This window comes from Glycine max, chromosome 10, assembly GCF_000004515.6.
Source record: "Glycine max cultivar Williams 82 chromosome 10, Glycine_max_v4.0, whole genome shotgun sequence".
Taxonomy (NCBI): Eukaryota; Viridiplantae; Streptophyta; class Magnoliopsida; order Fabales; family Fabaceae; genus Glycine; species Glycine max.
The window spans coordinates 41,550,573-41,691,392 of record NC_038246.2 but is presented as its reverse complement, the minus strand read 5'-3'; the positions used below and the strand labels follow the sequence as shown (position 1 = coordinate 41,691,392).

At 31.5% G+C, this 140,820-nt stretch overlaps 17 protein-coding genes across 42 annotated transcripts in view; 5 read left to right on the top strand and 12 right to left on the bottom strand.

Annotated features, from left to right (window-relative positions):
• The window catches only part of LOC100786278 (kinesin-like protein KIN-10A), a 3,513-nt gene extending 1,611 nt beyond the window's left edge, over positions 1–1,902 (top strand). Inside the window, exons 2-5 of the mRNA XM_003535381.5 lie at positions 1–70; positions 159–266; positions 350–460; positions 564–1,902. The exon at positions 1–70 is cut by the window's left edge and continues 86 nt beyond it. Coding sequence (XP_003535429.1) covers positions 1–70; positions 159–266; positions 350–460; positions 564–1,799 — 1,525 coding nt within the window. The 3' untranslated portion in view covers positions 1,800–1,902. The remainder of the gene's footprint in view (positions 71–158; positions 267–349; positions 461–563) is intronic.
• A 490-nt stretch (positions 1,903–2,392) lies between these two features.
• LOC100785763 (CRIB domain-containing protein RIC3) lies at positions 2,393–5,278 on the bottom strand. Its single transcript, XM_003535380.5, has 4 exons — positions 4,925–5,278; positions 4,540–4,716; positions 3,141–3,241; positions 2,393–3,066 (listed from the first exon to the last, which is right to left on the bottom strand). Exons 2-4 carry the CDS (start codon positions 4,622–4,624, stop codon positions 2,662–2,664), a joined length of 591 nt encoding a protein of 196 aa, XP_003535428.1. The 5' UTR covers positions 4,625–4,716; positions 4,925–5,278; the 3' UTR covers positions 2,393–2,661.
• Positions 5,279–8,511: 3,233 nt separating this feature from the next.
• Positions 8,512–12,292, bottom strand: LOC100500008 (putative glycolipid transfer protein). Its single transcript, NM_001248608.2, has 7 exons — positions 12,129–12,292; positions 11,271–11,400; positions 10,499–10,554; positions 10,027–10,157; positions 9,360–9,495; positions 9,138–9,269; positions 8,512–8,870 (listed from the first exon to the last, which is right to left on the bottom strand). The coding sequence occupies exons 2-7, from the start codon at positions 11,386–11,388 to the stop codon at positions 8,835–8,837; spliced, it is 609 nt and encodes a 202-aa protein (NP_001235537.2). The 5' UTR covers positions 11,389–11,400; positions 12,129–12,292; the 3' UTR covers positions 8,512–8,834.
• Positions 12,293–13,493: 1,201 nt separating this feature from the next.
• LOC100499889 (uncharacterized) lies at positions 13,494–14,584 on the top strand. The gene is made up of 5 exons (NM_001250547.2): positions 13,494–13,562; positions 13,651–13,752; positions 13,858–13,987; positions 14,084–14,196; positions 14,349–14,584. The coding sequence occupies exons 1-5, from the start codon at positions 13,560–13,562 to the stop codon at positions 14,397–14,399; spliced, it is 399 nt and encodes a 132-aa protein (NP_001237476.1). The 5' UTR covers positions 13,494–13,559; the 3' UTR covers positions 14,400–14,584.
• Positions 14,585–17,342: 2,758 nt separating this feature from the next.
• On the top strand, positions 17,343–20,012 carry LOC100785227 (putative protein phosphatase 2C-like protein 44). Of its 3 annotated transcripts, XM_014763262.3 has the most exons (6): positions 17,343–17,434; positions 17,702–17,768; positions 17,955–18,239; positions 18,679–18,937; positions 19,279–19,400; positions 19,541–20,012. In XM_014763262.3, exons 2-6 carry the CDS (start codon positions 17,739–17,741, stop codon positions 19,676–19,678), a joined length of 834 nt encoding a protein of 277 aa, XP_014618748.1. In that variant the 5' UTR covers positions 17,343–17,434; positions 17,702–17,738; the 3' UTR covers positions 19,679–20,012. The 3 variants fall into 3 exon arrangements, with proteins under 3 accessions (XP_014618748.1, XP_006589280.1, XP_003535427.1); XM_006589217.4 differs by having other exon boundaries at positions 17,417–17,768; positions 19,291–19,400; XM_003535379.5 differs by lacking the exon at positions 17,343–17,434 and having other exon boundaries at positions 17,446–17,768.
• Positions 20,013–21,897: 1,885 nt separating this feature from the next.
• Positions 21,898–31,309, bottom strand: LOC100784692 (COP1-interacting protein 7). Its single transcript, XM_014763261.3, has 14 exons — positions 31,035–31,309; positions 30,821–30,929; positions 30,550–30,732; positions 30,072–30,192; positions 29,950–29,989; positions 29,760–29,812; positions 29,629–29,684; positions 28,853–29,005; positions 28,531–28,727; positions 25,989–27,514; positions 24,627–25,580; positions 23,423–23,825; positions 22,339–22,404; positions 21,898–22,206 (listed from the first exon to the last, which is right to left on the bottom strand). The coding sequence occupies exons 2-14, from the start codon at positions 30,877–30,879 to the stop codon at positions 22,136–22,138; spliced, it is 3,882 nt and encodes a 1,293-aa protein (XP_014618747.1). The 5' UTR covers positions 30,880–30,929; positions 31,035–31,309; the 3' UTR covers positions 21,898–22,135.
• A 2,942-nt stretch (positions 31,310–34,251) lies between these two features.
• Positions 34,252–38,052, bottom strand: LOC100784165 (epsin-3). Of its 2 annotated transcripts, none has more exons than XM_003535377.5 (4): positions 36,208–38,052; positions 35,888–36,010; positions 35,585–35,746; positions 34,252–34,988 (listed from the first exon to the last, which is right to left on the bottom strand). In XM_003535377.5, exons 1-4 carry the CDS (start codon positions 36,312–36,314, stop codon positions 34,397–34,399), a joined length of 984 nt encoding a protein of 327 aa, XP_003535425.1. In that variant the 5' UTR covers positions 36,315–38,052; the 3' UTR covers positions 34,252–34,396. The 2 variants fall into 2 exon arrangements, with proteins under 2 accessions (XP_003535425.1, XP_014618746.1); XM_014763260.2 differs by having other exon boundaries at positions 37,871–38,052.
• An 8,653-nt stretch (positions 38,053–46,705) lies between these two features.
• Positions 46,706–55,989, bottom strand: LOC100783630 (uncharacterized). 7 transcript variants are annotated; one of them, XM_014763256.3, is made up of 9 exons: positions 55,697–55,989; positions 54,445–55,172; positions 52,241–53,693; positions 51,394–51,592; positions 51,052–51,258; positions 49,001–49,174; positions 47,716–47,904; positions 47,514–47,624; positions 46,706–47,169 (listed from the first exon to the last, which is right to left on the bottom strand). In XM_014763256.3, the coding sequence occupies exons 2-9, from the start codon at positions 55,100–55,102 to the stop codon at positions 46,861–46,863; spliced, it is 3,300 nt and encodes a 1,099-aa protein (XP_014618742.1). In that variant the 5' UTR covers positions 55,103–55,172; positions 55,697–55,989; the 3' UTR covers positions 46,706–46,860. The 7 variants fall into 7 exon arrangements, 6 of the variants coding, with proteins under 6 accessions (XP_014618742.1, XP_014618745.1, XP_014618744.1 ...); XM_014763259.3 differs by having other exon boundaries at positions 55,757–55,989; XM_014763258.2 differs by having other exon boundaries at positions 55,680–55,770.
• A 2,625-nt stretch (positions 55,990–58,614) lies between these two features.
• On the bottom strand, positions 58,615–61,148 carry LOC100793521 (protein TRIGALACTOSYLDIACYLGLYCEROL 1, chloroplastic). 9 transcript variants are annotated; one of them, XM_003536177.4, is made up of 5 exons: positions 60,993–61,148; positions 60,426–60,511; positions 60,254–60,323; positions 59,938–60,040; positions 58,615–59,844 (listed from the first exon to the last, which is right to left on the bottom strand). In XM_003536177.4, exons 4-5 carry the CDS (start codon positions 59,982–59,984, stop codon positions 58,821–58,823), a joined length of 1,071 nt encoding a protein of 356 aa, XP_003536225.1. In that variant the 5' UTR covers positions 59,985–60,040; positions 60,254–60,323; positions 60,426–60,511; positions 60,993–61,148; the 3' UTR covers positions 58,615–58,820. The 9 variants fall into 9 exon arrangements, with proteins under 9 accessions (XP_003536225.1, XP_006589272.1, XP_006589276.1 ...); XM_006589209.3 differs by having other exon boundaries at positions 59,938–60,037; XM_006589213.3 differs by having other exon boundaries at positions 59,938–60,008.
• Positions 61,149–64,761: 3,613 nt separating this feature from the next.
• LOC100793000 (serine/threonine protein phosphatase 2A regulatory subunit B''beta) lies at positions 64,762–76,685 on the bottom strand. 2 transcript variants are annotated; one of them, XM_026124136.2, is made up of 14 exons: positions 75,995–76,108; positions 75,375–75,527; positions 72,634–72,879; positions 72,402–72,507; positions 72,171–72,270; positions 70,978–71,083; positions 70,759–70,849; positions 69,256–69,397; positions 68,120–68,267; positions 67,505–67,614; positions 66,514–66,670; positions 66,291–66,416; positions 66,050–66,201; positions 64,762–65,106 (listed from the first exon to the last, which is right to left on the bottom strand). In XM_026124136.2, the coding sequence occupies exons 2-13, from the start codon at positions 75,411–75,413 to the stop codon at positions 66,061–66,063; spliced, it is 1,512 nt and encodes a 503-aa protein (XP_025979921.1). In that variant the 5' UTR covers positions 75,414–75,527; positions 75,995–76,108; the 3' UTR covers positions 64,762–65,106; positions 66,050–66,060. The 2 variants fall into 2 exon arrangements, with proteins under 2 accessions (XP_025979921.1, XP_003536224.1); XM_003536176.5 differs by lacking the exon at positions 75,375–75,527 and having other exon boundaries at positions 75,995–76,685.
• Positions 76,686–80,442: 3,757 nt separating this feature from the next.
• On the bottom strand, positions 80,443–87,131 carry LOC100790721 (casein kinase 1-like protein 10). The gene is made up of 14 exons (XM_003536170.5): positions 86,327–87,131; positions 86,199–86,239; positions 85,135–85,204; positions 84,847–84,995; positions 84,666–84,761; positions 83,629–83,699; positions 83,163–83,224; positions 82,989–83,052; positions 82,822–82,906; positions 82,146–82,272; positions 81,987–82,060; positions 81,835–81,895; positions 81,159–81,262; positions 80,443–81,049 (listed from the first exon to the last, which is right to left on the bottom strand). The coding sequence occupies exons 1-14, from the start codon at positions 86,400–86,402 to the stop codon at positions 80,771–80,773; spliced, it is 1,359 nt and encodes a 452-aa protein (XP_003536218.1). The 5' UTR covers positions 86,403–87,131; the 3' UTR covers positions 80,443–80,770.
• Positions 87,132–89,473: 2,342 nt separating this feature from the next.
• On the bottom strand, positions 89,474–98,526 carry LOC100783095 (serine/threonine-protein kinase tricornered). Of its 2 annotated transcripts, XM_026124134.2 has the most exons (15): positions 98,323–98,526; positions 97,736–97,813; positions 97,037–97,402; positions 96,445–96,619; positions 96,244–96,327; positions 95,917–96,158; positions 95,574–95,793; positions 95,219–95,298; positions 95,016–95,100; positions 94,463–94,594; positions 94,258–94,371; positions 94,114–94,161; positions 91,258–91,342; positions 90,497–90,550; positions 89,474–89,935 (listed from the first exon to the last, which is right to left on the bottom strand). In XM_026124134.2, the coding sequence occupies exons 3-15, from the start codon at positions 97,249–97,251 to the stop codon at positions 89,835–89,837; spliced, it is 1,635 nt and encodes a 544-aa protein (XP_025979919.1). In that variant the 5' UTR covers positions 97,252–97,402; positions 97,736–97,813; positions 98,323–98,526; the 3' UTR covers positions 89,474–89,834. The 2 variants fall into 2 exon arrangements, with proteins under 2 accessions (XP_025979919.1, XP_003535423.1); XM_003535375.4 differs by lacking the exon at positions 97,736–97,813.
• A 1,412-nt stretch (positions 98,527–99,938) lies between these two features.
• LOC102669038 (probable methyltransferase PMT3) lies at positions 99,939–106,935 on the bottom strand. Of its 5 annotated transcripts, none has more exons than XM_006589206.4 (8): positions 106,319–106,935; positions 104,747–105,210; positions 104,102–104,266; positions 103,823–104,005; positions 102,580–103,174; positions 101,629–101,741; positions 101,297–101,517; positions 99,939–100,594 (listed from the first exon to the last, which is right to left on the bottom strand). In XM_006589206.4, the coding sequence occupies exons 2-8, from the start codon at positions 105,020–105,022 to the stop codon at positions 100,282–100,284; spliced, it is 1,866 nt and encodes a 621-aa protein (XP_006589269.1). In that variant the 5' UTR covers positions 105,023–105,210; positions 106,319–106,935; the 3' UTR covers positions 99,939–100,281. The 5 variants fall into 5 exon arrangements, with proteins under 5 accessions (XP_006589269.1, XP_014618740.1, XP_006589268.1 ...); XM_014763254.3 differs by having other exon boundaries at positions 106,439–106,935; XM_006589205.4 differs by having other exon boundaries at positions 106,538–106,935.
• A 7,861-nt stretch (positions 106,936–114,796) lies between these two features.
• Positions 114,797–117,097, bottom strand: LOC100789834 (protein LIGHT-DEPENDENT SHORT HYPOCOTYLS 4). Of its 3 annotated transcripts, none has more exons than XM_041005799.1 (2): positions 115,869–117,097; positions 114,797–114,812 (listed from the first exon to the last, which is right to left on the bottom strand). In XM_041005799.1, coding segments are annotated over exons 1-2 (600 nt in total). In that variant the 5' UTR covers positions 116,468–117,097; the 3' UTR covers positions 114,797–114,811. The 3 variants fall into 3 exon arrangements, with proteins under 3 accessions (XP_040861733.1, XP_003536217.1, XP_006589267.1); XM_003536169.4 differs by lacking the exon at positions 114,797–114,812 and adding an exon at positions 115,132–115,389 and having other exon boundaries at positions 115,869–117,096; XM_006589204.3 differs by lacking the exon at positions 114,797–114,812 and adding an exon at positions 115,132–115,389 and having other exon boundaries at positions 115,873–117,095.
• An 8,146-nt stretch (positions 117,098–125,243) lies between these two features.
• Positions 125,244–130,656, bottom strand: LOC100789309 (putative E3 ubiquitin-protein ligase XBAT34). The gene is made up of 9 exons (XM_006589203.3): positions 130,252–130,656; positions 130,004–130,118; positions 129,538–129,618; positions 129,341–129,429; positions 129,155–129,246; positions 128,870–128,951; positions 128,481–128,583; positions 127,641–127,726; positions 125,244–126,180 (listed from the first exon to the last, which is right to left on the bottom strand). The coding sequence occupies exons 1-9, from the start codon at positions 130,351–130,353 to the stop codon at positions 125,560–125,562; spliced, it is 1,371 nt and encodes a 456-aa protein (XP_006589266.1). The 5' UTR covers positions 130,354–130,656; the 3' UTR covers positions 125,244–125,559.
• A 3,561-nt stretch (positions 130,657–134,217) lies between these two features.
• Positions 134,218–135,103, top strand: LOC100500374 (uncharacterized). The gene has a single exon (NM_001250138.2). It carries the CDS (start codon positions 134,315–134,317, stop codon positions 134,855–134,857), a length of 543 nt encoding a protein of 180 aa, NP_001237067.2. The 5' UTR covers positions 134,218–134,314; the 3' UTR covers positions 134,858–135,103.
• A 2,251-nt stretch (positions 135,104–137,354) lies between these two features.
• LOC100782556 (uncharacterized) lies at positions 137,355–138,232 on the top strand. The gene has a single exon (XM_003535374.4). The coding sequence runs from the start codon at positions 137,720–137,722 to the stop codon at positions 138,230–138,232; it is 513 nt and encodes a 170-aa protein (XP_003535422.1). The 5' UTR covers positions 137,355–137,719.
• Positions 138,233–140,820: the final 2,588 nt, after the last annotated feature.

Sequence of the window (140,820 nt, the reverse complement as noted above, 5' to 3'; positions counted from 1 at the left end):
GAAAGTGGAGAAGCGAAGGATTGTTAAAAGCACACTTTGTAATGATAGAAGTTCCAGAAGTCACTGCATGGTATGTGGTAGCTTTGGAGGATGGTTCTGATTAAATCTATAAAGTTCCCTTGATTGGTAACTGATTACATGTATTCTATTCTGATCAGGTAATCCTTGATGTCCCAACTGTGGGAGGGCGGCTAATGCTTGTGGACATGGCAGGATCAGAAAATATTGAACAAGCTGGTCAAACTGGATTTGAGGCCAAAATGCAGGTAATTTTTTTACCATTTTGATTTTTCTTTTTTGAATCATGCAGTTCTCTGCTGATTATTATACTGTTAACAAAATTATATAGACTGCAAAAATCAATCAAGGAAATATAGCTCTGAAGAGAGTGGTGGAGTCCATTGCAAATGGCGATTCACATGTGCCTTTCAGGGACAGCAAACTTACCATGCTTCTGCAGGTAAATAATAGTCTTTTTAGTTGAGTCAATTGCTGAATTCATGTTCTATGTTATTTGAAGTTTTATTTGATGTGAATATTTTTTTGTATATTCCCTTTTTAAGGATTCATTTGAAGATGATAAGTCAAAAATTCTAATGATACTGTGTGCAAGTCCTGATCCTAAGGAGACACACAAGACAATCTCTACACTTGAATATGGAGCAAAAGCAAAATGCATAGTCCGTGGCCCTCATACTCCAGTCAAGGACGATGAATCTTCTTCAGCTGTCATTTTGGGATCAAGAATTGCTGCAATGGATGAATTTATCTTGAAGCTACAAATGGAAACCAAGCAAAGAGAGAAAGAGCGGAACGAAGCCCACAGGAAGCTTTTGAAGAAAGAAGAAGAAATTGTGGCATTAAGAGCTAAGCTAAACATGGCAGAAGGCAAAGGAACTCCTCCAAGTGAGGAAGAAATTAACCTGAAGGTAAACGAACGAACCCGACTTCTGAGACAAGAGTTGGAAAAGAAGTTGGAAGAGTGCCAAAGAATGACTAATGAATTTGTTGAATTGGAGAGGAAGAGAATGGAAGAGAGGATACTGCAGCAGCAGGAGGAAGTTGAAACTCTGAGAAGGAGACTGGAAGAGATTGAGTTGCAGCTGTGTTCAAAGCAAGGGTGTAAAGAGGAAAATGAGTCAAAAGATGTGGAGTCAAGTGGGTTTATGAGGAGGCTATTGCGTGTTTACAAAAGTGAGGATGATCCTGGAATGGTGAAGTCAATGGATTTGGACATGGATGATCAAGAACCCCTTGGCCGCGAGGTAAACATCGTTGGTGGAGTTATGTGCAGGAGTGATTACAATGTTAAGCAGGACTCTTCAAATCAACCTGGTCCGAATGCTTTGACTGGTGTAAAAGAAGATGCTCATGTTTTTTCACCAAACTTTGGCCAAAGGGCGTGCCTTAGTACAGTATATGAGGAAGAAGGAGAAGGAGAAGGGGAAGATGAGGAAGTGGAGAAAGGAATAATAGAGGAAAAGAGAGTATGTAGTGTTGAAAAGCCTAGTGGTGCAGGCTCCTTGGGAACCTTAAACCTGTCTAACACAAGTCCAAACAAAGAGGAATTTTGTTTAAAGGTAAGTTCAGGGGATAATGACTCTAGACTCCTGAGAATTCAAAATATATTCACTCTGTGTGGCAACCATAGACAGCTCTCCCAGCACATTGGAACACCAGTGTCCACAAAAAAGAGGTCTGATGAAACATTTGAGTTTTCTCCAGCCAATGACAAGGATTCCATTTTCAAAACCTCCAACAAGGAGAACTTTGAACCACATCATGTTCTAGGAAATTAGCTCTAGTTGTTTGTACTGAAAAACGAAAAAGCTGTGTACTACTTGTTATGTTTCCTTCTGGAAATGCGACTTATTATCAATACTATGTATTTTTTGGGTGTTATTTTGAGTATGTACATAGTTGTGTACTACTTGTTTTGTGTTCTATAAATATTTTCATGTCCGTTCTTCTTTGTGCTATATTGTATCATATAATCTATTTAAACTAATTTTGCTCAAATCACTTTCATCAATAGGTGTATTATATATTTCTGTCTGCCGCCTTTCTTTGTGTTATTTAGTGTGTTTCCATCAAATATGATATTATATATCTTGAAAACAAGTTTACTATAAAATTTAGTATAACTTTTTAAACTTCATACAAAAACTACCTTTTATTTTACTAAAAAAATCAAATTATTTTATAAAATCAAATTTGATTACGGTTAATGTCTAACAAAACTAACTAAAAGTTGATAGCTGAAAAAAAAAAATACCTTATTAAACTCATTATTTCAACATGAAACCAAACACATTCTTAAACTCATTTTTTTTGCTAGGAAAGATATATGTGATTTCTAAATAATAATAAAAAGAACTGCACAACAAATCACTTTGATCAATAGGTGCACTTTATACCAATTCGTTACAATTGAATCCAAAAGGATCCAAAACAGCGAGTGACACTATTACAAAAAAAGAATTAAAAAAAATGGGAGAGAAAAAAAGGAACAGAAAATGGGATTCAGTCAGAACAGAAGACGAAGCGAGATTGGTTATAATACTTAATAGGTAATTAGTATGAGTAATGGAAGAATAATTAATTTGTTTCCCCTGAAATCTCTCTCTAAACTGAATCTGCTGCTGGTCCACTATGACGTGTCTAGTTGGGCCCACTAGGCCCAGAATCTGAGAAGGAGAAATCAGTTAAGGAATCTCCCTTGGGCTGTCTTCGAGATCTGGGAGCCCTCCTGGAGGAACCTTCTTTCTCGTCTTTTTCCTCGGACGTCTTGCTCTTCCTGCGATGCGTAGGTTTTGATGTTTTCTCTTCTTCCGACGAGTGACGACTCATCCTTCTAGAAGATTCCGAGTGGTGTCGTCGGCTCGGCTTGCAGATGTCTGGAGTCATCGAGGACTGGCTCTCTGTAGAACGAGGCCTTGACTTTCGGCTTCGCCTGCTACCTTCACCTTTGCTATTAGCATCATCTTCTACAATACCTGATGCATCACCTTCAGATGTGCCCTTCGTCACTGTTCCACCTTCTGATAATTCCTTGAACTCGCTCAACTGAACAATATAATTTCTCGTTAATTTATAAATTAATTACGTAAATTGAGAAAGGATTAATGCTAATTACTTACCCAGCTTGGTTGACTTGCTTTGGCATTTTCAGCTCCAATGTGTGCCAAGTGCTTTACGTCTGTTGGAAACCCGATTTGTATCTCCTTTTCATCCTCCTCGTCTATTATCGTTTCAATTAACTTTTTTTATTTTTTTTTTCAAATTTAGAATATCCATGCATGCATGCATAACTTCCAATTATAACACCCCCAACAAAGGTAAATTTTATTTATACATAATTAAAGGTTTGATTGAAACATACACTGTACCTTTTTTTTTTAAAATAGCAAAGCATACAATACACGTATCAACATCTTTACATTTTACCACCAATACCCACTCTCCCCTTATAGCACCCAAAACCCCTCCCTCAAAAATACTTTTCATTTTCCATGACATCCTCAATAACTTGTGTTTTCTAAACAAGCCAAATGATTTAAAAATCAAGAGCCTCTCTTTCTCCCTCCAAGCCAACTTAATTTTTACTTCTTCTACAATATGTATAATCTGTACTCGTTAATTCTCAAAAATCAAATACTTCTTTGTCTCCCTGTCTACACTACAACAAACCTTACCACCCTCCTTCCACTCGTGATCCTTCTGACAGTCCCATAAATTATTGGAATTGTACTTATTATATGTAATACTTATGCCACCTCACCACCTTAAACATATGATAAATCCTAATCAAATGATTAAAAAGCTAAAAGAACAAAGTATTTTGTTGAAATGTGTAAAAATTACCTTTTCCTATGATTTTTAATTTTTTAACTGCTTACCAGACACTAGTTAACACTACCCTAAACATATTATCATAGAACAAATTATTCATTGACTCCCCGCCTGAGATTTTCTTTTGTGGGTAATCTATTTTGTAGCAAATTCCATGCAAAGACTGCCACCTTCCAAGGAACCACACCCCTATCCCAAACTTTCATCACGTTCATGTCACCATGATTCCCACTACTTTCCCTATCCTCCATGAGCACCTTATGAGCATAAGAGTCTCCACCGGTTTCACTTTCCACTTGAATAACTCCATCCTCCGAGCCAAAGACCCATCCAACCAAAAAGGATCCATTTATTTTCTTGCATATATAACTTACCCTCCTCCTCCTCCTCCCGATACAACCCAACTAAAACCTTATTCAATAGGCTCTCTTTTTCAGTTAATATGCATCACCCATCTCTCATTCATAACGCACCACGTCCCATGTCATCCAATGAACTTTCCTCACCTCCTCAGAACCACCCCATATAGTCCTACTTAATGAAATCCTAAACAGATATTATTTTCTCCTTTTTCCTTTAGAACTTGTGCATATATATTTAGTTTTATTTAATGAAAATCACTTCTACAAGGCTATGGAAACATATTTCCTATTTTAGTTTTTTGTGATGATAGAAGATTGGGATTACCAAATATTTGGGATATGTATCTAAGTCCTTTGAGGAGGCCTTTCATTTGGCCTTTCACCGGGCCTTTCACCGCGCCTGACGACATTGTTGAATCTCTTCGATCTATTTTTGCGTCCGAAATTTTTCACTTCAAATGTGTTAGTACTTCCAATCTTCAATGGAACCAGCTACAAATTTCTGAAAACAAAGGGATGATACAACAGATCATCTTATTACCATTTAATCATTTCATTCATTTGGCATCAATCCCATTAAAATACCAATCACATTATATCATGACCCAACATTTCATAGATGCATTTTTAATTAAATTGACATTTTTTAAAAATAAAAATGAACAAAACAAGATAAGAATACAATTAATAGAAGATGCCTGCCAGATTACCTCCAAGACAAATGTTTGTATCAATCAAATGATGTCTTCTGAGTGTTGTAAATGAATTAGAACTAATGTTCAAGAAAACATGGGAAGAAAAGGTTTTGGAAGTTATTGCGGTTCTTGATTGGATGTTCTGGAATGAGCATCCAACCAAAGAAGAGAGAGATTTCAGGTTGGAAAACTCAAAAGTGTAAAAATGAAAGCGCTTGATTTTGATCTAGCTACCGCCCCCTATTGGTGGGCAGCCAAATCAAAACCAGTAACCCATGTTTCTTGATGGAAGGCCTGAGAGGTTTCATTGTAACTTTCATCTGCATAAGTTAAATTTAGTGGAAGTGCGAGAATAACGGGTTGAAAACTATAATCGTCTGGCATTTCTGAATTTGGTGAACCTAAATTAAAAGGAGAATAAAAAAGAAAGAAGAAGAAGAATGTATTAACTTGGTTGTTTTTCTTTTTTGTTCTATTACCAAAAAACAAACAAACAAAGGAAAATCATTGGGAGTTTCCAACTTGCATTTTTTTTAATTAGAATAATAATAGCAGTCCCGTGTGTTTGTATGTGTCTATATATATATATATATATATAACTTGTTTAGTTTGAGATACTTTTTCTTTGAAATTTTGAAAAAGAGAATTTAGAGTTGCTAATTCGGATTAGTGCAATCCATTTTTTTTTATCATTAGCTAGCTCAATTCATTTGAAGTTGCAACATGGGGCACCCCATTTTTAGACGAGCTGGGTCAATTTAATATTGAGTTAACATTTTCTTAGTTCAACCTGGTTTGACAAGCTGCACGCGATGACTCATTTTTTAGAAAATTAAAAATTAAAATATTATTAAATATATTAAATTTTATATAACAAGTTTACAAAAAAAAATTAAGAAAAATAGTTACCCAAAGTATAATAAGTTTTACACCATCATTCAATTATAAATCATAATATATGATAAATTTGTTGATTTTGAAATAATTATTATAAAATAATTTAAGTGATAATTTGTAGTTGAATGATAATATAAAACCATTAGATAGAAATTAAACTAAAAAATTTCTCACCATAAACTAAAAAAATATAAGTTTCCATATGTACTATAAAATAGAAAAATATAAGAGTAAATAATAAGAGAAATAAAATAAACAATAAAAATGCGAGAAATTAAACAATACTCAATATGCATATAATATTAATCTTAAATTTGATATTAACACCTCATTTAAAATTAAACTTACCATTTATAGTTTTACTAATTACAAAAAATAATTAAATAAAAACAGAAATCGGGTCAACAAGCTAGCGCCGGTCCATCACGGGCCAACCTACTTTAGACTAATAAAACTTTGGGATGGGCCGGCCCAAAAATAACTTCAGCCTAGGCTTTTACCGTCTAACATGTCTGATAAACATTGGGCTAATTGGGTCAATCCAACGAGTTTAACCCTTTTTTGACACCTCAAAGAAAAAGTTGGGGTGGGACTATAATTATTATGGACAAAATTAGTTAAAAGTTGAAAAAATAGGATGATAATTGAAAGTTGAAAAGTTAAATTATTAATTTATAAATGTTAGGTAAAATTAATTATTGAAGTAGTTGAAAAATATAAAAAATATAAAATAATAAAATTATGATTTATTTAAAAAAGGTAACAAGAAAAATAAATAAATATGTTGAGGATAAAAGTAAAATAAAATATAAATAATTAGAAGATAGAAGCTAGCATTTTAAGAAAAACTACTTTCAGGTGGCATTTCAAAAAATGCTAGAAGCTATTAGGAAGTTACTAAAGTAACTTGTTTAGCGAATAATCAAATAAACTTTTCAATTAATAAGAAAAGATAGAAGCTAGCTAAAATGTCTTACCGAACATAATTTATGTTCAACAAGATATCTCAGCTAATTAGATTTTTTTATTAACTTAAAAGTTTTTTTGACCGTTAGATAAATAAGTTTTTTCATTAGCTTTTAGTATTTTAAAAAATGTTAACTTAAATCTTCTATTTTTTTCTCCCATTTTATTCTTAATATATTTATTAAATTTCTTGATTACTTTTTAAAATAAATCATGATTTTAGTATTTTTTTTGTTATTTTATATTTTTTAATTACTTTAACAGTTAATTTTATCGAACATTTATAATTTAATAAACTAGTTTTCAATTATCAATTTTATCTAACTTTTCAACTAATTTCTTTGAACATAGTCTAAGTAGAATTTCCAAGAAAAGAAACTTAAAAAAGATTTTTAATGAAGTAAATTAAAAAAAAGGTAATAAGTTTATTTTATGAGGTTTTTACTTTTATTTTCATATTTCCTTTTGACATTTAAATTCCTAAAATCTGATAACACTACTAAAAATTTGTAAACTTGAAACACTATAAATTTTTTAATAACTTTAATTTAAAAATATTTTTTTCAACTTCGATAATGAACCAGTTTTTAATCTCTAACTAGTGTTAAAAAGTTGTTGAAAGTAATTTTAAATATACAAATTATAAATTATTTTTCTAAATATTTTTCTACATGCCCTCTAAAATTTGACATCATCGATACTCGTCTATTGGAAATCAACACGTATATTATGTATTTCCAACTTTATCTCTTAACTTTTCTTTTAATAATATATTTAGATTTGAAAAGTCATTTCATTTAGTAAATTTTCTTATTAGTTGAACAATTTGTGTTGACGGTTGGTTTGGCAAATAAATTTTAACTAATTTCTAATATTTTTTGAAATAATATTTTTAAAACACTGGTTTCTACCTTATAGTTTTTTTATATTTTATTCATTTTTATCCTTAAAATATTTATTCAATTTTCCTATTATCTTTTTTTAAAATATGTCATTTAATATTTTTTAATTATTTCAATAATTAATTTTACCGAACATTTATAATTTAATAAATTAACTTAAAAGTTTTCAATTATCAACTATCAATTATCTTTTTCAACTAATTTTATTAAATATAACCAAAATTTTACAAATATTTTTGTCTTTTCAAAGAAAATATCATTCTTCTCTCTTATCATTTTCTATTTAACTAAATGAATGGAGAAAGACTCAACATTTCTTTCTTTTTATTCTCCTTTATTTTTCTGCCGTATAATTATCCAATCTTTTTTCCCCCACTTTTTTCCTTCTTATCATCTTCTTATTTACTACCATACAAAACTTTTGTTTGGACTATATCTAATTTTAACTTTCCATTTTTGGTAAAAGCTAGTTAAGTTTTTTTTTTTTTTAAATCAAGCTAATTTGGTTATATAATATATTTCCATATACTTAAAATCCACAAATTTTTACTTTTTATTCAAATATTCAAGGGTTGGCTATGAATTTAAAATATAAAAAATTATAAAAGTTCAGAAGTTGGAATTTTAGTGAAATTTTAATAAAAATAGAAGGATCTTATTGGATGTCAAATTAAGAGTTGAAGTGGAAAAAATTGAGACTTTTTATTTTGAAATAAATATAATGTTTTGATTTGTGAGTTGAATAGAATGGAATATAAAAAAATATAATCAAACGAAACTTACTTGATATTAAACAGAAAAATTTAATTAATTTAAAAATAAAAATAAAAAACCTAAACCACACTGTCCAAACTGAAAAGGAAAATAAAAGTATCACTAAGCCTCAAAACTAATAGTTTGTGTTTTTATAAAATAAATTAACAACATGCGAAACTAGTGTTAAAGTTTTTTCTAGCCAAGCAAAATTGTGCTTATATCCCATGATTCTATACCACCAAGCACAAAACAAGAAATCTGCGGTACATGATTAAAGTTATAGAATGTTTATCATGTTACTGGGTCTGGATGCCAACAAAGAAACATAAAGTTTAAGTACTCAACATGAGAGTAAGAATGCAAGAGCCATTCATCAAGAGACTTCTGATCATGAATCCGTGACTTCATGACGCCTTCATATCATCCAAACCACAACGAGCCTGTGCCAAAATAGTAAGCCTTTAAGTTCCTACAATCTTTTAAAACTATAATAAAATAATATCTTTTTCATGGAACTGCTAGGTGTTATTAATTGAATGCTTAGATAAAGAGATTAGATTTTTTTTTTAATTTAATACACACATAGACCAGAATATGTATGGCTTAATCCAGAACATAAGGCTTGCAGTTCAATGTCCTATTCCAGGCCATTTAGACACTGCTAGTAATGATCACCGATAAGCTAAACAAAATCTAAGATATCTTACCAGAAACTTGTGATTCTCTTCAAAGATAGGAGAAAAGTCAGTACAAAATTTCTGTATATCAGCACTGATATCACCAGTGCCTTGTATCACCTCCATGAATTTCTTCCTATCAGGAGCAAGCTTCATCGCTACCTGTATGTAGAGCATTTAGTCATTCACTATGTCACAAAAGCATTTTGAATACCAAAAGAACATTATTGATGAGAGCATGGAAAACATTACACTGAAGCTTGAACTTGCAAGCCAGCCATGCCACTTCTTTAGAGTCTTGTTATAGGAATCTGTACAGGCTTGTGACATTGACCAATCTGCATGCTCAATTAAGTTTTGGAACAATGCCACCAAGAAATCCATTGCTCTGAAAGTTTTGCAGGTCAGAGAAATAAATGAATCATAAATTAAAATACAAGAATTAAATGCAACTAATAACCATTTCTTGAGGTCTCTAGTCACAAAATAAAAATTAGTATACTACTATAATTATTGATAAATATCCTCTTATTACTAAGGTTTACATTAGAAGAGCAAAGGGGAGCGAATTAGGCAAAAGGGATTTTGACTCCAATTTAATAGTCTGTAACGTAGAAGCAGGGAGGTGAGAATGATAGGGGGATTCTGTTATTGGTGGGCGGGAAGATGTAATGATGAGAGCATTGAGAGGGTAGGCAAGAATTAAGGGGTAAGGTGTTGAAGGAAGGAAGAACCTTTGTGCTTTCTTTCTTAAGTTTCCAGTGCCTTTAGAAAGGTAAGTTGTTTATTTACTCATGGACAACAGACTCTATGATTGGAATATTACAAATTAAAGAAATAGTTCTCGAAAATAACAGATTTGGGAATGCAATAACAGTATGAATTACTAGTTAAATAGTAGTTGCTTGGTGTTCTTTACCTTGTAAGCCAAAGAAGTCCATTGGTACAACTGGATGATGATTTAGCCGTTTTAGTTTCAACCTCAACTTGTACCAAACTGTACAGGTAGTTGAATTTGGTTGGATTGGAGGAGTACTTAGATTCCAATCTCTGCTTTGAAAGAACGCATCATAGAGTGAGAACATATAACATCTGAAGTTTTGAACCAATATAAAAGGTTTGGGTACATAATCCATACTAAAAGTTGTATAAAAAGTAAAGCATGAGAATGTATATAAAAGCCAGTTACACATGAAATAGAAAAATGGATCAACATCCAAGTTACACTTCAAGTATGGTAAAACTATATAACCAAAGCATGTCATACGAAAAAATAAAAAGCACATTAGTATTGCAATATTGCATATAAAGCTGCAAGCATGCATGTGATGACCCATATGTACCCAAAAAAAAAGGAGCACATAAGATAGAAATGGGTGACAAAAACCTACCGATATGTTACCACCAATGTCAGATTTAACAAGGGCCATAGCAGCTCCAAACTTATCTGTCAAAAGAAAAGTATTAGTCCATCAGATAACTGTAAGTATTAATATTGTCATACATTTAAGGCTTAACCAAGCATCACCCGACAAAAAAAGGTCAACAATCTATTTTGTTATACATTTTTAAAGTTAGATTGTAACACACTCATTCTAGAGATTAACATGTGTATAAGTTTTTTATCCTGAAGGGTTCACAAGCCTCCATTTTTTTTTTTACTCCTTTTCCTTTTAACAAACTCTCTCCTTATAAATAAAAAGGATACAGATTACAGGCACTTGAAAAACCAAGAAACATGTCAAGCAGGTAGCGATACTAAGAGCTTGATGTAATACGGGCACCAAATTTGTTAGGTAAACTAAGATCAACAATTTTTTTCTCCCAATTTATATAACAATATATGTTTGAATAACTTTTAAGTGAGATGGAGAGAAGCAGGAGAACAGGAGAGCAGAATCCACTGTAGAAAATATCACTTATATGCATTTTATCTTGTTCAAAGAGAGAGAAAAATCCATTAATATGTAGTAAATATAATATTGTTTAACACACTAGATTATTCAAAAGAAGTAAAGGGCCATTGATGTTCCTCTCACAAAATAAAACACAACAAACAAATGAAAAAAAAAAAAAACACTGAAAAAGGTCCAAATAACAGCTTTGCCTTTCTTTATCCTTTGTCTTACGACAGTAACAATTTAAGGGACCATGAGCTTGTACCTATAACAGGAAGTATATGCTTGCAAGCATCCAAGAAAGGCTGGGTCAAAATTTCTCCTTGCTCTGATTTTACAAGCTTAATTCCTTCCAGTGCAGGAGTGAAAACAGTCACCTCCATTTTTGTGCTTTGCTGCACATAACATGGCCAAAACCCAATAAATAGATAGGTAAAATTTTAACAGAGATCAAATTTAGTACATAAATGGATTCCCTTTCTTTTCTCTATCTGGTAAATTTCTAAATATGAAATCAAGGGGAGAAAAATACAGAACTTTCATCAGTAGCAGGCATGAATACTACAGTAAAGTCTGGATACAATTGTAGGTGAATAATGTCGGAAATATCTAAAAATCACACTATCAAAACGATGAAAAGAAGCAAATTTAAAGAAAATTGCACTAACAACGCATTAAAACTTATAATTTAAAACAATAATTTGTGGTGAGTAGTCCCTATTTCCCATGATGCATATAGCTATGTACATCTAACTAGTATATGATCATCAAAATTTGTTTTTCTTAACATAACTGAACTCCCATTTTGCTCATCACCAAATGCAAATACAAGACAAAAAAACGCACTGAGATTAGATGGATTATAGATAGAGGTGGAAAGTTCGAAGGCCAGATCAAAGAATCAAAATTTTACTAAACCAAGGTATGATGAAATAATAAGAATTCCAGATCTCTAATCAACACGGAAAATTCAAAAGCAGGAATAACCCGACAGCTAAATTGAGTTCAGAAGCATCCACATGAGCTAAATTTTCCAAAATGTCATAATTGAGTTCAGAAACAACACAAAAACAAAGATTGATCAATGAAAAGGAAGAAAAAATTACAATTGAGATAGACATACATTGAATGGGGAAGACCTCGACGGTGATCTTAGACTGAGAACAACAACTGCAGGCGTATCACAAAAATCTATAAGTAATTTTCTTTATTATTATTGTTTTTATTTTGTTTTGGTGGCGATTTGGGAAGAGAGCAATTGTAGGAAACACTTGGATTCCAAAGGAGACGTGGAATTTCTGTCCTAAAATTTAAATAAGAAAATTAAAAGAAAAAATACATGTTTTTAGGATAAAAAAAAAAAACCATCCTGTTGGAAAAATTAACAATATTATTTTAAAAACCAATAAATTTATAAAATTCCTCAAAAAATTATAAAATTAAGTTAAAACATATAGCACAATGAAAGTTAGAATAAATTTGTATTTTTTTTTCTTTAATCTTTTGTTGGTGCTAATCTTATCACGGGGTGTGACGTTCAGATCTATTGCTACAGAACGTGCGGAGATGATCGTAGTTCCAAAGTAGTACGTATACAAATTTGATTGACGAATCTTCCTATATTTCCTTCATCTGACAATACCAGTGTATGTGGACAAAAAACCAGTGAAGGTCTATTTCTTTCAAGTTACTTCATGCATATAGTTGTAATCTCTCTTTTTCCGGGTTCATTAATTTCAGAATAAAACAATATTTTTAATTCTTAGTTCATGTTTAAATCAAAAATCAAATTTCAAACTTTAATTAAAATATTTATAATGTATAATTATTTATATAGATTGTTTTATTATAATTTTGTATAGATTCAAGTATTTTAAATAAAAGTTTACTTAATGTTAAGATGGTTAAAGTAAGTATTTAAATTAATTTTATGAGTTCTATGATATTTTAAAATATATTATTTATGGTATAATATTATTAAGCAATAATCATTTATATAAAATTAAAAAACTCATATAAGTAATTTCCATTGAAGATACTTTTTAAGGACTCAAAGTGTTAAATTATTTATGTCAACCACTTTTAATCATATAATTAACTTTTTGAATGAGTTAAATAAATTTAAGTGTAAATTATTACCTTTAGTGTACTTTTTAAATAATATTAGTATTTAATAAATTTTAATCATAACGTTACATTTTTTTGTAATATAAAAAATAGCAGTTATTTTTGTAAATTTTTCTATAAAAAATAATTTTTTGCGCATGTAACTTTAACTTTTGTGAGCTTTAAATAATTGTTTTGGTACCGTATGTGTGGAGTCTGGTCCATTAATAAATAAAAAAGAAGATAATATTGGGTTTGGGCCTAGTTGGGTGATATTTTGGGCTTGGGCACTAGTGCAAACCGAAACCACAGACAGGGAGGCCCATGTTAAGGTGGATCTTAGGTTCTTTTAAAAAAGTAACAGAACACACCAAACCAAACCCTAGTTTAGTGTTAGTGTTCTTCCACCCCCGTACCGTCTCTGCCTCTCTGCAATCCACAGCCGAAAATGGTGATTCCTCTTCCTCTCTTCACTCTACACCACTTGTTCTCTTTCAAATTCTCGTATTCTTAATGTGTTTTCTCTGTTTCTTGTTCAGCCTTTCAAGAGGTACGTTGAGATCGGGAGGGTTGCTCAAATCAACTACGGCAAGGAATATGGCAGGCTCGTCGTCATCGTCGACGTCATTGACCAGAACAGAGTAACCCCTCCACCACCCAATTTCTTACCTTTGATCACATTTAAGCATACCCATTTGCATGTTTTCTTAGAAGTAGTTGTTTTTTGTTGTTGATGATAATAATAGGCACTTGTCGATGCCCCTGATATGGTGAGGTCCCAAGTCAATTTCAAAAGGCTTTCCCTTACCGACATCAAGATTGACATCAAGAGGGTCCCTAAGAAGAAAGATCTTGTCAAAGCCATGGAGGATGCTGGTAGGGTGCTTTTCTTTCAAGTGTTATTATGACTCTTATTGGTATTGTTTGGTTATAATTGAAAATAATTTGTTTATGCTACTTGTTAATGAACAGATGTTAAGAACAAGTGGGAGAAGAGTTCATGGGGTAGAAAACTCATTGTTAGAAAGAGAAGGGCATCCCTCAATGATTTTGATAGGTTCAAGATAATGTTAGCCAAGATCAAGGTATATTCTTTTTCTTTTGTTTGATTGTAGTGCTTATTAATTAATGTCATGGTTACACATAGTGAAACTGAAATGTGTTTTCCACTGTACTGTTATGTCAATGTGGGTCTTGGTTGTATTCATTGTAATATTTGGATTTTTAATTTGTGCAGAGGGCAGCGGTTGTAAGGCAAGAGCTTGCTAAGCTGAAGAAGAGCGCTTAGGCATAACTTCACATTATAGTCTTCAAATTTTAGTTATGAATTTGCTTGCCTTGGTTGTTATGAGATTTCAAGTATCATCATTGAACCACGTTTGGTTTACTGTTAGGGATTTATGTCAGTACTCCAAGTTTCAATACTTTGCATTTTCTTGCAGATTTTATAATATTATTTTCAATATTAACTTATATTCCCAGAGGTTGCAAGTGAGAGTTGCAATTGGTTTTTTCCCCATAATTTTATATTTATTAAGTACATAGGCTTTGTGATTAGAATGTTCGGCTATGTAGTTTCAACATTTGCTTAACACTGGTACAATGGTAGTCATGCCGTGTCGTACATGAACAACTTCTATGTAGTTAAATTAGCCCGTGGGCAGTGTCTGGTTTTTTATGAAATTGAATTTGTTGATCCATCCAATAGTAATGCAATGATATGTCTGAATTGTAGTATATAATTTGGCGAACAGGCTCTTATTCTCATTAGGGTTTATTAGCACGCCCCTAAAACCCAACTATACAACTCACTTTTAACGTAAAGATTAACTTATGTTGTGAGGGTTTATTAGCACGCCTCTAAAACCCAACTATACAACTCACTCTTATCAAACAATGGAAATTCAGTATTTTTATTCTATTTTCTATTTATTTCTACTCAAACAAACAATGAATTAAATATGGAGAGGTACTACTACTATATATTTAAGTTATTTATTAAATAGGGATATTACAAAAATGCCTTGTGGAATTTATTTTGGTGAATGTGATTGGATCATGATAATTCAAAAACAGACTGCATTCTTAATGTTATTTGTACATTTTGAAGTACTTTCACGTTCGCCCTTTTTTATTTTGATAATAGATTGATGTGTTTTTCATTAGAGTACTAATTCCAATAGAAAACAATACATTTGTCTTTTAATTGTTTATGTAACTCCCTTTACAAAGTGAAAGATAGTTGGAATCCATTTAGTCTATATCTGTGATCTGTAAGGAGAAAGATAGTTGTGTCACAAGTAGGTTGGATGAGATTACATGATTTCGAATCTTATAAAATTTCTCAGAAAAATGCGCTGCATAATGTGTTTTTTTGGATAATGGCGTCAATCTAGAAATCCTACTTCTAAACTATCATTAATTAATGGAAACATAAATTACATTTGTAATCTCCATCAAATGCATAGATTGATCTAACTCAAATGGTAGATTAGATTGAGCAGTCGGAAATTGGTTAGTTGATCGTTTTAAAAAACCTACAAATCAATTAAACAAAAAGATTCTCTTATATATTTGTAAGACTTTTTTTTTCAAGCTTCCAATTTCTTATCTTTTCACATTTACAATCAATTTTTTTATTTTATTTTATTCTGGAGATTAGGAGTGTCCTCCGGTCTGAGTTTTAGAGACTTACACCATCAATCCTTTGGAATGACAAACTAAACACTAACATGCATTTAGAATACGCTTTTAAATTTTGGTGGTTTAATAAGTTGTAACAAAGTATCAAAAACCAATGACTAATGTTAAATATATTTTATCTTTAAATTCAAATATATTCCTAATAAATTCGTATTTCTTCTAATTTATCATTTTTAACACATTTAGTTCTAACTTAAATGTGTATATTTTTTTAAATATTATCAATAATTAAAGATAACATTATATCATAACATAAATTATTTATCATAAATTTAAAATATAATTTATATATTAAAACTATTTATTTATTACAAATTTTAATTATATTTATAATTTTAATTATATGTTAAATTATAAATTTACTTAATTTTCTTATATTATTATATCAATTTGTTATTTAATATTACTGTATAATATTAAAAGTATATTTAATTACTACTATTTCAATTAAATTTGTACTACTATGAAGACTTTTCATTGTTTGAATTTTAAAAACAATTTTTTTAAGCATGATATTGAGCGAAATATTAATTAGTTTTGTTAACGATTACTCTCAGTTTGAGACTAATTTTTTTTATCTACAAGGCTTAAATGAATTCTAATTTCACTCAAATAAATAATTTATTGATAAACACAATCTAATGGATTTAGAATACTCATGTATTGTAAAACCAACTCAGCAAGACCCATTTCCTATTTTATCTTAATAATGATTCTATTCATATATAATGGTTTTAGAAAAAAAAATGTTTTAAATAAAACTGCCGTTCTATATACATAAAATGTAAATAAATAAAAAAGTATCACTTGCACCGAGTTTCATATCTTCCGGAAAGGTACATGCAATGCAATACATGGAAGCAACTCAATTAAGTAAACAATTATAACGATACCAAACTAACATTGAATAATGAAACCAACTCACATTCAGGATTTAGAACTTAGAAGCACCTTCATGAACATTAAGCAACCTAAATGCATATTGATGTGCCATGTGTCATTTCTACAAGAATTTTTTTCCGTCCTTTGCCTTGTTAAGGGGAGTTTACCTTGTTGCAGATTGTGGAGATATTTTAATCATGGTCAAATGCTTTTGTTATAATTTTTTAATTATTTATTATAAATTGAAAATGTAATTTATATATACAAAAATATTTATTTATTATAATTTTAATTACAATATAATTTATATAATAAAAATATTCATTTATTATAAATTTTAATCATATAAAATTAAACATTTATTTATAGAAACGGATACACCTTTTTTTTTGGAAATATAGAAACGGATACACATGAAATTTGAAGAAGTCAACCGAGACACCTCTTGATATTTAATGCTACCTACGGTTACCCACTTACAACACGGGAAAAATAACTAAAAATTCTGAGTGGTCACTGGCAAGAATATTTGGCAACTCCACCCAATTAAATAGTATACATTTAAATTTCAATTTTTATTAGTTCAAAAAGTAAAGATTGACATCCTTGACTTACGTCTTATTCAAACTTTATTCATAACTTACAATCAAAGCTAATTAATTTTCTCATTTAAGCAGCTCTAGAATTCATCAATGACTCGAGAGTCACGAACTTGTGTTTCATTTCATTCACTATACGGTAGGGGTATTTTCTTTTCTTTCCTTCTATAGTCAAAGGAAAGAAAACACACCTTTTCAATTTTAAAAACTAGCCCAGTTTCATTGCTAAGCCATGATAAACACTTTGTAGTCAGTGCCATGGAGGGAAGAAAATGTCAATCCCATTTGTTACTCACTACCTATATTGAATTGAATACATATTAACATGAATTAAGGTCCATCTTATTTTCTATCTGGAAAAAACTTGATTTGCTAACTTTTCTTGTCGCCATTTGCATGTGCTCAGATTTTCTGTAAAGTCTGATGAAACAATAGGGGAAAACATGGGATTCTATCTTAATCTCAAACGCAAGGTAAGTCGATGTTCTTTTCTTTCCTCACTTCCCTGTTACATTAAGCTTCTCTGCATACCATTTGAAGCATGGCATTTTAATGTTTTTTTTTTTTTTTTTTGCTTTCCCTTGATGTTGCTATATGCTAAATCATAGCAGAAATTGGTAATTTACAGTAAGAGCTAATCTATCTATTGAGTTGAACAGGCGTTCCGGCTTAAACGGTTTCTGCTAGGACATGAAGGCAGAAAAAGAAAATACAAGCAGGCAAAAAAACCTTCATGGATGAGGCCAATGACATATGGTTATCAAGTGGTGGAGAGTAATATGGCCAGAGATGGTTCTGATGACTCTGATTTTGATTCAGTTGTGGCACAGAGAGAGGAAATGGATCAAACAGAATTGTGGTATTTTGGAATCTTTGACGCACTAATTGGAGACAAAGTTACCAAGTACATGCAGTCTTATTTCTTTGACAAGATGCTTCAAGAGGTTATCTATCAGTTCCTTTCACCTATATATATATATATATATATATATATATATATATATATATACACACTTTACATTTTTGCCCCAAATTTGAGCATTTTGAGTAAAAGTACTTTGATTAGTTAACAAACTAGCTTCTGCTAAACCAATTAATTCATCTAAATATTGGTTATTTTGTCTTGAAATTTTCTTACACAATCCATTTTGGTAGAAATTTTAAGAAGGAAAAGTAACATGGGAATGAAGAAAAACATGTAATATATGGCAAGATGACTATGTTCAATAATGGGTTATGAAATTTTCTCCTATTATTCCCTCACATAACCTTGACATGTATTGTCAAAGAGAGGTCAAGATTGAGCTGCTTTATTCATAAACTCCCCTTTCCCCCTATTTCTGGTCTCTTCTGTGCTTCTAATGTTTATTATATATATGTCAGACTCATATAAGGAGAAAAAGCAAGGAAGCTCTGAAGAGAGCTTACCTTGGTGTAAGAGCAATGATCCGAGAGCAACACAAATTAGAGGAGACATGCAGAATGGGTTCAGCATCTGTTATGTTGATCGATGGAGAAAAACTTGTGGTAGCCAACATGGGAGATTACAGAATTGTTGTCTGCAGAGATGGCATAGCTCATCAGACAACTGGCACATACCTACAATCAGCGAAAATACATTGGTCTCGCAGATTCTTCGCAGGTATATAATACTAAAGATCTTTTTGTCATTATGAGAATGCTTTTTCACTTTGTCAAGGATGGAAGCAATTACATACTCATTCACTATTCCATTGTCTTAAGAAATTAATATATATTTTGTCACACAAATGCTTAACCATTCCTGTTTATAAATCCCACTGAGATCCCAAACAATTCCTACTCCAATGATATTCTGTCAGAGTGACATTAACTGATAATGAAAAGAAACCAAATATATGTTATATCATAGTTTATTTTTGTTCATCAGTAAGTGGCACATCTTTTTGATTCATACATCTCATAATGTATACTATACATGTGCTCACAATGGACCCATGCTAGCATGTCAATCAGGAAATGCAGCAGGGGCAAAGCATTCTAGAGGCTCTGATCTTTCCGTTAGAAGTGAAAGGATTGATTCTGATACTGAGTTTTTGATATTAGCAAGCAATGGCATATGGGAGGTAAGCTGCAATATGAACTATTACATATACCTTCAATTAAATTGAGTGTGAGATTTTCACATAAAAGTACTCAACTATAGTAATTTCATAGGAATAAGAAAAAAAAAACTAATAGCAAGTGAATCTCCATATATGTGTAGGTGATGAAAAACCAAGAGGCTGTGAATCTGATAAGTCACATAGAGGATCCACAAGAAGCAGCTGAATGCTTGGCAAAGGAAGCTCTAATTAGGATGAGCAAAAGCAGCATCTCATGCTTAATCATTCGCTTTGACTGACACCTTACCATATGCAATCCTAATGATGGCAGTTAAAGATGTTTCCTTATAGAATGCGGTAAATGCATTGAAAATTTTGTGTACGAAAGCTCCATATAGCATTGACCCTTATTCGACCACTATTGGTCATAGTCATCAGACTTTTTTCATGGTCCAGCTACATCATTATACGTCTCACTTGACTTCATTTTTAGAACAGAAGATAGATCTCATGGAATATTTTTAAATGGAGACAAGGTCAAAACCTTTCCTCCCTCACTCCGTTGCTTAGGTTTTCTGAAGTGATTATACACAATTAAATTATGATTAACAAAATCTTTTTTTATAAAAATAATTGATATATTGTGACTTCCATATTTTTAGCTGAAGTTTGAGTAGCTGTTATCAATGTGCTTTCCATCTTTCTAATGCATAAAACACAGAAGTAACAATTTTGTTACTCGTGTGTTTTATGCATCGGAATGAACAATCATACTTCTAATATTTGTGTGAACACGTTGAAAAATCTCTTGGATTCACATTGAAGTATGGGGCTTTCGACAATCATTGTTTGTATTTTTTTATCTATAGAAATCAAACTCAATATCAAAAGAGTTTATAATAACTCACCCACATTCTTTAACTAAGTGAACTAGATCCCCTTTAATGCAATCATTGTCTCTATTGTGAACAAATCAATATAAGGATTTCAGTAGTATCTTATTTACACTTTTATTACACTATATTGTTGTGTTTCTTCTTTCTTTTGTTGTTCTCACAACAATGTTGACGTAGTTTATGTATTACTCGTTTTTGAACTATTTGCATAAGTTTTTCCTTTCCACCATTAAAAATGAAAAAAATAAATATTTTGCCTTCAACATTGAAACTATTACATTTAACATTTTGTCTCGATTATGTGTTCATATTTATAGTTTCAATTATATCAAAACACAGGTTGACCCCTTGAAGTTTCGTTTATAATCAGTTTAGTGGTTATTATCCTTCCTTAATTTGAGTTTGAAACCTCAAATGTACAAAAATAAAAACTTAAAGCACAAAAAGAAGCTAATTAGCCGTATGACGTTACAATGGATTGAGTTTGTTTATAGAAAGATGAATGTGTTCAACCTGTGAGTAAATCTTGTGGGTAGGCTTCCAAATTAGCCTGTGCTAACCCATATTGAATATGGCTCGTCTCAATACATTTTTTTTTATGAAATAAGTGTTCTAGACTTCTAGAATTAATTAAAAAAAACACTCAAAAATTTAAGACTCTTACTACATATATCCAGCACAATTGCTTATACACCCAAAACTGATACGGATTGACAAATCCGTAAGTTCAACACAGATGATCAATCTGTAAGTTTTTCATATCAATTTTATGAAAGGACAAAAATGAAATTTTGTCATTTTGCTTGTGTACCTGCAATTGTGCTGAATGCGCATAACAACAACCAAAATTGTCACAAATATAAATGGTTTATGATAAAATATCATATTTGAGAAAATAAAATGTTTCAAAATAAAATAAGTGCTACAATTGAATTTTCAATGTAACAATTAATTGATATTTTTTACTAATACATCTAATAAATGTTTCTTTAGTTTTAAAATCCAATATTAATACATTATCTTTCATCTATTTAATAAGAATAATTTTATAAAATTAACACTTTTCTTAATCTATGTGAAACAACTCTAATAAGAATAATTTTGTAAAATTAACACTTTTCTTGATCTGTAAAACAACTCTCAGGATAAAACTTATTTTAAAACGGAAGAGTAATCTATTACATACAATCTTCTTAGTCCACGGGATTTACTCGGCAAATCTCAACCTTAATTCAAGATTTCAAGTGACATAAATTTCCTTAAGGTTGCTTGTCCAATCATGTCTATCTTAGTATCTTTTTAACTGGAAAGTGCAAGTAGAGAACTATTTTTTGTTTTTGAAGATTACAAGTAAATTCCAACCGGATAATTTATTAATATTGGTGAACCAACCAAAGCTTTTTTATTTTTATTTTTATCAGTAACCAACCAAAGCTATAAAGGAGAAAACTCAATATTGTGAGTAAATAAAAAAAAGGGGGTTATCTTTTAACACTCCTCTGCATACATTATTATTAGTTAAAATTTATTAAAAATATAAATTTGTGAGATATAATACATCGCTCAAATTTTCGGACACATTTTTTTTTATGTGCAAATTTTGTCAGATATATAATGCCGAATGGAAAACATCCTCAATCCAGAGATATATAATGTGAAATGAAATCAGGTACGAGTAAAATATACAAATCACTTGGGCATATGCACATCAAAACATAAATATACAAAAAGACCAATTTCACATAGCAACACATTACTCAGTCTTCTTTTCTAGCTAGACAATAACTCATGACACCTGAAAAAAATGAAAAGATCTAGCTTGTCACTGCATCAATCTTATCAATAACAGCATCCACTCTATCAAGCCATCATTATCTTTTTTTCGCTGTTCTTGCCTCGAAATGGTGATAACAAGGAGAAAGATCTAGAAGCTGCACAAAAATGTTTGCCAAGCCCATATTCAGAAAAAGGAATCTAGATGATTATGTAGCAAAGAAGGTACGGATAAATGAAGAGTTGATTCAAGTGCACTTAAGAAAATTTAGGATGCAGTGAGTGCTTACACTTTTGTTGAGTTGTGCTGGCAGTGGGAGTTTCATCTTGAGATATCAAGTTCTTTAAAGTATGAACTGAAGATGACAAGGACATATGGTCATCAGTTTAAGTGTATATATATATATATATATATATATGTCAAATAAAATTGAATTTGTGAACTTCTTCAGACTAATAACAACAAAGGCAATTACAAAAACGAACAAACGAGTGTATATGAAAAATTCAACAAGATCTAGCTGTTCTAAAGCACAGGTTATATAGTATAGCAAAATACATTTTAGCCAGCCATCAGTTACAAGTAAATCAATGAATGATATAGGCTATTGACAATTTGACATTTTTTAGTTACAGTTATACATGCTCAATATACTCTAAACTCTAATGTACAATTTGCATTTTTAGTGAAACTAAAGTCATTCCTGAATATGAGGATCCAGGTTAGTTAAGGTTCTTGAGAAATCAATTTCATTTCTGAATATTGGGATGCAAGCAACTGAAGTGGACACTCGACACAAGATCATTATGCAGTGAGAGGAAATATGATTTAGGCAGTTATAATTAATCAATTATGTATTAGGAAGTTACTAGGCTATCATTTTTATATTAATTCTGGATTAAGCTGTTATAGTTATGATGTAATAGTTATAATGATATATAACTTGTGTTGCAGTCTTGTAAAAGGGAATTAAGGTGCTCGTTTGTTATTCCATGTGTTTTGAAGGAGGAAACTCCTTGTCAAGGGAAAACCTAGGGTTTGTATTCAAATCTGGCCATTATCACTCAGAATTTAGTGTGTTTATTTTTAGAGTCCAACAGTGTTGAGGTTTGTGCAGGGTTGCCCCCAAACTCATTTAGTATGGTCAGCTTTAACATAATGGGATAGACCTCAGCCCTTGCAATCACAGGTTTGTCCTTCAGAAAATGTGAGAGCTGTGTATTTGGTAGATAATAGTATCAGCATTCAACACTATGATAACTAAACTTGGGGCCCTAGAAGTGGTAGTATAGCATATATCAGAAAGTTTTCCAGGGAAGTAGTAATATCTGGATACTAATTTATTATGCTGATGCCTATGATGAGCATATTACCTTCGTTAGAAGAACTGTTGGTTCCAACCTCATCTGCCTCATCGTCAATGCTTACATTATCTGATTCAGTGTGGCGTTCAGCAGCTGAGCTATGACTCTTTTTCCCAAACTTAAGCAGTCGTCTAAACCCTTTGGATGATGATTCCTTTACCTGGGGCTTCTCAATTGCTTCAGGAATCTTCTCAAGTGTTGAGTTCCCGATGTTAGACACATGTACTTTAACAGTCTCCACACCAATTGCTGCAGTCTCTAAACTTGAGGGGGCTGCTTTACCATACTCACTATTTCTGGTACTAGGATCTTCCATAGAAGAAACTCGAGCATATGGGGCATGATATGTTTCCCCAGCAATACAAAGACTGGATGATTTTGAAGTTTCTTTCTCTATATTATCCATTTTGACCTGATTTTGGATGATATTATATTAAAAAATAGCAGAAGCACTAAGAAGGTATCCCATCCATTGAGAATTTGAAAAAATATATGAAGACATCCAAAATCAAATTAAAATTTCTTGCTCATACAGTTAAAGGTTTAAAATAACACATAATTGCTGAAATTTAAAAATCAGTTATCAGAAAATTACTAATTATCGTAGAATTGAACAGACTTATTTTCCAGACATAATCTATCTTAATTGTATAAATAGAATGTGTGGAAAATAAAAAATTAACACTAGAAAGTACATGGTAGGACCAGATGATGAATCTTGGTGCAGAAGTAAGGATGCTAATCTGTGATGTGAACTATGGGTTGCATGAGTGGAAACATTAACAAACACACTACAAGTATGGTTGCACAAACAACCCTTCCCAGAACCGACATCCAACAATGGTGGGAACCTCATGCAACTAGGCCATCCACACACTGTGGACCAAATTTTGGTACTATAAAGCTATTTCCACAATTTGCAATAAGCACATCGAATTGGAAGTACATCCTTGCGCTTAGTGAAACATAGCTTATAGGAAACATAACATACAAGGCTCAGTTTTCAAGTCTTACATGATACATAACATTGAAGGAATATAGATGGCAGGAAAAGTATCCATATTTACTGTAATTTATTTGAAAGAGAATGTGCTGTCAGCAGCAGAACATTTGTTCTCATAATCATTATAATGTTCATGAAAAATATTTGATGCATTTACAAGAAAGGTATTTAAACTATCATCAAAGCTACTATAAGTTATGAAATACATACCTCGGTAGATATGGGTTGCAGGTGTGATTGGTTCTCTGAGGTTTCTTTATCTGTTATATCCATGCTAAACGGTGAAACAGGAGCACGAATAGCAGCATAATTGGATGTTGTTTCTGTTTTTTCCGTCACTTCATCATTATCATATTGTTTCTTTGGTATATCAAAATTTTCTTCAGAACCATGAATAGGAGGAACATAAGGTTTCTCGCACTCAAGCATCACAACAGTCTTCTCAACTACAGGATTATCATCTCCATCATCATTGGATGAAGTACCAATTTCCTTTTTCTTCGGCATGGTACCTCGTGAATTCATGGAAGACTTGTTATCATTCAACTTATGTGCCTTCTCTTTGACCGCTGTTCTGTTCTGAGGAACGTCACTTGCTTTGGATGTTCTGATTTTCAGTTCTGGGAGGGCTGCTGTCTTGCTTTTATCATGGCTTACAATAGCAGAAATCTTTTTGCTCTCAGGTGCATCAGCTGCTTTAGTCTTTGATATTGTTCCAGTGCCATGTGGTTTAACTGAGGAAGTCTGACGAGTGTTACTCATTTTAGGTTCTGACAATCTTCTAATCCTTGCCATTGATGCCTTAGTATCAGTTGTGCTATCATCCTTCTCTATCTTAGATTCAGGCAACGAAGACACTGATCGACTTAATTTGTTACTATCCAAGTGGCTTCCGGAAATCAATCTGCTGGTTTTTGAGGCTTTCAAAGAATCATTAGATCCAACAGATGCAGTTCTGACGGGGAATCTTTGAAGGGGCGAGGATGCTCCTGGCTCTGAATCACTAAATTTTGACCCTTTACGAGAGTTTGGTGAAAGTTTTGTTGGAAGTTGTTTCTTGGATAGCTGTGATGGCGACTGTGCAGTGATTGAGCTACTCTTGGCAGCAATCCTCTTTTGCCTCTCCATCTTTAAGGCTTCTAGGCGTTTCATCTCTTCCTCTTCCTAATTATTATAATTAGAGGAAATAAACAATGTTGAATAACAGATGAATGTGAAGCATATAAGGTGATAGTCTGATAGATGAGAGCATGAGAAGAGCAAATCTGAATCATATATTTAAAATGGATGATGGACCATTTTAAATATTAACCATTAACGTACGGTTGTATAACTAAGATTTATTTTTCTCATCTCTTATGCTCAGTCTTGCTAGATGTTTGCCTCAGATTAATGGCCCTAACAACATAACCTTCCAATTAATCTAGATGTAAATGTACTAAACTATGTAAAGGTCCTTTATATAGGGTCACTGGTCTTGATTAAATGTTTCACATCCATTTTAAGCTAATTATGAAATAGAAACATGTAAGTGAGAAGGAAGGCTGGGAGCTATGAAATAGAAGTGAGTACCTTCTCTTTCTTCATTTTCTGGAGATCCGCTTTGTAGTTCCGTAAGCTCTCAGCACGTGCTCGTGCTTCATCCAAAGCATTAGGTTTAGAAGTCTTCCCTCTCCTTATCGGCCCACCAGTCTTTCTTTTATCAGAATTATTTGGGGTAAGTTTTGATTTTGCCTCCTTATCCAACCTCTTAGATCCTGGTTTGGTGTCAGTCAATACCTCTTTGTTCTTATTTTGTAAAGTACCACCAGCCTGGGCCTGCATTTCATAGTCTAAAGCAGGGTCATAACTCATTGATGCACTTTCAGCTCCTCGTTCAGGCAACATGCTCAATTCATCTGGCTCATAATTGATACAGTTTATCTCATCTGAAGATCGCTGCACCATTGGGATCTCAGAGTCCATGTCAATAGCATTTCTCTCAACATTTCCTGCATCATTGACTTCCATTGATCTATGCTCCAATATGTAGGAATCATCATTCATATCATGAAACAACTTCCTTTCTAGTTTATTGTTTGAATAACCTAGTGAAGTTTCAACATCTGAGGAAGGGTAAGCATTGCCAAATTGATTTTCTTGCTTGGAAATGATGAAATCATCACGGGCAGCCCTCCTATAACCACCCCTTTTTCCATTTGCTTCTAAAGATTGTACATCATCTCCAGACCAACCATCACCAGACTGTCCTGCACTTGCAGATAACAATAAATCATCATTGGATGTCTTAGGCATGTGAGTCAATCCTTTGCTAATGCTATGCATATCTATAGCAGAACTTCCTTGGACTTCATGCATTTCCCGGTCATTAAAAACTAAAGGATCATTGATTGCAATATGTTTTTTTCTTCTCACGTCATGCACCTTTTCCTGATCAAATTGGTCTTTGTCAATGGCATGTCTATCTTCATCAACATCTCTTAGTAAACAATTTTGGAATGCTTGCCAGTGGCCTCCATCAGCATCCTTCCCATGCTCAGTTTCTTCCATATCAGATGAATCCAATTTCTTCAAAGATTCTTTTCCGGGTTCCCTTCTCTTAGAGGTCTTCACAGATTCCTTATTATCTTCATCAGTTTCTGAGGCAGAATCTGAATATGATCCACTGCCAGAATTTTCTGCCTTTGTTATGTAATTGATGTTCCGAATGACCACCATGCCAGATTTCTGTCTAGCTGATCGCCTATCCTTCTTCCTTTGATCTCCAGTATGCAAGCCTTCCCTCTCCATATCCACTTCATCCTGCGTTTCTGGTTCAGTATTGCTGTGTCTACTATCCATGGAATGCCTTCTGCGCCCGTTATTTTGACCAGCAGTTAGTCTGGGGTCCTCCATAGGAGAATAATTTGGCTGCATAAATGGACTGTTTCCTGGATATGCTGGATAGTAGGGAATGCCTTGCACTGGATATGGTGAAAAGACTGGAACAGAACCTGGGGGAGAATGAACAGGCCAAGGAGGGAACATATGGTGTGGAAATTGACCTTGAATATTATCATGGTTGCCTACAGATGGTTGGCGGTCCATTGGAGGCACATCTGAAAATTTGTAAACAAGAATCTCAAGACATATTTCTAATTAAGGAAAAAGCCAAACATGATACCGTGGATCACCATTTAAAAATCTCAGTAGAGGAATCAAACCTTCATCTTCCCACAAGAAAAGAAAGATATAAATCAGATACCGTGGCTCAACAATTTGAATATGCATATTTGTCTGGTGCCTTTCAAAACTAATAACATGCGTTGCAGTTCATTTTTATCAAGGCAACAACTAACATTGCTTGACACCAAAATCTATATACCACAGTTCTAAAACAGCAATTCTCTTCCCTTCTAGACAAACATCATGCATAAACTTTTTATTTATGTTGTAAATCAACTTCATAAAGAAAAAGAAGCTACTAAAATAAAAACCGTTTTGCAGAATAACCAAATTTCCTATCTTTGATTTTGGTTCATCCCATATCAATTTGTTTGGCTATAGAATTTTCCTTTTACTTTAACCACATTAAATATGGACCAATCCAATAATTTTAATTTCTTTAAAAGTAAATCTGATCATTCAACTTGAACCAACCCAGCTCTAACCAGGTTGGGTTGGGCTGACAGAAAAGTTTTCCTTACTAGCCTGACTTAACCCAGCTAAACTTAATCAGTTCAATTTCATTTTACCCAAAAACTGACCCAACCCAGCTCATGATTATCCCTCATTAAAATCTATCCCATGACTTGAAAATCACCCTTGCTTTCCCACATCAGAAACCAAGAAAATAAAAAAAGGGTGGGGAAAGCAAACACAGATAGAAGGCTAATCAACATAAGCCATTCAGATAGATCAATTTCAGCCAACAGGCCTCTACACTATTTGAAGTAACAGTTTATTATTGTATTAATAAAAAAAAAGGAAAAAAGAAAATTGTGAATAGCAGGTTTGGTTCAAACATGTATATGTTTGTGTATGTGCATGTATGAGTTATTAAAAATGTAAATAAATTAAGTCATGAACAATCCATAAATTCACAATTTCACAATATGCTGGAAATGCTGGGTACCTGAACTTGCTTTCCCATTACTCTCAGAGTCCAATTCAGTATGGGATGCAGAGGCCATACTGGGAAGTATAATGCCAGAAACATTTAACGGAGAAAAGTCAGAGCGATTGGACATCGTTTCAGCAGCTTCAATTTCAAGCCATTGTCCAGTTTCATGTTTTCTTCTCCAAAGATCCCTGAATTTTGTGCATGCATCCCTGACATGTAACAAAAAATAGCATAAGCAAGATTGTCCAGGCCATAGGTTGATGGGTGAGGAACCCAACACTTCACCAACAAATATCCAAGGTCATAATGGTCTATGAAAAAAAAAAATTCTTACTTCATGCGAGATGCACCAAAGCATTCAGCAAATGACATCAAAGGCGGTATATAGTCAATGTCAAAACCAGCAGCAACAGCACGAGCAAATGCCATGCCTTGCTCTTTCTGCAATGCTGACTTACGTGTCTCTAGGACTTTCAGAAGATGAACTCTAATAGAACATGTAGAAGTGAATATGAGTTAACAATCTGTTTCACATAGTACAAAGAAACTCAATAAATAAACTTCATCATATTTATATGCAAGCAGCTCAAACTCAATCCAACTGGGCGTTGATTAAAAATTGATAACAATGTAGAAACAGTTATCCAAAATGCTTAAGCTATCATAAATGCATTAAAAACCATCTCCATTTGTATACCTGTTCAATAATAATAAATAAATAAAATTCATAGTTTTGCAACATGCTGCTTTCAATACTGGTGGATAACTAATTATGCTCAAGAGGGAAGTATCAACTATCAAGTTACAGTCAAGCTTATACAAGATTCACCTAACAGGGATGTTTAAATTAAAAGTAACTTGATCGAATTTTAATTGATTTTTTTGAAGTAACTCCAACGTAATGGCAGCCTTCCATGTTGACATCTCTGTTTTATACACTACAAGCATATTCTAGGAAGAAAATTAGCTGATAGAATTTAAAACATGCAAGGTCTGGAATGGACACTTGATGAATTTTATTATTTAATCATAAACAACTTACTTAAACATTACAATTTTTTACTCTGAGAGATGGTCATAAAAGAGTGAAAATAAAAAGACAGAATTTACTTTGAGCTTCCTTCCAATGTGGTGCTTCCATTTGCTTGAGGTGGCTGTGCATCAGGCTGGCACATAACCATACAGATTGATTATAAAATAATAAAATCAATAATAGGGTATTAATTGTTAAAGACCCTAACCTTGTAAAGTACAATTGCTCTCTCCTCATTAGTATCCTCCCGAGTCTTCCTGCCTGCGCAAAGCAACAAGTTTGGTTAGTTGTAAACAATTATAAAACTTAACAGGGCTTTGAATACATTTATATTAGTTCAGTAGTTAGTTGTACACAGTGACAACTTGCAACAATTGTACTTGGGCTTTCAGAAGTACCTTCAGTGCTTTCAACATGTTTTACTTGATTTTCTTCCACCTGTACAAATACTCGACTAATGAAACAGACTTTTAAGTGTCAGGGAATGAATCATATAGTGTAGTGCTAGATATTTACATACAGTGCTAAAACCTAAAGAACTATTTCCTTGAATTGCAATTGCCTCTTCAATCTGTAAGATTTCTGATTCTGTAGTATACACACGTTCCAAGATCTCAGGAGTGCTCACAAAACGAACAAACCTACAGAAGCAGAGAAAATTAGTCCAGCAGGCTAACTTCAAGTCTCTAACCTTACAGTTACAAGGCCATCATATATATGTTAAATTTCAAAGCATTTTTCACTGCCATTTCCCCAGCACTTTCCTTTGCCTTAGAAAGAGTAAAACAAAAGAGATATACAAGAATTTTGGTCTCAATATAACAGCAACAAGAAGTGGGACTTGACTTTCAAAATGGCAGTAAAGAACCATGCTGAGCACTGGATACAATACAATACAATACTACCAATGATAATTCTCCAAGAAGCATGCGTAAATGGATTCTACTTTCAATCTCTGGAGAACCAAACAATAAACCAAAACAACTAAAAAGTCAAACCTTTCAACAGTTCCCTTGGTAAACCATGAGGTATCAGTGTTACCCTCGGGCGGCTCAAGAACAATTGAATAACCACCCTTGTCCATCTGATTCTGGGCAGCCTTCAAGTGAGAAAGAAAAGGGTTGAGCAAGCCTGAGGCAATCTTCTCCTTCTTTCCATTCACAGTTATAATTAAGTCAAACCTGATTTAAAGAACAACCACATGTCAGGCTATATAAACAACATGTAAATGTTTTCAATGAGCATTCACATAAAAGGATTATCTATCACCTTGTTCTAGTGGGTGTGAGCTGAAACACAGCTGAATCCAACCTTGTTGAAGTGTTCATTGTTTTGTCAAAAATAGCAACCAGAGAAGATGAGACCAATAATCTAGAAACTGGGTTCTCACAAAAAAAAAAAAACAGTTTGCAAATCACAAAGGGTGTAAAAAAAAAAAAATCAATCAGAGACCCAAAACGGGTTCAGTGAAAAAAAGACAAACTTTTCTATATTAAAAAAAACCCTTTTGCTTCAGGACTCAGAAGAAGGAATAAAAATAGAAAGGGAAGTGGTGAATGGAGATTGGAGAGTGTGAAAGAGATAAAGTATCCAAAGATTGTTTCTTTCAATTCTTTGTTGTTCTTCCTCCTTGGATACCTATTCCAACCCCAACCAGGGTGGCCAATTTTCTAACGTGCTGGAAATAAGGGAAACTGTTGAGGGCAAAACGGGAAATTCAGAAAATTGACAGAAACTATTGGATGCGCCGAAGTGTGACAGTGACAGCGTCAGACAGACAGAGCTCTATTTGTAGCAATCTCAGGGCTGACCTGAAATTACCACTCTACCCCTGCCTTTTTTAATTATCCACTCTGCCCTGTTTGGTGAGTGCCAAGTTGGCTACCAGTTTCAACCGTGCCTTCATTATCAAAGATTAATAATCATTTTCCTTAAAAAAAAGTTTCAATTTTAAATTAGAAAGAGAAAAAAAAATTGTTTTTGCAATCTAGATCTTGGTTTATTTATTGGATTTGCTCGGTTAATTTAATTTACCATTTAATAGTAATCAAATCATTCTTTAACCCTTTCAAAAAAAAATCTTTAACTTAAAAAAAACCCAGAATTTTGAATGGACTTAGCAATACTTAGTATCAGCAAGAAATTGCAGATAATCATCCACTTTTTTATAATAATTTTTCATGATGTCTTCTAATTCTTGGTTAAGGACATTACAATTTACAAAGGACATTACAATTATGCATTATCAACACATTTTGAAGCTAATTGAAAAGTCAAAATACCCCACGAGGTGTCAATTGCATTATGAACACTTTTTTCCTAGAGATCTTTTAGAAGAGACGATGAGGAGGAATCTATATTCTTAAGTTATGATGAAGAAACGAACCATCGTGATCACCACCAAACCCCTCAATCATTGAAAATGAAGAGGAATATATTCATGAACAACATATAGCACATTTATTTATTTTTCCATATAATATTTCTATGCTTCTGCCTAGTTGCTTCCCACAGCCTTTTCTAAAGACATAATTATGCTGCCTTTTGCTCATCTGTTTCTTATATATATATATATATACATTTGGTTTTTATATCAAACTGCCTGAAAATTAATATAATATTTAGATACATGGACTACCTCTACCATGAACGTAACGTAAATAATTGACTACGCGTTATATTGTAAAATAACAATGTCTTCGAACCCGACAAACTTGTGCACAAACATATGCATGCTTGTGAGATCTTGTATCTCCACATCACAGGACATGGTAACTCATCAATAAAATTCTAGTCTGTAATTTTTTGGTGTGTATAACTTGTTTATACTACTCTTACCAACAAAGCCATATTATAAATTTAAAAATGTACCACAACTTTTCTATAATATTTAAAAATATTTTTCAGGGATTTAAAAAATAAGCATTCCAAACTTGCTTCCCCTACTTGCTAAACGTGTTTCTCCCAAAAAAAAAATAACAACTTTTCTGAATACTAATTTATTTGATGCGCTCAAGTTTCTAAGAAAAGTAAACAGAAAAAAATATATTTAAATGCAAAAACCAAAAAATTACAACAAAATCACTGTCAAATCTTATTACCCCCGGCTATTGTTAAAAAACAAAGCCATTTCAAGTTTTACATATGAATGGACACTTATTGAATAGAAAATTCAATTATAGTGGAGTATATAAATAAAAATACAACTGTAAACTTGATTTAATCAGTGAGACATGTAGATCGACATTAGTGGATGGCATTACTCCGACATTGGACCAAATTAAGTGTTTGGGTTCGTAATAAGTGGGTGATTAAATGATGGTCGCTCATCTGCCTTTTATATTTGCTGGGTTGGAGGTAGACGTGAAAACTTTAATACATTATTTTATTTTATTTTTAAGAAAAATCTAACTAGTATTCTAAAACATTGAGTAAGAAATTAAAAAAAATTAATTCCTTAAACAATGTTCTAAAAATAAAAGTTAGCAAGTAGTGGTGGTACCTTAATTTCTTCTAAAAAATACTTTTTTTCCTTTAATTATAAGATTTTTTTAATTAATTTACATTTCTTAAGAAAAATATTTAGTTTAGTTAATCAGGTTAAAATTTGTCAATTATTTATATTAAAATTTTAAAATTATCCTTATCTTATTACTGTTTGAATAGAGAAAAATTAAGTAAAGGTATATGAGAAAAAATAATTAATAATCTAAAAATTAAAAAATTTCTTATAAAAAGAAAAAAAAATATAAGTAAGAAAGGAAGTTGTACCTTAATTAGTTTATTATTCCTAGTCCAGTATACTAGTACTGATTTTTAAGGTTGCGGTCAACAGATTGCAACCTCTCATGTGCACGTTTACATTTGTCCCTATCAATATGCATTTGTGAAGGGCCCAATAATCTTATTAGACAATATTGTGTTGGGCGCCGAACTTACGAGTTATGTCTTGTAAGAGTCAAAAGTGTTTTGTGAATCTTTAGAATTGTCCAGGCAGCCTCAAAGCATTTGGTATTTCTTGGAATTTTCTGAAGGATGTATCTTCAAAGATCATCTTGGTTAGTCCAAAATTGGGTTAATCTAATAATGCAGCGCGTAGCTACTGTGAGATATCAATCTATTATCAGTTATCTATATTATAAGTAAGGGTATGAGTATCTACTGATGGCACCTACAAATTATCACTTAAGTGAACAGTAGTTGTTGTTTTGTTCATTTTTATTCTCTTCTATATTTTAAACTTAATTTTAATTTTTTCCTAAAGTTTTTTAAGTTTTTAATTTTAGTCCTTGAATAACATTTTGACCGCAAGAAAATGAACCCGTAAGAAAATTATCTCTACATCATCATTTATTGGTGTTATTTAATGACAAGAAATTTGGGGAGTAACACCAATCAAAATTTTGTTGAGGAATTAAAAGTAAAAACTTAAAAAAATTCAAAAATAAAAAATATAATTAATCCTTTATTTTATATTTGAGACTAATTTTTAATAATAAAAATAAATGAGAAAATTTTAAAGGAATAAAAGTATGTGATTCAATTCCATTTGAGGATTATCCGCTATAGCAATTGATATGGACTACTATTGTATGATATAATTCACATTTCTTTTAGAAAGAACAATAGAAGTTGATATATATGTTTCATTTTCACAATACATGAATGGTAGATACTTAGCATCAAGAAGAAGAGAAAAGTATCACATTTTGTACTTCTCATTCAATAGACAAAACATCTTACAAATTAATATGAAAATTTCTGGAGTCATTATTAATGCTTCCCTTAACATGTTACTCATGCATATGGCCTAGCTTTTCCCTCCTGCCATTACATTCTCTCCCTTTAAAACCAAATTGAATATCGGCGATCTAATTTCTTTTGGGTCACCTTGCTCCCAACATCAGATAGGCATCTAAATTCAATATTTTCACGATTATCTCCTTTTATGGGACTACCACCAATAATCTTTGAGCAAATTTCACTTAGAAGCCCTTTTGGTTTTTCCATGTCTTCATCCTCATCAGAATCAATCAAAATGTTATTCTCTTCACCTGCAAAACGCTTCCAAACATGGTTTTTGGTCACATTAATATTCTTTGGTGGGAGGACTATATTAATATTACCATCATTTGCTATGGAGGTTGGTGAGTGGTGTTTGTTTAGCTGATCATTGGAATCAAATGTGTAAGCAGGGGTACTTGTGGTGGAAAATGAATAGAAAGATGAAGATCCTTGTGACGCTTCAGATGATAAAGACCAAGGTGATGATGATGATGATGATGATGAAGTTGGAGAGTTGAATGAACTTCCAAAGCCTTGTATTTCATTTGTTATTTTGAGAGCCTTCAAACGTGCTTCTATGAGAGCTTCTTCATCCTGTAAAAGCTTGAGTATTTGCTCTGACAGTTTTAGCATTCTTGACCCCCAGTTAAACCTGAAATAAATAATGAAAATCGAAATCATGACTTATAAGAAATTTAAATTATACTGTAAAGAAATATATGAAAATCAACTAGCTCCAATGTTTTCAATTTATTATTTCATGGCAAGGTAATCCAACTACTCATAAACGATAACTATGCAGCATCATTTTCTGCTTTATATTGATGCTCGGACACAACTTGTGCTGGACTTTTCTTGATTAATGAATTTTGACTTTGGCTTTGGAAAAAAAAATCCAACTACACACATAAGAAGAATATAAGCATCAGAACTGTTACCTCTCTTCTCTTCTATGTGGTTAGATTAGTTTGAAATATAAGCATCATTAAATCAATATCAATATTGAAGAATATTAAAATATTTTCCCTACAGACATTTAAAACCTTACATGGCCATTTTTCTACCTAACACCTTGACATTTTTGTAACTCTTCTTGTCTTTCAGTTTCCACCCTAATATGCATTTTCATTATCTCTCAACTTTTAACCTCTGTTGTAAAATAAACTTTTTTAAACAAAAATAAACAAATTATTTTACCATATTGAATGTGATTTACCACAAACTAATGGCTTTTGATTTAAAGTTTACCCTTTTTCATCAATATGAGTAAAAATTCCTAGTTCTTCAATAACTTCTGCATCACATTGAAATTCTGGAGCAAACTCTCGAGGACCATGGGTCAACAAGAATTCCAGAAGAACTAGTGCTTTGTAAGATTGCCTCCATTGATCCCAATCAATGTTATACAACCTGCACTTTAAATGATATAGTACTGGTAAACAACCAAAGGATATAAACTCTAGCTAGAGGAATGGCACATCTATAACTTGAAATATATAATAACGCTAGCTTAAAAATTTAGGCAAATAGGGTGCCAATGAATAAGCATACCTTCTGTGAAGAACATCAACAATCCTCCAATATTCATCTATGTCAAATGATGCCTCGGCAATTCTAGTCATAGTTTTGGCATCAGGGCTGCAATCATCCTTATTTGTTGCTTCCTCAGCCAGCCTAATGACATAGTATTATATGTTAATGCCCCTTAATTAATCCCATAGCTGCCTAGTCTTTCAAAAACCATGAATATGAATTAACCATATAAGAGTTAAATTTATTTAATTACTAGTAATTTGGGTGAGTACAACATATACAATATTATCAATAAATTGTACATTACTTTGTTTATACACATACACGCAAGCACTTACATTTCTGCTTCAGTAACATCAGTAAACGTCATCCTAGCAGATTTGAACTTTTCTTGTAGGAAAGTTGATGTCTGCTTTTTTATTTGTCCTAGGAATAAGCTACCCATTACTACTTAGATCAAACTTTCAAGTGGTAATTGTTTGTGAATATAGTTCTCTTAACAAATGAACTATAGCCTTTTGGTTAATAAAATATCATACTCTCAATGGCGAATAAAAGAGGATAAACCATGGAAGTGAATTAATTGCTGGCTATAAGAACATTAATTCATGGATAGCCTAAATTATAGCTCAGACAATGCAGGAAAAATGCTCATTGGTGAAAGAAAAAAAGAGGAGAGGAAACGAGAAAAAAGAGAATGGGCCAATATTAATAATAGAAAGTTGACCGGATATAGCTAGCCTATGATTCTATGAATTTGCCTATAGCCAAATTTTTTTACATAAAATTGCCTGTACTGAAAACTAGGATCTTCACACAATAACGACCATTAAGATTCACACTTCTGTTGATACTAATTTGCCCTATGATCTATCCTTTTCTTCCCTGTGTTAATCAATCCCTTCCCAAGGTAAAATCATTGAAAACACATTTTTCATGAATAGTTTTTCATTTTGTGTATCATCTAACACCAATATGGTTAAACTTTGACAATAATATGGGGAACAAGTCTGGAGAACAATATCTAGACAAGTATAATGCTCTAAATCTATAGCAGACTCCCTTGTTGGCTTGATCAAAATTCCAAACCTCGTTCACCAAGTCAAACTTCCTTTAAATTTAATCGGAAAAACCACTAATATACAAATCATGCTTCCATTTTTTCCATTACTACACAAAATCATTAAAAAAATTATGTAAGTTCTTAATGCACTCATAATAAACTCATTGGTGTTAAAGGATATATACCAGGTTATAAAATAAGTCTACAATGAAGTATCTAGATAAGTGATACACTTGTGACTCACAACTATTTATTGATAGATATATTATTAAAAAATGGGTTAAATAATCTTTTTTGGTTTTTTATCATATTTGTTTGATTCATTTTGATCTTTATTTTTTTAAAAGTTCTTTTTAGTCATTTATCTTTTTAATCAATTTAAAATAGTCCTTTTGTCAACTTATAATTAACATCTTTAATGAGATAAAAAAAAGATAATAACAGCTGCAAATCGCTGCTACAAACTGTAAGTTTCTTCTTTCACCTCTTCTCCCTCTGCACCCTTCTCCTTCCTCCTCGCTCTGTTGCCTGACGGTGTACCAGTGTAAAAAACCAAACCAGATAAAAAAAAAAAAACAAATGCAGTCATGCAAATGATTTTTTAGGCTCCATTCATAGACTCGCATCACATTGAAATAATGGGGTTTATAAAAAACAGAAATCAAAGTTGATTTCTGTCACCAGGCATTACACGCTATATTCTCTAGCATTACAAGCTAAGGAGATGCAAAATTGAAGTCAGACCCTTGCCCCATAAATAAACTTCGTAAGCACATATTTACTAAGGTTAAACACTTAAGCCTCCAGTGGAATCTATTAAAAAATCATCAAAATTTTCATTTTAAACACCACCAATGCCAGCCATTAACGTCATGATACCAAACACAAAACACAGTTCAATTTTGTGATCAAAGAGCACTTGAATGAAATACAATCACCTTCAAACGATTTTTTTAGGCTCCATTCTATAGATTCACTTGCCAGTGTGGAGGAAGAAGAGGCGGATTGAAAAAAGAAAGGAGAAACCACAGTACGGAGGGAGAAGAGGCAGATTGAAAAAAGAAAGGAGGAAGGATGAGGGAGTAGAAGAAGAAGAAGATTCCAGTTTGTAGCGGTTTTTTCTGCTAATATCTTTATCTCAACTTTAGGTTGATAGAAGGATGATTTTGATTTAATTTAAAAAATAAAAGATAAAAATAAAGGATGAAAATAATTTTTTTAAGAAAATAAAGAATAAAATTAAACTAAAGAAATAAAATAAAAAACCAAAAACGCATTTAGCCTACAAAATTCAAGGGCTAAGTTTTTCCACATACTCGAATGTGATTTTAAATTAATAACAACAGGATTAAATTATAATTTTTCCTAATTTTTAAACTTTATAATTTTGATCCTTCGGTTAATTTTTATACCTCGACTAATATATTATTGCTGTCGACCATCTATTTATATGACTTGACATATTTAAAATAAATTTATTAAAACATAAATATTATTATTGTTACTTTAAGTAAAAAAAAAAAAAAGAAATTGTCCGGACTCCATATCCTTCTTCCCCCTTTCTGTTTTGTTCTTCTCCTACCCCCAAACTTTTTCATTTTATTTTTCCACTATTTCCAAAACCTTAATCTTTTGCATAGATGAACTTGCCACTTAGCCCGGGCCAGATCCACCCCTGATGTCACGCTCTCTTTGTCGGTGTTGCAAATGATACCGAAATTTCTTTAACTTTTCTTTGTTTTTTGAATTAATGTTGACTTAATTAATTAAAATTAAACAATAATCACGTTTTTATTTTAATAAATTCATCTTAAACGTGTAAAGTCATCTGAATAAACAATCAACACCAATAATATAACGATCAACGCATAAAAATTAACAAATGGACCAAAATTGTAGAGTTTAAAAATTAAAAAAAAAATCAAATATTACAATAAAAATTTAAGAAAACTAAATCATAAATTAAAAAAAAACCAAAATTATGATTTAACTAAACCAAAAACTCAACATTTTTACTCTTCATGAATATTTTTTATTTTTTATATCACCGACTTATTTAAGTCAAAATCAAAATTACAAAGTGAGATTTCTTTATTATAATCATATTTTTTTATCAACAAAACTTAAATTCAAAATTTTATTTAAGACGATGAAATTGGATATCACTCATACACACGCTTTGGCTGTCATAATTTAAAATATTAAATAAAAAAGAGCATGCAATATTGTTTACCCCAAAACAATATATAGGATGAATTTTTCTGGCATGCAATTCCAAACACGTCTTGAATGTGCCAAAGAGATCCTAAAGTGTCAATTAACCATTAGATTTGTTTGATTTCAAATCAGTGGTTCAAAATTTTTCTTTTTTCTTTTATTCTCTTGTTCTGTGTCTTTACCAGATTTACCCCTCATTTCTTCCCTCTTCCTGTCTCCGTCGTGCCTACTCCATCCTCAGTCTCCTAACTGTGCATCGGTAACCCTCCATGGATTCATCTTCCTCTTTCTTACCCCATCGGCGCTGTGACCACCGTGTGCCGCCGTGGGACGACGGTGTTTCATTTTTTTCCGATGGCTGGATGAACAGAATTAAGCATCAAAACATAGATAAATCGCAGAAAATTAAACCAAATCTCAACCTCTGAAAAAAAAAACAGAAGCCTTAATCTTCCTTCCCCCTTTCTTTCTCTCATTTCTTTTTCATTTTTCTTTTCTTCCAGACAACACACCACAACAATAACAACAAGAGATCTGGATCTCAAAATGCAACAGAAAGAAAAATCGAAATATCGAAACGCCTCCAGATCTGGATCTTGTGACGATGTTCTGCAGTTGGGTTGGATCTTGGTCGACGACGCATCAAATTTCAGGGCAATCGGGTGCGATTTGTGCAACGACGGACAACGCTGTGAGTGGCACACCAAACTTTGAAGAGAGTGAGGCCACAGCCACCATGGAGAGAAGAGGAGAGAAAAAAGAATAAAGGCTGAATTGTGAAAGAGAAGGAAAAAAGGGGGGGAAAATCAAACGGTAAAAGCTTTCTCTGGCACGTGCAAGACTTGTTTCACTCTTACACGTTAGAATCCGTCAGCAAATTAATATTCACTTAAGAAAAAGGAACATATGAGGTAAACAAAAATTAATAAGACTTAAATATATTTGTTTTTGAGATGTTGTTATTTAAGTGATGATGTGTTTTTTTTAATTATATATATATTTTGTGGTAACATATTATGATTTAATTAACGATAAAAATTTAAAATAAAAGTTTTAATATATTATAAATTTAAAATATATTTAAGTCAATTAATAATTAAAAAACAAAAATTGACATTTTTTCTTCTTCACAATTCTTTGCATCATTATTTAGCATTTGTAAATAATTAATTGGGAACAATAAATTTTAAATTTTGAACTCATCTTTGGTTTAAATCATAAATATCTTGAATTTGGAGATTATTTATGCTTGTGTGTGACCACGTCTCAATTATGATTGTAATTATAATTTAAACCTTGAATAAAAGTTAAAATTAAGATTCATCCAAGAGAAAAGACAAATTGCAAAGAATACTTCATTTATAAAAATAAAAAAAAACACAAATGAACACTTTCTATTCAATAAAAAAGTTTCTCATTCTCTATAACTTTAACATTTTTAAGCCAAAATGAGAATCAATGCAACAACACTTTTAATACATGACTCAACATAAAGATAAATTCATAGCAAAAACTAATAGCTAATATTGCCCATAAAAATAAACTCTTAATCGAAGACACAATTTTACTCTAAGCTAAAAACATACATGATATGGTAGTTTTTATAACCACCAACATCATAAATAACTCACAATAACACTGAATTAAGAAATAATCCTTTAAAGCTCTGATTGAAAACTCAATTGTTGTTGATGGGTTTATCCAGTAGATCGATATATGGCTTAGTTCCATCAATTGGAGAAACCTCCATCTCCATTTGGTGGATTGCTGGTGGAGCAAGCAATTGAGCCATTTCAACATTATTATTGACAAATTGTGTAGCCTGTGGCTCTGGTGGACCTTGAAGTGGTTGTGAAGCAGCAACATTATGCTGGATAGCACAAGGAAATAGGTTTGCTCTATATTGAGGCATGACCATAGGTTGTTGTGGTGGTGCCTGGAAATTCCTGTTGACAAAGTTTCTTGTTTCCTGCATCACCATTGGCCTGGGAAAATTGGGCTGCAAAGGGTTGGGAATCATTTCTCTTTGAGAGTTGGCATGACTTGATGAAAATAGATTTCTAATGGCAGGGTTTTCTAGAGTAAAATGAGACTCAAAATGGGCTTTGAGTGCTTGGTAGCTAGGGAAAACATGGTTGCACAATCTACACCTAAAACCATTTTGGTTGTTCTGGTGAGGGTCTTGTCCAGAGTTGAAAAAACTTGGCTGATTGCTATTGTTAAAAATGTTGTTCATATTCATGGGCATGATTTTTTGAAGAAAATAATTCACAAAAAAGCAAAGCATGAGTACCTCAGGCACTCAAATAGATACATTTATATGAAAAAAAATGTTTAAACACATTAATTGCATAAATGAGCATTTTAAAAATATTGATTACTTTAATAATAATTTAATTAATGTTTTTTAAAATATTTATTACATTTCTAAATAAGAAAAAATAATTGTATAAAAAGTAAATGCTAAGATAAGAAAAATAAATTAAGAAGAAAATAATATTTATCATATTAATTTTTTATTTTTACATTAAGTGCATAAGATAAAAAAAAAGTCAAACATTACTGACATAATAATTTTTTTATAAGGAATGTTTAGAGTAAATCTTGATAAAGTTATTTCTTTCAATAACATTAATTATGTACATACTAAGTTTTATTAATTCAATTGTTAAGTTAAGAATTCTTATTGAGTAGGTCAACCCTATAAGTTTCTATAAAAAAAGTAAACAAAATTTAATTCTTTATTAAATGAATTCAATTAAACATATAAGCATGATCAATATATAAGTAAATATTGTCAATAATATTAGATAACTACGAATGTGAGATTTATTTTAAACTTTACATGTACATTTGTTAAATTAATATCAAAATATTCAATGATTGAATTAATTTAGTTTGATATATATAAAGAGTTATTGAAAGGAATAACTTTAACAAGAATTACTCTCAAAATAAATTATTTTTTCTCATTCTTATTTAATAATAAATTCTTTTTAAACTCAAATATTGCACTGTTTACTCTTTGCCATACGCATGCATGATAAAATCTGTTACTATTCAATTGAAATTACAAACATTTACTTAATACTTTAAATAATTAAAAAAATATTTAATAAGGTGTAAAATAAAGTTAATTAAAGTAATATTATAACTTCTTACCATATTTTGTTGTTAATATTCAATCATTTTACACAGAAATATTAAATGACAAAATAAATATATTATATTTTACTAATATAAAAGCATTTAATATTTCTTCCAATGAATAAAAAAATTAATAAAAAGATAAATATGATAATGTTAAATTATTATTCAATTAATATTTACTATAAACACTATAAGTGGAAAAGGAAGAAATAAATAAATAATTTATTGGAGTGATAACATCGCTCTATCATTTGCTTTGTCACTAATTAACTTTCTAAAACATAATGTCAAGTTTGGGAATATACTATCCTTCAAAAAGAATAAATTTATTAATTGGGATTCTTTCTTAATTATTATCTTTCCCTAATTTCATTATTATATTTCACTTCATTTTTTTGTAATTATTTAATTATTTATAGTTAGTTAATGTATCAATTAGTTAATAAAAAATATACAAAATATTCCATATCAATAAGATTTGTCTATAATTACTATAGTATTTTTGGCATGTAAAAATCTAGGATAAATTTAGCTGGATTCATGTCTTCTAATATTTTATAATAATAATAATAATAATAATAGCAATAATAATCCCTTTTTATATACTAGTCACATTTTATTTTTTTTCTTCTTTTTTGATAGGTTATTAAGTTTTTATTTTTATTTTTGAGTCATAAATGGGATTTAAATTTTTTCAAAGCAATAAATATTTGGTTTATCCATAATTAGATAAACCTTTTGGCATAAAACAATTTAAAGAAAGATTTAATCAAATTGCGGATCTTCTACAATTAAAGTATAGAAAACAAAATCTTTTATTGTATGTATGAAAAAAAAGAATTCAATAAATATTTTCTCTTTTAATTACTCATTTGGTACAAAAACTTATATTTCAACTCTATACCTTTTTTTTCAAACTTCTTTTATTGTGTAAGATTTATCAACTAAAAATTATTCCTTTAAGTTCTTGTACATATGCTATTTTTAATTCTTTTACTTCCTATAAATTTAGACATTAAGAACTAAAAGTGATGAAAAATATATATAAGAATTAAAGGGGATTAAAATTATTTCCTTTAAAAAATAAGTAATACGTGTATGTGTATCTTTCTTTTTTAAAAAATAACATGTGTAGAGACTTAAATGAACAGTTTTTTTAGGAGGTGATCTGATAATTAATAAAAATTATTTAAGAGTGAAACTAATAGATATTTTATATCAATATCATGAGTAAAAAAAAGAATAATTTTTAAATAATAAGAACTAAAACGTAAAGTTTATACAAATATAAAAATTAAATGAATAATTATTTTTTTTAATTTTTAACACAAATATAATTTTAGAAACGCAAACTCAAAATTATTATTTTCCATAGTATTCATCAAATATCATATAATCATTATAGTTTAATCAAAAATGTTTTTAGTTCTTGTAGACTTGTACTTTTGGTTAAATTTAATTTTTAGTCCTTTAATTTTTTAAATTATATGAATTTATTCATTTTTCATGTTTAAACTTAAAATTTAGTGACTATTTTTGGCTGAAACAAAATTGGAGGAAGGTCTAAATTTACATGTTTTCTAAATCTAAAAAAAAAATCAGTTTAATAGAACAAGACTGGAATCATATTTAACAAAAAACACAAGGACAAAAATATATTTTTCCCTTTAATTTATATGAAAATGCCAAATATTAGTAGGCTATGTAATGTGTCAAACTTAAACCTAAAAATCAATTAACAAAATGTTATTTTTTAAAATATAAATACACTTAATTGGTCACACTTTCACACTCCCTCTTTATATTTTTACCCCTACTTGCAAAATAAATTGTAAAGAAAATATTATATAGTCAGCATATTACTCATGTAATGATATGATTGGATAAGATAATTTACCTTCTTTATTTTTAATTACTTATAAGTTTAATTGTATTTTTGGTTTCTTGGTATTATAATTATGTAATTTTAGTTTCTTATATTCTAATTGCACAAATTAGGTTCTGAATCTATTGTAATCATATGATTTTAGTTTATGTCAATTTGTATGTTAGTTTTGACATATTGTACTAGCATGACACTAAATATTAACATGACAACTGAAGTTTTATCCGACACATGCTAACCTAGCTTGATTATTGTTTTAACCTCTTGTAATTCTAATATCAAAGAGACCAAAAGCGTAATTAAATCGAATAAACATATATGCATACTAGTTGTTGTCATCAACCTATAATTATAATGTAAAAAAAATCTGTTAAATATTTAATAAAAGATTGATGGAGGGATTAAAATTCCATAATCGTGATACTAAAAAATATAATTTGCACTATTAAAACCTTGAGGACAAAAATCAAAGAATTACTATAGATTATTGATAAAAAAATTAAGCCTTACTTATATAATCAATTAATATTTAATATTATGTGCATATCTCGTGCATTGTATGTGTGATTTTAAAATTAAAAAATACACTTAAAATGTATAAATTAAGTAACAAATATTTTAAATAATGATAAGAGATGTATCATTAATTTAAAAGAATTTAAAATTAAAAAATCATCAATTATTTAAGTAGATTAAGATATTATGTAACTTTAAAATAAGTATTAATTATTGGATTAATATTCTTTTCATCTTTGCAAAACTCTCTTGTTCGTAATTGATTAAAATTTATTATAAGAGAAATAATCTATTTTGATGGGTCATTCTCCTCATTTAATGAATCTTTCTTAATTTAAAAATTTCAATCAATTACAAAGATAATGTTAAAAGAATGTTGCTAGCATTCCTAGTAAAGAAAATATTAGCATTTAAGGATATGTTCGATAAAACTAATTAGTAACTGAAAGTTTGAAGCTAATAATTGAAAAACTATTATTAAATTATAAGTGTTTGATAAAATTAATCATTGAAGTAGTTAAAAAATATAAAATAACAGAAAAAATCACAAAATCATGATTTATTTTTAAAAAGTAACAAGAAAAAATGAATAAACATATTAAGAATAAAAGTAGAAGAAAATATAAAAAATTAAAAATTATAAGAAACGCTAGAAGCTTCTAAGAGCATTTTTTTCCCACTCGAGTAGATGATATGACGTTGCTTATATAAGTAACTTACACTTAACAAATTTATATAATAAATAACATATTTTTCTAGCATTATAGGACTTGCAAATTAAGTTAAATACTCATTTTAACCATCTGCGTTAAAATGAATTTTCGTGTAGAGTGCTTGAAGTTACATGGAATTGAAAGACTTACAAAATTAAGATAAGCAACTCATCCAATCAATCAATTATACATTGTAAATGTTCTAAGAAATTACTAAAAAAAACTTATTTACCGAATAACTAAACAAGTTTTTCAACTAATAAAAAAAGTTAAAAGTTAACCAAAATATAAAATAACTTAATACTGCAATAAGTATTATCATATTTTCTTAAAATAAAATAAAAAAAAGATTTGGATAAAAATTAACAAAAATAACTTTTTTGAAGGTAACTAATTTGAGAGATTTTAAGATTTGGAGAAAAATTAACAAAAATAAAATTTTCGAAGGTAATTAATTTGAGAGATTTTAAGAGATTGCAAGCTTTCTGGCTTTACAACTTGGATCTCTGTTGAACTTCTAAAACTGCTAAACATCGATTTAGATCAGAAACACAAACAAGAATTCGTATTGATGGTATAAAATCACAAAGTTTGGGGTGTTTACAAAGTTAAGGCAATTGTGTGAGTGATGCATTTTCTGTTTTTAGTGTTATTTGTGACATGTGTTCGTGTCTGCTATGTGCCAATAAAATCTCTCTTGTATGATCTTTGTTCTGCTGTTGTTGTTTGTTTCGGGAGTTCGAAGGTTGTCTTGGGTGTGTGGTTGTCTTGTTTGTTTCGGGAGTTCATCTTTTGTTTTGTTGTTCTGTTGTACCAGGAGGGGTGAACTTTATAATTATATGCTTTTCTACTCTCTGTTGGTGTTTAGAACATTGTGTGTCACATCAATTTATTTATTATTATAAACAGTAAATATATAAAAAAAACGCATGCAAGGTACAATTTTCCTAATTAGTTTTAGTTTACAAGTTCAAATTAAACAAAAAAAAAAACTATTCTGGTCATTTTTTCAAATTTCTTCATCCTACTAGAATGCAACTATAATGTCCTCTAAAATTGAAGAGTGGAATTTTAAAACTAAAGTCTAAAATTATATCCATTGATTAAAATATTAATAAAGTATATATATTCTCAAAAATTAAATAGTTGATTTCAATTCTCCTCTAAAATACACTCTATTAAGTATTAAGTTATAAAAAAAAACTGCTGTAAAAAAAGTATAAAAAAAACTCTATTAAGATGTAGAATACGCCTAGAGTGGTAGTTGTCATGGAAGGAAACATCAATGCAAATTACAGGAACTTCCTTGCAGCTTTTATGGGTAAAAAAGTACATGATTGTAAGACCAAGATTTTTATTTAAAAAAAATACAAAATATATCGGGCTAAATTTTAGATACACATATTATATACAAGAAGAAGAAGAAAAGAACACATTGATAGGAACATCATTCACTAGTCTTCCACGCTTCTCGCAAGAGCTCATATCGTACAACCTTGCGGCCTCCCTTAACTAGTTCCTTGGACAAAAGTGATGAGTCATCCATGCCAAGAGCAGAAAGTGGTGAATCCAATTCATCAAGTTCATCATCACTGGTATATAATTTTTTGAGCACAAATGACCCACTTCTCAGTGAAGTTTTGGTTCCCACTTCTTGTAGCATGCCCACAACTGAAGAAGCTGGAGGTGGTTCATAGAACGTGGAACCAGCAGAGCATGGAAAGCTTGTAATGGCCCCTTCATCATCCTCAATATCCTAAAATAAGAAAATCCAACAAAACAATCCTTAGGCGGACAGAGAATGTAGACATTGCAATAATCCATTCCTACACCATGGTTCGTATGAGAAATGCTAGCAAAATACTTTCTACACTCTCTTTTAGACCCATTCTTTTATTATTGTTTGAAATTTATTAGAAAATACAGACCTCACTTCTTATTTACCGAGTTTCTGTCATGATTTTGTAATTTTCATTAAATTTTTGCCAATAGTAAAAAAATGTATTAAAAAGAGTGCATTTCGGACTGTTTTGCTGACACTCCTATGATATTTATTGGTTATACTCAGACAGAGCAAAAGCATGCTAAAAATTAACCAACCTCGTCCAGGGCCTCGAAAACAGCATCAGGGATAGGTCCTGGGGAGAATTCATCGGGAACAAAATTGTAGACAACTCGTTTCATTAATGATATACCAAATTTTGGACAAACCTGCAGAATTTTTCACATAATAAAAGTTTAGAATTAGTTTCTAAAAAAAATTAAAAAAAGAAAAGTCAACAATAAAGAAGTTTGATCCAACCTCTTTTCTCATGGACCCATCTGCAAGCATGTCCAAAGGAAGCATCATTAAATCACTTAATGCATTAAGGAATTGGAAAGGTTTGAAGGATGGTTCACATTTGGGTTCATTGTTTTCATTGATAACTTCACGTGAGTCACTATCATCAATGCTAAATAAATCTGAAAGCCATCTTGACCAGTCACCAATCTGAGTACAGATAATAAAAAGTTACCCAAGAGAGCGACCATCACATATGACATCCTTCATGGAATTGCAACCAAACTTATTTTATTAGGTATAGTTGGCTACATGGATGCATCTACGACTATGAAATTAAGCTCTATCAAGAACCAAATTTTCAGTTAAGCCATTTAGCGGAAGGTCTTACTAGATGGTTTCTCAAGTTTTCTTAGGTCTTTCTCCACCTTTTTTGATTGGACTAACTTCCATTTGATTCACTTTTCTCACTGAAGCCTCTACTGGTCTTCTTCTCACAAGATCAAACTAAGCGAGTTTCCATCATCTTCTCTTCAGTTGATGCTATTATAACACTCATGGATACATACATTCATTCCTACTCTCTTTTCTTGTGTACGCACTCATTCACCTCAGCATGCTCATTTCTGCTACATTCATTTTTTATTTTATTAGCACTTCATCGCCCAACATGCACTACCTGCATCACTAATTATATAACTAAAAATTTATTCAATTTTGTTTTTGTGCCATCCTGCAACAAATTTACAAGCACAATGTACGGAGTATGTATAAACAAAACTTGAGAAAGACATGTTTTAAGATGAGGAGCTGCCCAGAAAAAAAGAATTTCATAATGCTAAATTAGTGCTAATAATGAATGCATCCAAATTCAAATGGTTTGAATTTTAAGTGTCTTTCAAAATTTGAACGAGGTTAATGAATCCAAAATATACTCTCGAGACATCAAATTTATTTTTTCATGGTAAACTTTGTAAATTGCTATAAATTTTTTCTGACCCAAAAAAGTATAAAAAAGTAGAGTTTGTCTCCAATATCCACTCCCTATGTTTCAGTAGCATTTTTTTTTAAGATTAAACAACTGATAGTATTATGTTTGTTTTTACTTAATTATACTAAAACATCATAAAATACTTTTACATCTTTGATCAGCTAGTAAACTTTCTCAAAATCATCCTAATGCATATATTGCTGTGGGTGCAATGGAAGTAAGCCTTACAGAGAAAAATATATAAAGATTATGATTAATATTGTGTTATTTAAAAGAAGAAAGAATGCATAGAAAAACTTCAGTTTCATAACTCACAGCATTCTTCAGTTGTGCACCAGCCCCAAAGCCTGATTTTCCAGCTGGAATAGGAAGAACCTTAGAATCACTAATGGGGTCAGATATAGGATCCATGGGCATCTCTTCAGCGGATTCACGAAGAATAGCATTGAACATTGCCACATCAAGTCTACTAACCAACTGCTCCATCACCTACAACCACAAGAACAGTCCAATTTCAACCAGGCTACATTTTATTTTATTTTTTGTCCTTTTAAGATAAGAACAAATAGCTCATATTATCATTCAGAGAAAACAAAAACATGTGCATCTATACAACCTGGAACTTTTCAAGAATAAATGGATGATATAATATTTCTACATTCACAAAATATTGACCAGAAGTAAATAATAAAGAATAAACAGATGGAAAAGCCTATGTTTCCCTCAACTATCAAGAATCAAATCAACCCCAAAGCAGGTCCAGAACAGTTTTTATCTCTAACAAGTGGGTTCTCCTCCTACTGAACATGGATAAAGAACTTCTAATGTGAAAGTTCAATTTATATATTATGAATAACTGACATTACCACATGTAGGGATAGAAATAGGCCAGACCACTGTCTATGGCCTATCCTACATCAAGCCCAAGCCAGACTAAGCCTTCTTTGTAAATAAACTAGGCTAAGACTTTTATAAAAGTTTATTTGGTTAAAAAGGCTGAATTTTTGGCTGGTTGAGGATGGCTGTGGTAGTGGGTGCCAACATAGTTGGGATGCAGTACTCATCCATGACTGCAGCTGCCCATTTTTTTTAAAAAAAAAGGCTGAATATTAGGTCATTCAAAAAGCCTTTAAGGCCTAAAAGGCCAACCTTTTTTTTTTTTTTACCAAAAAGCTAACCTATTTAATTAAGTATGCTTACATCATATAAACAAGTTAGACTCAACTCTTATAAAGTCTAGTCTACCTATTTCTACCTCTATCTCATACTTTTAGAAGTAGTTCTAATTTTCATAGTTTATAATTTGTTTTGCACTTTTACATAAGAGTTTTTTTTAATTTGCCTATTAGTCGATTAGTCTATTTAAAGATAGGTCAGACCTACATAATACACTAATATGAAGTAGGCTTTTAGGTAGATTAAGAGGTCAAACCAAAAAACTTTCAAAAAGGTCAACTAGACTAAAAAAAAGCTTATGACAGGTAACAAACAGGCTAGGCTTAGCCTTGGATTTTTTAAACAGGCTAGCCTTATTTAAGTAAAACCTTGTTTAAACTAGCCTATTTCCATTCCACCCCAAACCGCTTGGTCAAAGAGGGTCTATTCCATGTTAATAACCCAATCAACCAGAAGCTTAGGATGTCGTTGTTGGCTGGAAAATGATTCCCCCCTCCCCCGCCCTCTCTCTCTCTCTCTCTAACAACAATAAAAAGGAACCACAGGGTACTGGTACAGTCTATAAAGGCATTCAATACCATCTGCCTACATAATAAAGTACAAATAGTCAACTATAAATAACAGCACACAATCCAACCCCCAAAAATTAGTCATAGACAGAAACCTATATCGCATATGTTGATTGTTAAAAATAAAAGAGAAAAGCAACATGAAGATACTTTAAGGTTTGGAGTAGATAAGCTCTAAAGAGTACAATGATATACCAAAGTAAAGAGTAAAGACGGCAGTAAGCCTAAGACACCACCATCTTCATAAAGGAATGGCAAAAGTTACATTAATTTTCTCCTACCTGACAAAAGAGCAGCACTTTCCTCTCGTGGTTTCTATTTTAGCTTTTAATTTATGTATACTATCATCTTCACATGCACATCAACACCCCCGTCCACTCTATCCCCTATATAAATTTAGAGAATAAATGATTTTGTCCTTTTAAACAAATACCCCCTAATCATAACTTCCAACATTTCAAGAGAAGGTTTATCCACCAGTGACAAAGGTATCAAGCTATATGTTTTTTCATATTATATAACTACATATACATCTACATCCGTGCATGTATAAAAAGAAGAATATCACGAAATCCAGCATTGCAATACATTGCATCAAGAAATATCAATGTCAAATTGTACCAATCTAGCTATCACAGGCAAGCAGCCGCACTCATGCCCTCCAGCTCGAAGAGGGCAAATCCTTTCACATGCATCCTTGAAAGCTCTTTTCCATAAATCAATAGAAAAATTTCCCTGATCTTGATCACCAACACGATATCTTTTCTCATAGGCTTTCCTAGAGCTAGAGCTCTTAGCAGCTGCAGATTGCATATATGGTGTAAGAGTCTGGGGACAACAAACACAGAAAAAATATTAGGAAAAAGTGCAAGTGGTTCAGTTTCAGATCAAAGTTTACAGAGTGGAGATCAAGATGCAGAAGAATCAGAAGAAATAGAAGAAAATGAAGGGTTAGGATTCAACCTGCCACCACACAGACTCAACAATTCGAGAGAATATCCATGCTTCAACCTTTTCCAATGCAACTAAAAATGTTTCTGGATCCTCCCAGCTATGAAAAGGTTTTTCTTCTTTGTGAAGAGTGTTACCATTTCCATCACGTTCAACTTCTTTGCTCACAATTGCTCTCAGCAATATTAAATTTGAGAACCAAAATGTCAACCTATTCATGATTAAGAAGTCTGTTAAGAAATGGTACAAAATAAATAAGCGTAATGAAAAGTATCAACAGGTCTTTTTGAAAATGATGTTAAATCAATCAAATTTCAGTAGATACAACAGTTGAGCCTTGTCCCATTAGTTGAGGTTGGCTACATTAGCCAAACAATGCCATTGTGTTCAAGAAAAAGCCAATTTTTTACATAAGCGAAAAGAATTCCATTTAGCATCTTAGATCAATGCATTCTTAATGATTTTTCATAAAGTTTTCTTCCTTTACCTATTCTAAAATTTTAATTTAGTTCATTTGATCCATTTTCATTATTGGAGCCTTTGTTGGACAGCACCAAGTCACCTTAGATGAGTATCAATCATCTCTTCAAAAGTTGCTTCCCCAACTTTCTCCTACATTCATTCACAATCTTAATTTTTTTGCACGCTCAAACTTCAATAGACAAGAAAGCACTGTAGCAGATTCTCGAAGATAAATCTCCTTATGTCAGAAAAGGAAGTTAGTTATATTAGGTTCAGCTTTTATCGAAGATTTTTGCTGCACTTTAGATTCAGAAGAACAATATCTTCAATTATATGCTCCTGAACTTTATGTCATTTCAGCATAGTTAAACAAATTATGAAATTGAGTTTTATATACCTTGGAACATCATTTCCACATGCCTTAGAAACCAAAACAAATCCTGAGACAGCACTCTGGGCTGCACTAGCCATTGTATCTGGGGACCCAACTCTACAAGCATGGAAATAGAATCTAGAAAGGCGTCGAGCAGGTGCATGGACCTTGTTTGATGAGCTACCATGTTCAGCAATAACTGAGTACATTGAAACTTCAAGAGCAGCAGCTTCCCTTAGCTCTTCTTGAAGCATTTCAACTTCAGCCTTCAATTCAGTTTCATTGTTAAGAAAGCTTCCATTCACATTAACATCTTCATGGCAAGAAGTACCAACATGAACATCATTTGTGGTATTAATTTCCTCTGCCTGAATATGGGTCTGATTGCTGCTGAACATCCCATAGTTCTCAGCAGATTGTGGAGGAGACTTTACATTTGTCACGTCCACTGTTTTATCATCAATCAAAATACTTGTTGGATGTTCATGTGTTTTCTTGTTTAGCAGAAAAGTAGTACTATTGAATTTCCCTTTCTTTGTAGAACCATCGTCAGATAAATTACTAACGAGCTCATTCTCTAAAAGTTCATTCCTCATAGTAAACTGTTCTTGTCCTTTCCTTCCCTTCTTCATTTTCTCTTTGTCATCCATAACTCCAGTTTTAGAAACACTGCTAACTTTTTCCAGAGAATCATTATTAAATCTCCGATCTCTTGTGCCATCTTCTTGAGTCATGCTATCCTCTTGAGTCACTTGAGACTGTAAAGATCTTTCAAAGTTCTGATTGCTGATGAACATCCCATAGTTCTCAGAAGATTGTGGAGGAGACTTCACATTTGTCACATCCTCTGTTTTATCATTCATCAAAATACTCATTGGATGTTCATGTGTTTTCTTGTTTAGCAGAAGAGTAGTACTATTGAATTTCCCTTTCTTTATAGAACCATCATCAGATGAATTCTTAACGAGCTCATTTTCTAAAAGTTCATTCCTCATAGTAAACTGTTCTTGTCCTTTCCTTCCCTCCTTCATTTTCTCTTTGTCATCCAGAACTCCAGTTTTAGAAACATTACTAACTTTCTCCAGAGAATCTTTATTAAATCTCTGATCTCTTGTGCCATCTTCTTGAGTCATGCTATCCTCTTGAGTCACTTGAGGCTGTAAAGATCTTTCAAAGTTGGGTTTCATACTTGATGAAATGTATGAAGGAGAATATTGTTGAATGCTTTTTTGAATTTCAGAACTTGCATCAGCAAGTTTAACAATTTCCTCGGAGATTTTAGGTAATAAAGGCCTTCCATGGGCAGCAATTCCCACATCTGAGCTCAGAACTGTAGACGAAGAGGGAGAATTGATGCCACTGAATTGTGTGGATGGTTCACCCTCTGTGTTTCCATTTAAGCTAGCAGTAGTACTTTCCGAGGGTAGAACAAATTCTCCATGAGATCCTTCTCTTCCTCTGCTGATTTTGGTGCTGTCTGAAATCAAATGGAAGCAGGCTATTAATATGGCAGAAGTAGACAATTGTGTTTCTGTATAAATTATTATTGGTCTAGAGATCAGATAATCAATAGAAAAACTGCATCATCAGTAACAAGTCTGCATAGTTCTATCTAGTTCCTTCCCTATATATCTACTTAAACTTTAAAAAGGATTACCTGTCAACAGATTTGGAGTTCAAATATTTGGTCATTTATGTTGGAGCTAAATTAACAATTTAAAACCAACCTTAAGAGCGTACAAATTTAGTATAATAATGTCATATCATATCCTGAATACAGTAAGATCAAAAGAACATGAATTGCAGCAGCATACTGCATACCATTGCATGTATGCATACCTTCACAAATCACAATCATACTACATACCAATGTCCAATGCATTTATACATACCTTCACAATCATACTGTACACCAATTAACAACTAAACACAATAAGCATGCTGATGTATATGATCAATGCATACCAAAAATAATTAGGAAAACGATCAATAACGTAACCAAAAGTAAAGCATCATAGCGGTTTTTTGTTGAGAAAAATTCAGCTCAATAAGGTGACAGCAAGAATTTGAAGTCAATTACTAAAGAATTGTAACAATGATCTGATAATGTCCATAAAATGTAAAAAAACAATCCCTTTGCAAAAGAGTTGATCGTTTGATCTATTTGCATTATGCACAATTAGAAGATAAAAAAACTTCAGTACTTTTTTCATTTAGAGAGGGCAAACCTCCAGTAATCTCTGAAGCAGATCTGCTAGTTTGGGAGGTATTTGAAGGGATGTCATCACTGTCATCATCAGTAAAAGAGGCAATTTCAAGATCGTCATCATCTTTTAGTGACTGTGATACAGATTCGCTTCCTTCCTTCTCTAGTGACAATTCTTTTGATAAGCTGCTGCTTGGTGATGAGCTGGAACTCTCTATATCAAATGGCTGAATAGTAACATAAAGAAATGGTTGTGAAGAATTCCTGAAACTCTTCTTGCAGTTAAACACAATGCTTAAGGCTTTAGTTTCCTTAATAATTCCAAAATCTGCAAGGTTTACTATGGCAGATCCCAACAGTTGACTCTTTACTGTCTTGTCATACAAGTAAAACTCTAAGCAGTTCTTCTGGAAACTTTCAGGGTGTTTGCCTTTCTTGGATGCTTCTCTACACATAAGCACTGAAAGCCTGAAAGATTCATTAAATTCAATTTTCCCATTGCCAGCAGTGGATGGCAGAGACCCAGAATTTTTATCACCATTTTCCCATTGCAGAAATACTGATTGAACAGATCTCAGTGATTGTGAAGGTGGCCACGGCTTGATCTCCAGAACATGGATGATGTAGTGAACTTGGATTGAAACACGTTTTCTACTCTTTGATCTTAATCCCAGTACCATCTTCACAAGAAAACACCACTGCTATTCTTGGCAGCTATGCTGAGTGCTGACTCACTCTAAATGATGAAACCTGAACACAGAACAAAAATTAGACAAAAATGAGATGTTCTAAAACATTCCAGACACATTTACCCAACATAGTAACAAACAAAGGAACAAACAACACATGATGCCAGAAATAACAAAACCAAAATAAATTGTGATGCCAATGCACCATGCATTCTTATTGAAGACATATTCTTTAACACCCCAAACAAGAAACAAAAAACAGAGTGAGACTAATTCTAATTCTTCTTCTTCTTTTTCTTAACTAATAAATCAGAACTCAAATAGAACATTGACATCAATGAAAAAAATATTTTAAGGTAAGAGACAAAAGCTACCGAGTGGAATGATGATGTCAGAAAGAAGAAACCAGATATCCAGATTCTAGAGGAAACAGCTAAATGCATGCAAATGGTAGAAGAAAAGCATAAACCAACACTTAGAAAAAACTTGATAAAGCTGAACTCAGCTATAAACAAAGTGATCAAAAGAAAACAAGTGTTGGAAAATTAAATAATGAATAAGAAATAACCAGAAAATTAACCGAACCAGTTAATTAATGCAATTCAAATCCAGAACGACAGAAGAGAAAAAAAAAAAAAAGCTAACTTGGAATGATATCAACGAAAAAGATGACCAATTAATTGGGCCCAATAAAACTGATAGACGATGGAGTGGGACCCATTTGAAAAAAAAATGGAAACGCGAAATTGGTATGTGTAATGGATGGAAGAGGAAAGTGATTGTGATTGATTTTTCAATTGATTGGAATGAAAGGGTCAAAGGTTGAAAAACTGAGAGGCTAAGAAAAGGAAAAGTAGAATTGAAGGAAATACCAGAACTGAAAAAGAAAAGCGAGTCCTACGCATAGAGGGACATTTTTTTATAATATTTTTATTTTTTTTATTTTCAACTATATTAATTATTTTTTCTCATATTTGTTCAATCTCCTTTTAATAGTAAACACAATTTGTTGTTTATTTCTATATTTTCCCACCTGTCTAGATAATTCTGTGTACCCACGTATGTTTTGAATTTTCCCTCAATTGTGTCGAAGTTGTTAGGGTATCCATGTTATCATGTTGTTACTTTTTTTAGGTATATATTTAATATAATATACATTTTCATAATAAAATATTTAAGAGATGTATGTAGTGCCGGTCTGTTTGCAATTTAGTTGAGCTGGCACATCATTCAGCAAAATGCGGATCATTCCTCTTTTTAATTTTAAGGTGGGCTTAGATTTCGGAAAATATAAAACAAACGGGCATGTAGATGAAAATGTCTGTGTTTAATTTTTTTTATCATTAATGATGCATTGCATGTTCTCATTTGTCTCGTATCTAATATAGTAATGTGATTTTTTAAGGAGACTCGTATCTAGTTCAACAAGTTAATAAAGAAGAGGTTGAATTTTTTTTTTCTTTTTTTCAATGAATTAGCGATCAAACAACCTGACAAGCACAATTGAAAAAGTTTTTTACTAGTTGTAGGGGAAAAAGAAGTTAAACCGGTTTAATCTCCACCAACTAGTTCATGATCAGTTGACAATCAGGTTCAATTATCAATTCTAGAATCATGGTTGATCCTTGATAGGATTGTGTGAAGAATTGCCAATTTTGAAATTAGTAATTGAGGCTTGAATCCTTGCAGTATTGCGTGAAGACTTGATCATTTCTTCTCATACAAATAGCGTTAGATGTCATGGGAGATTACGAGTATTGTATTTCATGATAGTTTTTTTTTATGATGGTTGTAGCTTGTATCTCCTAGATTTCATGAAATAATTAAAATGCCAGAAAAAGGGTTTAGGTCCATAATTTGTTTTGAATTTCCAGTGTTATTCTCTCTGTATGAAGAACTTCAATCATTGTTCAACAGCCATTGTCATGCATCTTTATCCAAATAAACGTTTAAATTCCAGAACCAAACCATGGTGATGTGGAGAACATTATCACTCATCATTTACAAACATAATAAGCAAAATTGAGCCAATGGTGAGTATGAAACAGAATTCATAATCGCTCAGATGATTTCTCCGGCATGACAAATCATGATTAAGCATCTTTCCTTTGCATAGATGAAAATCATGACCAAGTCAATAACAGGGCTAGTAGAGAGAGGTTTGGGCACAATGGGTAGTTTACACTTTACAATTGATTTTTGACAAAACACAGTAATGTTGCTTGATCTATGGAACCAATCTCATCATCTTTAGAACCAACTTCACCAAGGCTTTAGTGATTGTTATTATCCTCAATATTTAAGAAAAACTAAAATTTTCCACAAAGAACTCTAGCATAGCATAGGATTGATATAATAATGTAGTCCATATTATATTTCACAAATAACTCTAAAATGAAATGTTCATATGCCAGTGAAATCACAACTAAAACATACCACACAACATTAATCTTGAAGCAAAATACTTCAATAAGAACTGACTGTTACACAAATCAAAGCTAAGAAGAAAAAACGAAATGACCATATTAAAATTGGAAAAATATTCTATTCCACATGTAACTTGTGAGAAATCCAAGCCTCTAATAATAGGAAACATGACCAGAGTCAAAATGGATTCATTTGAAATCAATCATAAAAATATCTAAACAATGGAATGGTAACTTAAATTCCATTTTGTTCCATCCCATTTCACTACTCACCATCAAATGTCCAAATATAACCTCGGTAAATAAACCATATAACATGATATATTGATTGGATTTCCGTCTATTTTGGTTGTCTCAACTAGCTTGAATTTAAATGAAAGTTGGTCCTAAACATTCCTTGCTTCCTTGGCCACAATATGTAGAGACTGATTTTTCGATAACCTTGTGCTTATGAAGACATTTAATTTTGTATCTTGAGGAAGCACCTTATATGTTCATCTGCTGAAGGCTCAACATGCAGTTTAGGTTTGCGGCGGTTGCAATTAAATATTGATGGAAAAGGGGACTATATGGCTTGTAGACTGGTGGTATTACTAGAAACAGTAGTTTGCCAACTGTTTTCCTGCAAACCCAGTTCTTGCTTTCACTCTGCCGGAGTTTTGGGGTTTCTTTGGTATTACCATGGCTATGGAGATGAAATTTCCCAAAGTTATTATTGAATAAGATTCTAAGGCAGCTCAGCATCTAGTGGTTAAAAAGTGAGGAAGGACTCATCATTGTTACAAGATTATCTAGGATAATCCGTATGCTTGCTAATGGTTTTGAAGCCATCAGATCATCACATAAACGAGAGGATATAGACTTGCTCATCAGGTCAATTCCTAGAGTTGGAACTCCATCAGTTCACTGAGGGGCCTTCATTCCTACTTGGGTTTTTCATGAAACAAATGCAGTAGGCACCCTAAGCTCGTTACAAATTGGCCATCAGCTGGATAATAACATTATAGCCTCTTTAACAAAATAAAAATACCAGGTCATTGTAGCTTACTGAATTATTAGAATAATGCACATTTGAAGGAAAAATAAACACCTTTACCATGTTTGAAGGACACCAAGTCATACAAAAATGGGTACAAATAATAAGTCTTGCAATCCATAACTTAGAAAAGAACAAGACCAATGCACCTGATCCAAATTCTAAATATTTTATCACAGCACTTGTAGAAAATTCATACCATTCACTTTGTACATATGAGCAAAATTGCAGAGACAACATTAGTTGCTTAAATGCAATTCTTTAGCTGATCTCCTGCTCCTTGGAAGAAAACATAAGAAAGAGCAAAATCAGCAATGAACACGCCGACAAGAGAAATAACCACAGCTGACGTTGTTGATTCTCCAACACCTTTAGCACCTCCCAAAGTTGTTACTCCCCATGCACAACTCACAATAGATATGATAGCACCAAAAACCTGTGACTTGATCATTGCACTAATAATATCCCATGATCTGAGAGCTCGCTGAGCTGAATCCAAGATAATGTTGATGCTCACCCCATAAACACCATCAGCAAGAAGGGCACTAGATGCCATCCCTAATGTAAAACACAACAGGGTCAAAAGGGGTAACGCAATACAAGTGGCTAACACTCTTGGTGTCACCAGATAATCAACAGGGTCTGAACCAAGAACTCTTAATGTATCAGTTTGCTCAGAAACCTGCATAGTTCCTAACTCAGCTGCAAAAGCACTTCCAATGCGCCCTGCAACCACAATTGCTGTAACCACAGGACTTAGCTCCCTTGAGAAAGCCAGAGCTAAAACCCCACCTACCGATCTATTCAATCCCAACCTGGTGAACTCTCTTACAAATTGAATCGTGAAGGCCATGCCCACAAAAGCTGAAGTTAAAAGACACACTCCAACTGATTTAGGACCAACTCTCTCCAGTTGTTGAAGAGTGTTCCTCCAATGAATCTTTCCCTTTAGAGTCTTGACAATCACCTGCCCTGCCAGGATTAAAACTGACAACCCCCTCCACAGGTACCTTGGAGGTGACCAGTTGCTGAGAAATGTTGGTGATGTGCCATTTGGAGCATGGTTTGTGTTCATTTCATCATCTACCGTAAAAGCAGATAGATGGCTGTCACCTGTGTTATGAAGCACAAACAATCTGTTTGGTTTTATGGGGCTGGGAGAATTATAAACATGAGGTATCCCATTGAATTCACATTTCCGATCCAGTTGAGAGGGGTATGATGTACGAAATTTTACAGAGCACTTAGTCTTCCCATTTGTACTGATGTTTCTGCGATACAATTTTGTTCCATTTTACATTCAATAAACATAAATTTTAGAAAACAGACATAATATTATAAAAATCAAGGGAAAAAGTATAAACCTGCAAGAGAAACAGAATAGAGGATGACTAAACAATGTCGTTTGCATGGTGAGATCCTTGACTAACAGACTCTGTTTGAATTTGGAGTCATCCAATCCCACTACTTACATTAGAGAAATGAACGAAGCATAACGTTATCAAACAAGGTAGTATTCATACTCATAGTTGGCACTAAATAGTTTTCACAAAGGAAAGTGACTTTTTGTGAAAATTAAATGAATACATGCAAAGTACATATAGAAATTCTAGTGAAGTATCTGATGTAGAAGAATAAAAAAATCATACATTCTTATGTACATAAATTAATTCTGCTTACCTAGAATGATTCCTTGTGCTCCCCTATAGTAAGTAAGAACTGGTTACAGTCCTGAACCTTTCCTGCCCCGCTGCAACAGATGTAATGCTATTTTAAGTAACACTTATATCACAAACAAAATTGCAAATAAATAAATAAGCTGTGAATAAATGAATTCAACAATGTAATTCACCTCAATTTTGGTTCTGGTAATTGTTGTGTTGAGTTCTCAACTTTTATTTCCCACACAACGTTGCCAAGTCATCTAAAGAGTTAGGGCTGCAACCATAATTATTTTCATAAATGCACTTGGAAATTAAAATAACCAATGATTGCACCACTAAACAGACGTCGGGTGGAGCAACACCTTATATGATATAGATGAGCTAATACAAACTCTTAGCACATGTACTTGATTAGCAGCCTACTTTTGAACAATTCAGAGTAAAATTGCTGATGTTTAGAAGTAACAGAAAGGAATCAGGTTCACTTTTTTCACATAATAATAATAACTATCCGACTCATCCAGAGAGAAGTCAAAGATTCACAAGCTAAACCCTAGCATTGATTAACCAGTCTGAGTACGGATCCGCGATTGAGAAATGAAGTAGGCTTTTCCGCATGAAATTAATAAATTAACAAAAAAAAAAAACCAATAAACTAAAATTAGAACTATATGAAGGTGAATTCTAGTAATTCAAGAAGGAAACAAATGGAGACACAAACACAAAACGAATTGAAGAAGAGAGGGATGCACCACCGGATATCGAAAGACGACGACTTCAACCTCGCAAAGAGAGAATGTTGCGTTGCTTCGAAGTGGAGAAAAGGAATGTTGTTGCTTTGCAATTGCAGTGAGAGAGAGAGAGTCTAAGGAATCTATTCAAAACCGTTGGATCTCATTCATTTTATATCAATGGTTGATAGTACTGAAATTTATTTTTCAAAATTAAGATTGTTTAGATCTCACCTTATTAAGAATAATTATGTATGATTCAGTAAGAAAAAAAGAGAATAATTATGTTATAATATAGTTTGAAGAAATTAATTATATTATTTATTGAGAATAAACTATTAAAACTACTTGATTAGAAAACTTAAATAAATGATCTTGTTACTAAAAAAACTGGAAGAATATATATTATACTAGACTCATTTGAAAATTTTGTCTAAGACTTTATTTGGTTTAAAATAATGTTTTATATTTTCACTCTTAATTAAAAAGGATAATGATCATTGTTGAAATAATTAAAAAGTATAAAATAAAAAAAAATATCATAATTTATTTTTAAAAAAATGAATAAATATATCAAAAATAAAAGTAAAAAAAAATATAAAAAATTAGAAATTAAAAACTAACATTTTAAGGGGGTACTGTGCTTAATAATAAAATGACTAGGGGTGAAAGATATCGAGAGATTGAATGAAACAATTTTGGGGAAGTGGAAGTGGAATCTGTTCCATTGAAAAGGTGGTTTGTGGTAAGATGTGTTAGCTTCAACATATGAAGGTTGACATGTTCTTTTGAGGGAGGAAAAATCACCTTTGGAGAGCTTGTGGTAGAGAGACTTGAAGAGGGTATGTGATGGTCTTAATAGACAAAATAGGTGTGAAAAAAGAAACCCGGTGGAAGATTGATGTGGGGGATAAACTTAAATTTTGGGAAGATGTGTGGGTGGATGGGGAAAGCTTGACAAATCTTTTTCCAAGATTATTCCTTATCTCTGATCAAAAGAAGGAGGTGGTGGGAAAGATGGGGAATTGGTGGGAGGATGGATGAAGTTGGATGCTTAGGTGGAGGAGAATATCTTTGGAATGGGAGTGCGAGCTTATTTCATAGCTAAACCTTCTTGAAGGTTCATAAAGAGTTTCAGGATTCATGGTTGTGGTTGGAAAGCACCTCGGGTGCATATGCAGCCTACAAAAGACAAGTTGTGTTGTTGGAATATTATTGTGGAGGATTCGGATTTGATGTGTCCTTAAATCATGTTTTCATGCATTGTGATGTTGCTTCTAAGGTGGATGTCCCAAGATTTTGCTATTGTTTTTCCAAATTCACTAGTTGGTCACTTTTGGTTGCATTCGAACATGGGTAGAACACATGCCGAGTGTCAAATTTGGAAGGTTATTTGGAGTGCTGTCATTTTTTCGTCTATGGAAGGAGAAGAACAATTGTATTTTCAGACAACATATTGCTGATTGGAAGTCTATGGTTCATGACATTAATTTTTTGGTTTGGTCGTAGCTTAGCTCTTTGTCTTGGAGCTTTAACTTCTCTTTTGTGCAGTGTAGTAGTAACACTGGCATGCTTGACCAGTATGTAGGGAGGGTACAGGAATGAGGAATGTGTTATGAAAGTTTGTTAGTGTGTAAAACAAAACAGGAGTAATGCAGTATTTTTCGAAACCTTTTAAAGCTTCATAAATTAGAAAACATACAGAACAAAATCATCAACTATCTTTGAAGTAATATCTTGCAAATTAATAATCTATTCTCAACATTTAAAGCACAACTATAAAAAAAAAATTATAATTTTTTTTATTTTTACAACTCGGGTAGCTGGGGTCATATTACTTTGAACTCTCCCATTGACCAATGCCTTTTTTCCCATTAAACTTGAATCTCCTCTCAAATGATTTTCACGGTTTAGAAATTTTATTTTGGTGATCAGAATTGGTAATGGTTTATGGTCAAGATTAATTTAAAGGTTAAAAACATAGATCAATATAAGAAATTTTAAGAAAACAAAAGTTAAATCTCTTTTTGGATTTTTATCAAATATAATGAAAGACATTGAGGTTAGATTTCACCAAATTTCCCACTCATGTAACATAAAGATCATTAATTCATTTTTCACTATTCATAACCGGTATATATCCATAACTACTTATATATCCGGTTATTTAATTGGGTATATATTCAAAACATAGTAGATCATCGACACTGATAGAAGGATTTGTTGAATTTTGTTTTGTAACATTTAGAATTTCTCTCCCTCTATTTATATTATTGTGATTCGAACATTTAAGCATTTGATTCATTTCTCATTCAAATAAACAATAATAAAAAATGCATAAATTTCATCAAACCTTAGAGTATGTTTGAAAAATTATTTTAGCTTGATCATAACTTGGTTGGATTAGTTATAAGTTGATTTGACTATAATAAACTTTTTTTACAGACCAATTTTTTTTAGTAATTTATAATATATTTTTAGATGTTATTTCAACTAATATTTTTGCTTATAAGGTACTAACTTTTTTTTCATTTTTATTCTAACTAATTTACTATTTTTTTCATTTTAGAAATTCTTTTGTTTACCATGTCATCTTTATGTCATCTTATACTTATTAATTAAATTGTTAACTTATTTCATTAATTCTTGTAAAAAAAAAACTAATTTCATTAAATAGTTTTATCAACTCCTGTCAGCTGACTTAATATTTAATTTTCAACTTGTAATTTCTAGCTGTTAATGTTTTAATTAACTTATGATTTAAATTTGCTAATAACTCCATTAATTAATCTCATTACAAATAATAAAAATAAACAATAAGAAAAAAATGAGAATTAAATTAATCATCAATGCACGCGCATGCATGAATTACGATATTCACCGAACTAGAAAGAGAAAAAAAGGTACAGATCAAAATGACACTAGAAGCAAGAATAACAAACGATCGAAGCTAAACTAGCTAGGATGACCTAGTGTTGCGAATCAAGCACATATGAAACCCCTTAGGACTTCCTTATTGCAAGTATTGACAAGTTGAGTAAAGGAAATGAAAATATTGAGGTTGATGCCCTATGATGTTTGCTTTCAGGGCAATGTAGAGACACATTGCAACTTCAAAGTCAAAAAGGCCTTCAATTGTCAAGCAACAATGTTTCTTTAGAGGCAGATCCGTCGGAAAGTCCATCCACCCATTTAGAATACCCAAACATATGCCTAATTTGAGCACATCACGAGAACACCCCGTTGTCACATTCGACGAAAGAATATTAGTTGTAATAGTAGTACTCATGTTTGTCATGGGAGAACACTTGCACATCCAGAAACAAGTGCGAAGAACACAACATGAAGTGCCACAAAACCACACATTTTGGAAGTCATCTTAATATATAGATCACTCTCACTAGCAATTAAATAAAAATAATACTAGTTGAGTACTAAAAGAACGTGTTGGTGAAAATTATAGAAAGGTAACTTTTATAGTACTAATTAGCCTAAAAGTAAATTGTGTCTTGACAAAGATCTTGAGACTTGATCTTTTTAATATCCTGATTCAATGGTGAGTTTGATTGACGAAATTAATCTAGAATTACTCAAAGGCTATTTATAACATTTGCACGTGGAATAGTAGATCAGATCGTATCGTAACTTGTCATAAGATATGTTTAATAAAGGATCAAATTGAGTTTATAAATCTTTCTTTAACTAAAATGACAAATTTCTATATATATATATATATATAAACACTACGGATCTTTAGGTAAAGGATATGATATGACAATTTCTCTTCGCTGTATAACAAGAAAAACATTGAAAGTTTAATACAATTGATCATGATGAAATTTGTAAGGAAAAAAAAATAACAAACATGAAACAAAGAAGGAAAAAAAAACTACATAAATTTTTTACAGAAATTTAATTTGATACGGACAATTCTAAGAAATGTGTATATGAACAAGAACAAATAAATCTGCACCTGCTCGTACCCTGTCCAAGGCACTAGCTATTCTTAGTTTGCTAAACAGATTTGGGTGAAACCTCTCTAGAGCACACTATTAGTAGACATTTACCGCAACATGGCCTCATCAAATATTATACTGCTTGCATATTCAGTGACTGGAATCCATAGCCTTTGATTCATCTGCAGTTATGATGATATCCATTTAGGCCTAAAACCAAATGCATGATATGCCAAGTTTTGTTATGTTATCTATAACTATTAATAAAAGTAATTATCCCATTTCATGTACACATTTGCTATTTCTAATTTACCCTTCAATTACTTTTAAAAACCTCTCACAATCACAAGTAATTACAGTCTAAAATAGCTTTTAAACATGGCAGTTATTACAACTACATAAAAAAAACAGTTAAGGCACAATGCAAAGAGTGCCTGTTTTTCAACTAGTATAAATTAAGATTTATAATTTAATCCAAAGCAAGCTTCCCAAACAAACTTTCGAATCAACTTTGCTTAAACTCTTGGGTAGAAGTCCAAGAATGGTTCTATATTTTTCCAACATTTATCTCATCATTTAAGAGGCCATAAGGCTTTACCGTGTAACAATGCCAAGAACCACTTTTTATCTCAGAAATTTAATTTAATTATTATATATTATAAATGAAGGTCAAAAGGTTGAACACTTGCAACCAAGTCAGAAGCACCAATATTATTTCGCACTTTCATAAAATCTTAAGGTATTATATAGGCGGAGGTATGCAGTCATACCTTCACAAGTTGAGGGTATTACCTTGGTTACAGAGATTCATGAATGTTACATTCATAACATAAATGTTGACAGGAAAATTTTTATAATTATAATAATGAGTGTTTCACAATTAGCCTAAGTTTTACAATAAAGTGAGTCTATTTCAATGTATAGAGTATAGACTATAGAGAATGAACTCAGGTAAGGTGCTGGATTACTAAATAGAAATTTATTCCAAAAACCTCAGAACAAAAGATGAATTTTTGAGAAAAATCAAGTTTATAATGTAATTATAAGAGACATCGACATCCAGCTGCTTGTGTAAACTAAACCACATTGATTAAATCAATATATATATATATGTACTGAACCTACCTTAATTAACCTCAGAAAGGGGCCTCAAGTGATTCTTCCCAGACATCTCCACTGGCATTTGACATATCTTCACCATCTTCTTCCATGGAAAGCCTAATATACTCTCTATGTGCAAAACGATCCCACTCTGTCAAATTTGGATCCTCACGTTCCTAAACAAAATACCCTTGTTGTAATCAGAACTTGCTAAGATTACTAAGCCTTAATTGTTAGTGATATAGGATCTCAATCTTATTTTTACCTGACGTATGAGAAATGGATCACGAGTCTCGAAAGCAATAAACTTGTTGAGATTGAAAAGAATATTGAAAACATTTCCAGAAAGTTTGCTGCCTTTAACATCTCGTATTGTGATATATCCCTCATTCTGCAAACGTAGGACAGTTACCACTTGCTATACTGCAGAGGAGTAAAACAAAAACAAGTAAAAGAATCAAGACGCAAGAACAAGAACAAAGAAAAACCTCTGGTCCAATCATATCCACAATCTGACACAATATATCTTCAAACAGCACAGGCTCTTGGGCCATGCACTCCATCCGATGCAACTGCTCCTCATAAAAGAACTGCATTTCATTTGGTGTCAGCACTCCATTTCCATCCAAATCAATGCATTTGAACCTACAAGAATTTTTAAAAACAAATGTTGAGTTTCTATTAAATGCAGCAAATCAAATTCTGAACTTGCTACTGAAATACTGAATTTACAATCTAGAAATATATTGAACCCTTCAAAAACTTTGACTAAGCAGTGAGCTCCAATAATATGAGAACAAAAACTATTAAGTTAAATTATGCATGGACAACTTGTGCAAATGAGATGTTGACTAAATTAAAGGACATCACCAAATGTGTAAATAGCTACAGAAGATAATGTGCTTATTATGCATCAGGAAATGCTGGCAACATACTCTACTATTAGTTGAAATTTATTAGGACTTGTGAAACTGTGTGTGCAGCTAATTAATCAGGGAATGGGAATCTGTTAGGAACCAACAGCAGACTTCAACAAAGAAACCATTACAGGACTACAACCGAAGGCCCAAGAAACTGAGCCCATAATTCCAAACCAGAAATAATAAAGAGAGGGAAATTAGTTGTAGAGAGCAAGGAGCGGTCCAATATATGTAGAGAGGAGAGAGTATAGGGTCATGCGTAAGAAATTGATGGTTTTGGGAGCCAAGGGGATATTTTCTGGCTTGAGAGATCTTGTTAAGCTCTTCTTGTTTCTTCCTCATTACTTCCTTGCAGAAATAGAGTTTACGTTTTACTCACACAAGTTTCTATCAATTGATACTTTCATTGAGAGCCAATTGAAGTGAAATAAGTGTATTCAAACAATAGAAAATAAGTTGCACTCATTCGTGATCCAAGCTGTCATATATCAGTCAAGATGTATTGTTTTCTATTGCTGCTAAAAGGATCTTCAGTATTTAAGAAGGGTGGGAAGGATACCAGTATACGAGACTAGGTTCCGATGACTTATCTTCCTCAGCAAGTATAAAATAAACAAAATCTTCATAGTTCATCTTCCCTTCAATTTTACTGGTAAATTTCCTTGGAACCTGGCACAGTTTAAGCATACATAAGAAAAATATATTAAAATGCGTCAATATGGAACTGAAGATTTGATTGATTTAAGTAATCAATTCCCTTGTTTTGAAGTCATTCAAAGAAGGAAAAAATTGAAATGATTTGCAAAACAAATTCCACATTTGGGATACCTTAAAAATGAATAGAAATCATTTCGTTTAAGTAATTTACTTTATTACCCTAGAATATACAGATTGGGTAAACTAGTAAGGGCAAAATTATCAATTCAAATAATTAAAACTAAAATCAAACCAACCAAATTTCAGTGGATTTCTATACATAAATAAAAAAGGATTTAAAAAATCTAATTGATTATTATAACTTTTCAAATAAAGATTATAAATCAAATCAATTCATAAAATTTGTTGTTTCAAACACACTAACAATTTTCATATGAGGCTTGCTATAGCCATACACAGTAGAGCAGAGCTGAACTAGGCACATGCACATTGGCAAAGATTTAAAACACCAACAGACCTGAGAAAAAATTCTATCAACAATCCGATAGGTAAGAGAATGGTTCCCATATTTAATAAGGTTCTCTCTATCAATGAAAAAGTCATGATCTGTGTCGAGCTCCCAAAATTTGCAGTAAATGACATAAAAATGCTCATATGAGAAGTACCTGAAATTTCGTAAGATAATTAATGAAGCAAATACAAAGACAAGAAAATTTCAATTCTACAGAGAGAACTAAATTGAAAATGAAAGTCAATCATGGATTTGCAACAGCTTTGGGATCAAATTACTCAAGACTGAACATCAACCAAGCACAACAAGTAAGAAGAATAAAGGAAGTGGCCCACATATTAGAGCTGTGTTAGAGTAGTTACTGTTCTGTTATCCAGTTCAAATAATAGTTGTCGACTCAGTTATTTTAGATGGTTAGATTTCTGATTTATATATATAGATGTAGCTAACAGAGAAAACATGATAACAGTCAGATTCAGAATTCAGGGAATCTCCATTTTCTCCCAGTCTTCTTTTCTGACCTTGAATTCTATCTTTGGTGTTTTGCTTGTCAACAAGGTTTTAAGAAAGTTTTGAACCCTATAATTAAGGACAATAATTTGGGTGATGGATTCTGGGAGAGATCGATTGCTAATTAGGATGATTAAACATTCCTGTATTATTCATCCAGCGATTCATATATATAGAAGCATAAGCCAAACGCAATTGATTCTATTAGGATGACCAAATATTCATGTGTTATTCCTCCAGCAGTTGGTATAAATTGAGATTTATTTGGCATAAGCTTGTTCTTCAACCTGAAATGCTTCTATATTGTCTCTCTCTAACTCTTCCAAACTTCTTTTTTTTGTAATTAAAAGTAAAATCAAGAAATGAAAAAAGAAAACATTTTCTTAAACTAAACAGACCCTTAAACTTTTTTGTTCTTAAGTTTTTAGCTAGCCTTTCACGATACAAGGGTAGGAAAAAAACAATTCAATGAATTCACTAATGGCAAGGAGCAAGATCATCACTTTCTCAAGGCAAGGACATTATTCTATACTCTATAGGAGTTCATGCCAACAAATAAAAGAAGGAAATTTCCAGGACAAGGGCATGCTTTCAATAAAAAATCTAGTGATTTTCAGCTAAAAAGCCTTTACCTCAGTACTTTATTAATATCCTCTTCCTCATCTACATGTAGCATTGCATCAATTAGGTTCCCACGTTTCAATTCCCTTAGTGTAAGTCGGCCATTTCCTGATCTATTCATGTAGTAAAATATTCTATGTATGACAGTCTCAGCTGTTTAAGAACAAAACATGTAGCAGTCAGAAATAGGCTGAGAACTTTTTGATAACAAATGTAGAAAAGGAATAAATACAAGGATATGTTAAAAAAAAAAATCTTTAAGTTGAACCTCAGTAAGATAAAAAATCCTGGGACATTGTATATCTAATATGGCAATTCAATTGTGCTAATTATATTACAATGACAACCAACTCAGGCTAAAAAAGACTCTTGAAAGTTGAAATCCCAAATATAAACCCTAATCCCAAATCATAACTATGTTATTAATTTTTTTTTGGCTTCCCAAAGTATCCTCCCACTAGGCAGGTGAGAGACTAATTTCCCAGGGTATGGTCAAGTTTCAAAGCAAGGAGACCAACACACGTTGGTAGATTATAACTTTATATAAATATCATACCCTCATAATGACTTAAGTAGTGGACATGGTAATCAAAATTTAAAAAAAAAAAAGAAAAAAAAATCAGATCTAAAAGAGACATCATGTATCTGTAAATAATTTTTTTGTTTATATATATAGTATCATTGAACGGCATTATTAATGTGTTAAAAATAAGATGTGTTTTATGTCATATTAGTGAGCCACAGGCCAGAGTTATACTGATATAATCTTGCAACCGTAGTTTATGTTTGAATTTTTATACAGACACAGGGAGCCTAATCTTTCAAAGATACAATCTACTACTCTAGTTCATTTGTTATCCATCTTTTTCTTGCACTCCCTTTCTAGATTGTTAGATGGAGCTGGTTTCTCAAAGGAACCCAAGCCACCATCAGCTGCAGTGAAAAAAACAAATAAATAAAAAAAATGGCAATCTGTTTAAAGAGGTCAAATACCCTTTCCTAAGGCTGTACAAGGTGGATAATGGCCTGATTCAAAACAGAAAAGTTACAAACATCGTACACATTAGGACAAAATGGTGATTTAGGTTTTAGTCCAGGATTTGTTTATTTCGGTTCTGTTTTTCAAGATATTGGACAAAATTCAGATTGGTGGCTAGTGAATTGCTATTTGATGTTGGGTTGTTGATTTCTTGATGTGAGGATGCTGCTTTGTTCTTGATGTGAATTTTAGTGCTCTACTGCTCTGGTGTGATGTATCAGTATTTTTACTGAGATTTCCAATTCCAAATGAAGATAAACTGATATAAAGCACCACATCATGGCTATTTTACAAATAGAATGTCAGACAGCCCCACATTCAATCATACATTCCAACCTTGCCTATCAGAATTAAATGCCCTCCAAAAATTTTAGGTGACACTAGTGACCAGGAAATCCACTGATTTACCTAAAACAGATTTTAAGAAATAAAGACACTTCATACACAACTGTTTATCTAATTAATAAGACCATACCATATCTTTCCTGAAATTCAGGCGTGCTTTGCAAAAACTCCAATCCAGGATGAGTGGACAATAGTTCCCTCAGGACAGGTTTGAAATCATCCTACAACCAAAATAGAAAATTTTAATATCTATTTTAAAAGCCCTTTTTAAATTCATTTGAGAGACAAAAAATAGCAAAAACACATAGGACAGGAGTACACGTATGGCAGCTTATAAAACAAAGCAAACCTGTACAAGGTATGCTCGATATGGTTGCTTCAGTATGGTATATATTTGTGTGGGTAAATCCATAGCTAGCATATTACCCCGAATCCAATAGTCTATAAATTGATCCCTACAATATATGTTAGGATTTAGAGACATTAGTTCAATAGGCGGTAATGCCAATACCAAATGTACTCAAACTGCTACATGGTAAATTATGATATCAAATCAGTTGACATTCCATTTCTCTAGGAAAGCCAAACATGGTCCATTAAGATAAAAGACATTTTACACAAACAATAAGAATCATAGTAAAAATCATAGTGCAAAAGTGAGGGTGATATCCATCCCAGCTACATGTTGAAATTTAATGCTATTCATCTCAAAACAAACAAATAACTAAAAATGTAAAATGCTGAACAAGTATCAAAAGATCTTATAAGCATTCAACTTTATGCCCAAATGATATCTAGTAGGCAAGCAATTTCGCTCTTTAATATACTTATGCATAACAAACTAGTTAGCGGTAAGAAATAAATAACACTGACTAAGCAACTATCAAATGACTTGTAGAAGCACAATAAACTTCAGTCTCAAGAACAAATTAACAACTGCATTTTACACTTCTCCAGCCACGGTAGTCAAACTCAAGATACTCAGGAAGGGAAAACAGAATCTAAAATCATGGAATCATAACACAAAGCATAAAATAGCATATATAAGAGAAAAATACCTTTATAACAAACATCAAATACTTAATTAAGTCTAAATTCGTAATCATAAGCATAAGAAAGTCAATAAATAAATTCATACAAAACTCATAAATCAGTCATAAGTCACAAACAAAACAACTTAAGCTGTAAGTGCTTACTGCAGTACTGCTACTGTCTACTACTAGTACAAAACACCAAACACTTAAATACTCCACCAAGCATCCCATACTACTCGATATGGGACTTAAGACACCACATTATACTCAATTTCCTAATCCTATACAGACCCAACCCTCAAGGAGTATAACTCATTCATCCAGAAAATAAACAACTTTCAAAAACTCATTCTGTCTGCAAACATCTGGCAGCTCTATTTTTCTTACCATTTATATATCAAATGTATCAAAAGTAATATATATGATAGATTTAGAGTTAAAACTTCAAAATGCTTCATCTGATGCCATAATCTATTTAAATGAAATGATCCAATAAGAAATTTGGTACCTTGATATGGTTCCAGTAAAATTGACATCAATCTTTTTGAAAAGGGCAGTGGAGAAAAATGATGGAAGTTTGCAGAGCTCTTTTGTAAAAGACTTAAATTCTGCAAATTAGAATACAGATTAACAACAAAATTTGAAAAAAAACTGGTCTTTCCGCAGATAAAGCTATCATAATTGAGAATATAGAACTAATTAATTCATAAATACAATGTTCTCAATGGGAATTTCTCACCATGTAATTGTAGACCATCCAAATGACCATAAAATCGACTATCAATTTGATATAGGAAATGCTCTTTCATTTCACTTGGAGGTGGACGACCATTTTTGAAGTAGAACTGCAAGCATAATCAAAGTAATGCTAATACTGTAAAATAAGGAATTAATTCTTTGTACATATAACCAAAAAAATATAGAGAGAAAAAAATAAAGAATCAGTTAAGACTTACGACAATAAAAAATACCTGTGGAATGACCTCCCTCTCCCTTACAGGCTCACTGGCTAATTTTAGTGGAGATCCTAATGAAGGACTATTTCTCTGTTTTGTGGTACGTGGGGAACCAGATGAACTGCGCGGTGAAAGTGGTGGTGTACTCCCAGCAGGAAACAAGGAAGGTAGAGAGTTGATTGACAGAGCATTTGTATTTGTTGAGTTCTCAAGTGCATTCAAAGGAGCTCCTGCCTTTGCATCAGCAAGCAATGACTTAACCTGTTTTCATATTGCATCAATGAAAAAATTAAACAGATATAGATGAAAGGAACATACAAAAAATACACCAAGGAGAATTTTAAAAAATAATAGTGATGTTTTGGAGAAATAACAATTCAAAAACTGCATAGAATATCTCTAGTACTATTACTGCAAAACATAGGAAATCTATAGTCTATATAGCATCACTATTAAGTTTACACTATTATTGAGAAGTTTATTCCTTTTTAATGGTTATTTTAAGCTTCATGACAACCATTTAATGTATCTAAAATAAAATGCCCTATTCTGCTTTCAGGTGATTCTCACAGAACATTTATTCTATAAAATCACGTAGCTCAAAGTTCAGCCTTGTGTGAATCATGTGAGTGTTCAACCACTTCCACCACAATGCATAAGAATAAGAATATTTAACAAAGGAAGCAAGGAGCAGGGGAAACAAAAGGAATATTCATCCCAGTCATCAAGGACTGGAAAATAACATAGAATTGTTTGTTTTATTAAATAAGCATGAAGGACAAAATTCCCCTTAATACTTAATCCAGGCCAGGCCGCCAGGCGAATCATTGATTTTCAGATAGCACAGAAGACTCATGGTTTATTTTCCTGAATAGTTTTAGGACATGAAAAAGTAAATTACAAAACGTAATGTATCCCCTTAACCTACTATTGACTAAGAAAGGAAATAAAAGAAAGCCTCAGATTTTCATTGTCAATACTATGCTAAATAAGTCATATTTCAATAGTCAATACATCCAACATTGTTATGGTTCAAGAATTAGAGTGTTAGGGCACGTTTGTTTCCTATTTTTGAAAACTGATTTCCGTTTTTAGAAACAAAAAATATAAGGAAAATAACTTGTCTGATAAGATTAGTTTTTGAAAACCATTTTCAAAACTAATATCTCTTGTTTAGTTTTTAAAACCAATAAACCAAAACATCTCTAAGTTGTTTTGTTTCTATTACCAATGTAATTTTACATCTTCCCTTACTGCTACTCTCTAAAACTTAGTTTTAGAAAGTTGTTTTAAAAATAGTTTTTAAAAACTAAAAAACAATAATACAATCAAAACAATCAAAACAAACCCTTAACTTTCCTCATTTTGTTATTGACAAAGATCTTTCTCCTTTCTCTACTCTAGTTATTACTCAAATATTATTTCTATGATGTTTCTACAGGGAAAATAAATAAACTCCCTTCTTTTAATGTATCATGCTGATTGCTCTTAAGAATCTAAATTTAACTAAAATATGGATAGCACACTCCTCCAGTGTCCAGATGAACTCCCAATCAAAACTTAATAGTTAGCAACTTTTAAATAATTCAATTTAATCTAATTGCTATTCTCAAATTAGGGCAGCAAATGCAGCCTCTTAGACATAATTGGCATATACATCTAAGCACCACCACTTGGAAAATCTCATAATAACATTATCAATTGGCATTCGATAAATGCTGGTGCTTAAGATGGCTTATGATAAACTATAACCATCAAGCTACAAAGTATCAATAGAACTTCAACATTACAAGTCTTTCCCTCACATGATCTAGCTTGAAAGCATATCAGCATAAGCAAAGTAGTCAAACTCAAATTTTTTACTCACTCAGGAAGGGAAAACAGAACTGTAAATCGTGGAATCAAAACACAGCATAAAATTCTACAAGATTCATAAAATTATATAAATGCATATAACAAAACATAAATAAGAGAAAAATACCTCTATAACACACATCAAATACTTAAGCTTAAATTCCTAATCATAGCATATGAAAGTCAATAAATAAAGTCATGCAGAACAAGCTGTAAGTTCCTCCGGCAGTACTGCCAACTCCTATTACAAAATGCCAAGACATGAACACCGAGACCTCTAATTTAGATCATCCAAATTAAAATCATAATCACTAAAGAGATTGTCATTTCTTCTATCTTCTCCATCTCCTTCATCACAGCAACAGCGAAATAGATAAACAGACCAGAAAAGTCCAACCAGACAAACAAAACCAGAAAAACAGCAAACCAGAGGGTAGAGCTGCAGAGTAACAAAACAGAACCAGATTAAAACAGAGAAGAGCTCTGGATGCAGTGAAGTCGGGCAGTAGTTTTGGGGGAGGATTGTGAGAGGTTGAAAATGAATACAAGCAGTTGTTTTTCTCGGTTCTCTTAGTGTTGGGGTTAGTGAGCACTTGGTTTGTGAGCATTGGGTTTACAGGCTTAGGTTTGTAGAAGCCCAAAATGGGCAAAACACTTTTAAACCTGACCTGTCAAGCAGATAAAAAAAAAACTACAATTCTGCCAAGTATATGATTCTGCGGGCCAATTCTACCAATTCTACAGATTTTCAGTACTAAGGTCACGTCATGAACTCGCCCAGGCACCAAAGAAGCATGAAATCATGTGTCTCTAGAACCCCTCTATCAGATGGTGATTAAAATGAACACAATAACAGTTGTTTGTCTACTGTCAGAACTGGTATTCAAGACATTGGAGACTACCTTTTCTATGGTTAGGTCATTGGAACCTTGAAGTTCCATCAAGGCACTGTGCAGGAGATGGAAAGGGTCATTTATTGTGTTTAAATTATAAAAGCATAACTGGATAGTACCGTACTACCGTTTTGACTTTCCAGATCAGAGAATCAGAAACCTCTGCCAAGTGGCAATGAACTCAAGGTTAGTATTGTACACGACAAAGCTAAAGCTACTGCACAAGGAAGAAAAGAAATGCTCAAGCAACAAGTTAATCACAAAAGAGAATTGAATACAAATACAATCATGTAGCTCAAGGGATTCACAGTCTCCAGCAAGATAGAAACACATTTTACAGTTGGTTTAGATTATTTTACTATTACAGAAGTGTTCTGTTTTTACAGTTGATTTAGATTATTAATTATTAATATCTCCAGTCACATTTTAGTTCAATTCTGCAAACTGAAACCCCCGTGTAACAAAAGAAAAGCACTCTCAATTTGGGGATTAAAAAACTCTACACATCTTACTCTCTCTCTGCACCATGTCCACTAGTCAAGTGAATAACCAAAATCATTGATTCATTCATTTATAGAAAAGCATAAGTGGTTCAGTTCAAATGAACTACGTATGTATGTAGTGTGTACCAGGCGACAAGTATCTGGAAGCGAAAGCCACTGTGTGAATAGCTCCTCAACAACATAAGGACTCGATTTCAGTGCAAAAGGAGACACCTCCGGAAGCTGCAACAAATCTGGGTCCAAAGACACCACCAACTCCTCAGTTTCCTCCACATCCATCACAACAACACAATTCTCTACCTCTCATGCACTCACCAACCCTAATTCAATCACAAATTCCACAACCCCCGCCAAAAACCCTAAACCCCACTTTTTCAACAATCACTCCGATTCCTCCCCCTACCCTACCCTTCTTCTACCCCTTGAGTCGGCAAAACCCAGTAGCCAAGTTACGAACTTTCAGCAAAAAACAATCATGGGTACCGGAGAACAACAACAACACAGAGGGTCCTGTTGCTTCTCTTCATCCAAACACGAGTAGAAAATGAACACGGCCCAGAATTGAAAAATTCGGAGAGGGAAAAAATGGTTTTGGTGAGAATCAGAGAAGAAAAAATTTGAAAAGGAGGAGAAAATTGGAGTGTGAAATAAAGGGAAATGAAAAATTAAGAAAAGAGAAGAAAACCCTTGTTTGGTTTCGAGGTTTGAAAAGAAGGAGTGAGGAAGAGAGGAACGAAAAAAAAAAAAACAAAACGGTAGTGAAGAGATGAATGAGAAAACAAAAGAAAAGGGAAATGAAAAGAGAAGAAGAGGTAAAATTATAAAACAGTAGAGAGAGTTGTATTTATCTGTTGTGTCCGTGTGCTGTGGTGTGCACGCGCACTGTACCAACTGAAACTGCCGAGAGAGAGCGAGTGAGTGAGTGAGTCATTATCTTTTACTACACCGGAAGAATATTTTTGAATTTTTTCGGGTGGGAAAAATAGAGAAAACTATTTTTGTCCGATGATATGACGGAACTATTTCTTAAGATGATTTGTTAATAACATAAAATAAATAAATATTTTTACTTTCATTTTGAATTTAAAAAATAATGTTTAATATAAAAATTTAATTATAACTAATATAGGACAATATTTAGATATAATATTTTTAATATTATTCTTTAATTAAAGTATAATTTCACTTAAATTAAAACTATGATCAAAATTGATATTAAAGGTTGATACTTTTTATCAAAGAAAAACTTTTGTTTTTATTAGAGAAGAGCATTAAAAAAATTTAAAGGATTATACTTTAAGTTTTGTTTTTTGATACATTGTAATTCCAAGGAGTTGCATGGAAAAAAAAAAGTACTTGATTTGACCTTCTTTAATTGGCATTTTAGAATAAACATTTTATATGTCTATATTTTAAAAAAATTGAAACCTTTAATTATTTTTACACTAGTCGCTTTATTGTGAGGTCAAATAATAAATTAATAAGAAGTTCATAGTCCAAAGTTAAATTGTTAAAAAAAAATTCAACGTTAAAGTGAAATTATCTTTTACATATTCTCACTCTATATATATTCTTTAAATGTTTCAATACATTAATAATAATGATCATCTTATCTTTTTTTTATGTTAGATATTATGATATATGTTTCTCATATATATATATATAAACTAATGAAATCATTAAGTCAACTATTTTAGATTAATACTCATGAGCTATTAAAATATTATGCTTGCTTGAGTTAATACATTATGATAAGACAATTCTCTCACCTTGTCATATTTCATTAACCATTTAAAAATTTATTTTATAACTAAGGTTGGTTAAAAATCAATAAGACATGATTAAGAAATATTTTGTCCTCTCCTTCTCTCCACTCCCCCATCTTTTTTCTCCTTAAGCGTTCTGTTCGCACTCTCATCAACACTCTTTGCGCTTTTCATTTTTCAATGGCAACTCATGATTCAAGTTATGATCGCATCTCCATTCTTCAGTGAAAAAGGTATATCCAGAAATTTAAAAATTTAAATAAACAAGTATATTGATTATATCTTATAATTTATGTAAAATTTGTCTTTTTAAAATTAGAAAATAAGAATACACATACCCTTCATTTGAATTATAATACCTTGCACTCTTAATCCACTTAAAGTAAGGTAGATGCACATTTTATTCTTCGATTTACATGTTTATTTTTTAAATAAAATAAAAAAGAAAAATTGAGTTCTCTTCCCACATATTTAATTATAGAAAAATAGAAATAAAAAAGTTTCATAATGTATAATGCCATATATACCCTTTACCTTTTTTATTTTTAAGTATATTATTATTATCTAAATAAAAGTCGTCTCATTGATTAGGAAATATAAATTATTATTTATGTCTCACTACTCTTCCATTTTTATTGACTCATGAGAGGAGAAAATTTGGCATAAAATCTAATGCATTTTATTTCTTTATTAACTACTATATTTTTCATATATTAATTAACCAAACCATTGAAAACCCATACTTTCTCTCGGTGTTTTCTTTCTTACTGCTAACTTTTTAGGGTTTCAGACAAAGATCTTTACTAATAATCCTTTATAGTTTATACTCCTAAGTCCTACCAACTTTTCTTTCGATTCCAACTCTTGGTTCAAACTTTCATGCAGTCAACCAAGTAGCATTGATTGTTATGCATTAGATGGCATAGAGTTCTTACATGGCAGTAGGCTAGCTTCACTATAAAAGCTTAGGGTCTGTTTGTTTGTCAATTGTCATTGTAACTAACTTAGTATATATCTGCAAAGTGAAAATGATCATTTTCTTTGGTCGTGCTTCGTAAATCACAGGTTGATATTACATTTGGAATTTGTGTTGTGCCGAGATAAAAGATAATCAAACATGACGCGTTTGGAAGACAATTTGCTGTTTTGAATAATTGAATTTATATAATTGATTTTATTTAAAAATAATATTGAAGTAATAATTAACGTTCAGGTTATACTGAACTGAATTTTTTTTATAGAAAACCTCAAGTTCAAATCTTTTGGAGAGAAAAAATTGGATTGAGAGAGAATCATTTCAATTTTTCAACAAATGTTAATTATCTCCATAATTAATAAATACTTTACATGAAGACAAAAAATAAGTTTTTTATATTTAAAAACTTGGCTTGATTGTATTTTACTTTCATTATACTTTTTGTTTCCAAAGTTTTATAATGTCACAAATTTTGTTTTCATTTTATTTTGTGATTTTTGTCTCACTTTATAAAATATCATGGATTTTGCTCTCACATAGAAAACTTATCACAATTAATTTTTTTGGCAAATTTTCTTTTAAACTGTCACAATTAAGATAATTTTGTGATTTTTTTTATTAGTTGTGATGATTTTTTTATGTGAAGACAAAATTTGTGATTTTTTTAAAGGGAAAAAAATTTGCAATTAAGTCTTACACTTTTTGTTCCCTACGTATTGCAGTTGTGCAAGCTTGATCTCTCATATTTCAATTGAATTAATTTTAATTTTCATTTCTTACGATGATGTATTAAATAAACTAAGAGTACAATTAAGTCATTTCAATACATGTATGAGACAAATTACTAATTGTCATGCAATCAACATATCATCTAATGTCATGTTAGTAAAATTATACAATTATAATATTTAAGTGACTTAATCCGTGCAATTAATATATAAGAGACCAAGATTGCATAATTATATTACTAAAGAAACCAAAATTGTAATTAAACCTAAATTTTTTTATCCCAAAAGCAAGTTTGTAGTAAAATTCTTACTCATATTTTTTTTTCTTTTTAGTCAAACATGCTTTAAAGAGCAAAAGCAATTTCGATTTGAAATAACTATCATTATTTTTTTTTTCAGAATCACATCCACTCAACTCCAAGTCATTTCTCGACCCACCATTTTTTCAAACTTGCTATAAATTTTCTTGTTATTTGTCTTCTACGTGTTGGACGAAGGACCACTTTCTTATTACATATTTGAAAGTTTGTTTCTAGGTTTGCTGGTTGTTTTATAAAAAAAAACGAATTTGTATAAGCTGCTCCTTGGATTACTAATTTACAATATAAGGCTATGTAACTGTCAAAGTCGTGATTCAATTGAATCTTCCCCAGACCAATCAAGATATAGTGAAGCCCACCAATTGACAACTATCAAGAACATGTGGGATCACCGCCAAAGCACTCACCTCCAGAGACATTGCTCACGACAAATCTCTGAATAATCAATTCAGCAGCACCCCTCAACATCAAAGTTCCCCCCTTTCCTTCCTTCATCGAAGCTTATAAGAACATCTTGCCAGACACTTAATTATGTTGCTAAATTTCAGTGATCTCAAACCTGATCTAGCTCGCCTTCGCTCGAACACTTTGGAGGCATTCTAACTTATCGAAATTGCTAATTACACAACGCATCAGTCAAACTGGCTAAAATGCACATCAATTTTCTCCTATCCATAACCAGAGCCAACAATTGACAATTTCATTCCCTCAAATGTACATTGGAACCAAATAGACGGGGTGGGTATAAAATATGCATAGAAAGGGTGCAAAACATCCAAAAGCATTTTTGCAGATTCTTTTCCTTTCCTTCAACAGAAAAATAGAGGATGTATTTATTACAAGTAGCCATATATTAACAAATTCCTTAAGTAACATAGTATCTCTTCATGAATGGGTCCATGCTGAAATAATCATGGAAGAACATCTGAAGAGGTATAGAAGAGTCTGTCAAATCTTCAGGAACAAGTTTCAATGAGCTTTTTAGCCTTGAAAGGACCCAACATTGGATGGAAATATACAAATGTAATCAACATGTGTAGACATCTCAAAGGAAAGGTATCAGGGCAGAACTAAGACCCTTGAAACAAGAAATCTGCTGACCACACAGTTCTTCATTTCCTTTTTCCTGAACCAAGTGACAGGAGTTCAAAGCTCCTGAGTGTATCATCACGACCACCTCTTGTTGCTGAAGCCCGTGATAAAGATGTTTTGGATTCAAAACCAGGTTGAAGTCTCTGAGTTGTTGATAGTCGGCCACTGCTTAAGACCAGTCGGCTAGAACGGCTTTCACTAGGCTCACCAGAAGAGCTTGGCCGGCTGCTAGACAAGACAGGCTTTTTTGAAGAACTGCCATTACGAGAAGAGCTGCGAGGCCTCTCAGAATTAGCTTGCTGCAAAGGATAAGTGTTACATGACAAGAAGATTAAGTATAAGCAGTCCCATGTTGAAGTTTGACGGTAACCAATTCATAGAGAGAAAACAATAATGACAGATACTAACCACGTCTTTGGAAGATGGCACATCATCTGAAGACTTATGCCTAGAAAGCTCACTATGTAGAACAAGTCCAGAGCCATTCCTCCTTGCAAATGCCTCAACTGCACCTGAGAAACCCCCGAAAACATAGGTAAAAATCTTTTGCTGATGAAAGCCTTTCTCATACAATTTGTAGAATTGAAATAATAAACTACTTTGTCGTGCACAATGTACAGACATATTTTTTGAAAGGTGGAAATAATCGGTTTCAAAACTGTTGGCAATTGAGATTTTTCCAAGCTGTTATTATAAAATATTTTAATGTCTCTGCAGTTTTTGTGGTTGCTTGTAAGTTTGTTTAAAGTTTGCTTGTGCTCAGAACAGGAACTTTTAGCTGTTTGCTTTAGTTATAGCCATAATTTGCTTTAGTTATAGCCATAACAAGTTCAAAGTGTGCAAATCTGAAATATATCATATCAGTTTTTGCTCCTCTCTTCTTTATACGTTTATATTTTTGCTGTCCTGATGTTCTGTTTCTGGTTTTTAACAAAAACAAATCATGAGAATGAAAGCACATAAACAAAAAAAAAAAAATAGAACTTTAAGGATTATTAATATACAGGACATTAAAACTATTTATCAGCATAGCAGTAATTGCTTAAAATAATAAATTTCAGATCTAGCTGTAGCAGGATGAAACCTGAAGGCCGTTCTATTCTCTCCCCTGATTGTCCTGGGTTTATGACTGGTTTCCCACTTGGCTGTTGAAAATGCAGCAAAAAAAATGATTAACAAGAACCTTTACTTTTCGCTAGAAATGTAATGAAACCACACTAGTTAAGAAGTACTCACTCGGGCTCTAGAACTGGATCCAATTTGAGGATACTTCAGCATAGTCCAATCAAATACATAATCAAACTGATAACCTGTAAAAGCAAGATTTTCAAAGCCTAATAGAATTTCATTACTCATTAAGAAACATATATATATATATATATATATGAAGCTAACCTTCTCGGATAAATAGGTCCCGAAAGAGTCTCTTAAGATAAGAATAATCAGGCTTATCTTCAAACCGCAATGATCGGCAGTAGTGGAAGTATGATGTGAATTCCAATGGATATGACTTGCATAAGACCTGTATCAGAAACAAATACAATAAATTCTTTGCATCATATAATATTGGAGAGAACTAATTTACTGCACAACCAATTGTACCTAGTTAAAGAAAAAACAATATACATGATGCAGAAAAATGCAAGTAGAGAACAAATTCTACTGATGACTAAATCAGCTAAAAGCCATTAATCATCCTAAGATGAATAAAGCTTTTTCCATAATTATTCTAATCAGGGACAGATCCAGGAGTGTATAAAAGGGGGGCCGAATTTTTTTACATAATTATTTAAATATTTAAGATTTAAAAAATAATTGTTCAATAAATAACAGGCTTAAAAAAATACTTCGCATTGATATGATGTACTACTAAATTTTTTTCAAGCAAATATCAACTCATATACATTTTCTTTTATTAATATTTTTTTCTTTTTTCTTTTTTTTTTCTCATGTATACACAAAAGGTCCTAAGGGAGGGGGCAATCCCCCTGCTTGCCCCCCCATGGATCCGTCCCTGATTCTAATCATTAAAACTTTGACATAAAAGCTTCTTGTGAGCAAGTAATAATACCTCTATTGGAGTAAGCATCTTCTTCTCACTTATCTTGTCATATTTTTGCTTTTTGGTGCCAGCTCTCAAGCCTTGCCATGGGAGACTGGAAAACAATTGCCAAAAACAATGTTAAAATACAATGATAAATGTTATTGCAGGAAAAAAAAATCAGCAACTCAACCAACCTTCCTCTCAAAAAATACATGAGCACATATCCGAGAGATTCTAGATCATCTCTTCTGCTTTGTTCTGCAAGAATTATCAGAACAAGATATACTATAAACTTATGTCCATTTTTAGTTAAAAAAATTTAAGAAAATCTTATTGATTAGTAGGTGCAAGCCTGCAGCCTCACTCACCAACTCCCAGATGAGTATTAACACTTGCATACCGAGCAGTTCCAGTGAGATTTTTGTTTTCCCTGGAAAAAAAAAAGTACAGTGATCATTTGTAAAAGAAAAGGAGAGGAATGTGTACACCAATAATTATTTTATATATTAAAATATACAGGTTCAAAGGAAGACACACGAGACCACAGGAGCAGGTTCAAGTTTTAGAATATTATTTTTGATTTTGGTTCAGGTTCAAAACTAGTAAAACTCAAATTTCACCCACCAATTTAACCCCTAGCAAGCCTGTTAGCAATCCCAGGCCCATCACCACAGCTATATGATAGGACAGTTATGCATCTGAATTATTAGTGTTTGTGTAGTATTGTTTAGGCACTTATGCATTTGTGTGACATTGTACTTTGTATATGTATACTCAAGGAATGAAATCAAAACAAGCTGCAGAGCCCGCCCAACAAAATCTCAAATATATTACCTGTATGGAATATGCTTGTGAGTTTGAAGATCCCGATACTTTTTTGCCAGGCCATAATCAATTATGTATACCTGCAATGTATAAAAAAAAATCAGAAATTTTGAGATAAGATTTCAGTCACCGATATCAAACAGTGGTAACTGCAATACAAAAGCAAAACCAACCAAGTTTTTTTATACATGACACCTGTCTAGCAGTAAGCAAATTCAAAGACACATTGTCAACTGACCTACTTTTTCTTTTCTTTTTTTACCTTGGTGCAATAACTAATTGTGATGAGTGATGACTAATGATGCATGAAGATTTATGAAAAAGGAAAGAGAAAACATTGATGAAGCCAAGGTAAAAAAATTAAAGGGTCTTGAGTCAAAGAGAGAAATATGTTACCAAGAACTAAATATTTCACTCAAAATTAGAGACAAGAATATCAAACAATCAGTTAAACAAGTGTTATGAAGATTTATATCAGCTAAGTGAATAAAATTATATTGAAGACGAGAAATTTACTAATTCTGTCGATGGTCCCTTGAAGAATAGAAATATCTGAATAAAATAATGCATTGGGCAAGTAGGAAAACTCCCATAAAGAAGGTTTACAATAGGAGGAATAAGGGGGAGAACAGTATACTAGAATCCTAAGGAATGGGTAACAGTAACTACAACCCAATAGACAATTAATTGTAAAGTCAGAAGATAATGAATAGGCTTTGCTCGATAGATAATTAATCGCAACAGTCAGGAGAGAATAAATAGGGATCAACCAATAGACAATTATGTTTAACAAACTGGAGAGAATAAATAGGGAGCCTTATTTACATTTACAGCATCCAAAAAAAATAAATTACATATCCTATGGCTACTACACTAGAAATTTATTGCAACGTTGAAGTCTACATATATCCATAATGTGAAAGAAAAACCTTAGATCATAATCTTAAATCATAATTTAAACTACTTCAAAATACAAGTGAGATGTCATGCATAAGCACCCAACCAGATAAGGCTAAATTCAAATAAACGTGGGATCCACAATATACCTGATTTGCCTTGCGGCCTAAGCCCATTAAAAAGTTGTCAGGCTTTATATCACGATGCAGAAAACCCCGAGAGTGCATGTACTCAACTCTGTTTATCTAGGTGAGCCAAATAAAAGAAGAGTAAAGAAACAGCAGCTGTCTGTTTAAAGTTTAGTTTTCTTGAAATGAAAGTCATACTTACTAGCTGATCTGCCAGCATCAGAACTGTTTTCAGGGATAATTTTCTATTGCAATAGTTAAACAAGTCTTCAAGACTTGGCCCAAGGAGGTCAATAACCATGACATTGTAGTCACCCTCAACTCCAAACCATTTTAGATGGGGTATACCAGCTTCAAAAAAAGAAAAGAGGTCGTAAACTACTAATTTCACTTCATGACAGTAAAGAAAATGAATACATGTCTTGTCCGCAAGAAAAGAAGTTGAAGTATAAATTGGAAGGAAAAAAAGAATGAAAGGATGAAAACTTACTTCCCCCTTGAAGAAGCATATACAGTTTAGACTCATAGTGAAGCTGTGGGTGCTTGGTTTTCACAGATTCCTGATTAACAAAGACAATTGGGAAGAAAGGTAATAGTTAAACTTTGAAATTTGAAAAAGCTATCTTACAAATTGTCACAATACTCAGGCAGTAAAATACAACAGATCCAAATATCTGTATTATGAGATACTTTACAGAAAATAATCAAGAAAAATAAAAGTCACAAAGTACAAAGCCAAGACTTGCACTAATGATTTAAAGCAACCAATACTCAGGCAGTAAAATACAACAGATCCAAATATCTGTATTATGAGATACGTTACAGAAAATAATCAAGAAAAATAAAAGTCACAAAGTACAAAGCCAAGACTTGCACTAATGATTTAAAGCAACCAAATATTGAGTTGAGACAACATCACAGCAACAGTTGTTTAAAAGGTCAAGCTAATAAAAAAAAAAGATTCTGGCCAAATAAGTGTGCATTATTATTGAAACATGAAACAGCATGTCAAATAATGTATGCAGTTCAAATCTTAGACTACAATAATTTATCTTTTCCTCATTTGCCAACATATACACAAATACAGTCTGATAATCATATGATCATCTAAGGCATATTTTAGGCAGGGGCGCTGAGTACATTATATATAATTATATAAATACAGAAATAGTCTCTGATGAGTTATCACACCTACTAAAAAGCATGACTTTTCAATTTATTAGTATATCTCTATGGGATTTCACTGCTGTCAGATGTCACAAAGGAATCTACCAATACCCTTTTAAATTTTTCACCAGCAACATTTCCAATTCAACAGTTATCCTAAAACCCCCTTTCTTCTCAGTAACACATGGCAAAAGAAGCATGCACAATATCGCAAATATTCCCCTAGGTCAGCTGAAGGTCAAGCAACCAGTAAACAAAAGCATACCAATCACTTCACTTCCACAACAAAAAAATCCATCTATGCACTATGAAAAACAAAAACATTATAAAGACTTCCAAGCATTTAACAATCCCAAACACCCAATAGAACTCAATGATTGAACTCACCAGCTTGACAGCCACTTCCTCCCCACTTTGCACATTAACACCTGAAACAAACAAAAGCACCAGAGGATCAAAAGAGGTGCAAAGACCAAATGCTAATGTTATAAAAGCAATACTCATAAAGTGCTTACCTAAGTAAAGCTCTCCAAACGATCCACTCCCAATCTTCCTCCCAAGCTTGAATTTTCCACCAATAACATGATCCATGATACAAGCCCAATCTCTTGATCCTTAACTAATTACAAAAGCACTCAACTACACACCTCAATTTTTTTTTTAAAATTTTTTTTTGCCTTATCCGAGTATCTCATAAACGATTCATCTTTATTTACAGCACAATCTCAGATCCACCGAGATTTACCACTAACACAGAGATCCGAAGGTGTATTTAACAACTAAAAAATTCAGGCTATACTAACCCCCAATACTTCAAAAACCAACAAAAAAGAAAACTTTTGATCAGCGAAAATAAGATCAAAAACTAGAATCTACAAAACACCCATTGCTCGGCGAATCGAAGCACAATCGCGATTCTGGGGTCACTCAAAGAAACCACTTTTCCTCTTCATCGGAGAAATAGCTAAAATAGTGAAAAGGGTAGGACAAAAATCGCAGTAACAGTGAGTAGATAAACTAAATTGTGCTCTATAGCCGCGAATAGTGTGAAAATTTGGGAAAGTGTAGAAGGAAGAGGGAAGAAGAATCTAATGGGTACGATAATCTCGGGCGACGAGGGGTGATAGATTTGGCATCCACTTTCGGATCTGTCTTTGAGGACAGTGAGTGGATTTTGTAGGGAAAAATTCAGATTCGGGAAAAGAAAAGAAAAAGAAAAGAAAGTGAGATGAGAATGAGAGATAGAGAGAACATAGAAAAGAAAGAAAGGCTAAATGTAAGGTTAGAGGAGGAAGAAGATGAACGACTGTCCAAACTCAAGCTAGTGACACGATATTATATGATTATTTATTTATTTATTTTACTTTTAAATATTTTCTTTTTTATGCATATGAATATAAATTTTAAATAAAGGGTATTGCATAAATCATAGATCATAAATCATTATAATAGGTTATTTAATCATAAATTATTATATTTATATATATGATAAATTTATTAATTCTTATAATAATTATTTTAAAATTTAAGTTAACAGTGATTTTTATTTATTGATAACGGAAATTTTGTTATCCTAAAGTGCATATTCATTAAATTATTTTATTTAAATATATTTTTTGTGTAATTTTTTTATATGATCGTTCAATTAAAAAACATGTATGAAAAAACATGTATGATGTATAAGTTAAACTTATAGTGACTTCTAATTAATTAGTACAAGTATATAAAGTATTAGGATCAATTCAGTGGTGAGAGTTTGAAATAGTATGCAAGAGATTTTATGTTTAAACCTAAGTGTGATTATTATAGGTAAAAAAAACCCATTAATACTCGTATATATTTTTTCACAATATGCCAAAATTAATCTCAAATCATATTCAAATATGTTAAAAACTATAATAAACGTATACATTAATGTATAGTGTATGTTAATATTTTTTTTATTTCTTTAACAACTGCCTTAAAAACGTTACTCAACATTTGCCTCGACTTAATGCATTAGAGATTTTGAATCATGTTTTATTCTTTAATTTTTTTATACCTGAAATACTAGTGATACACTATACATTATTTAATAGGCTTTTTAAATATATTTTATGCTATTAGTTTAATTTTTTTTTGTTAATTACATATTCTTGTAGATCTCGTTTCTCATTTAATTAATAAATTTTCTTCTTCTTCTAATTTTATAATTTTTAAATTTTAACCAATAACAAAATAAATTGTGTATTAAAACAAGTGTGTTATTAGGACTCCTATTGTTTATGTTGTTGTTCAAAGACATGAATTGGGTGGAATGTAATCATTTTTTTATCTTTTAGTTAGATTTTTTAAATCTACAATTCAACGCAATAATTGAAACATGATAAAATATATATATTTTCTATCTTTCTTTGATTTAAAATTTGAGACAATACTTTTTAAAAAGAAAAAACTAAAAAAATATGTGATATATGTATAATAATTTATATAGCATTTATTTGTCTTTGTTTCCATTATTATGACATGTAATAAATAATTTGATGGAAAAAAATAGACACAAAATGTTATTGTATGAATTATCGTACAAACAGCATTTCTCAATCAGCTTGGCAACTAAATCTTAACCCTAACCTCAACATTGTTGCAATTGGATGGTTGTTTATATTGGTGGCCTTAGTCTTAAAATGGAATCTTCATTCCAATCGAAAAGAGAATAAATCTTTATTTTTCATTATTTTGCTATGCGCCTAAGGTGTACTCCCATTACAAAGAATACAATGAGCTTTCTTTTTTTTACTTCAGTTATTTTATGTTTCCAAGCTTTGATACTACTTTTTTTGGTTTATATATTTGTAACCTTTTTCCTTTGGGCTTCAGATTGGACTTCGATCCCTATAGCTTTAATTATAAGAATATGAAGCAATTGATGTACATCTGTGGTATAAAAAAAAAGTGCTCAATTTACAGTTGGTACATGATTGGTTGAAGAAAGAAAGTGAAAGGAAAGAAATAGAAACAGAAAAAGAGATGATTTTATAATTATTTAGTAAAACAAACGAAAGAAAAGAAAAATATGTGTGTGTATATATATATATATATATATATATATATATATATATATATATATATATATATATATATATATATATATATATATATATAAAATAAAAGTATTCTTAAAGAGTAAGAATAATTTTAGTGTTTTATTTATAAATTACCCCTTCCGAAATCTTTCCTCCCCAAATTGCAAGGATTACAATTAACTATGAGTATCGCAAAAAAATTATAAAATGTATAAATGGAGGAAAAAGAAGAAGAAAAAAGTGTTCTTTTCCATCCCTCCATTATCAATCCTTTCATATTCTGTCATTCCAAACATACCACCTATCTTGACAGTTGATACTAAACCAAACCAATCCAAACAATCTGTCAGTAATAATTATTTTATCTTGAAGAAATAATAAATAAGGAATTAATGTCGGATATCGAAACATTATGTAATCTGACATCCCATACACAGCCTCGGTTAAAAAATAATACTAACAAGCCCAAAAAACAAGATGGGGCATGCAATAAAGAAGAAAGAAAATGAGCATACGGATTTACTTTGTAAAAATTAGACCTTTTGAAGTGAGAGAAGAAAGAAAAAATGTAACCTTACAAACTAATGAATCTCTACATGATAGTAAAAGAATGTGAGAATTGCACATCCTTGTCAGCACTTCAGCAGTAACTTAATTACAAGAATTAACTTGGATTTTCAACACATTGCAGCTTGATAAATGGTGAACAAAAGAATACATCACCAACCAAAAATGTAAAGAATACATACCTTCAAAGCTTTTTCTACAGACAAATATCCCAGTCAACCCAAAACCCAGCTATCCAAAACCACAAAGTTTCAGAGCCTTTGCTCCCATAACTATCCACGCCAAACTAACAAAAGAATGTGGGAAAGACTAAAACAATCAGTTTTCAACTCAGCATTTGGTCATACCTCAATGGCCATGCAAGAGTCCTGTAAAATGTTACTATTTGGGATCATTGAGATTCACTCTTCTCAGGAACTTCCGGTTGAGTAGGTAAGAGTTTTAAGAAGCTCCCTTGGGCAGGTTGATTAGCAGTTGTAGCCGATTCATCATCTGTAGCATGTAATTAGCTCAACTTATTAACCAAAAGACACTTAAAATTTTCAACCGTTCGTGCTTCAATTTTTAATAACTAATAGTGAAGACATCTTTGCCTTTTGCCCTTGAAATTGAATTGTTCAACATCAATATTCAGCATGGATTTCCAATTTCAATATTCAGCATAGATTTCCAATTTCAATATTCAGCATACTTTTATCCCTGATCCACGATCCAATCCAAATAGTGTTGCCTTAAGCAACTATTATGCATATTTTTAATGTTTTCCCAGGAATTGCTGATCTATTACTTGAGAAAACCTTATTAACACAAACATCAGTAATAGTTTATTATCATTAACATAACTCTTAAATTATCACCAGATAAGAGATTTAATATTCTAAAATTTCAGAGATGTGAGAAACTACCCCATAATGCCATGAAGAAGGATGTATAGTTCTATGATGGAGTTATTTGGTGCCATAGCATTACTCATAACTGAAGTGAACCACTAGATCTCAAGCTAATCAACAAGTATACTACGCACAAGGCATAAAACAATGAACACATGCTTACAAAATAGGGTCTTGATAGATGGCCGCTTAGGTTTTGTGCTCTTCTTCAATTCGGCTGGTAACAACATATGCAAAGCTTGAAGATTAGTGCAGTGATGAATCAATTTGGAAAAGAACAATAAATTTGGCTTTGGGGGGTAATAAAAACAACAAACGCATAAGGTATAATAAACAACAAGGATCAGCAGCATGATCTTCAGCAAAATCACATTTTATTGAAATTATAGTCAATTGATGCATCAACAAGAAATTTGCAAGGGGTAGCAATAACATACATACTTTTCTTTCTTTAACAAGCTGCATCATTTTTTCCAAAGGCTTGTTGCATTAAAGACCACAATAAAAAGGGTTTCAATAAGCTGAAAACCGTTGATAAAACTTCGGAAAGTAGACAACAATACATTAATTATTAGAGGGTAAAATATATTTGCAAGTTAAAACTAAGTTACTGCTAAAGTGTGTGTGTGTGTGTGTGTGCAAGTTTATACAAGTGCATTTACTCGATAAAATCTTCCATCCCCTAGCAATATAAACCTCATGTTCAGCCCCACAATATAAAGCTCAAATAGACAAGGTTTAGAGCAATAAATTGATAGAGCACAGAACCTTCCATTAGATTCAGAAATGTCACAGGAGTAAAAGAATCTAAGAGTATTAGAAGCAATATATTAAAGAGGAACTTTCTAATTATAAAACAAAAATGATGAAAGGGTTTAAACAAAACATAAACAAATATGCACATAAAATTGAAAATGTACAAACCAATTTCAGGTAGTTGATCATCATTCACGATTTCATAGTTCTTATATGTGTACCCGACAAAGTTGACATCTTTAGATGACAGCATCTGCAGAAATAACAGGTCAAATTACAAATCCAGACTTGGATATTCCTCATCAACACTAATGATCCATGAATTCCAACGAAGAGGTATTTGTATTCAGAGTTTCTGTTATCAAAAGTTGAGTAAAATCCCAATGTCATCTAAAGTAAATAATATTGTCTGCAAACTAATGGGTTCCATTGACAGCTTGCTACAAGCATAACAATATGTCTAAGATATTTATTGTTTCATATAGTAGTCAATACTCAATAGCACACTATAGTGGTGCTATAGCAGGTGCTGAAAATCAAGGAAGGCCATCAAATGAAAAAGGGCAAGCTAAGAAGTAGGATCCTTTAATTGCGCTAGGAGGACCTATGACTTGGCCAAAAGCCAAGAGAACCAAGGAAGCTTTATAACAAAAGGTGATCAACATATTCAACAATAACAACAAAGCATTATCCCACTAGGTGAGGTCGGCTACATGGATCACACAATGCCATTCAGCAAAGTTAAAAACCAAAGCTTCAAGAATATTATTTAGCCTGAGATCAACATATTCGACCTCAAGCAAAATATGGACAAAGAACCAAATTAATCTACATTGAAGAGGACCCCAGTTAGGAACTTATTTAAGCGTGTTTGAGTTTGTATCCAATTAAGACCTTGTTTAGACGTATTTGGGCTTGTAATTTGCTTTGAATTTTTGTATTTTGGGCTGCATGGGTTGTTGGGCTATTCAAATCATTTTAATTTTAGGACTTCTGTTTGACATATTCATAGCATTAAAGTAAGATTATATTAATTAGGAAATATCCATAGTTGTCAACCATGGATAGTGGTGCAGAGTGATCAACCCCAAAAATGGGATAGCAAGATGACTGCTATTCTAATATTTTTCATATATATTAAATTATTAATAATATATATATATATATATATATATATATATATATATATATACATATGCTAAAAAATAGTTAGTGAGGAAGAAAAAAAAATAATAGTGGGTGAAAGAGAAAGAGGAAAACAGAGGACAAAAAGGAAAATAGAAGTGGAAGATATGGAAGAGGAAGGAAAAAGAGAAACAGAACACAGAAACAAAACCAAAAATAGAAGAAACCTGCAGGAGTGGAAGAGAAGGGGGCTGGCTGAAAAGAGAAGGTGGTCCTCGAAAAACGGAGTGGGTTGGTTGCCAGAGAAGAACAAGATTGGAGAGGTTGATCATGCACGTCAGAGGAGAAGAATAAAGGGTCAAAGGTTTTTTCGTTCTTTCTTTAAAGCTGATATGTGAAAATTCCCAAAAATACCCCCACTAGTTATCATTCAGTAAGGGTATTTTGCGGACCTCAACAATTTCCAATGGATTTCAAAATTATTTCAATGTAGCGTCCACAAAGCACCTGCTCCACCGTGATTTCGGCCACTCCGTGATAGCAGTTGTGACAGCCGCACAACTAAACTGAGATGCTATGGCCTCCTTGTAACGGCCCAGTGTCACTCCACACTGCTTTGGCACTACAGTGCCACTATTGACAACTAAGGAAACATCCATAGCATTAATTAGGACTATATTTATTAGGGACATTAGAAAACATCAATTGCATTAATTAAGAATACATTTCCTTCTTTTTTTATTTAAGATATAGGGAATGTTATCTTTGACTATATATAGGGCAAACCAATGTACTCAAAGGACACAATTGAATGAAATATTAAAATCGAGAACTTTGCTTCTCTTAGGGTTCTTGGGGGGAACCCAATTGCTTGGATCTTATCAAGGGTTTCTCACACTTTTGTAGCAATTTTACACAAGGCTGACCTCTTCTTGGAGGTGGCGCCGATCTTGGTAATCTTTTGTTTTCCCTTTTCTTTTACTTGTTCTTGCACAAATTTAAAAAATCAACTCAAGGAAGATTCAAATTTCCTTGTAATCATTCTTGAATCATATCAGTGGGATAGTAGAGCAGAGCAGTGCTGAGCCTCTATTGGATTCAAATAGTGGCCAAAATAGTGGCTTTTTGCGCACTATAGCAGTGCTACCATGATATAGGCTTGAAAAATCCATTTTTATCCCTGGAACATCAATGTTTGGGTTCTTTTTGGGTAAAACATTCCACAAAAAGTTAGCTCTATTTTGACCTCTATTCCTTCACACATTATGTGACAATTTTTTATACTGTATTCCGTTCTTTCTCCTTCCTTTAGACTTCCCACCCAGTTCACATTCTGCTATTTTTTTTAATCTAATTCGTTATGTTCTTTTCCTATTAATTTCACCATCATCTTTTATTTTCTGACTTAATTACTATGTTCTTATTGCTCCTAGATTGATGGTGAATATGTGCGTAAAGTAACTAAGAATTGTTATTTATCATGATTTTCTTTAATTTTGGGTTTTTAGTTTTTGTTTTTTGAGTATTCATGTGTAGTATAACTTATTTATTTTGTATTATAATATTTAAAATAGCAGTCATTCTGCTTCTCACTATAGCAATTTTAGAATTAGCTACTACACACTGCTATCCGAGATTGATAAACCAACGCAGATAAGTAATAAACAAATTACTAGATAGATAAATCTAAAAAAAGACACACATAGGATAGGAGCATATGACAGCAGCTTTACTTTTGACAACCCCAATAATCTCACATATTAGTTAAGCTTCATAGAAGAAGAAATGGGATACTGAAAGCCCACATAGTAAATATTGTGCCAGTTAAATTAAGAACACCACAATTACTGCAACTATAGTACACCAACAACATACAAAATATCAAAAACGAGAATTAACCTTTCTCCATGGGCCTGATTTTGAGGAAGGTTGAGTTTGGTTGTCAACCTACACATTATTAGTAAATTAAGCAGCATGATACTGGTTTGTAACAGCAGACAAAAATTACACCTATATCCATGAAAATAAACATATATAATATACCTCTTCAAACTTCTCAAAATTTTGAGTATCTAATTCATCATTAACCTCAGGAATAAAAGCAGCTTTCATTTGGTACAATTTGTCCCATTCAATACCTTTAAACCATGGGTGAGCCTGGAAATAATAGACCAACCAGTTATGTTGTTAATATGTAACTGTAACCCAAAGTAAATTATAGAATTCAGAAAAGAACACACCACAACACCTTTATTTCATCAGCCCCTTTGGTTCCAAGCCTCTGGTCCACATTACATAGGAGTCTACTAATAAGATCCTTTGCTTCTGCCGAAAGTTTAACTTCTTCTGGAAATTTTAAATAACTTCTCCAATTTACTATCTGCAAGTTTGAAGGTATCAGATACAATATGATCATAATTGATAAAGATAAAAGAAAATACAGTAAAGGAAAGACATAAAGGGAATCATGATGGACACTTATAAAGTATAAATAACCAAGACTGGTCATAGGAATAGAAAGATGCAATTCTCAACATAATTAAATTGGGAAAACACCACCTTTTTTTCAGACAATGCCAGTAATTTTAAGGCTTTCAGAACTATCCACAGGCAAAATATCAATATTAAGGTCGTAAACAATGTTGGTAAGTTTACTTAGCATTCACTTATAATTTAGTAATATAGGCTTTCTCTAGGCACAGGTGCCTACCAAAATTCAATGTAGTCAACATCCTACATGTGTCAAACCTCAATCTATACAATATTCATCCCAATTCATCAACAGTTGATCCAGACATTACCTTTCTACAAGTCAACATTGGTTCATCTGAATAAAAGGGCGGATACCCCACTAACATTTCATACATTATCGCTCCCAAGGACCACCTGGAAACATTACCAAAATCTCATCAGAACATATTGAAATAATATGAAGTTTACAAAAACAAAGGGAACTTCATGGTATTTTTGAAAAGGAAAACTAGAAAAACACATTAGATAATACCAATCACATTCCATGCCATATCCTTTCTTCAGAAGAACTTCGGGGGCAATATAGTCAGGTGTTCCGACTGTAGAATAGGCCTGCAGTATTGAAAAGAAAGAAAAGCTTCAAATGTCGTAGTTTGTCAAAACAGGGGTCAGCAACTTGCCAAAACAAAGTCAGAACAAGAGGTTACCAAATGTATATACACAATGAAGAATATTGATTAAGAACAATTCATCTTCCACTAAATAATATATAATTATAATATACATAGTTTGTCAGTAAACAGGGTAAGAAATAAAACTAACTCTTAACCTGAAAGTTCATAAGGCATAATGCAGTAATGGCTGTTTATGTATATTGAGTGACTTACAAGCATTCGCCTATTTTTCTGCCAATGCTGCAGTTGCTCCTGTTGGCTTCTTTTAGGAGCCACCGGACGCCCATCGCTCTGAAGGGCTCCACTTCTGTTGCTACCAATAGAGAAGTCCTTTTCCTGAAGATTACTGCAGTCCAGTGGTTTACATAATCCAAAGTCTGATAATTTCATGTGACCATTTCTATCTAGCAGCAAATTGTCAGGCTTGATATCTCTGGAATGCATATCAAAATAAGAATATTATACCTTTTTTGATGTGCAAGAAAAAAAGACCACCATAAGATTAATATAATAAGATTTTCATGGTGTAACATGACTATTTGAAGCTTGAGCTTACCTATGAATATAATTATGTTTATGAATCGACTCTATAGCTAAGACAGTCTCCCCAACATAGAACCTGGCCTCATCTTCTGTCAGTATATCCTTTCGCATGAGCAACGTCATCATATCACCACCAGGTAGATACTCCATTATGAGATATAAATACTCTTCATCTTGAAAGGAACAATAAAGCTTTACAATGCAGTTGCTGTCAACTTCTGCAAGTAGATTCCTCTCAGCTTTTACATGTTCAACCTAAACAGGGATAAAAAGTAATCAATGAATATAACAAGACAATATTCATTTTAAAAATGAGAGCAAGTCCTGCTTATTTTGTTACCTGGCCTCTGCGAAGCATCTCTGATTTCTTAAGTTTCTTCATAGCATATACATGACCAGTTGTTTTCTCTCGGCAGACTCTGACCTATAAAAAAGGAAAAAATTGCAAAGTTGCAAATTATCTGACAATTTTTGTAACATATGTGAAAGATCAGAAGCATAGTTTTTTTTTAACTTCAATGAAAATAAAGGCAGACTATACCTCCCCAAATGCACCCTTCCCTATCATAGTTAGGGGCTCAAAATCATCAGCCCCCATTTTATGCCTCTTAAGGCGCATGTATTCCCTCTCCTTTTTCTCAAAATATTTTAGCAAATTGTTCTGCTCTTCCTCAGAGACTTCAGCATCAGCCAACTTTTTTTCTAGCATATTACGTCTGCAAGAATAATGTGTTTAACCTTATTAAAAACTTACAGCAATTTCCATTTGCAGAAGTTTCTTGCACATAATCTATAACAGCACATCAGAGACAATATAAGACAATATGTCAAGAACAACAACAAAACAAATTTTCCGTGAGCAATCCATGATTCCATGCTTGGCATTTAGACAAGTCTTACAGGACAATATATCAAGAACATCATACAAAATAATATTCCAATGTCAAAGAATACTAAGTTGCACCTTATTTGGAATGGGACAACTAAAAGCAAGGACACTAAAGAAATATCTCATTTATACTTCTTTGGAGATGACTATAAGTATGTTAAAACAACAACTTTACGTGAAAACTCATCATTTACTTTAGATTGTACTACCATAATGATCCAAATATAAGTTAAAGTAAACATACCGTTCCTGTCTCTCCTCCAAGTCCTTCATCTGTTTCTTATAGTGGTTTTCTATGTACTGCTTTGCAGCTGCAACCTTCTGTTTGGTCACATTGGAAGGTGCTTCTTCATTTGTTAGGGGCTTTGACCCTTCTTTTGCAATGCCTTTAGTTTCCTTGTTTTTTGAAGACTGTGTTTTATCCTTTGGCTTGAACTTATTAAACCAGCACCTATCCATTTTGGAAAGCTCTTAAGCCTGCTGTGTTATGCACTCTATTTCACCAATCACTAAAGATAAGTTTTCTCCACCAAGAATCTCATTTCTCCAGCAATGAAAATCAAGAAGCCATTGTCCACCAAAAGAATCTGGGGCACATTAACTCTTACTTCTGCCCAAACATGAAAATAAATGGCAATGAATCAACAAACTAAAGCTGTCAACCATGTTTTTTTAGCTGATCAGAAGCAAAACTTGAACATTGAGTGTAAAAATACTCTAGAATCGTCAAAATGGGAAGAAAAAAGGTGAATACTAACAAATGCAAATAGACAGAGAAATTTAAGAGCTCATTTCATTTGGTGTTAGGATGAGAGTACAACATAGAGGGCCAAAGAGTTATTATAAATAATTCAATGTCAACTAGATCAAATTGTCAGAGAAAATTAGCAAACACAGAACTGAGAATGAAATTAAACGTATTGGAAAGGCAGAACAATCATACATAAAGTTCACAAAATGCGAACCAGTTGCTAAGATACTCATTTAGCAGCAAATTAGACTTCAAAAATCTTGATCAAACCTGCAATGCTTAAAAAAATACCGGAAATAAATTAACCATCGGAGGTTTTAGTTCAAAACAGTTAAACCGCACAATTGAACCAGAAGTAAACCTTTAGATTCCCCAAAAGCCTAAAACAACACAGAAACCATGGAATTCAAAGGTTGAGCCCCGATCTTCGGTCCAACCAGTGATCCCCACATATTGATCAAGTACACTCAATTGCACACAGTACAAGTCAAATCTCTCAAATGGGTAAGCAAAAACAAGGTCAAATTACAATCTTGAACAACCACAATGACCCCATCACATCACTATCACCATCACCAACGAAAAAAATTGAACTTTCACTTCACTTCTCATTGTACTAACCATTAACCAACCAAACAAACAAACAAACAAAAGCAAGGATTCAAATTGAAGATACCCATCATCGAAATCGAAATGAAAAGGAATTAAGCAACACTTGCACAAGGAAAGCAACATGGAATTGGGATTGGAAAAGCAAAAGGGTGTTAGAAGAGAAGAACCTGGAATTAAGAGGAATCAGGAGGTTGTGGCATGTGGGAGTGAAAGCCAAAGGAGTGAGTGAGTCAGATAGCGAAAGAAAGTGTAGAGAGAGAAATGAAAGAGCCGAGATTATCGGTGCAGGGAAAGAAGGTGGAGAGAGAGAGGACCACTTTGCAACCATCATTTCCATGCCCCATTCACTCCCTCGTTTACTCCCTTTTTTTTTTCTTCTCTTTTCTTTTATATTCTTTTTAATTAATGTTACAAGTTGGAATCCACTTTAATTTTCTACTAGTAGCGAAATTTGATATTTTATGGAGTAACGTTTTAATTTACAGGCTAAATTATAAAGTAAAATATGATTTTGATTCATCAATTTTTGATATTTTTTAATTTGTGCTTTAAAAAATTTATTTTAATAATTTATATCTATGAATAGACTGAAAATGGTCATTTCTTTTATTAAATTTGATATTATTTTTCAATTCCTCTTATTTACAATTTTACCTTTTTAATTCTTATCACTTTTAGCGGATATTATTTTTTAATTCCTCTTATTTACAATTTTATTAAATTAGTCAATATCTTAATCTTAATTTGCATTTAAATTGGAATGATAACAGAAACAAAATGGTTGTTTAATGAAATCATTATCACATAACGATTATTATTGGTAGTTTTATCTGTATTTATTTTCCCTTTTTGCTTTCCTGTACGTACATCTTTTTTTCCTTCTTTGCTATTACCAAAAATTAGTTTTTATATTGTTAAATTAAACTTATTTGTAGACTATATTCGTTTATATTTTGTAATTATGTATGTTATTAAATTATATATTAGTTACCTTGATTGCTTTTATAATTTAGAATGATAATTAAAGTATTTTTCGAAACTTAGGTTATGATATTAAGTGCTTGTAATGATATTCTCCTGGTAAGATATAATAACATGTGCATCATACTGTACCCTCCCTGAATTTTAATAAAAGAAAAGAAGCACAGTATGGCAAAAATGTCACCACCTCCTTGACACCTCATACTCTAAACTATCATGTTACCATCTACCGGTTTTATTGGCTTGCTTCTGAGTTTTGATCACATTTCTTGCAGGCCTACCATTAAAGGACACTGACCATATTCTTAATTTCTTATTCTCCAACGAGAAACACTGCTCTTTGACCGCAACAAATAGTCTCACTGTCTCAGGGTCTCTACTTGAAAGTAGGGTCAGGTTGGAACTCTTGTCAAAAGATTTATCATGTAGTCGTATGTATCACAAAAATCAATAATTTCATGTTAAATTGTCATGCAACATTATCGCATAAAAAGATTTATATTTATCTCTCTTTATAAAGATTCACAATTTTTTTTATAAAATTTCATTTATTTAATTTATAAAAGAGATAAGCACGTTTTTTATGACATTATACAAAAAAAAATTAACATAAAAAGGTCCATTCCAAACATTGACCATGCACAAATATCATGCGTGGTAAAGTAGCTAGAATTATCCATTTCCGAATATCAGATACGATTGCAAAGAATCATCCACATTCTATCCTTGCATTTACTTTTACACTTATATATACTGAACAAAATAGCATAAAAATATTAAAGCACGAAAACAAATGAAACCCTGAGCAGAAAAGGCACGTATATATATTACATAAGTACATAACTTATATAAGTGACTTCCATGTCTTGAATATTATGTAGCTTACATAATCCCCAAATGCAGGCAAAATTTTGAATAGCCGCCTATAAAAGCATGATGCTTATGTATATGTCTTAATCACATGAATAATCATCATCCCAAAAATGAGAATCAAAAGAAGGAAATTAAATGAAAAGAAAACAACATGTAATGCTACAAAATGAAGTTGTTTACTTTACTGCTTCACCCCTTGGGACGTGCTTTGATCCCTTGTAGTTGTAGCAGCAGGTAATAAGTTATAAGAAGATGAAAATTCATTGGTTGTCCTATTCAGTGTCCCTAAAGCTTTCACTAGTTAGCCACATTTTCTTCTGGATGATAAGAACAACTTCATCGCCATCTTGGACAGAGTTAGAACTGGAATCAATTGCTTCCCAGTGCAAAGCACTTAGGTGATTCTTTATAAAATCAATCACTGACTGTTTATCCCGGATGATCGCGAAACCAGTAGGCCGAAGCATGCGATCCATCTCGATTAATAGATCCTCTTTACTGCAACCTTTATTTTCTATGTCAGAGAAGACAGTCCATGCATGAAGTAAATCGTATGTCCGGGGGTATGTTGAAAATGCTTCACACCTGTTTAAGATTATCACATCAAAACTCTTATTTTCTCATCATTCACGGAGGAGCTACAAAAACAAAATCTAACAACTAAATCTAGATTCTAGAATAAGCAACAATTCTCAAGATTTTTAGTCAAATCGCTGCTTTCTCTGAACCAGATAGATTAAGATCTCTACATAGTAATTTATTCTCTAGTCTATAACATATAATCCTTACAAATCAAGGAGGGTGCATTATTCACTGCTTAAACTCTATGATTTTATCTCCAAGAATCCAGAATCATGCATCATTAGTATACTTAAACTAGTTATACAGCAGAATGCAAAAGCTAATATTCAATTTCAAAATGTACTTTCTATATAAAATCATAGGAGACATAAATCAACAATCTGGATTTGATTGTAAATAATGCTTTTTGACAAAACACATTTCCTCTAAGATTAAAACAAAAAAACCATTTCATATTTGGTTAAATTATTAAAATAAATTTTGTAGTCTGTACGTTGATTTTTAGGAGTAAATACATAAAACAAGAACCGTATGTAAGATATTATAGGAAAAATAAAGGACTAATTGGAAAATGAATCTAAATATTAGAAGCCAGAATCAAATAAGATCAGAAATTCATAGGTTATAAAAATGAAATGCCTCAAATGCATGGAAAGTTATCAAAGAAGCAATAGATTTATAATTCAAGCAATCTAGCTTCAATACCAGTCATGAGTAGTTCCTATAAGGCCTCTGTCATATATGAGCTTAAGTGTGTTTGGTCCATCTTGAGGTACAACATTCATTACCCAAACTTTCTTGTCTCTAAGAGCAGCTGCAAATGAACCCATGTTTGCTTTCATATCCATAATATTCCTCAATGTGTTTGATGTGATTTTTGGACTCAAGAGATCCCAGTACTTCTCAACTCTCCTTTGCCATAGTTCCTGCACATGACAAAATTTAAGCCAAAAATTGGTTTATATGAATTTCTATGATAACAGTGGAAAAAATAATTTTAGTCATTAACAAGAGGATCAATTGTAACTTCTGATTACCGTGTCCTTTTCAAACATGTCATTTGAATAGCCAAAGTCAGCTAATCTAGGAGGAGGACTAGTCAATCTTGCAGGCCATGGAGCTAATCCACTACCCTTGGCTCTGTTGTCATCTGTGATAAAGTGAACAAAAGTTTCAGTAGTTAAGTTTCAAACTTTCATATACCACAGCTCTTTAAATTATTCTCTTATTTAATTATTAAACAAAATAAAATAAAAATTAATGAAGGATTTTAGTAGTTTAGGAGTTGGGATACAGGCTGCATGCACTTAAAGCAAATACTGATGTTCTACATCTAACCAGCAGCATAAGGGTAGCATGAGGCTCTCACAGTCTCACTATTTGTAGGATTTGGGGAAGCTAAGACGAATTGTATCCATCCTTATGCCTATGCCTGTAGGCGAAGAGACTGTTTCTACCACTATAACTTGTGACTACCAAGTCACAAGGCAGAAAGGCTCAACCATGCGTCCATCCAGTAGCATGAGATGGAACATTACAAATGAGCTTAAAATTAATAGATATATTAAGGATTTTGGTAAGATGTACTCACTCAGAACACAGGTCATAGCAGGTCATTTGTGGATGATGTAAAACAAGAAGATTGGTTAATGGAAAATGCAATCCCACTCATGATGCATAACATGTAGGTCTATAATACACCATATTTCCCTATTTTTCTTTCAAGAGAAAGGAAATAAAACACTGTCACTCCCTATTCATCTCTTAACTCTATTGAGAAAAAAGTAGTTCATCGACTATCTTCGTCAGAACAAACAATCCAGTGCAATTAAGGGAAAAGAACTATTATTGCCAGAACACACAGAAAAGGGGGGAAACAAAAATGCATGCCACTAAAGAAGTAACAATGAATTGATACTCGCAAAGAAATCGCTAGAATCCATGGAATGCAAAAACCATAAAAAAACCACTGAGAAAAGAGTACTCACGATCACTGTAAGGTGTTATGCATGCTTTCATATTTACTCCCCATACTGCATCTGAGTCATCGTCAGACTGGCAAAGAGGAGGGCGAGTACCAGGTTCTCTTTCCATATAGCAGTCATTTGTTGGAGGTTTTTGCCAGACAACAGTTTGGTTCCTCTTTGCAGCTACTTTCCAACACATACGCCCCACAAGGTCACTCATTTCTTTCCATATCCTTAGATCCTCTTCATCCTGAGCATATGCTTCTGGAGATGAGTATGCAAAATAACCTCCTGGCCTGAGCAACCGGTCTAGTTCAAGAAGTAGTAATCCATCTCTCTGAAGCCAATCAATTCGACAACGAGAACAATGAGCAAACTCAAAAGATCTGCTTGGGTAAGGGAGTCTCTTAGTTCCCAGGACACCAAGATATGCAGGAATTCCTCTCTCTAGAGCAAATTGAATTTGATTCTGATGCACATCATTTGGTGCCAAGGACATTGCAATGATATCAGATGATAGAAGATATGCTCCAAAACTTGCAACACCACAGCCAACATCAAGCACTGTCCGCAACCTTCCTTCGTTGTTTAGATTATTGTTTGAAAAGTTAAGCATCTGGCAATGCAAATTGGAATGTTAAGATAATGATTTATCCAAGCAAATCTAGATAAACAGACTATATCAAACAACCAGCTCTGTTAAACATGGTACTGACATTGACAAGGACCAGTTTTGTCTTGTGATAAAATTTAACACATAATTATTAAGAATTGGGTAGCAATAATCAAACTCGTGATGTAAAGGACCAGTTTCTCTAGAAGCTCACGCTGGAGACATATGAACAGTTTACAATATCTACATCTGTAAATAAAAGCATATTACACAACTAGACACAAAGGCATGCTTCACGCACTTGCAAATGAAAAAGATTAAAAGGTTGAAGTAGTGAGAAAATGAAAGAATAGGAAAGAAATAAATAAAGTGGGCATAAAATACAAGGTGTATTTATCTCAAATGAATTATTTTAATATCATTTTAAATCAACTGATTATACTTAATACCTCATGTTTCATTAATTTATTAAGAAAATAAAAAATAAAGATTATTTTTAACTTTTAGCCAGGTCATCTTCACTATTTGTAGTAGGCATACAGATAGATACTTGCATAATATAAAATCTCATAGAACTACCAATTCAAAAACAAAATATAAATGGTTTCATTTTTTTATATCCAAAACCAGTAAAGTTAGATGCAGACTCACATTTGCAATTGATGCAATGTACTTATCAGCTCCATAATGGAAATGAGTCCCACCTCCAGGAAATACTATTTTTTCACCTTTTACAACCATCCAATTCTGGTCAGATTTCTCGTGTGCAAGGTGAGTATGTGGGATATTTGCTTTCCATACCTCATCTCTGCTTTGTGGCCACTTAATAGGGACCTGCAACATTATAGAAACAACAAATGTTGGACTAAAATAATACATATGTATCAGAGGGTGTGTTGAAGATCACATATACTCTTAGCAAATTTTCACCTTGTATCCAGATGGAGGAGGAATCAAGCAATTGTACCGCCTTTCTGCAGGAGGACAATGTCTCTCATAGTGCTCCATCACAGACAGGTCCAGCTTCATCCTCATTTGATAGATAAGATGTCTATCTAAGCAGGGAATCAACTCTGAATGACGATCATCACAGACCTTCAAAAACATAAACATTGTAAACACCATGAGACTGCTGATGAGCCAAAAGTATAGCCATATTTAGATGATGCCCATGAACTTGATTGTGTCTACTTATTCATCTATGAAACTAAGAATTTTATTTTCATTGTGCAAACAATACTTGTTGCTTGATTTGGATATTACTGTGTATGTGGATAAGGAATTAGTTTTCTTCAACTCTTACTATTCCATGTATAATACATTTTAAGCATCTTACATAATTCACATTAATGTGTATAATTTACCAAACTAATATACTTGAGCTTAAAGAGTTTGTCAACCTGAATTCAAATCAAACAGTATATAAGAGAGTTCATTATTATTAATAGAACTAACTAAACCAAATAGCAATAGCAAAAACAAAATATTAAAGATTATAGCAATTATAAGGATGTTGCATGAAGCTGTGAAGAAAGAGTGAATGTGCCCTATGTCTAAGCTAACTAAGAAACATACAGGGAAACTCTTTGGAACAATATTGTCCTCCCCATCTCCCTGCCTGAAACTTGATGAAGATTCATCTTGCTTGCCATCAGTGTCATCTTCTGCACCCAAATATGATGAGCCAAGTCTTTTCAATGATCTGCCATATTCAAGAGTAGATGAACCACTATTTTGAGAACCAAAGATAGACCCGCCATACACATACAGGAAACCAAGAAAAGTTGCCACAACGCAGATGGAAGCAACTAAACGCTTTTTTTGTGATCCATCAGATCTTCCCCTCGACATTTATCAGTTGAAAGTAAATACAAACTGCAACTTTCACTGTTCAGTTACAGACTAAAAGGATCTCGTTTCACCGGACATTCAACGTCAAATTCACCACTCAAAAGCCCACCTAATGTAGCAGCTCCAGTACTTCAAATTAGAAACAACGACAAACAGCTTACTCACAATACAGTGACTTAATGATTAACCTGCAAACAAGGGAAAAGCAGTCAGCAAAAGAGATACAGAAATTCATTACTTTGTTATCAATGTTTTACTTTGGATTAAATCATATTGCTTAAAGGAATAAAGACTATGAAACCATAAATAAACACACACCATTATTATACTTTTCCATCAAGAAAACATCTAAACTATACTAAAGAAAACAGATCCAAATATAAAAACCAATTTCAAACTTCTTTATGAGAACAGATCCATGTATAGAAACTTAAAAAATTTGCATTGGGTGAAGTTCAATGAGAGAAGTAAGCAAGGCACCAACCAACAAAGAAATTTTCACAGCATCAAGGAAATTCATAAACAAATAGACGGGATAATAGCCATCAATTGGCCTAGTACACCCCAGACAAAGCAATCTCTAGTCCTAGTACTCCAGGTCAAACAAGAAACAAGTGGCCAATGAGCAATAACCAAATTACAAGGAATTTAGGATTTATGGATCAATAAGATATTGCCTAATTTCATTGATGATCAAACTTGTGCAATCCTAGAGTGTGACTCACAAGCTATTACAATTAAGTCCAACAATAAGTTAAGAACTCAATCCACGAGATTCCCTCCTAGTTTTCAGCCATTTTTTTGTAATAAAAATAAACAAAAGAATAAATAAATACAAGTGAAGAGAGAGCAATGATGACCGTTATGCTTGCTATCAGTGAAGTGACAACAGCAAACCAGTGAAAACGATGGATCCGAATCATACCTTAAAAGAAACACGATCTAAGTTGACAACTGACAAGTAATGAAACCTTTTCGCACATATATGATTTCAGAAACTTCGATGGATTTAAATCGAGCAACATGAGCCATCTTAATGAAAAACACTAACCACACAGTTAAAATGAACTTGCAGATCCAGCCCAATGCAAAATAAACATCATTAGCATTAAAACGAGTAGCACTCATTAACAACAACGAATCAAAAATAGACTCTAAGTTGCAGTCAATAGGCAGCAACCACATCAAACACACCCATGTTGCAAAACACTTAAAAGTTCAGATCCATCACAACCGCCACACTACACACAAGCAAAATTAACTTAATAGAGTAGAATGACATCAAAAAAAGCTTACTGGGTTCAGATCAAAATCCAATTGGGTGCAAGAAAATGAAATCAAAATCCCAACTTTGTCTATAAAAAAAAAAGGCTATTGAAGATACATGGAAATAAATAAGAAAAGTAAGAGGGAGACGAGATCTCAGTCAGTGTCTGAATTATGCTATGTGCGTGCGTGTGTGGCAGTGGAGTGTTCCTCGTAAAGAATAGGTGGTGGGGTGTGGGGTGTTCCAACCTAAAAGAGTTTGCGAGAGTTGCAGCAGTGTGCTGTGGACAGCAAATTGACCTGTGATTAAGGTGGCAAGACTTTTGTGGTTACCACTGAGATTCCATTTGGACACACAAAGTGGGTTTGCACTTAACATTCAACAATCATGTCACGCCATGCCACACGGTTTTACAACTCTTGTGCCAGTCGGTGCTCTTTATTTTATGCGATAAATTGAAAACAAGGTCAAATTGTGGAACATGGTTGATTAAAAAATAAACAAAAGAAAGACAAGTTTATCTGCTTGAGACATCATGAGAAGGTGAAATATTAACGGTTTTGGCATTGGAAATTGCCTGTGTGAACTTCGGATGGTATAGGTTGAAAATTTGGGAATGTTTGGTACTTGTCTACATGATAGTATTTCTTTTGAGAGTGAAAACAGAATAGTCAATCTGAATTTAACAGTGAGAATCGAGATTTGGCTTTTTTGGATGTGTCTATGTTCCTTCAAAAATCACATCTAAAGTTCTAAATTACCTCTAATTGTATAGGGGAAATCCTTATACAAGCAATAGCAAGTGGGTTTGAATCATAAATTTGTCCAAGAATTTTCATCAAATAAAGATTTGTTTATGTTACCAAACAGTAACATTTTAAATTTAGGATTGATAACGCACTCACATCCTTTTTATAATACGAGTTTATTAAATCAATACTATAAATTTGAGACATAAAATCTAATTTTCTTTGTTTCAATGAGTTATTGAGTTTAATTTAGGGATATAATAATAGTTTACATTTAATTTTAAAAAAATAATTTCTCCCTAATATTAAATGTTAAAATTCTCTCTCTTCTCTTATATTTTGGAGTATCTAAAAATTTATTTTGGATTTTTTAACAACTTTTTATGCTAGAACTTTTATCATCTGAAGATAAAACCCAATTAGATTCTTGAATTTTACTTGAGACACACAAAACAAAAGAATTGATTTTTTTTCTTTTCTCTCAAATACATTAAAATAATATATATATATATATATATATATATATATATATATATATATATATATATATATATATATATATATATATATATATATTAAGAAAATGAATTCTTAAAAGTTATTTCTCTGGAACTTAATCTCTTGTATGTAGAATTCTTTGAGCAAAAATATAGTAAGAAGTCTTAAGTTCAAGAATACAACTTAAGAACTCCCATTAAAATATTCTCATACTCTTATAATTAATTAACTATTTATTAACTATTTATGTATTAAAAATAAACTAAAATTATTTGCTTTCTACATTTAATAATCTTAATACACATTTTTATTAACATTTTATTTTTATTAACTGATTGGATTAACGTTTAACGTTAATTGATTTTTTTTTATTTTCTTTATTAACATTTTTTTACATAATTTTTTTAACGTTTAAAGTAAATCAGAAGTAAAATAATAATTTTTATTAACGTTTTTTTACATTTTTTTATTAATGCTTAAAGTAAACTAAAATTAAGATAATCATTTTTTTAAATTCCTAATAAAACTTTTAACGTTAATTGATTTACTTTTCTAATAAGAAGTTTGGTTAATTAAATGCAATATTATTTAGCGTGAATGTTTTACTTAGAAAACCAGTTTTAGCCAAGTCAAAATTTAAATGGACTGTAATGTGAATTTATTTTGTTTACTAAATAATGTTAATAAAAATGTTTAATGATGAGGGAAGACATTAATGTTAATTGAGAGAAGAGAGAAAATTTGAGCATCTAATGTTGGTTAAAGATGAGAGAGAAGAAATAAATGATTTTTAAAAAAAATTGGATGGTAAATTATTATTATATTCTTAAATTAAACTTACTTAAGCAAAGAAACTTATTGGATTTTTTTTCAAAATTTATGGTATTATTTGCTAATACACTCATATTAGAAAAAGAGTGTGAAGCATTAGCAATCCCTTTCCATTTATGTTTTATTAACCAATACTTTATTTTACTGACTTAGGATAGAGACTAATCCAAAAATTAAATTTTTGAAATACTTACATTTATTTAAGGAGTTAATATCTTTTAATATATATTTTTCCATATATATAAATTAGGAATCAAACTCATAAAGACATGATTAATATTGATTTTTTTATTATAAATATATTAACAACCAACACCATGAAAACTGAAGGAAAAAAAAAAAACAATGAATCTCTTTGTATAGTGAATTTAATCTAAGGTTATAGCATAAACAAAAACACAAGAAAGCAACAAAAACACAAACTCTGATTGGTTTTGTAACATAGGCTAAAGAATAACACAAGAAAGCAACAAAAACACAAACTCTGATTGGTTTTGTAAAAGTTAAAAACAAATCAAGAGTTAGACAAAATTTAAGATGCTTTTGTGATTTTATAGCATAAACACAATTGTAACAGTGGTTAAAACAAATGATAGAAATGTTGTAAGGCTTAGATTCTCCAAATCTTTACTCTTACATAAACTGTCATACACATTCCATTTGCATTCTCATGTTAAAATCAACCAATAAAAGTGTTCTTAATCTAATTCCTTAGGTAAAAAGAGTCTTAGAACCTTCCCTAAGCCATGATCCCTTAACAACTTAATGAAGGTGCTAGCTTTAAGTCTTTTGACAAAAGATTATCAACAAACTTAGCTTCATTCCTAGACATTGAGCTTATTAAGTATATTACTTCAGATCTAGACGATAAAAGTGTTTTCCAACAATATTTATGTAAAAAATCATGTCATGATTGATCAATCCATAACAAACATTAAATAAAGAAGCAAGATACTAACATGAAATACAAATATGCAAAATATATAGTAAATTATATCAAAAGATACAAGAAAGTGCATAAATGGTTACATCCAATCCTTTAAAGAACTTAATCTCTCGTGACCATGAGCAACTCCAAAATGCACATGAAAGGAATGAAGATGGCAGAAGAGCACTAATAACACTAGAGATTTCTCTCCTCCTCTAATAGAACAATACAAAAGTGTAAACATACAATGATGATAGCAAAAATACGGCTAAATTACTACAATTAAACCAATAAACTAAACTATTAGACTGAAATTTAACTACTAATGAAATTAAAAACAATTTGCGTCGAAACAACCCTCTAAACAATGATAAAGAAAGATAATTGTCTCAAAGAACACTCAGTAATTTAGGCATTTATCAACCATATTTGCTAATACATTTGGAACTAGATAATTCAGTTACTTATAACTGTATTTTATTTTAATAAAGTCAAATCACTAGTACCAGAAGTTATCTCCTATGACTTTATCTTATCTTTTGCACCATAATCTTAGGAAATTTTACCTCGTTGTAACTATTTTTAAATAATGTATACTATTACTATCACCCAATGAATAATATGAAGTTCAATTTCTATCCAATTTTCATCTTGATATCATAGCTCTTTGAGCTCACCATTGCACCCTACCTATTCAAATCCTTCCATATGAAGACCGTAGGCAACGCAAGTTAGCCAAAATCACTCGTCTCCCTTTGCTCTTTCAAGCTGGACAGAAGCAACTATTTACTCTGGAATTCACTTGGGTTTTTTTTTTTTTTGATGAGTAAATCACTTGTGTTTCCCTCTAATTAAAGGAAGGTAGTAGGATGGCTATATATTTTGCACAAAGGAATCCCAAAACAATTTATTACAGAAACAACAAACAAGAAATCCAATCCAGGTTATGTATAATGGATAATTAGTGACGAACAACTCCTAGGTTGGTTATTTAATTCGATGACACAAGATGTGGCCGCTCTATTGTTGCATTGTGAGACCTCCGAGGAACTTTAGGATACAGTTTCAAAAATCTATCAGAAGTTGTGGTTTTTTATATCCAATTTTAGTATCAAGCCTTGCCATCATCATGATCTGCTAACAAAAAGTTATACAAAAGAGAAGTGGACATGTGGAGCATAATATCAGAGCAAGAAATCAACTACAATTTAATGAAATTCTATTACAAAAGTAACACATTAAATGTACCCTGCATGGTCAATCATGACCCCCTTTGGATCATGTTTCCTTGATCAACTCAAAGAATTCACAAAATGATCAAGGTCTTGTTGCATTGATATATATAAAACAACTTATTTAGTAATGGAAGAATCTGTTTTTTATTTTTATCTTATAAAAAATTATTTAAATTAATGACAGTCATATATCACGAGAGTGAAATTATTTTCTAATTTAGTGAATTGGAAGACATTCATAATCTTTAATCAAGACAAAAAAAGATAAAAAAAAACTATAATCAAACCATTGCCGATTACAAAATTATTATAGAAAGCATTTTCAGTTTTCCTTACAGCGGTATCTACACACAAGAATAACTGAATATCAAAAACTCCGTTTGTTTTATATTTTTCTAAATGCAGAAAGCCAAAAAAAAAAACTTTTGGGCTTTCATGCAAATGTATTAAGAATTCGTGCAAAATATAATTTGCATCAACGGAAAACAAAGGCAGCGTTCAGGTAACAGACACATATCTTATTATCTCTTATTCTTTTATATTAATGCATTAATATTGCACTCATATCTTACAAATTCTTTAATATATCAAACAAAGTATTATTAATTATTTTTAAAAATGTTAAAAATATAAAATTCCCACATTTTGGTTCTTTTAAAATTCAAGTGTATACATATAAAACATAAATATCTTAAATTTTAGATATTTAATACGCACCAAAAATTAATAATAGTAAAATCCCACGTATCATTTTTTTTCTGTGTGGTTTGTAGGGGAGCGGGGGACAGAAAGTATGAAAGAGGAGAGGCTGTTATACATTCATAAATTATATCAAAGTGGAGCAGTTTAGGAAATAAAAAATAAAAATGACGCTGGCTAAAGCATATGAAAACAGCGAACTTTTCCATGAGTTATATCCTCAATTTTCATTTTTCAATTGTATAATATCTACATTGTGGTTAACTCTGTAATCATTTAAGTGTGTTTAAATTAGAATAGATAAATTGTTTCGAAAAATATTTTTTTTCTAACATTAAAGCTATTTTGGATCAAATGTCATCTGTGGTTTTATTGTTACATGATATATTATAATTTATAATTATTTATTTATGCTATACTTAAGTATTATTGTTTTTATTTCTGAAAAGTTAGCAGCGATAATTATATATTGGTTTTGGAAATTTAATAATTGAGAATAAGTTCAATGATAATAAATAATATGAGAAAGTCTCTCTCGGGATTTCTTCCATGAGGCTTTAGCTTTCTTGCTTGTTTCTGTAATTTCTTAATGATTTAAAAAAATATGAGAAATTATAACATGGTGCGACTTGATTAACAATTGTTCCTTAACTTAAGTATCTGGTTAGGATTTGATTTAAGATTCATGCGTATGAAAGAAAAATAAAACATCTATTAAAAAAGATGAGTTCCTTCAATAGATTAATATCTTAAGAAATTAGTACTTGTTATTTGATATTTTAAATATTTTTTGAATATATATTTTTAGTGAAAAAAAGAACTCAATTAAACATGTAATATGTTTAACAGATTTAACGTTATATATCTACCAATGTTAGATTTTGTTGGTAAACAAAATCTAAATCCCTAAGTTTATAATAATAATAATAATAATAATAATAATAATAATAATAATAATAAAACACATACAAAAAAATTTCCTTTAATAGGACCCACCTTATGTCCCTGGTAAAACTAATGAAAAAACTGGTGAATTGAGTAGAAGTAAGAAGTAAAGCCTGACCCTCTGCTTACATGCATGATTTGCCACAGTAAACCCACTACATAGAAAACTAATATAAAGACATTGCTTTAATAAATTCTTTCCACACCCTTTAACTTTTGTAATTGAAAGAGGGAAACATTTCGACACACGTAGGGCATCTGTATGAATGATCAGCATTTAGTGCTAGTTGAGAATCCCAATTAAATCCTTCATCTCTCAAATGTATCTCTATTCGAAATTATGAATCAGCAGATCACATCCTATACAAATAATATTACATACAACAAATAAAAGTATTATTCGTTCAATTTTTCACCTTTTGGCAATAAACTTTGTAAAGTATATCCTTAGCTTATTCACACAAACATGAAATAAATACTACTATAATGGACAAGGGTGATTATATAAAATAGCTATATAAAGGAATTATTAACTTTCACAATTCCATGTGAAACCTAACAATGCCTAAATTTCGTTTTGATTTTTTTTTAATCAAATCACTTAATTTTAGAGACATATTAAGATTTTAAAATTATTTAATTAATTTTTGTTTTGAAGACAAAAAAAATATTTAATTTAATATAGAAAGGACATGGTGTAAAGTATGAACTAATTAATTAAGATGAAAGAGAAACCATGAATTTAATTTTAATGAAAAATATATTTAGATTGATATTAATAATATTTATTAATTTTTAAACATTAAATCATATATTAAATATACTAAAATATATATTTAAATTATAAATCTATTCATTGAGTAAAATAATAAAGATAAAAAAATAAATACATAAACAATTAAAGAAAACTTAAATGAGAATTGAATACGTCAGAAATTTATTAATTTTTATTATGCTTATTTATTATTCAAATCAATCATTTTTTTATATTTCATGAAATTATTTTATAAATTTTGTGAAAAAGCATGCTAAAATTTTATATTTATAACTTTTTCATAAAATTATTTTATATGATAATTTTTTATCTAATGAAATATAGTTAGATACTCTTTAATTCGTTTTATTTTTCATTTATACTGGTCACATTAATTTTTATTCATTAAATTGAAAATTTAAAATTACTAAAACCCTTATAATCATTAAGTTATTTTATCAAAAAATATTATAATGTTTTTAGAAAATACTAAGGCGCGTGCAATCCCCACAATATATAGATAGATAGAAATTATCAAATGAAATTTATTCGTTCTTTCATTTTCTCATAATAATCGATCACCACTCTCCATTTAATAATTATTCATCTATTTTATATCACTTTCTTTCTCTTTTTTATCTTTTAAATTCATTATTTTTCTTGCATACGAGTTAAATCATTGTCTTATTCTTAAGCAATGGTACTAAACAAATTTCATCATCAGAAGCGAATGAAATGACAAAGAGAGAGCTAGTGATTAGAAAAAACATTCAATTAACTTGTAAGAAAGATATTGTATCAGAAAAAGAGAGATCCACAGTTTGATATTACTACAATTTATAAGAAAGAGAAAAGATGCAACTTAAAACTGCTGTAGAAATAATATTATTGCTTTTATATGTAATTTCTTGTATGCATGTCATATTCCTTTAATTTAATTATACATGATGCCAAGCCCAACTAATCATGAAAAAGTTATTTTAAGCATTTGGAAATATATCAAAACTCAGAAGAAGAAAAAATGCAATTTAATTAGCAGAAGATGTGTATAAAAGTACATTTTATTTTTACTGGACCAACACAGGTTAGCGACATTTTAAGTTTGTATAGCCTTCAAAGCAAAATCAGTATGTCAGGTTTCGTATGGTCATGCATGCAGTCACATAAGAATTTTATGCTATCAGAAAGAACACAACTCTAATATCTAGAAGGGAAAAATAATGATTTTTCTGGAGAAGAAAGTAGTTAACACTTAACACATTTACTTCAGCATTTATTTAAAATAATTACTTATTTATATTTTTTTTCAAAAACATAGACAAATAAACTAAAAAAAAAGTATACACCAAGATATGTAGAGGAATACTAATAAACACTTTTCTATAATATATATATATATATATATATATATATATATATATATATATATATATATATATTATAAATTTATTAAAAATTATAAAATTATTAATGAGACCCATTAAATAAAAATGAGACTAATAAAATTTTATAATTTTAAATAAATTTCAATCAATAATTAAAAATATATTAGAAAGTATGATGTTAACATTTTCTCACATATGTATTGGATTAGATTACTGTCAAATCCCGTTATTCTGTTCTACTTAGTATATAAACAGGATATGAATGCTGAATCATCACTACATACATAAATATGGTTTTTACATAGTATGTCACCTGTTCCGAGTTTCAGGCTTTGACCAAAAGAAAACAAATAGCACTATTATAAGGGTATTTAAAATTGTCTAGCTACCAGCCATAGTGCAATTCTCTTTTCTCCCACTCAAGTAGACAATACTATCAGAATTGATTCAGAGAGAGTTCGTGTGCACACACTCCAAGGCACTTCTCACCTTATGATGCCTACCAATTGCAAGACAGTTTGAAGCATATATTGTGTTAGACACGGTGTTCTCTCTGCATATTTATAAATGAAATTACACATGAAACTACACGGAATCCCTGAACTAAAAGAACAGAAACGAGCCAAGCCACCAAAATTACCCTACCCCTCAACTCTTAAATATAGATGAACAATATAGTATATACTAGACAATCAAATAGATAATATATATTTTTCAAAATGCAACAAAGTAACTACAGTAAGAGAAATTACTAGAACAACTGCACTCGAATGAAGGTATAATTAATATGGAAACTGACAAGATCTTGAGATCCATTATTATTTTCTTCATAACATCTTCAAGAGTTCATACACATTTTTATTTTATTAATACAAATCGGACAATGTTGTGATATTGTTGATTTGTCACAGACACACATGCACAGCCCTCCCTAGTGTTTATTACTGCCACTACATAAATTACTGCTGCATCTACCGAGAGTACTGCAGTTTAGGTTTACACAATATTTTTCTAATGCCATTGCAAAGGGTGTGCCCATATTGCAGTGCCCCCAGCCCATTGTCAAATCACAACTTCTGCACAATTAGTAAGCCAAAAAAACCAACAAAAAAAAAATTAAGGAGCATATATAATTTAGTTAGATATACATGTAATATAATAATGCTAATTGCTAAACTGCCAATGTCATGTAAAATTAAATCCAAACGAAAAGAAGATAACATGACACATGCAAGTTAGTTATGAGACTTGCTATAGCAACAAGAGAAAATCAAGAGTTTGGTACAGTAATAAATTTTTTAATCAATAGTTGAACCAGTTTAAACATATCATTAAAAAAAGAGAAGAGTGTTTTTTTAATAAAACATACCATTAAAGAGACCTTAAATTTATAATTGATTGAGAGTGCAAAATTATTTTATATTATTATTATTATTATTAAAAACTGTTTTACATTATATATCAATGTATGAGCATATATTAAAGTGTATATGATGAAAACCCTTAAATTAGTGAGTGTAGAAGAGGATTTATGAGGTTATTTATGTGGCCTTACTAACTTGCATTATTTGAGGGAGGCAAAGGAGGTTGTTGGGGACGCTTGCGCTTCTTCTTCTCGTAGCTAATTCCCCTAGCCTTGGCTTGCGAATCACGCACTTCGCGAAGGTAGAGTCTGACAGCGCGAGCACCGAAAGGGTTAGCCTCAGGCTTCCCTCCATTCTCTTCAAAGGCAGCTCTGAGGCGCCCTATGAGTGCATCCAGGCTCCCCCACGCTTGCCGTAGAGGGCAAGGGCACGCTGCAGGAGGGTTCGGGTGCCCGAAGAATGGACAAAGCTGCGTGTGAACCTTGGTTTTCCCGAACTGGTCCAGGTACCGCAGGAACTCCAGCACGTGCGCGCCGCTGCACCGTGCAAGCGAGAGTGGGGGCCTGTGGTTGCGGAGGTACTGCCCGAACGTGTTCCAGTCGCGGCGCTTTTGGTTCTCGTAGCGGCTCAGGGTGGTGGTGCCAGAAGAAGAAGAGGAACATGGCGGTGAAGATGATGATGGTGGTGGCGCTGGTGGGAAATTGGTGCTGTTACCTGATGTGAAGTTGATGATGGCTTTGGTACTGTTACTGTCCGTGTTTGATGAGTCAAATTCTTGAAAGGAATTCATGATCTGTTAAGAGAAGAAACTGAGGTGTTATTACTGTTATTGGATCTACGAGTAATAATCTTTGTTACTGTTTGTAGATTCAGTGAGGTTGCTGCTTGTTGGATCGATGAGGAGGGTTTTTAAGAGTTGTGGAGATGAAGGAGGAGGAGGAGAAGGAAGAAAGATCTCTTGAAAAGAGAAGGCATGGAAGGTGTGTAAGAGAGAAAAGAAAAGAAAAAAAAATAGAAAAATGGGTTTGATGTTTGTTTGATCGGATTTCAGCAGGGTTTCAAGACTCAAAGAGAAAGAGAGAGAGAGAAGGTAAGATTTTTGATGGAAAATGGTGGAGATAACGTAACAGGAAAGCGGGTAAAAGAATAGTGGAGAAAGAGAGAGAAACCTATTTTGCTAGTAACTAGGCTACCTTCAAGCCCTTTTGTTTTTTGATAACTCCTAGAATACTTGGAAGCGTAGTGATGCAAGGTGCTTTTTGCTAACCCTGTTTTTCTGAAACCATTTTTTAGGAATTCTATCACAGTGTGTTTTTTGGTGTTTTTTTTTTCTTAAGGTGTGAGGAAAGAAAAAGAAGAGTATGCAGCTAGCTGAGTTGGTTTGACCTATGGCCGTGTCCCAAGCAAAGAGAGAAAGTCCGAGTGAGAGACCAGAGGGGCTTAATTGAGAAAGAAGCAGTGTTTTGGACTTTAGGGCTTTTGTGGAAATGGAAATAGGTTGAAAATGACAGTGAGAGATGATTGATGCAGACAGATAAAGGTTATCGGTAAAAAAAATAATAATAATAATAAAATGGTCTTGGAACTTCTCTCTCTTGCGTTGATTGACAACACCTTTTGAGAAATTACCTATCTGCCCTCTTATGTCGTCTGATACGACTGACTTTTTTAGTTTGGGAAAATATGGGATCATCAGCCATAGTTGCATACAAGTAGGCACTAGTAGGGCTTGTGAACTTACCATCATTAGATTGTTACTTTTCAACAAGTGCTAATCCCTAAACCCTAGATATCTGTGTGCAGATTATAATAATTTCAATGATGAAAATCATTGACGGCAAATAACTTTCAATTAAAAAATCACATCCTAAATTACCAAGATTAAAAGAAATAATCCCAAAATAAGTGATTTTATTAAGTTTATTATAAGAAATTTTATAGTTAAATTAATCAAATAAAAAATTATTATAGAAAGAAGACAATTATGTACGAGGAGGCTTAAGAAAACACTCATTAATTTATTTTTTATTTATTGATTAAAATTTATTAAAAATATTTAAAAGTATAATATAATAAAATAAAATGTGAATTTCATAAAATTTTATTATTTTTAATAAATGTTCACTAATATAAAAATATATTACTGGCCTTTCTTGTTATGTATAGTACTGGATTCGTTTTATATATACATTAAAAATTTATGACCTATACTATTGCGGTGGGGTGGGGAGGGGAGACTTTCTCATGCACAATAATGATGATCAAAAGTATATGATTATGCACAAATAAAAATAACGAAAGACTTAAATTCTAAGTGATTCAACAATTTTTATTTACATCTACGAAATATCTCAACAATATCTATTATCTCAAATATGAATATAAGTTCTCTAGATCATAAATCTAACAAAATCCACCCATTACAAGTTTTCTAAACAAAGGTGAGAAAATCTTATTATTACAAGTTTTCTAAACAAACTTGTAATAAGAAGTATTTTCTTAAATTAATTTGTTCACAACAATTGTAATGTTTCTTGAAATAGTAAATATTTGTTAAAAATATTCAGTAGACATAAATAAGAGATACCAAATCACATAAAATTTATTTATATCCTTTTGATCATTATTGTTGTGCGTGAAGGGTTTTGTCTCTCAGCAATGTTAGAGTTGAAGGTGCAAACACATGAAGTGTCATCATCCAATATTTGTGAAAGAATATTAAGATCGAAGGAAGACAAGACACACACACCAAAGTTTGCGAAGTGAAAACAAAGGGGAAAAATTGAAGATGGTTGTGATGAACTGCCATGATAGAGAGAGTTAGAGAGGTAACAGTGAAGTTTAAAATTTTTAACTGAGAGAGAGATTGTTGGAAAAATTAATCTTAATGCAAGTGATGAACGAAAAATTAAGAGATGCATTCCAAAGGCAAGGAAAATGTATCTCGACTCTCGGGAAATTTCACTACCATAATGAGAAAGTAGGTGAAGAAATGCATAATTAAAAGCCATCAAGACTCATTAGTGAATAAAGTACATCATGAACCACCATGCACTATATAAAAGAGTTATTGTGAAGAGAGAGAAGGTATCATCCAACCTAATTAGAAGGTCACCACCCAAGTGAGAGGGGAGTTGTGTAATGAGATTTTTTTTAAGTTTGTCCAAGAAACATGTAATAGAGAAATTTTATCTGAGTTTGTCCAAAAAGTTTATGATCTTATTTAATTTTTATTTGTGGTGTTTTCGTGTGTATTCCATCTTTTGATTATCATACTGTGCATGGAGGTTTTTTTTTTCTTTCAACAATGATACCAAGTTTGTTGGTGCGATTTGATGACCAGTAAAACGAGCATTAAAGTGAGATGAAGCTCATAGTGGATTCACTTGAGAATACTTGGGTTAAAACTCTTATTGGGGATGAAATGGGAAGATTTTTTATCAAATTTGTCCAAAAAGATTATAACCTTACTTAATATAATGAATATTTGTTGAGATATGTTCTTTTAAACATAAACATGATTAGGCGCTGAATTATATTAAATTCATTTTTTTCTATTTGTGATGTTATTTGTGTGTGCCCATATCCTTTTCGTCATCATTATTGCACGTGAAAGAGTTTTTTTTCCTTAACATTATTTCATTTTTTTAAAAGGAGTTCTTTAAGGAAATATTATCTGGTGCTACGGGGAATCAAATCCTCTAATAATATCAGAAAAATAGCAGTTAAGATAGCTTCACTACCAGCATGTCTGTCTAAACTTTACAAAACTTTAATTATATATTAAAAAAATGTTTTTCAAAGCGTTACAATTAGTCGTTCAATTCCTAGAGTTAGTGCGTCTTTGAATCTAAATTGAACCATTTTTTTTACTGCAAGTACATTGAACCATCTAAAATTTAGTTTAATTTGTCAATATATTTGATTTTATATTGAGAAATTGATTTTTGATTCTATAATATTGAATTGAGGTTAAAATAATTTAGGTAATTTTTTATATTGAACAGAAAAAATTATACTAATTTCACTGTTAAATTTTTTAGAATATAAATATTTAAACAATATTTTTTTATCAAAAATTAATTTTATAAATAAATTTTATTCAAAATCAGTTTTACCAACACTAACCTATTTATACACACACTTATAAGATATGCAAGACCTGGGCACCAGGCCCGTGTAATTGACCCGTTCGATACTATTGATGACTGAATATATCCAGACCATGCTTATTTTCCGAATGGAGTTGTATGGAAAATGGATGGTCAATCGTTTGGAGAATGTCACTTCCAATTATAGCATGCAAAATTTGTTGGCAGGATAATAATATTTTCAAAACAAATTACTTTTTTAAAGGTGAAAGTTTTCACCTCAAATGGCATGCTCATATATACCTATGACTATGAGTACCTTACTCGAGAAATTAAGAGTTGCATCACCGTTGCTAGTGGGGCAATTATAAAATTTGAGAAAGTTTGAAGTTTGTGAGGACAAATCAAATCAAAGTGAATACATAGGAGAAACAGGATGATTTGACACCAAATTTGTCGTCGGATTTGATATGCCAACAAGATGTAACTTAACTCTACTGCTATAATGTTTTAAAAGTGAAATTAATAGTATCATTAGCTTAAGTTTAAAATTAAAGATGGAAAAGTCTATCATTTTCAATCAAATTAAAGAGTGGAAATAAGGTAGGAAAATGCTGAATAGGATATATAGAATATGTATGAATTCTTGCAGCTATTTTTAATTAAAATGGTACTTCAACATGCAAAACAAATTCTAACAGATTTAAAGTTGGAAGATTCTCTTATAAACCCGTTTTACATAAAATGACTATCTTGATGGATTAATTTAAACTGTTATCTAAACTATACAAAAATCGATGACTAATAATCTATCTGATGAATAGAGTACCTCTAATGTTAACAAATAACTAAGCATGCCAACGAAACCCAGTGAATATTCATATAAACCCACCTCAACTTTAATGAAAAATATCCTAGTTGATCGATTTGGGTTTGAAAATTATCTGAATTTTTTAATCCAGATCAGGTCAGGATGAAAATATCGTTACCCACTCACTTGTACCGTATTCATTCACATAATGAGATTATTAAAATTTTATTTATTACTTGTTAATTTTATTTTAAATTTTGTACATAATTTAAGATTTTTTTTTATGATTATTGTATACAAATATGTTTTAATAAATTTATTGATATATAAATAATTAAAAATAAATGAACAACAATTAATTTATTTTTTCTAAAATCATATTTCTAATATAATTTTAAAAAAAAATATTTTACACATCTAAACTGAGAACAGGAGAAGGAGGAGAGGGTGGGGACATGATATCCAATGGCTACAAGATAACAAATTTCCACTCATTAGATATCAGAAACAGACAGTACAAGAATATATTAGGAAGTTAAATTTGGGGACTAGATAGATAATACCAGTCCTCAGCCCATCCTTTCCATTCCATGTCAACAAATAACATTAATTGAAAATACTACAGTAAGTAGGAATGAGGAAAAACTTACTGCTCCTAGAACTAGATAAAGATGTGCAGTAAAAAAAACTAGATAAAGTCATGAAGACTTAGGAGAATATGACTTAAGATTTTGAGATCATAAAACGCATATGATTTGTGAAGACTGTGATCTATCAAACTTATTTGTACCATTAATAAAATATTTTTAATTTAGATTTCTATATATTAAATAATGTATGCACTTAAGTATGACAAGATGAGAATATTTCAAATACTTTTACCGGTATTCATTCTCGTATGACAAGATGAGTTTATTTAAAATACTTTTGTGTTTTGTACTATTAATTAAATTCATTTATTTAATCATTTTTTGTGAAAAATTGTTGAATTTGGAAACATTTAAATTTAAGTATTTTAATTAATTTAAAAAATTATTTTAAATATGTATCGAGATCTCTCATCTTACATTTAATTTTCATTTAAGTATTTTGCATTTTTTTCATTTATAAAACAAATAAAATTACTTAAAATTAATAAAAAAACTATATAAAATATTAAATATACAAAATATATCAAATAAAATAATATTCAAGAATATATAAAATAATAAATAAAACCATATAAAAATATATATAAAATATTAAATAAAACTTAGAAAAGTAAAAAAAATATTTATTAAATAATTAAATTAAAAAAATTAACGTAAAACAAAAGAAATTAGAAGTCATGAGTAAATATACCACTTCTAAATAAAATAAAACAACTTTACAACTTTTAAAGTCATTAAAAAAAACCTTTCCAACTTTAAGGTCATAAAAAAATGCTACTCTAAGTCCTAAAGTAAAAAAAATAACTAAAGTGGTAAAAAAAATATGACTTCCATTAAAAAAATAAAAAAATAAAAATCATAATAAATATTATCACTTTCAACTGGTAAGTCATAACATTGTGATTTATCCCAAAATAGATAATAATTCAAAAACAATCTTTAATTAATAATTTAAAAAAAAAAAATTACCCCCACCTAATAAATTGGCCAAATATTAGTGTTGTTAATGACGAGTCTTATCTTATAAACCTAACTTCAACTCAAATTAATTCGAATAAATTTATTTTAAAATTAGATATAATACATTTGAAGAATAATTTTTTTGTTATATTTTTTCGGTCATTTAAGTCGGTTTGGTGTTTTATATATTTTTAAAAACAATATATTACTTTTTTTTAATTTAATTTTCTTAATATGATTTTATATTTATATTATTTTAAAATCCTATGTTTTAAAATACTTAATTTTAATTTGTTTATTTAATTCTATGATTCAGTTATACATAATGTAAATATTGATACATTATATCAATAAACTAAGTATGTTGGTGGTAATTACAAGGCCAATGAGACATTGCTCTAGGCTCTGAATTATTTAAGGCCTCGATTTTTTTATACTTTGTATAAAATATTGATATTGATTATCGATTTGAATTATTAGAAGATAAATGTTATTATTATGTGATATATTATTTCTTATTATTTTCATTTGCAAGATTACATAGTCGTAAATTGAATATCATCCTATCAGTTAATGCTACATTGATCTTTGTGTAAAAAAATGTTTTACATAAAACATTTTTTACACAAAGATCATACATGAATTCACTCCACCACCATATCAATTTAATGAATAGGAAGATGTTGTAAATTGATCAAATTTTATTGGATGTTTGTATAAAAAATATTATTTACATTAATAAAATACATAAATTAAATTCTAAAAATATTCTATACTCCACTAAAAATATTAAATTATATAAAAAGATTACATTCTATTCCAAATGAATGCATTGCTTCTAAAATGTTATTGAAATATTCGTAATTTTTGTGTTTGCTGAAAATAGTTTTTTTTTTTTTAAAATTATAATTGATTACCCAAACTTTATTTGTTATTAACCATGTTAATGGATAAATTGAATGAATTTGTAATTTTATATATTGATGGTGAAATGTAAGAGATACTTAATTATAATACTTGTAATTATTGTTTTTGCTTATAGTAGTTTAATTTCTCTCAAATTAAATTAATTATCCAAAACTCATTTGATATTAACTGTGTTAAATGATAGATTAAATTATTATTTTTACATTGATAGTGAAATTTTATAAATACTTAACTATAATACTTTTTTTTTGCTGAGTACTTAATTATAATACTTTGTAGTCAATAAACTCAGGAAAAAAAAAATTTGTAGTCAATAAAAAATTAAAATAGATTTGATAAATTATATTAAACTAAACTTTGAGCATGAACTTTGCCGAGAACCTTAAAATTTCTACACACCACACGACTCTAAGAATAAGTTGATTTAGTCTTTATTCCATAGGTTACTTACTCCTAACCAAGTTGAGTAGTTGAGTTTAAATTTAAATAAATAATTCTATCAAAATTTTAAATCCAACAAAAATAAAAATAAATTTATTCCAATTCATTTTATGAACATCACCTACTTATTATTCTTCTAATTGTTAATGTACGGACGCGGATGACTCATGTCAAAATTTTGCTATCCAAGTGTTACGATTGTTAAGAGATCAATTTGTCTTCAATTTTATTTTGACATTTTATGATTGCAATAAATAATATAAGAGATTGAAGAACGTAATGATCCGACATTATTATTTTTTGGTGGCTTAATGATCCGAGATTCTATAACAATAACAATGGGATAACTCCATCTTTATCTATATGATCATCAATCAGTCATTAATGATATACTTTGTTTGCCTTTCGAAAAACAAAAGTCTCATGGGCAATTAACTAATTATGAAGAATTGGATTCAATTAAACTAGCATTTAATTTATGTACTGGACAGGATAATTTTTTATATAAAATTTAAAATTTAAAATTTATAATACATAAATATTATTGAATATATAAATTATATTTTATATTTATAATAAATAATTTAAATTTTGATATAAAATTATTTTTAAATTAAAACAGATATTAATATTTTTTTAGTTGCGGAGGTAACGTGTAAAATTCATTTTTTGAAATGGGATAAAAGATTGTTGATAATGCCTAACAGATAAAAGAGAGTGAGATTCTTATACTAAGATTTTAATTTATAAGATGGGAGTAAATATATTAAATATCTAAATATTCATTAGACTACCAACTAACTCTACTTTATCATGCAACTAATTTTTTTTATGATAATTATTTTTAAAATTATATTTAAAGTAATATGTAATTAATTGACTATAGAAAAAAAATTCCATATCTATCAAAAAAATAAACCCTAAATAATTAAATGTTGATTAGGATACGCTTTAAATCTTTAGAGAAATGAAAAGAAAAAGGTTAAAGATTAAGTTTTTTAGATCACAAGTATTTTTTTAGGAAAAATAATCATATTCGAATCCAATATTGATTATTATGAACAATAAATTTTTTCTTGAAATATTTAACATAATTATATACTTAGATTCAAACTCAACACATCTAATTAAGTTAAAATAATTTTACATGAGTTTATTTAAGTGATTGGCGGTGGGACAAATTTAAGTCAATCTAAATCTTTTTTCTTTAGAGAAATGAAGAAAATAATAAAAAAGAAATACTAACCTAAATGATACGGAAAACAAGAGAACTATTCAAATTCAATCAACCTATAGAAAATCTTATATACATACACGTTAAGACTCATTTTGTGTTAACATTAATGTTAAAAAAATCTGCCAAAGTATATACCCATTTTCTTGTGACACTTTCTTTTTCTTCGTTGATTTACAATATTCCAATACAATGATTGCTCTTTCTCTTTGTAAAACTCATTTCTCAGAACTGAAAAAAAAAAAAAAAAAAACTCATTTCTCAGTATGAGTTTTTTTTTACGAGACTTGCGCATACGCAATTTAATGACTCAATGCAAAAGTTTTTTTTTTTTTTTACATTAAGACTTAAATAATATAAAATCATATTACCTATAGAGACCAAAAAAATTATTTAACCTTAAATTACAAGAATGAAGTGCAAATCTAAACAGTGGACATGAAATGCGTAAGTTTGAAAATAAAACCCAGGAATCCTGAAAACTTTATAAATATTTTTCATACTCTAGTTTCACAGTTGATCTTCCAGAACTCCTAAAAAAAAGTTGATCTTCCAGAAGTGCTAATTTGAATCCACAAGTGCGTAGAATGAAGCATATTAAATTTAACATATTCACAAAGTCCCATGTGGGATTGTGATTCTCCTAGTATAGACACATTTTTCTGTATGCATTTCTAGCTGAAAATGTTAATTTTTTAAACAAGATGTGTACTGCTACTTTATGCAACATGCATGAACACTGCTAACTCCTCCACACCGTCTCAAATCTCAAACATGATATAGCTTTATGACTTGGTCTATCTTAGCTCGACATACAGGGCAACCCCATTTCTTTGATTTCACCTCGTTCAAGCAAGACATGCATCCAGCAACATGGCCACAGGGTATGCATGCCCCTTCTGCTGGAGCATCTAAACATATCACGCATGATGAACCACTTCCACCGGCATTTTTTTCTCCTTTAGGAAGCTTCTCAGCATCTGGAGATGCCATATCAACAGGGCTTAAATCAATTGATGGATACTGAATGGGACCATCTGCCAGAATCTCATTGGCGATTGGTGGAGCTGATGGATTCAAGTCCAAAGCACTAGCATTCACGTGGCTTTGGAGGTGCTGAGTATTGCCATCTGGGTTAGCTTCTTGTACCAACTCACTATCACTTGTATTAGGATTTGGTGTGCCAAGAAAACCATGATTGCCTGTATTCACTGCACTGCTTGAAGAGCTTGCTTCAAAGCTTGGCTGTGTATCAGAAAAGGGTGGCCTCTCCTGCATGGCAGACTGAAGGGATGCACTGATGGCCATAGCCAACTCTGTGTCTTCTGCAACTGGTAGTGCTGTGGGTGGACCTGTAGGCACGTTATTTTGCAAGAATGCTGGACTTACCTGCAAGATCAAAAGAATAATGCATCATGCAATGATCAAGGAAATCATGCATCAAAATTCAAACGTTCATTATCTGCAATCCTCTGTTAACATTTTGGGAGTTACAAATGAACTAAGGTGGGATAAAAAAAAAATTTGCTTTTAATAATGAAAGCAGAAAATAGAAATTGGATAGAAAAAAAATGTCCGTCAATAAATAAAGGAAATTAAAAAAAATGAAAGTGGCTGTGATAAATGCTTTGAAGATTTGAATTAACACTGATATGAAGGTCATCTGCCAGAGGAATAAACTGCACCAACATTCAGATGAAAAGGTAATCCAAATGTTTTTACCATTCTGACTAAAGTAAAGCAAAGAATGTTTGCACTTTGCACCATGTTTTTGATTCTCATAAAAATAACAAGATAGAGAAATCTTCCACGATTAATTCCATGAAGCAAATGACATTGTGATTTTCAATGAGAAAAAGATCCCTACATCTTTTAGTATCACATTTATAAAGCATCAAATACTGCGTGAGCAAATTGCAGAAAATTTAATTTGACCACTCAATAACTTTTTGAAGGATAAGTTTACATATCTCAGATCAATATTTACAAAATGATGAGGAAATTAACGAGGATCTAATACAAGATACAAGTGGGATGGCTAAAATGGAGAAAGACACTAGGGATTATTTGTGATTGCAAAATACCTACCAAGCTTAAAGGAAAATTTTATCATATTGCTATACATTCGTCTATATTATATGGTAGTGAGTGTTAAAGGGACAAGAGAAAAAGGTGAGAGTAGCAGAAATGAGACTGTTAAGATGGAAGTGTGACCACAGAAGAAAGAACAAGATACGAAATGATTGTATACAATGATATATTAAGTGATTGGGCATGTACAAAGATTGCGTGGGTTTTAGTCATGTGAAAAAGGGGAGAAGGAGACCAAGAAGGACATTTGAGGAAGTTGTTAAGAGGGATCTCATGGTGAACAATATCTCTGAAGATTTGATTTTTAACCAAGTCGAATGACGTCATGTAATCCATGAATCTCACATGGTGGGATAAGACTTGGCTATTTGTGAAAAAAAAAAATCCAACTAGCCAGTGAAAACATAATTTACCTATATTATCCTTAAATGCCATGTGAAAAAAGAATCCAACATCACGTTATCCCTGCCTCTTTAATCATACAATCATGGTGAGAAACTAAGATGAAGTTATCCTTAAACCCAAAATTTCAGCAACACATCATTGACATTTAAGTTATCTTAATGACTTTATTTTTCAGAAAAAAATCAATACTCCTCCTTAGGGATTAACATTTAAGTTACATATAGACAATTATCACGTACTACATTCCAAAGAAAAACTCTCAAAAAACAGAGAAGAGTGATTTTACAATTACTGTTTAAGCAATGCAAAGCTTACAATCATAATAGAATCAGTGTACATAGCATGTGACATACCTGTGGAATTCCTTTGCAAGCATTAGAAAACCATGTAAGTTGTTGCTTGTCATTCTCACTTGCAGGCCCAAGTTTAACGCGTGTTTCTATAAGCAGACAAAATATGACAATGTCAAAGCCAGTCAAGAAGAAAGCATTGTCATTATGAAAAAATCATAGTTGCCAAACTCTTCAATTACCTCCTAATCTTTATTTCCTGAGGAGTTTAAGATGTTAGGACAAAAACAAAATTAAATCTTGCAAACTCACTTTTTTTTCTCCCAAACTCATTCAAGTTCAAGTAAACTTTGCCAAAAATCAGTAAACTCCAGATTAAACAGCAAGTTTTCAAGTTAGGATTTGCTCATGGTTTGAGACTCAAAACACACAGCTTTCTTCAATTTTGTTGTGTACTTCTGTTGAGTTGCTTCTATTCAGTGAGTTGTATTGAGTTTATGCAGCTAATTTTATATTTTTTTATCTTTCATTCTTTTCCTTTTGTTCTATTTTTAGTTTATGAAGCTAATTTTATGTTTTTTTTATCCTGCATTGTTTTCTTTTAGTTTTGTTTTATTGAACAAGGAAGCACTGGACTAGTATAATATAACAGTTGGTTCCAGAATTGAGATATGTTTTTTCATTTCATTACTTTTGTTTGCTTTATTATGTTGAATATTCAATATTGATTATGGATATGCCATTTAATTATATTTGGGTACTAAGATATATTTTCTAAATGAATTTTTAAAGCATGTAAACTTCTACAAAATTAGATTCAAGTTTACTATTCCCCATGAGTTAACCCAACTTGAGTTTGACAACCTTACAGGAAAGGAGAAAGAGCACAGTATAAGAGAGTACTAGTAATGCGATCAACAACTGTCACTGACGGATCAGACTGGTGAAGCTTTGGATCTTGTAAATTGGCATTCCACAGTCCAATAACGGTACGTGGTTGTGCGTCCTGCTTGTTTAATTTCATGCATTAGAAAATACATGCAAATACATCTAATGATATGGAAAGAATATTCAGAAAAGCAGTAAAGCACCAACTCTAAGTCTAATGTGATAATTTTAAGAGCAAACATATATTGTTAAAAGCATTTCAATGTTCCTATTATAGTTTTTTTGCCCACATTGTAGAAAAGTAAAATGATTTAGTATCTCGAATATCTTCACTTTAACGAAAAATAAACATGCTATCTTCTATGTGTTGTGGATGTATGGAAAAATGATTAACTATGGAATACCTGCAACCTAGAATATATGGCAAGCTCCAACTTGTAAGGCTTGGCAAGAGTACGGGAGCCAACTGGCAAAACAACCACCCAACTGAAAATAAAATTAATCAATAGTGAGCATAATCACCAGTTTTGTACAAATAAAAAGTTCACCCATAAAACAATTGAAAAAACTAATTTGCAGGTTGTGTGAATGCAAGGCCATCCATTAAGCAATAAAGCTAGAACTAGCCATAAAATAGCAAATGTGAAAGTGAACTTAGATGCTTCAACAATATGCCACATGATACCCACACTTTTTTTGATACCAACTGAGGAGCTAGTACTTCTAGAAACCCAGGTCCATGAAACTCGCACAGCCAACCAGAGAACAAGCATAGATGACTCTACAAGCCAACAAATCATCATTGGAGGAACTTAGATGCTTCAGGTATCAAGATAAAGAGAAGGAATTAATGTTACATTAAAAAAGTTTTGTACCTCAATTGTACGAACAACATTGCTGTGTCCTTTGGTCCTGGCAACCTCAAGAGCAGTTAGACAATCATCATTCAAGACTAAAGGATTGGCTGCAAAGTTGATCAGTAAATCCCATATAAATAACATTCATTGGAGTTTCTACAATTCAAATGAATGAAAACAGTCACGTTTTGCATATTATAGACACTTGACCATACCTCCATGCAAAAGAAGTAACTTAACAATACTATCAAAGCCCCTTTTAGCTGCATGATGCAGTGGAGTCCCACCATGACGACCTAAACAACAGTTGAAAGTTGAAGCCAACAGATGAAGCAAAAGCAAATCGTAAATCAAGTTCATTGTTCAATTTCCATTACAATTCTTGTTCCGGAAAATTAAGGATGGCAGCAAAGACAAGCAAGACAACCATCTCAACTAAGGAATCTACAGGCCATGTAAACATCTATAACAAGACACCTCATTACCAGAAAACTCTGAGGATTATATTACTTTTACTACCAAGTATTAAGTTTTATCAAATGGCAATTTACCACAGCATTCCCGTTTCTCAGAAATTGTAATCATTTAATTCCAATTCAAATTCAAAGCAGTCAGCACCGTTTCCCAATAAGCTAATTAATTTAGTCTGAAACCATAAAAAAAACGAAAAGAGAACAATACCAGGACGAAATGCATTGATATTGGCTCCAAGTTCTATCAAAGTTTTGGCAACATTATAAAGCCGAGGATTCATACAAGCAACAATCAAGGGGGTCTTCGCATCTTTGTCCCTCCACTGCATCAAAGATCAACACAATCAACAAAAATATGCAACCGATCCAAACCCAGAATCATCATTCCCTTAACCACCACAATAACAATAATAAAAATTAACATTTTGTACGGAAATTTTGGCACAGTTCCACTACCTCTAGGCCTGCACCTTCTCTGTGAAGGGTTTTGATTCCTTCGGCGTTCCCATAACTGACTTGCTGATAGAGCAACTCGTCTTTGGATTGCCCTTGCCCCATCGGAATTCAGAAGCAAATTAGATTTTTTTTTTTCTTTTTCTTTTGAGTTTATTTATAGATTTCGCAGAAAATATGAAACGGGTATTCTGGTATAAGGGGAAGGAAAATTGGGCCTGAATTAAATCAGAATTTTTTCCAGGAAAATTACAAACTTTCCTGGAAAATGTATAAAGCGGTGTAAGGTAACAGAGATAGTGATCAAATATGAATATGATAATGGATTATGGAGGAAGAAGAAGAAGAGAAAAAAAATACTATTGGGAAATGTGTGGGGGCTAAAAGTGTAAATAACCAAATAATAACATTTTATTTATTTATATTGCAAAACCAACCAAGCGCGTTAACGTAGTAGTGATAGTGATTGTTTTCTTAGGAAAGAAGGAATAGACGCTATATGTGAAGCTGCAAAACCAACAAAGCGTGCGTAGATATGCACTGAACTGAATTCATGAAAGAATTAGGAATGACAACGCGGGACATAAATTTGGCGGGACGTGGGTGGATTTTTCAACCACCAGCTTGCCACAGGGGCCGGACGGATTAGTTTGTCGCTCCGCTTCTATTTTTATATTTTTAAAAATATGTAAAAAAATCACCAAAGCCTCTATATGTAAAAATTATATTGTATCTTACAATTCATAGTATAAAAAGGATTCATACTTAATAATGCATTAACTTGGATGAATCCGGAAATAACTTTCAACCACCTAGCGCAACCACATATGACCAGATATGAAGACACCAATTCTTCCCACAAATGGGTTACAAGAATTACTTTTATATAGAGAGAATTATTGTTTGTTTTTTATTGGAATGCACAAAGGTTGACATAATGATATAAATTTATATTTAATGAATCTATTATATGTTCTAAGGTAAATAGAATTTATCTTCATTTACAAAAAAATATAAGTTCTTCAATTTTTTTTTTGTCCAATCTATTTCTTTCCTTCTTTTATTTTTCTTTTACGTCCTTGATGGATAATTAGATGAAAAACTCTTATGATAGAGATACAGTTCTTTATTTTTTATTAACAAACTTTTATCAAGTTAGTTATTTATTAACTTCTTATATTTACCAATAAGTCTTCTTATTTTATTAAATTAATTTAGGCCCTTAATTCACATGAGTCACATTATCATGTTATTTAATATTATTTCTAACAATGTAATCAACTAAATTTTTGTGATTTTAATTTTTAACTTCGTCACTCCTTATGCCAAAGATCATTGTTAATAATACTATTTTTTTTGCTAATATATAAGGCACTTCGGTATTTACTTAAAAACATCAATATTATACATATGTTCTAAGACTTTTTTAAAATCATAAGGTGAACTAACCCACCAACCCACCTATAAGGGGGTGCAGGCCAAGGTGTCTAGCCCACCCTAACTAAACGGGCTAGCTTGTCCAGTCCTGTTTTTGGCAGGCTGATGGCGGGATGGGCCAAAATGGGATGGATTGGCTAGCATTGTCACCACTAAAAGAATACTTCAACCTACTTTGATGGAAAGTTTAAATATGTTTTTAAATTTTTATAAATATAATTTTTGTCTAGTTTTATAATTTTTTTCATATTTTTAGGAGTTATATATTTTAATACAATTTTATAAAAATTAAAAAATTTACCAATATCACACATGATGATTTTTTTTCTCATGTTTTAATGTTCTTTCCTATTTTTTTTCCATTAATTTTAGTTAGTTAAGTGTCAGGTGGGCAACAAAATAAAAAAATTAATTAAGATAATTAAAGTAATGAAAAATATTTTAAATTAGTTTGAAGAAAATTAATCCTTAATAATTATGTAAAATAATTTTATATGACTTTTAAAATAATTATTATAAAAATTATCAAATTTATCATATATTGTAATTTATGATCAAATGATATTATAAAATTATTTTATATTATTAATACATATTCATTAAAATTTAATATTTATCATTCATGATACTATCCAATGATCAACATTTAATATTTCCATCGTGATTTGATCTTTCTTTTTACGTTTTCGTTTTCAATTTTTAACTTTTTGCATAAGAGACCTCTTGTGCAAAGCAATATAGAGAGCTATTTTTATTTGCTGAATTATATACAGAGCTATTAGTCATTACGGGGAGATATATTTGTGTGCATTTTTCTTTTTCTTTTTTTTTTCCTCCTCATTTTAACATTGTTATGCAAACATATCATCTGTGTTGCTATTTTTTTGGGTAGAATTTTACTATCAGCCTTCTTTTAACTCTTATTTATAATTTATCTTTTTGGTATGATGGGATGCAGAGAAAAACTTGGTAGAATATTATTACATAATAGATTATTTTAAAAAATTATCTCTCTCTCAACAGAAACTAAACAAAAACCAGTAAAGTTAGATGGACATTTAAAATGACAAGTATATATAAAAAAAATTATTTGACTTTTTTGATAAACAATTTTTTTAATAATTGTTTGTATTTTTTGAAATATTATTTTTAAAATACTAGCTTCTAACTTCTAATTTTTTATATTTATTTCCTTTTTATTCTTAAATATTTATTAGATTTTATTTTTGATCTTTTTTACTTAAGGTAAAATTTTATTATTTTTATCTTTTTTGTAACTTTATATTTTTTAATTATTTTAACAGATAATTTTATAAACAATTATGATTCAATAAGATAATTTTCAGCTTTTAATTATTAATTAATTTTTCATGTTTCAATTAACTTTTCAAAGTAATTTTCTCAAACATTTTAACAACTCTACTCTACCAATACGCTAGGATAATAAAAAGGTATAACTCTATTCTTGCCTTAGCTTATAGGCAACCAAACCAACACACAAGTGATAACTCAACGAGATTATATTCATACCGTACAATTTGTGGTTATCGTTTTGGAAGCAAAGTGGAAACAAGTGGCTGCTAATTATCCCATGTAACTGACTGTCAAACACAACCTAACTATACTGTTTACAAATCTGAGGGAGAAAATTTGAAGTTATATCTTAAAAAAGAAGTTGAAAACTTAAAGTTCATGCCGGCACTTCCCTCCCATATGGTGGGGTTCACAGAAGTGAGCTTTCCTTATAAACTCAGCACACAAGGTTGCTTCTGCGCTGTCTATTATGCCGAAAGTGACATACTTGCCCTAAAAATTTGAATTTTATTTGAATACATTTCAACTTGTACCTATCTTTCTTGACCAATATCTCTGAATATTTGATTTTGTTTGGAATTACTAAAGTTAGAATTGATTTAATTTGATTTTATTTAAAATTTAATTGTGCAACATAACTACATAAGGTTTTAAATTGATTGATTAACCAACTTTCATGTTTAAAACACTTAATAAATAAATGTAAAGTATATCAAAAGTTGTTGAAATAAGTGATTTAGTGACATGATCATGTTGGAGGTATTTTATCTCAAAATAGGCCTATCAGATGGGAGAAAAATTAATTATATATCAAATAAGAAGCTTCAAATACTTTCCAATTACAAAATAAATAAAAAGTATGTTTTCAATAAATTAATAAAAAAAATCTTAACCTTAGTTAGAATAGGTAAAATTGTCAGTTTATTAAAACAAAAATAAAATCAAAACAAAATTTAGTGAATTTCCAAATACACAAACATTTAAATTAAGATTATTTCTAAATAAAATGAATTCATATTTTCTTTTAAACTTCTCAAATGAATAAAAGAAACATATAACAGACTATTCCACATTGGATGCAATATAGAAATCAAACAAATGGTACTTGAGTCATTGTTTTGACTAATGATGTGGCAATGTGACAGCACACCACAAAGATAATGGAGAGACTTGAGTGGAAAGAAATTACATAAAATGCTGTGCATCAAAACTCCCTTCACCATAAGAACAATTTCTTAGTTCTAACTCTCCCACCTGTTTTAGACAACCTTGTTCCAATCCCTTCTTTCCAACCAAAAGTTCTTTGTTGGGATTGATGTCTCGTCTGAGGCTAGGAAAGAAGCTCCAACCTGCTAAGAAGGCTTGGAAGAGCTTCTTCAACAAAGTGCAATCAAAAGTCCAAAAACTCAACATTCCCAAAGCCATCAAAGCCACCTTCAAACGCCTCCTTGCCTCCTTGCACTCCCTTCATCACCTCATACCCTCAAGAGCTCGTCATCGTCGCTCTCTCGCTTCGAATAATTACCATGTTCATAGCAAGAAGAACATATCTGTCATAAGCATAGATGATCTCTTTACTGAGCCTGCTTCTTCTTCTTCTTCTTCTGTGATGAATGTGCATGCACATGCACATCATGGGGAAACAAGCAGAAGCAAAGAGGTGAAAAAGGATTTGGCAGAAGGGAGCAGTGATATGAACACTATAGAGGATGCATGGAAGGCTTTGGTTGCTAAGTCACCTCAACTGCAGGTAGATCAGAAGGCAGAGGAATTCATTTCCAAGTTTCGTCAAGATATGAGGCTTCAGAAAGAGAGGTCTTTGCTTGAATTTCAGGAGATGCTAGCCCGAGGTTCCTGAAATTTATTTTTGTTATTCATAGTGACCTATGGAGCATGGTTGTTTGGATTTTTCTTTTGAGGTAGTCAGTTGAAGTGGATTTTGCCAAAAACTGTGGCAGGATATATATCTATTCTTTAGGCTTTTCCTAAGGGATTATTTTCCCTCTTTACATTGTTTTTATTCTTCATTCTCATGTATGTATATCTCATCAAGTGTGTATTAACATGTATCTGATAACATGTAGAAAGCTCAATGTAGTTGCAGGACCTTCTTTCAAGTGTCAAAAGATAAGGCTTTCCTTTCCCGTGTTATCTGTAGCTAAAAAGGCCTAAAAATTAGGACTAAGTGTTTGCTAAAAGGGGTCTTACTTTTTTGGTGGGAAATTGTTTTCTAAATAGAAAGGGGAATTAGCAATAACAATTGTAGCGTTGAGCAGGATTGGTGATTATCAATTATGTAATTTTCATTTTGTAAATTTCTTGAGTTATGCCCAAGAAGAAAATATTATTGATTTCTTGGTCTTAAATTCATAGTTTTCTTCCCCTGTGCGAATATTTAAAAGGGGTGCTGGTTTTTGATGCATAGTAAGAGGTATCGTATATGCTGATTTCGGGGGAGATGTTAATTTTGTTAAAAGGCCAACGTGAAGCTTCAAATTTATATCCTTATTATGCCATTGAGAAGCTGAAATACCGTTATGAACGTTCCAAGGTAAGTTGTTTCCAATATTATGTCATTGAGAAATTATAGCTTTCCAGACATGAGAGGCATTGTTAGAATTTCTAATGACTGATATAGTTTGGTCATTTATCATGCTTCATCATGTAACACTGATCAACCCACCTTGCTCCTTGTGTTTGCATATCATATCCCAAGAAATAAGATGAATTTTACGGCTATTTCCTGTACTGATGATTGATGCATGTTATACAATAAACATTCTGAGACCTTGTTGCATGCCCTGCGTGATTGTAAGTGGGCAAAACAGGTTTAGTGTCATTTTAATATGCATGAAAATTCAGATTTCTTCCAAAATGATGTTCTTGATTGGCTGAGTAGAAACTTGCGAAATACCATATGTACTGATAGTTCACATTGAAATGTTGTTTTCGATGCGGTTTAAACAAAATTTGGTGGAGGAGGAATGAGATGATTTTTCGGAAAAAATGGGTAACCATGGAGGAAATTGCTGCTGATGTCAAGGCTCTTCTTCATGAAATTCAAAGAAGCAAGGAAGTCCAAAAATTTGCTTCTCAATGATGAGACAATGATTGATCATGATAAGTCTAGAAAGTGGAAGAAGCCTAGTCAGACATTCTTTAAACTTAATTGTGATGGATCATATTACCAAGGCACAACGGTTGCGTCTTGCAGAGTTATGGGCCATTTTTTATGGACAATTCCAACAATGTTATTATAAACACATTATTAGAGAAGCCAACATCTTGGCTGTTTCCTTTTCAAAGCATGGTTTATGTGTAACTTATTCTTGCGTTTTTAGTGTTATTCCTGAGTTTACTGTAAACTTTCTTTTGAAAGATGTAAATTCCCTTCATGAGTATTAATCCATTAGTGTCTTAGGCTTTTGCCAAGACAATTTAGCAAAAAAATATATAAGAAAAACTGTTTTGTTCTATGGATGATGCACGTGATAGTTCATTCTTTTCAAGTAAATGCAATCAATTTCTTTTTTATTTATTTTATTCTTCTTTATTAAATACAATTAATTCGAATATTTATTTTAACTATTTTATTCTTCTTCATTAAATTTAATTAATTTGAATATTCATTTTAATTATTTCATTCTTCTCCATTAAAATCAAAATTATGCATAATAATTACTGAATTGTCTAGGACAGCCAAACCCACCCCACCTCACAAAAACAAGGATGCATATACCAGAAGGCTATTGTTCTCTAGGACATTCAGCAAGGAAAATTCGTGATTCCTCTAATATCAAACTCCACCTCAAAACATAGGGAGTATATACCAGAACCTAACACATCATTGTTTAACCACATATAACCACCCACCAAGTGTTTGATCATAAGTGTAAGAAAACCAAAACAGAGCCACATTTCTCCTCACGTCTTACTTCCCACTCCAACATAACTCAGCATCATCAGCAAAACCTCTAAACAAGTATCAAACCATTCTCATTCTTCACAATAACCTCACCTCGATTGATAGGATTCCCAAAGCTTTAAAACTCCACCTTAGAAGTTACAACAGACCAAGACACACCCTCGGATTCAGGAACCAGCCCGATAAGGGATGCGAGGTACCCCCAATATATATACATATAAATATAAATATTTAATTCTATAGGATCGTATCAACTCATATTCATTCATTCTACATAATTCAATTAATTCATGTAAATTTATATTTATTCTATTTTCAATAGAATCTTAAATTAATTATAATATATTATTCTATTATAAAATATACAAGTGTAAAGTTATTATATACTATATTTATTATATTTTATTCTATTTTTGAGTTATTCTGATTATTGAGTGTAACTAAATCAATTGATTTTTAAATCAATCTAATATAAGATTATTCAGATATTTTCCAAATGCATTAACTTTTATTTAAGATTATTTCAAAATGAAATCAATTCATATTTTAAGCTTCCAAAATGAATTAAAAAACCATACATAAAAAAATCAATTTTCTTCTTTTGATTAGTTATTCCAAACAGACTCCATGTTCCACATTCGATGCAGTAGAAATTAATGGAGATGATTGAGAAGAAATAAATCATATAAAGAACAGTGTGCATAAAAACCTCCTTCACCTTGTTCCAATCCCTTGTTTTTCTCTCATCATCTTCTTTCCAACTATAAGTTTTTTTGTTGTTGTTGTTGTTGGGATATGGCTCGTCTAAGGCTAGGAAAGAAGTTTGATCCTGCCAAGAAGACTTGGAAGAGAATCTCCAACAAAGTGCAATCAAAAGTTCACAAACTCTACATTCCGAAAGCCATAGAAGCCACCTTCAAACGCCTCATCACCATCTTGCACACCCTTCCTTACCTCATTCCCTCAAGGGATCGTCGCTCTCTCTCTTCGAAGAAGAACATATCTTCCGTACGCATAGATAACCTCTTTTGTCATGAGCCTTCTTGTTCTTGTTCTTGTTCTTCTTCTGTGATGAATGTGCATGCACATGCACATCAAGAGGAAAGAAGCAGAGGCAAAGAGGTGATGATTGACAATGGTATCATGGATACTATAGAGGATGCATGGAAGGCTTTGGTTGCTAAGACAAACGAGATGCAGGTGGATCAGAAGGCAGAGGAATTCATTTCCAAGTTCCGTGAAGAAATGAGGCTTCAGAAAGAGAGGTCTTTGCAGGAATTTATGGAAATGCTAGCCCGAGGTTGCTGATCACATTATTATTATTATTATTATTATTCTGTGTTACATTACATAGTACAAGAACATATATGCTTCTTTTTGGATTTGCTTTTCTTGCATTGTTCTTCGTTTTGGCTTCTGTTTGAAATGGATTTTGCCAAAAGAAAACTGTGGCAGGATATATATCTATATATTCTTTAGGCTTTCCTAAGGGATTGTTTTTAATATATCTTATTACATTGTTTGTTTTTATTCTTCATTCTGATGTATATGTATATCATATAGTGTGCCTTGACATGTAAATAGTTTGTATTATCTTTTGATCTTTTTATAAGAAATAAAATTGCTATCACTTGTTTTTTATAAGAAGAATCAGAGATAGACTTTTTAATTTAATATCATTTCTGATTCTTGTTATAAAAAAGAAGTGATAACACTTTTATTTCTTATAAAAAAACAAGAGATAATACAAACTATTTATTAGATACATGTTAAGGTACACTATATGAAACTTACATGATTATAAGAATCATGTAAATACCATTTCTGTTTCTTTTTATATTCATGTAAATATATTAATGGAAGAGTAAATAATTCAAATCAAGATTAATATTTTATAACGTAAAAAAGGGTAATCCAATATATTAATTACTATTATTATGAAAACCATGTAAAATAAATTAAAAGTATATTATATATTAATTAGTGGAGAATAAATAATTTAAATTAACTGTTTTTGGCACAAAAAAAATTAGATGAGTTGAATATGGAGACCTAATCGGCAATTTAAATAAGCTTTAATGATATTTACATAACTTATTATTAATGTTTAAAATTCAATTCTTATAATTGGCATAATATTCATTATATCAGATTATAAAATATAATTAATTTAAAATAAAATGATATGCAAATTAGTTGAAAATAGCATTAAGAATATCGGTCTTTAATAAAAAGTAGCTTAAGACAGTAAATAATAATTTAGCATATTAATTATTATTTCTGAGGTCTGAAAAATACAATTAATTTTTTTAAAGGAAAAAATGTAATTGATTTCAAAAGATGATATCTAATTTAAATTGTTAAAATAATTATTTAAAGTAGCGCATAAGAATCATATGCTGGATTTTACATGATTTGAATTAATATTCATAATTAATATTAAAGTTCCTTCGCGGAAATTTTAACTAATTTGATTGTTATTGGTATTATTCATTAATTGTTCTCTACATTTATTCATATCTCTTTTGTTAAATATATTGGGATTATTTTACCATTTTATTTAATATTTATAAAATTGAATTAAAATCTTACAAGAAATAAAATTAAAAAAAATACAAACTTACAACTACTAAGTTGATATTTAAGCTTAATTGTATTTACAATCCTCTCATATTGTGTGTATATTACTATTTTTTTAGAATTGTGAATATGCTACTAAAGTGAACATTTTTTTATAATTGCTGCTAAAGTGAACATATTTGATAGTTTTATTTTTATTTCAATTTAATATAGATCTATGTTTACTTTCACTACTTAAACAATTTCTTAAAACACGCGCGGTCATATATCAAATCATTATATATAAAGGGGCATTTGACAAGAGATAAATTTTGTCATACTCAAAATTGATAAATACTAGAAATCATATTTTCTGAAAATAAATAAAACTTATTTAATTAATCATTAAAAAAATTTAGATAAGATTTTAATAATCAAAGAATTATATGATATTTTTATTAATAATTTTAATTATTTATCATATTAAATAATTTAATAAGAACAATATGATATTTTTATTATGATAAAACAAAAATTAAACTTTGAAAAGAAGAATTCTTACCCATCCAAGGGAATGTTTTTTAAAAAATATAGATATAAGTTAAAAATTATTGTCATGAATAATAATTTTGCGACAATATATTTCTTAAAAATACTTATAAAACATGACACTAAAAGTTTTAAAGTTACGATTTCTTGAAAAGTAAAAATTTCTTCCCTGCCAAGTTTATCCAAATTTTTTTATATGTTATCATATACAAATTAAAAGAATTCTTTCTAAAAAACCTAGCCGGGTATGGGTCATGGGTGTGGGTCGGGTCATGGGTTGGGTCCGGGTCAGGGTCCAGGGTTTCTATAAGAACAGGGTCAGGAGGATCCTCTTCCTCTGCAAGCAGAAGAAATACCCTAGAGACACAACGGTGGCCTCTATGGTATTTCTCGTCACAGCTAAAACAGAGGTCGCGCTCGCGGCGAGAGGCAATCTCCTCGGAGGTTAGCCGTTTAAAGGGTGGAGGGGGTAGTGGTGGGCGAGAAGAGAGTGTGGGGGAAGGTGGGGGTCGCAGGGGCGGGGAGAGAAGAGTCTGAGGAGGGTTCGTTCGAGGGGGGTTCACGGAGAGTGGGGGTGGAGTTGGGGGAGGCCGGAAAAAGGACAGGGGTGGGCGAGAGTCTTGGAGTTTTTCCTCCTGAAGGCAGACAAGGCACGCGGCCTGGGAGAGAGTCAAAGGTTGATGGGCCTGTACCTCATGGAAAATCTCCGGAGTGAGGCTGGAGACATAGCAGCTGAGGAGGAACGGTGCCGGAAGTCCCACGATGTGGTTTGCAAGGTCTTCAAATTC

Coding starts and splice junctions, on each gene's coding strand:
- LOC100785763 (XM_003535380.5), bottom strand. CDS start 4,624: ATGTCGTCAGGCGCGGTGAAAGGCCCGGTGAAAGGCCAAATGAAAGGC. Junction 3,242..4,539: donor ATACATATCCCAAATATTTG/GTAATCCCAATC, acceptor AAACGATAATAG/ACGAGGAGGATGAAAAGGAG. Junction 3,067..3,140: donor AAGCAAGTCAACCAAGCTGG/GTAAGTAATTAG, acceptor TATATTGTTCAG/TTGAGCGAGTTCAAGGAATT.
- LOC100500008 (NM_001248608.2), bottom strand. CDS start 11,388: ATGGAGGTGACTGTTTTCACTCCTGCACTGGAAGGAATTAAGCTTGTA. Junction 10,158..10,498: donor ACATTGGTGGTAACATATCG/GTAGGTTTTTGT, acceptor CTTTCAAAGCAG/AGATTGGAATCTAAGTACTC. Junction 8,871..9,137: donor AAGAGAATCACAAGTTTCTG/GTAAGATATCTT, acceptor ATTTTGGCACAG/GCTCGTTGTGGTTTGGATGA.
- LOC100499889 (NM_001250547.2), top strand. Junction 13,988..14,083: donor CAAAGCCATGGAGGATGCTG/GTAGGGTGCTTT, acceptor GTTAATGAACAG/ATGTTAAGAACAAGTGGGAG. Junction 14,197..14,348: donor TAATGTTAGCCAAGATCAAG/GTATATTCTTTT, acceptor TAATTTGTGCAG/AGGGCAGCGGTTGTAAGGCA.
- LOC100785227 (XM_014763262.3), top strand. CDS start 17,739: ATGGGATTCTATCTTAATCTCAAACGCAAG. Junction 18,938..19,278: donor GTCTCGCAGATTCTTCGCAG/GTATATAATACT, acceptor GACCCATGCTAG/CATGTCAATCAGGAAATGCA. Junction 19,401..19,540: donor CAAGCAATGGCATATGGGAG/GTAAGCTGCAAT, acceptor ATATATGTGTAG/GTGATGAAAAACCAAGAGGC.
- LOC100784692 (XM_014763261.3), bottom strand. CDS start 30,879: ATGAACACTTCAACAAGGTTGGATTCAGCTGTGTTTCAGCTCACACCC. Junction 30,193..30,549: donor ACCAAGGGAACTGTTGAAAG/GTTTGACTTTTT, acceptor CTGCTTCTGTAG/GTTTGTTCGTTTTGTGAGCA. Junction 28,728..28,852: donor TTTGGTGCATCTCGCATGAA/GTAAGAATTTTT, acceptor GTTACATGTCAG/GGATGCATGCACAAAATTCA.
- LOC100784165 (XM_003535377.5), bottom strand. CDS start 36,314: ATGGGTAGCTTATTCCTAGGACAAATAAAAAAGCAGACATCAACTTTC. Junction 36,011..36,207: donor GATGTTACTGAAGCAGAAAT/GTAAGTGCTTGC, acceptor CTATGTCATTAG/GCTGGCTGAGGAAGCAACAA. Junction 34,989..35,584: donor ACTCATATTGATGAAAAAGG/GTAAACTTTAAA, acceptor TATTTATTTCAG/GTTTAACTGGGGGTCAAGAA.
- LOC100783630 (XM_014763256.3), bottom strand. CDS start 55,102: ATGGTACTGGGATTAAGATCAAAGAGTAGAAAACGTGTTTCAATCCAA. Junction 49,175..51,051: donor TGCCTGTGATAGCTAGATTG/GTACAATTTGAC, acceptor TTGTGGTTGTAG/GTGATGGAGCAGTTGGTTAG. Junction 47,170..47,513: donor TTTTCGAGGCCCTGGACGAG/GTTGGTTAATTT, acceptor TTCTTATTTTAG/GATATTGAGGATGATGAAGG.
- LOC100793521 (XM_003536177.4), bottom strand. CDS start 59,984: ATGCAAACGACATTGTTTAGTCATCCTCTATTCTGTTTCTCTTGCAG. Junction 59,845..59,937: donor CTATTCTGTTTCTCTTGCAG/GTTTATACTTTT, acceptor ATTGTATCGCAG/AAACATCAGTACAAATGGGA.
- LOC100793000 (XM_003536176.5), bottom strand. CDS start 76,147: ATGGATGTGGAGGAAACTGAGGAGTTGGTGGTGTCTTTGGACCCAGAT. Junction 71,084..72,170: donor TTTACTGGAACCATATCAAG/GTACCAAATTTC, acceptor CATATATTGTAG/GGATCAATTTATAGACTATT. Junction 69,398..70,758: donor TGAATTTCAGGAAAGATATG/GTATGGTCTTAT, acceptor GTTCTTAAACAG/CTGAGACTGTCATACATAGA.
- LOC100790721 (XM_003536170.5), bottom strand. CDS start 86,402: ATGGATCATGTTATTGGTGGAAAATTCAAGCTTGGGAGGAAGATTGGG. Junction 84,996..85,134: donor TATGCTTCTTCAAGGGGGAA/GTAAGTTTTCAT, acceptor CTTTTTTTGAAG/CTGGTATACCCCATCTAAAA. Junction 81,263..81,834: donor GAGAATAGAACGGCCTTCAG/GTTTCATCCTGC, acceptor GGGGTTTCTCAG/GTGCAGTTGAGGCATTTGCA.
- LOC100783095 (XM_026124134.2), bottom strand. CDS start 97,251: ATGGATAGGTGCTGGTTTAATAAGTTCAAGCCAAAGGATAAAACACAG. Junction 95,299..95,573: donor AGAAAAATAGGCGAATGCTT/GTAAGTCACTCA, acceptor TCAATACTGCAG/GCCTATTCTACAGTCGGAAC. Junction 90,551..91,257: donor TGATCAACTACCTGAAATTG/GTTTGTACATTT, acceptor TGTTGTTACCAG/CCGAATTGAAGAAGAGCACA.
- LOC102669038 (XM_006589206.4), bottom strand. CDS start 105,022: ATGTCGAGGGGAAGATCTGATGGATCACAAAAAAAGCGTTTAGTTGCT. Junction 104,267..104,746: donor TTGTTCCAAAGAGTTTCCCT/GTATGTTTCTTA, acceptor ATGTTTTTGAAG/GTCTGTGATGATCGTCATTC. Junction 100,595..101,296: donor ATAGGAACTACTCATGACTG/GTATTGAAGCTA, acceptor AATCTTAAACAG/GTGTGAAGCATTTTCAACAT.
- LOC100789834 (XM_006589204.3), bottom strand. CDS start 116,467: ATGAATTCCTTTCAAGAATTTGACTCATCAAACACGGACAGTAACAGT.
- LOC100789309 (XM_006589203.3), bottom strand. CDS start 130,353: ATGGGGCAAGGGCAATCCAAAGACGAGTTGCTCTATCAGCAAGTCAGT. Junction 130,119..130,251: donor GAGAAGGTGCAGGCCTAGAG/GTAGTGGAACTG, acceptor TCTTTGATGCAG/TGGAGGGACAAAGATGCGAA. Junction 128,952..129,154: donor CAGTTGGTATCAAAAAAAGT/GTGGGTATCATG, acceptor TTTTATTTTCAG/TTGGGTGGTTGTTTTGCCAG.
- LOC100500374 (NM_001250138.2), top strand. CDS start 134,315: ATGTCTCGTCTGAGGCTAGGAAAGAAGCTCCAACCTGCTAAGAAGGCT.
- LOC100782556 (XM_003535374.4), top strand. CDS start 137,720: ATGGCTCGTCTAAGGCTAGGAAAGAAGTTTGATCCTGCCAAGAAGACT.